This window comes from Lathamus discolor, chromosome Z, assembly GCF_037157495.1.
Source record: "Lathamus discolor isolate bLatDis1 chromosome Z, bLatDis1.hap1, whole genome shotgun sequence".
In the NCBI taxonomy this organism is placed as follows: domain Eukaryota; kingdom Metazoa; phylum Chordata; class Aves; order Psittaciformes; family Psittacidae; genus Lathamus; species Lathamus discolor.
In genome coordinates, this window is record NC_088909.1 from 12,985,957 (window position 1) to 13,128,778 (window position 142,822).

Below are 142,822 nucleotides of genomic sequence, written 5' to 3' on the forward strand. Positions count from 1 at the left end.
CAACCACTGCTGACACGGCTTACCGATATGCTGCACCTGCCTCCCATTTCCAGTACCTTCTAGTCTGTAAATTGAACCCAAAAAGCAGTTCCAGCTTCCTTTCACCACAGAACCGTGTAGCATCCTCCAATTCCTATCAAGAAACTGAAAAACTGATTCAGAATCTGTGGAAGTGCAGTCACATTGAAGGTTCATTTTTGCCTGTCCGCAGCCATCATATCCTGTCTACAAATCATGGAATCATAGAATAGTTAGGGTTGGAAAGGACCTTAAAAATAACTGAACATAATTTGCCTAGAAAAACATCTGCGTTAAATAATGTGATAATAACTCAAAAATGCTGTCACCACTTCTCAGACCCGAACAAACCACTGCAGATTCTGGAGTAAACCTCAGTAGTTCCAATGCATTTTCCAACTTCTGTTAAAATACATTGGCATTACTTCTTACTCTTTCGTCAGAGCAAAGTGTGTGTGCTGACACACAGTGTGCTTCAGTTGTGTAAATACCACGGAGATTCTGACACTCAACAAAGACACTAAGGCAGAAATGCCCTAAGGCCCTGTGAATTGAGCCATTCATTTTCTGATTTCCTATGCTATGAGGTAATTCCCCCTGCCCATTTACAAGTCATTTAAACCCAACTTTTCTTTATTCCTTCCTCCCTCCCTCCATTTTTAAGCCAGAACCTTCTATCCACAACACTGCTCTTAACAGCTGAGAAGAGGGACCCTCCCAGGATTTTTCTCCATGAAAAATGCATGCCGCTGCACTGGCACTTAGCATCAGGAGCTCTTAAGATCTTTTCCTCTGGGACTACAAACCCTTGACAGGCCAGGCACAGCTTCTCCATTTGGGAGGGCTCTGAGTCAGCAATTCTGGCCAGGCTCTGAAGCACCGATAAAAACTTCCTTAACTGTTTAAAAAGTTCTTGAAAGCTCTGGAGAAGAACTAATTCCATATTCTCAAGCTAATTTCCTTCAGAGAGCTGCAAAATTCCTTCAGAATATCCTTAAGAAAAGACTCCTAGGGTTTATTTGTGTGTTCTTTCGGATAGAATTACGTTCCCAGCACTTACAAGTTTATGAAGAGTTTCTGAACAGCTTTGCTTTAAAAGAATGCAATACAATAAAATCTTCGTCTTTCTAAAAAATATACATTATTTGGCCATGTCTAGTGCAAACCCTTTAGCAGACCTGAAGATCTTTGAGTCTTACATGTCACAGGAGCAAAAACAACCACACTGTAGCCCAGAAATAAGTAGGAGGAAAACCGCCGGTATTTAAAACCCATATAGCATGGAGATTAAGAACTGCATAGTCATCTAATCTTTCCTATTGACTCCCACAGTTTGCAATCCAGTGGCATAACCCAGCACTGACACAGCTATTTAGACTGCTTCCTTATATGCCACTTGCAGCATATCTGTAGTTACTCAGAAATTAAACATTCAAATTCATTTAAAGGTGATAGTAGTGAGATCACGTATTACAGCATATCTGTTAATGGCAGGATTCAAAGAAGAGCAAGTGCAAATAAACAGGTGGATCTTCTGATTAAAATGAAGTAATCTGTCAAGTAGGAAGGTAAGAATGGAAAGTTCCCATTCTGAGATACTGCTAAGCTACAATTAAAACCTGCAGGTTACAATGATCCTTACTATTTGGTTAAAGTATTGGCCAAAGCATAGCATGTGCATTACTGCAAGCAATAAATACCAATCCTAACAAACATTAACCTTTATTATTAGTGACTAATGATAATAAAGTTATACTTACATACTGCACCCTTGCTATTTCCTGAATTGGAAGTTGAAAATTACTTTTTACGATTTAATTGGTAAATAGCATTTGAAAAGGTTCAAACTACACTGTTTAGACAGGACCAGCCCTCAGAGTGTTTGTTTCTGTAGCCCCTTGGAATTTGAACTCCATCTCTTCATCTATGTATATATTTGAGAGGGAAGGAGTCTCTTCCCATTGCTGTAAAAATGCCATTTCTCTTACCCATGACAAAAATAGCAGTAGAATCTTTGAACTCAGTGTTTACTTTTTTCCTTCAGTGGCTGAGGAAAAGGATTGCTGGTAATATTGCAAATCCTTTAACGAGTTTATAGCATCCCAAGAAGATTAATCCTTAAAATTAATAATAAATGAAGTTACTTTTTCATTTTCATAAGGAAACACAGGCTAGTTATGGTAGGCAGAGATTTAAGACACCAATGAATAGATGGGAACTCTCCAAATACACATTCCAGGTAGACTAAAGAAACAGATTGCCTGGGCAAGAACTCAAACAGCATCCTTGCAATGTTGCCTTTACTGTATCTGAAGAAACAAAGTAAGAGTATAGATCTGATTGGGGCAGTGATGGAGGGAGACACCTGAAAACATCACTGGACATGTAGAACGTGTACCTGCACAAAGAATTTAAAAGATTACCTACACTACATCTAAAACAAAATCTTGAGCAAAACATTTCTCAATATAGAATTAAATATGACAAACTCCATTATATTTTTATCAAAATTATGTAAGTTTTTTCTTTTTTTTTTTTTTTTTGGGTCTGGAAATCCCAGGGAAGAGATGATGGGAGAGGGATGCCTACTTCGTTTTGAGGAACAAGGTTTGCCTCATAGTATGATTCCCCCCTTCTTTTTTCTTTTCACATTAGCTATTTCCATAGTCTCTGTGGCATTTCAGGGGGAAAAAAAACCAAAACAACTTAATTTCATAATTATCAGCTATACAGAACATAGAAGTAACTTACATAATATCTGACCCCAAATGAAACATCTGCAGCTGATGGATACAAAAATGTTAGTTCTACATTGCAATTGCAATGAAAAATATTTTAAAGTCCCTGTAAAAGATACAGGAAAGGAAGTTGTTGATACCTGGCTATTCATATGCGTGTAGCAAGACTGATTTTAACACTCTTTATTCTCTTTATCTGTAGGAAAAAAAATCCCACTTTTGTCCACCCCTCATTCAGGTGGTAATGTTGGAACAAGAAGTTAGTTAAGAGGAAAGAGCTTCTCTTGAGGCTCAAACCTAATTCTGTGGGAATTAAAAAAAAATGAAACCCAAACCAAACCAAAAAACAAAACACACACACAAAAAAACCCAACCAAAAACCACACACATAGAGGAAAATGACGGTGATTAAAAAAAAAAATGTAAAAAATAACAGCTTTGGCTTTGTTTTCAGTCCTGACATTACCTTCCAATCTGGTCTGAAGTAAGGACATCCACTGTCCAGAGTCTGGCTCAGGCATGGCGAACATAACCCCACATATGTCTGTTTCACCTTTTCTTAGAGTCCATTTTTAGTCACAGATTTACATTTACATTACAAGGGACTGGAATTCCTGCGGATCAAGCTTGCATGCTTAAACAAAAGGTTAAAAAAAACTAAGGAAGAACGCCAACTGTCAAATCTTGCCAGGATACCGCTGTGTTGATACTTAGGTCCAACCACTCGGTCTTATTTCCAGTCCTGTAGTGCTACTGTTCAGGAGGCATTATCTTAACAAGATAAACCTGCATTTAACATCAGCAGCTAATACCAGTGTATCTTTTACAGTTAACAGCAGATATTGGGGGAAAAAAAAAGTAAAGTCAAGTCAGCTGCAGTTAGATCAGGTTGATCGGGACTTACTGGTTTGGAACAGGGAAGGAGCTGTAGGGCTGCGCTGCCAAAAACAACAAAGTCAAACATGATTAAGGCGTGTTTTTTGCAAGTATTTTAGGAATGACTAGCCAGAATGAAAGATCGTACCGTGGTTTCAGCATTCAGGACAGCAACACGTTTTTGCAGGCTATACAGCTGTAGAGGAAGAGCGAGAATGGCACTTTTCAGTAAAGCAGGACTTTTAAACATTTACAAAAAATGAAAAATTAATTGGAACAGCAAGTGAAGGGAACACAAGCTGTCCACTCAGCTGCCTCCAGGTTAATGAAAAACAAAGGAAAAAATCTCTGCTCACACTTCTCCACCTTCTCAAAATAAAAACATCAACTGTTTTACAGCTAACATCTGGACTGACGTTTTTAATGCACCCATAATGTGACAACCTCTTCAAGGTTATCTTTCAGAGGCATTTCTAAGTTAGAAATTGCTTGATATAAACTGATCAAAATAGACTCTCCAAATTATGGCTCACTCTCACTATGCAATATACCACTTACTTAGGTACTGGACAAACATTCTCAGTAATGGAACAAAGACTTTTTTCTTTTTTTAAAGATAAACTAATTGCAGTCTTGGTTTACCTGTGGTTCCTATCTTAAAGCTTCTTGGCTGAGAATGGGTTTAATGATTACCTTTTATAACCTCTGTACTTAAGCCACTGCTGCTTCTGCGTATTCTGGTTTCTGACATGAACATCTCTCACTCTGTAAGTGGCTGCTAAATCTAACGGGAGAAATAAAGACAGACACTACACAGAGATTCCTGGGCCCGATTAATACCAAGCAAACATAAATAGGAAAAGGTAAGTGAATGTATAACAGCTAAAATATGACTGTTAAAACATTCTAATACATGACTTAAAGGAGAGAAATTGGGCACAAAGCTGTATTAAAATTCAGTGACCAGGCCCCGCATTCGGTACTGGGGCAATTTTCTGTTCAAGGTTTAATCTTAAAGGTTGGATTCATTATGGATTCCTTTTGAAAATCTTTAATTCAAAATATCAACTGGATGTACTAACAGCTTATTTGTTTTTGAAGACTGATAGGGAGATAGGTGTTTGAGACAGATAATGTAAAAAGCTATGGTTTCTGTATACTAGCTAAGTTGCCTAAACATGATGCATTCCTGAATTACTGTCTGTGTAACTGCAAAACGATCTTCAGCATTCAGATTCCATTAGAGCTGTAGGTTCTCAGGGGAGAAGAGACTTTTGACCTAGACATCTTTTGAGACTCAGAACCTAACCCCATCAATTTGAAAGCAGTCTGTTTACATTCTAATTCTAAACAGAACAAAAAGTTCTGTAGGAGACATTCACCCTGAGGCAACACAGAGAAGACCATAACTCTTTGAGGCAAAGAGCTGCTAATGAAACAATCAGTCACAGCAAACACCATTTGATTTAGCAGGTACTTGCACATACAAGGAAATGAGACAAGGCCTAATTTAACCAAGAAGGTGAAATAAGGTGTCCTAGATAAGAAAACAGAATAGTTTTAGGGAGAAAGATTAAATTTGTCTGAAGCCCTGGAAGAGATCAAAGCAGAGACTAGCTATAAAACCTAGATTGTTCCAGGGAGGACATCCTGTCAACTGAAGGTAACCTGAGCCAAAGATAGAAAGACATTCACTGCTAGGTGGGTATGAGGAAAATCTACAGTCAGTAGGATGGATGAGACGAAGTAAATGCAACTAATGCCTCCTGGATTTCATCTCTGAGTGGATAGTTGGGTGGAAGGCCTTTGCTTGTGAGCAAGTGTGTGTGTGTGCATTTGTATTTTCTGGCAATGTACACCTTAACATTCGTATGCTAGACCAATATTTTGTTTGTATTTCCTTAGGGATTTCAGCAAGTAAACCAAATGGGTGAAGAAAGCTTGAAGAAAAGGAAAGGAGAAGACAACAAAAAAGAGGATGGACAGTCCATTCAGAGCCATGAACCCCAAACAATGAACCTACAAAAGGAGGTAAACCATTCTCTTTTCCCCCTTCGGCGGGTCGGTGTGCAAGGGGCTGGCAAAGGGAGGCTCTGTGCACAGGCATCAGCATGCAAAACCTGCAGTTGTGTCCCGGTTTAGCTGTGATGTGCTAGTATCTTGGCAGTGTGGGTGCCTTGCAGTTTAGGAAATTACTAATTACTAGTCAAATAGAATCACAGAATGGTTTGGGTTGGGAAGAACCTTAAAGCTCATCTAGTTCCAACCCGTGGGTTGGGCACCTTCCACTAGACCGGGTTGCTCAAAGCTCTGGTAAAAACACAAAAAGTAAGAATATGTATTTTTTTAAGCCTTTGAATTATTTTGCTATCTGGTAACTGAAGTTGATCAAGTGAGACACTTCAGAAATTTTACCTTTTCCTTCCACATGTACTTCTCAGAGGCTGAAGTGGGTTTTTCAGCTCACTGATTCTGGAAGTTTGCTGATGTTTATAGCCACAAAATAGCCACTGGTACAGAAATACAAGTAAAAAGGTGTCTCCTCCAGAAAATTACAGATGCCATAGAAATCAGATATGCCACTCGCTCTCAGGAGGGAGTGGAATTCCTCTTTAAACTTAAGTAACATGATTCTTTCACCACTTAGCAGCATCAAGTAAATTCCTGCGCACTAATACTTGAAGCAATGAAGTGAAAGCAACTGCTGGAAAAAACAACCAGCAAACAAACAAACAAAAAGCCCAACTCCGTCCAAGAAATCAGATTTTAGAAGCTTAGAAAATTCAGAATTCCTCAAGTGCTCATAAAAGAATTCCAGTGTTTAATCAGAGTGCAAAGGGGATGCTGACCTGTACAACATTAGATTTGAGCCCCACACAATTCAAAGGATGGATTAAATACAGCAAATACACTCATGAAGAGTCCAAATAACTGGACTTGTGGGAACAGCAGGACTACACCACAGGGTGCGTATGCAAGGAAAAGAGAAACTTCAGTTTCATGTATTACTTTTTAGAAGTTGCATGTTGAAACCTGGAAAAGGTAAGTCACTAATGACAATTACTATAACTGCATTATACCAAGAAGCAATTACTGAATTATCAGAAGTTATTTTACCAAAATGTCTCATTTTATTTTAAGGTGGGCCTCATCAGTGGAATCTGTATGATTGTTGGAACAATTATTGGCTCAGGCATCTTTGTTTCTCCAAAATCGGTACTTGCCAATGTGGGAGCTGTGGGTCCTTGTTTAACCATCTGGGCAGCCTGTGGAATTCTTGCAACTTTAGGTAAATGAGGAACTAAATCTTTGAGTAAATCTTTGAGTAAATCTTTGCATCTACTATTTCTGCATACTACTCTCATTTCACAAATCTGCCATTAGTACCCAGACCAAAGTAACATATCCTGGTAAGTGTACCAGTACTCAGCAAAGAGAAGTAAGGTATATGCTGTTTATAAAAGATAAATTGAGCTTTTTAAGACTGCAAAGCACATTTACAGTTAATTTTGAAAGCAAGTCTTAATTTTTCTTACTTGATCCACTAACTAATAAAGACAAGACTTTGCTACTTAAGCACAGACCGTGAGCTAGGTACTTCTGCCATTTTCCTTCTTGCGAATTTAATTCTGTTATCTGAAAGTATAGTGCCAAGCACCTCAAAATGCGCTTCAAAAAGATAACCAAAAAGGGAATTCCATGGGCACTCTGTCAGGTACACAGCAGAGAAAGATGCCAGCTAGAAATACCGCTCTACTCCAAAGCTTAGTTGACATTTTAATTAAAAATTGTGCAGCAAGTCTATTTTTCCAAGTTTCCCAAAGGTAGGTCACATCCAGTGCAGCTGTCACTTAGATGCTTCTTATTGTGTTGGTTTCTTAAACAGAAATCGAATATAAAATCAGAATGTACTTTTTTTGTTGAAGTCTGTAACACCAATAGTAGTAAGTTCTGGTCTGTAACTTAATAGTTTCAGTGTATTTTTTTCCAGTTGCTCACAAGTAATTAGGATTTTATTTTGCATATACAGTAAAACATACCAAAACATGAAGATGCATTGTATGTATCTATTTTTGCAACTTTTCTACCTATTAAGAAGTGATAATTTGTTTCAGAAAGCATGTGAACTAAGCTGTAACACTTTCCTTGTCATTCAGGTGCACTTTGCTTTGCTGAGCTTGGTACAATGATCACAAAATCTGGGGGAGAATATCCTTACCTTATGGAGGCCTTCGGCCCAATTCCAGCGTTTTTGTTTTCTTGGACAAGCTTACTGGTCACCAAACCCAGCTCATTTGCAATCATTTGTCTCAGCTTTGCGGAATATGCATTAGCTCCTTTTTATCCCAGTTGTGATCCACCCCAAGTCGCCATCAAGTGTCTTGCAGCAGCTGCCATCGGTAAGATTTTAAGAGACAGGATACACCAGTGCCTGACTCAGAAAACTGGTTTTCCCCACAATTTTTAAAGTTATCCAAACATAGTATGTTAACCCCCTTGTATCAATAATAGCAGTATGGAAAAGTAGTAAAGTAAGGCGGGGAGGTAAAAGGGGGAAGGATTTAAGAAGCAACTTTTCTTTTAATTCTGACAAATTTAATACAGAAATTCATGAATATGTATTTCAGTGATAATTACAATAGTGAATTCACTGAGTGTGAAGCTGGGAAGCTATCTCCAGAATTTTCTCACGGCTGCTAAAATGATCATTGTCACAATCATTATTGTAAGTGGAATTGTTCTCCTTGCACAAGGTAATTAAACACACTACTTGCAAAAACTGTTTTAACTTCTGCTATGACGTTAAACGATTTCCCACAGACAGAGGTGGTGTAAAATAAACCTCTCTTTTCAGAGTTTTAGTTCCAGAGCTCTTGGGAACTACGGTATTTTCTTTTAGAGAAAGGCTGGGTGGGAAATGCAGCACTACAGATCAACTAATAAAAATTGGCATTAATTAAACTGCCAGAATGTTTCTTCATCTGGTGGGGAATTAAAGGAATTAATTTCAATACTGACCAGTAATCTGTGTCTTATTTGCAGGAAAAACAGAAAATTTTAAAGATTCTTACGTGGACAGTTCAGTTTCTTTTGGATCTATTGGTTTGGCATTTTATAATGGACTCTGGGCATATGATGGATGGTAAGGTATCTGTACTTAACGGTTACAGTTTAACATCCTATAACTGGTTTACTCTCCCTCTGTACAACTCAGATGAGATCTGAAAAAGTTAACATCTGACTTGTTATTAAGAATCTCTTAATGAATTCTGGGAAAATAACAAAACCCCCCAAACCCTCACGTTCCTGTTTATAAGGGAAAGAAACTATACTATATCCTGAAAGGAGCTGCTACTTTGTTGCTGAAGTACTTGAGATACTGTGGTAATAAGAATATATATAGAATATAAATAACTAATATAAAGTTTAATGCCACTATGTTAGGCCAAAGAGCCTTCCCAGAGCCCTGCAGCTTACTCATCAAATTCCATTTCTTGTGAAACGTAGTGGTGTCTGATTTGTACAGGATGACATTAAAAAAGGACAGAATTCACGAGGTTCAACTTCCAATTCTTTTTTTTTCTTATTTTCATTTGGAATTAATGTAAAAACATTGTCTTCTTCCCTGAGAAGCTTTCAGTGTTAATTCTCCACATCTGTTTATCTATTATCTACCATACTAGATTTAAGAAGACACATTTGAAAATATTCACATGTATGGATGAACTTAGGTTTACATTTATGCTCTACAAAATACATTTATATTTAGTACCCAGCAGAGTGCTTTCCAGAATTATTTTCATAGGGATAGACTTACTGGCAGGAATATTTAATCTCTACCACAATCCAGAAAACAATTTACACATTTCACTTCCTGCAACTAAAGGGAATGTCAGTTGGGCTCAGACTCTGTTGGCATAAATCTAGTATCATGATCTGATCCGTTAGTGCTATTCTTAAATATTCAAACTGTAAAGGCTTGCATACAGATCTGTATTTTGGAAGGCACTGAGAATATAACAACTCTTAACTTCCAGAAAAGCAAGTCCAATGTGGATGCTTTATACTGAATTTATTTTTAAATAGATCCCTCTTTCAGGTTCTATTCCCAACTCAGGCATTCAAGTCTGCTAATTCAGAAATTCACCTGTTTTAAGGTGACAGCGCAGCTGGTGCCTAACTAATTATTTCAGTATATATAGCTAGCAGGCACTGATGTTTGAAGAGCTGTCTCTTGAATTGTAAATACCAACTCCTCACACTTTCAGAAGTGGACAAGTAAAATTCTTGTTTTAATCTGGTCTACACGCTCTAGGAAAAATTAGTATTTTGAAATTATAATTCTGATTGGTGTAATCCTTATAAGGTTTTCACTCATTTTCTAGACATGACTCACTTCAGTCCTTGCAATGGGTATGCTTGTGCTTTCATTTGAAAAGACTCGGATATTGCAAAGCTTTAGGTTCAAAGGCAGTCCTGTGATTTTGAGATAATGTCTGCAAGTTTTTGTTTTGCTCTTCTGGAATTATTTTACTCAAGAACTAAGCCAATCTTATTTCAAAATCTCAAGAGATACTTGTAAAACTGTGAGGAGGAAAAGATAATGGAGGGAAAGATGGTGAATCAAGAGGTTGACATTTGGATAAGAAGCTCACATAGGTTATTGTCCTGCAGTTTTACCACTAAAAAAAAGCCCACCAAACTAAACAAACAAACAAACCAAAACAAAACCAAACCCTTTTAACTGCAAAGGTAAAAACCAGTAGCACAAGTAATGCCAGACTTCATAATGTATTAGCATTTCAACACCTGACTGCTAATAACATTGTATGAATGCTTCTCCTTCCAGGAATCAACTCAATTACATCACAGAAGAACTTAAAAATCCTTACAGGTAAAACCATGTAGGAAAGCAGTGTTTCTAATGACAAAAATTGAACACTATTATCTCTGTACAAGCAGGCATATATTTTGCCTTGTTTTTTAAAGCAATGGTTATTCAGTTTGAGCACTTAATAGACAAAGCTTCATAAGTTTGTAATTTATTTTTTTTTTAAAGTCCTGATTTCCATGGCTCTACAATAAAGAAATGTAAATACACCTAAAGAGCATATGGGGAAAAGTAAGAGTCCACAGTTTACTATGACAACTCTACCAGTGATACAGCAATGCTGATGGAGTCTTACTTTTGCATCCTTTAGAAATCTACCGCTATCTATAATTATTGGAATCCCCTTGGTTACAGTTTGTTACGTTCTGATAAACATTTCATATTTCACCGTAATGACTTCAACAGAACTCCTGCAGTCCCAGGCAGTTGCTGTGGTAAGCCACTTTATTTTGTAATAGAGCATCTGGAGAAGGCTGTGTGCATTAAAGTCATGAGCAAAAAAAGGAACCTGTAATTTTTCTTTATGATACAGTCAATTTCTAAACTGTCAGTGTCCTCTTTATCCCCACCATCCACTGTCATTTCTTAATCTAAGAGTTATTTCAGCGATGCTTACAACAGTAGTTATGTCACATCCCAAGGAAAAAAAAAAACCAAACAAACAGAAAGAAGCAAAAGTAATGCAGCCTGCAGCTAACATTTTCTGAGCACTGCAGCTCCCAGGTTGATTATCTTCCATAAGCACCAGAAGATGGAAGGAAAAATAACACATGGCTGCTGCTTTACCCTTTTCAGTGTTTCCAGTATTTCTGAGAAAAAAGCACATGCGAAAATGCCAGATCAAAGTTTGTCATGCTGGAGATGGCGGCAAGGAGTCCACAATACACTTCTTTGGTTTTTTTTCTTAACAGAGCTAAGAATTACCCTTTTGTATTACTACAAGACTATTACAGACAAAATTAAGGATGATAGAGATTTCTAAAACTCTTAATAGATGTATCTGTCTCTGCAGTTCCACTCAGTAAATTTTCTGTGGGACGTGGTTCTCACCTATTGAGATCATGCAGCAGCTTTTCCTAGTATAAGTTTTTTGGGAAAATGGACAGTATGTCCCATGCATGCCAAATGCAGTGCAGCACACTGAAGTACATGAACTTAGAAATTCTTAAGTATGTTAAAAAAAAAGTTACAAAGTTAAAAGAAGTTATAAAAATTCAGAACTTTGGTGCATCTCAACATCTTGTTTGCATCAAGAGGTACAGCAGTATATATATTGACTTAAAAGAACTTACAGTTTCAGTTAGGACTAAACTTGTCAGACTAACAACAAAATCAGAACTGCCACTGAGCAGCAGAAAGGCAAACAGCAGGAGTGCACAGTATAATGAGGTCTGCACATCTGAAAGTGGACTTCTTGCTTGGCACTGGTGTGTCCTACCACTGGACAAAGAAACACTGATGTTACTCTTAATGCTTGCACTGCTATAAAAGGTTAATCACCCTCAACTAAACCCAAAAACCTTTCAAAAGTTTGATTTCAAATGCATTTACAGTACTTATATTAGCTCTACTCCATCCTGCAGTAGCAGCCCACATACCACAGCACAGGTGAAAACTGAAGTGAGCTGAGAGACCATTGCCTTTCACTGGTGCACCCACAAAGCCCAGGCTGACATGCTGTCGCTGCTAGTGTTAACTCCTTCCACAGAGGTTGAAAGAGCTCATGCACACGCGGCAATCTTCCTGTTCTGCAGGCATTCCCAAATCAAGTGTCTTGAATAGAATGTAGTGTTTCCTACAGTTGCTGCATCTCAAACACCATATAAAGTGCACTCCGTAAAGTGGCTCATGACTTAATACAGGTCTTCAACTGTCAAAACATTTTTAAAACTATAAAACTATACAACTGATGTTTTTAATGGTGACATAGATACTCATTTACTGTACTTCTGAAGAGGCTCCAACATTACTCAATATACCAAATGGTAAACTGAAATGACAAAAATGATTAATTTTAATCCCATATCCCAGACATTCGGAGATAGAGTCCTTTATCCAGCCTCTTGGATAGTTCCTCTCTTTGTGGCCTTTTCTACAATTGGATCTGCCAATGGGACCTGTTTTACTGCAGGCAGGTAAGCTCCCATCCCAAATACTTTAAAATGGGAATTTTTGAAGGATGGAAAGAGTTCTATACACGTATGTATCTACATGCAAAGATACAGGCATTCTTTTGATCCCTATGTAAAACATGTAATTAAAAAGTACCCGCAAATCTAACTATATTGTTTGATTTTCAAAAAGAAACTGGCTATGCAGGTTTAGAAAATAAGAAAATAAGGTCCCTTATTGCTTCCATTAATGTTTCCACTTAGTGTTTAATAAATATTTAATGAATACCAGAGTGCTGTAAAGACCAGGTTTTCAACAGGTTGTCAATACAGCTTTTTGATATAAAGCAAATTAAAAAATGAAATATTTAAAGGGACACAGTAGCTAACATGTTGTTTTACAAAATAATTTTAATGTGCAAATTAATGATTCCGAAACTAGTTTGAAGTTCACTAATTTAATACTGTTTCTGAATCGGTTTCAAATTCACTGCTTTGTTTCACCAGTAACACTGGCTACTTCCCTTATTCCAGCCTCTGACATATTTTAGATTCCATTGCATATCAAGGGAAATACAGATGTATTTATAGTTGGGTGTAGTCACACAATAAAACATACCTGAGTGTATTTTTTTTCCAGGAAGGTGTTAAAAGTCTAGGTGTTACACTAACTAGATTGCCTTGTTTTTGTTTTGCCAGACTTGTTTATGTTGCAGGTCGTGAAGGGCACATGCTAAAGCTGCTATCTTACATTAGTGTCAAGCGTTTAACGCCAGCCCCTGCTATTATATTTTATGTAAGTATGTATTTTTTATGTACAGAAAACTTACCAACAAAATTTTCTAGGAATACACACTTCCACAATTTCTTACCTGCAGTCTTGACAAGTATCTTTGACTAACTAGATAAGAAAATTACTAAATATATATTAGGATAAAACCCCACTATGTACCCACCCCCAACTTCTTAACAGTTTCGTTGCAGAACTGGATTTTAAAATCAAAATGTTTAAGAATCCACAGCATGAAAACAAATTAAAGAATTAAATGATTACTATTAAGGCAGTATTAATTTCACAGGATGCTAAAAAGCAAGCTATTACCACTGTATTTCCTCCCTGTAAGAATGCATTTACAACTCATAAAAATATACTCATTCTAAAGTAGATCTAGAATATCTTTTTTATTTTACCCATTTCTTTTCAAAGTAAACCAAGATAAATTGAAAATTCAATTGCTCTGTTGACTCCCAGTAACCTTAATAACCTAAAAACGTATTTAGCATCTTCATTTACTCCAAGATATACAGTCAACAACAGAACAGACTAATGCATTCAAATTTTAAGTCTCGATTTAAAATGGAATTAAGATTGTACACAAAAATAAATACTATTATGTTAGCAGGATGTGGACAGTATCTTTATAGATGCGGCAATACACTTACACCCAAATGTTTAAGGAAAAGCATTCACAGATCATCACCTATACTCACATAAGTAAAATTCAGACTTCTTTTATAGTAGACTATACTAATTTTTCTTTTCATTTTTAGGGGATTATTGCTATTATTTATATTATCCCCGGTGACATTGACACACTCATAAATTACTTCAGTTTTGCAGTCTGGATATTTTACAGTTTAACTGTCCTTGCACTCATTGTTATGAGGTTTACTAGAAAGGACCTCAACAGACCAGTCAAGGTAAGCTCAGCATTCAAAATAGAATCATAGAATCATAGAATAGTTAGGGTTGGAAAGGACCTCAAGATCATCTAGTTCCAACCCACCTGCCATGGACAGGGACACCTCTCACTAAACCATCCAACACAAGGCTTCATCCAACCTGGCCTTGAACACCGCCAGGGATGGAGCACTCACAACCTCCCTGGGCAACCGATTCCAGTGTCTCACCACCCTAACAGGAAAGAACTTCTTCCTTATATCCAATCTAAACTTCCCCTGTTTAAGTTTGAACCCATTACCCCTTGTCCTGTCACTACAGTCCCTGACAAAGAGTCCATCCCCAGCATCCCTATAGGCCCCCTTCAGATACTGGAATGTTTTTTCTTCCATTCCCAGAAATAATAAAACATGACCTCATCCAAAATATTTGCATATTTAACAACATCCTTTTGCCAGGTTTTCAGGAATGGGAAATTATTAGTCAGCAGACTACCACTGAAGGAGTACCCAGACTAAGACCCCAGGTCATCTAACTTGAGTCAGGGCCCCAGATGCATTAAAATGCACATTTTTACACTTCTGTTTGCCATTTCGGCAAAGAGATCCTGGTCAACAACATAGAAGAAGAGTTCTCCCTATCCTTTTTGCTACTCTACTGCCCCATTTGATGCTAGAAATTTGAAAAGGAAAACATGCATAAGGCAATAAAATTATTCTTCTTCCATACATGAAACTTTTGTAAGAACAGCAAAAGAACAAGTAATTTTGTGCTTTATCTTGCAGATACCAATCATCATTCCAGTCGCAGTGACATTAGCTTCCATTTTACTGGTACTGGCACCAGTCATCAGTGCACCTGAACTGGCCTATTTGTACTGTGTTTTATTTATAGGTAGTGGACTTATAGTTTATGTACTTTTTGTTCATTTTAAATTCAACTGGCCACAAAAAATATCAAGTAAGTATAACTCACATAGGCAGCTCCAAGTTCAAAACAGTACCGCTATGCTTTCGATTAACTGCTCTAATGAAGCTCATTAAATAGGCCATCCCATCTGAATCATGAGTGGGATGTGGAAAGGAGGGTGTATTTTACCCCTTCCTGTGGGAAAAAAGTGGTCTGACTTGAAGAAAAATGAAACTTCATTTATAAAAAATAAATACATATCTTTAGTAGCATGAAGAAACTGACTTAAAAGGAACAGAATTATCTGTAGTTTGACTCTCTGTATTTTGAAACATTGGCTTTAGCCATTAACTAAGGATTAGCAGACATTCTCATGCCACAAAAGACCGCTTTGAGCTCAAGTTAGCAATTTCATTATACTTACTAAAGAAAATATTATTTTTGGTCTTAAATGTTGTTAACAACAGTGCTGCTGAGTAAAGTGAAACCTTGCAAGAACCTGCTAGCGTGACCATTTATAAAATGGTTTTGTGTAATCTCAGGAGAAACTTTTTGTAATTATCCATGGAAAACCAGGATAAACAAATACTTCTGAGAGGGAAAGGGGAACCAGCTTAAAAGGGCAGAATTAGTTCTAAAGATTCAAAAAATATCCATCCCTGTCTCTCCTGCCCCCCACTATTATTAAATATTATATAAGTATACAATTGGAAGCACTGTACCCTAATGCAAAGTCTAGAAATCCTAGAATATTGTAGCTTCAATCTTGTTTTTATTCCCCACCCCTTATATTTTGAGATATGAATACAGAAAAGACAGACAACTACTCACAATGATAATTTTTTTCAGGAAATTTTCTTCAGAAAATAGTACAAGTCTGAATAGAAATACTGTTCTCATAAGCCTCTAATATAACTTTTCTCCCCTCAGAGCCCATCACTATGCACCTTCAGATGCTTTTGGAAGTTGTTCCAGCAGAGGAAGTTACTGAATAGTGTATTTTTTATGTTGTTTTTGAGTGGTTAAAGGAGATACACTTGAGTTTTGCACACGTTTATACTTTCTAAAATGGTGTTCATACTGGTGTATTGTTTTTGCAACACTTTAGTACTTGAAAAATGTTAAATACGCAAGAATAAAAGATTTGAGCCAGATTACAGTGTCCAGCAGAGCTCTTTCCATTTTTCACTAGTATGTTATGGTATCTTGTTTTCTGCATTGACATTACTCAAAATAAACAAGGGGAATGTCTCAATTACGAAGATGGCAACTTACCAGCAGCATTGCCACGATGCTTTTGATCACACTGAAATTAGTGTCACATTCAACAGACTACAGAGGAAGGCCAGAAATAACGTAAACCAAGGCTAACTGTTCTCAGTTTTCTTAGACCAAACACCAGCTATCAAAAAACTGAAGACTGAGGAAGTGAGAATCAAATGAAAATGGGAAGCACAGTTGATAGGAAGAGGCTGATTTTATTTTTTTAATTAAAAAAATTACCGTCAGCATGAACATGACTTTATAAAGGTAACTTCACCATCCTAGAAACACTATTTGGTAGCTGATGAAAAAATACAAAAATACTACTACATTAACATACAGATTTAAGCAGCTTTTGCTTTCCCTGCTGAGAAAAGTATAGACAGATTCTAGGTAACATTGCTCCTATATTCACTCTGTGCAAATGGATAAAGAATGGAATTTTATCAAGTCACTTATCAGTAGTTTGATGTAATTAATTTGTGAAAGACTTCATACTGAAAGCACGAGTCCATTCAACAATGTCTATGGACCATCATCCCATTAAGGGACAAGTCAAAGAACAACAAAAACTTGTGAAGGAAAATACCCAGCCCCATCGCTCTGTTTTTCACTTAGGTGATTTGACAAGTCTGTCTGCGTCCCAACACAGAGCAAGACCAAAACAGTTACATTAGCAATTTCCCCAAGTAATTCTACAACAATTACAGCTTTCCAAGTACCTGTACACAGGAGAAGGTTGTAATTGAGCTCAGTAGTCATCAGGTTCCTCCAACAGCACTGTTTTTTTTTTTTTTTAAACCATACATTAACAATTACAACTTTTTGTGTCACATGGTGGTATTCCACTGGCATCAACAATATTAAGTATTCTTAAAGATGCAGCTTTATTATATGCTAATATTAGAAAAATTGTCAGCACAAGTAAAAAAATAAACTGTCATTTTAGTGCGAGGTGTCCCTGCCCATGGCAGGGGGGTTGGAACTGGATGATCTTAAGGTCCTTTCCAACCCTAACTATTTTATGATTCTATAAATGTATTGATACAGCCTTTCTTCTGTTCTTGAAGTAAAGGCTTCCCAATGTTTCAGGCTTCTTTAAATGAGCACGTAAATTCTCATCTCTATTCTAAATCACCATATAGTTACATCAGGGAAAACAACATGCTTTAAGAATCTAAAGATGCAAAGAGATCAATACCAGATTAATTTATTATATATTTCTTTTACATGACTACTTTACTGCAAGATGCTCTGCATGTGCACAAATCTAACAGTGACAATTATTTACTGGAAGATGGTATATAAACAGGCAAAGCCTTAGGCTAAACAGACAAGATTTTATTGTTCATTTGCACAGTAGAAAAGAGTTTCAGATAAATTCAGAGGGAATGAAGTAAGAGCATTTGTAAGAAATCAAAATGTCAAACATACTAAATCTACTGTCAGAGAAGCTTTGCAGCAGTTAGTTACTATAGTGAACTTCACTGTACAATCTTTGATACCAAGTCAACTTGTTTCCAATGAAGTAACAAAAACTGCTGTTGGAGTTGCAGCATAATTTCTTCATGCAGAACTGACAAATGTGATGATTGCCAACAAGCTGATATATATGAATAGGATGAATATAGTAGAAACAACTGACATACTCAAGATTGTAGAAACTTTGAAAACTTTGAAAAATTACTAACTACAGCTAACATAGCAAATTCACTCAAAGTAAACCAGAAGCTCTGTAATTACTAATAAATTCAACCCAAGTAAATTCAATTACTAATAAGTTCAACCAATTTTTTTAGATTTTACTGTTTAGACAGCACACTTACATTAAAGCCAACGATTTTAAAGTGAAGGCACCAGAACACATACGTAATGTTCTTCTAAGGAGTATTTCTTTAGGTTCTCAGAGCCCAGAGGTAAGGAGTTTATTCACTAGTTTCCTCCTAAAATTAAGGACAGTTCTGCAACCTGTATGTTTAGTTTTATCAATTTTACTGGAAATATTCATGCAAGCAACTGTTTTGAAGAATAATTCTTATCAGAGGAAGAAGACCTGTATCCAAATTAGTCATCACTTTCTGTTCCACTGACTTCTGAAGAGTCAACCAAGTCTTCTGATACTGCATCAGTGCAATACATTTTTTTAGTACCTAGAAGTAATTATCAAAGTGTAACATTTACAAAGCAAGAAAAAATTTAAAAACTTCAAAACAAATATGTAGTAGTATTAAAAACCCCACCAAAACAGTAAAATCAAACTTTAAACTACAAACTAGGCCAAACCACTAAAAACTACTTTAAACTGCTTCTGCTATTCTGACAGAAAATTACTCTGCTGTCTACAGTTTGCTATTAGTGGTCCTCTCATCTGTTTTCAGAGAGTTTGAGCAAGTGAACTGTCATATATATCTGAAATAAAAGAATATTTGAGATAAAACCTATGAAGAAACAAGGATGCTAATCATCTCATGCATTATAAACACCAACTCATTCATTCCTTACCACCTGGAAAAGGGCTATCATCTTCACAATCTTCCCAGTGTTCAAAATCAAGAGACACGTGATTATTCTGTTGACAAAAACATTGTTTGAAATACTTGCATTGGCACACAGTGAATACGTTCAGAATACACAGTAACTCTCAAGTTAACTTCCACTTCACCTTGTTCTTCAGTAATTTGCACCATGATCCTTTTTGCTCTTTCACAAGAATAATAACAACCTCTTTATCCTTTATCACACATGTAGACTTTTCTGCAAGTATACGCTGATACAGCTCCATGTCAGCCAAATAAAATTTGTCTCCTGAACAAGCACTACATCATAAAAAAAGGTTTAAAAAAATTAAATGCAAGCTGACAGTAAAACATTTTGTAATTATACTAGATTTGTTAAACCTACCTGAAAATCACCTTCTCTTTAGAGAACTCACATTTATGGTCAGCTACACTTGCTATTTCTACCTTCACTGTAACTGTCTCTTCATTTTGAAACCACTTTATTTGTGGATGAAAGCTAAAATAAAGAAAGAATAATTGGATTTTTTTTTTCCAAAATAGAAAAAAAAACCCAAGTTTCAGAGAAGCTGTTTTGCATAAGCTAGAATTTTCCCATTAGGTTACAAGCAGCTAGCTGATTTTCAGCTGAACAGAAGTGACAGAAAAGTACATGACAGGATGTCAGTCAAGCCCGCTACAAAAGCTGTGTGATCTCAGTCTTTGGAGGGGGGAGACACCTAATTAATTTTGATATCTACAGGAATCAAATTTACTGCCCCATTTCAGGATGCTATCATGGTCTGATCTTGAAACAACAAAAGAAAAGGTAACAGTAGCAAGACCAACCTCTGAAAGACAAACCAAACTTTTCAACTGACTACAGACACGAATATACATCTCATCAGTATTTTCAGCTGCTTGTTTTACAGCTGTTATGCCTCAGTCTCCCTCCAAACACTGAAAGGTTTTAACCAGCAAAAGATAAATCCTGTTAACAGACTGTAATATCCGTTCATTAAGGTTACTTCCCTTATCATACCCTCAGTCACATCCAAACCCTCATTTATTTAACTGCTATCTTGTATCTCAATGTGGTATTGCGTAAGGGGTAAGATCTGCAACTGTTCTAGCCAAGCTGCAGGAGATACAACTAAACGCAAATCAATCACCCTACCAAGAACTTTTCCAAAAGGCTAAAATACAAAATATTTCTGACACTTGCACAAGAAAATGTTAGTCACCCATAACTAGCATTAACAGAAGAAACACTGTAAGTCACCAAAGAGAAGCACTGCCTAGTCCCAAAGTGAGAAACTTACACATTTCTCAGGATCCATTGTCAGTTGACTTTGCCCACAAACCACACTTAAGATTTCTCTTGGCATACTCCCAACCATAAATAAACCTAAACTTAGCATTCATTTCTAATGCATGCTGCTCAAATTACTTAACAACAGAAACTGCCCTATCCACAAAGGGTTAAGGATAACGGATCCACTTCCAATCAGAACAAAACAAACAAAGCAGAAAACAAAAAGAAATGGGCCATAATTTTGCGTTGCAGACATTCTCAGAATAAAATCAGGGTTTTTTGGTTTTTTTTTTGTAAGAACAGAATTACATTAAGGGGAGACACAAAACTGATTCATCCCATCAAATACCAATCTGCAGAGACAGAAGCATCTGAGCTGTAATTCAGACACCAAATAGGACAGTCTTTGATTAAAACATAAACCAGACAAGTCCAAATCAGAATTTATACCCATCAACCAAGCTTAAAGAGTGTTGTTTTCATTCCTAGTACTTTGGTGCCCAACCAAAGACTACACAATTTCAACAGATAAAGTTAGCCTTCAGGAGTAAGCTAAAGAGCAATGAAATTACTTAAGGGATTCACAAGATGATGTGTGTGTATGTACATACATGTCTAACAGCAACAGTCAATCTCTCAAGCTTAACACTGAGGTAACAGAATACTTCTACCTATATTATACCTATTTACTCACAAAACAGATTAATTTCTGTAAGGACGACTGTCCTGTTTGGCAGTTCACATTAAAAATCACTCTGAATTTTTGTACCATTGGTGCTGATGCAGTGTAGTGTCTTCTACTTCCTTACTTTGACGTACACCATCTAAAAAGAAATCAGAAAGATATTTTATACTTATCTATACTATAGAAACCAGACACTTCCAGAATACTCCAGTACCACCAGAAACATAGCTTGCTAGCAAGCAAATTACCACTGCAAGACCATATTTGCTATTTATACCGGGTACTTGGTATTTGGAAAGATTTTATGAAGTTACTAATTCAACTGAAAATTTTAACTAAAAAGAGTATTGTGGCTGGTATAATTTAAAAACCCCACCACAACTGCACAGTTTTCCAGGTCAGGTTAAGGTTTTTCCCATTTCAGGACATCACTTACTTGAAATCCAAAACCGATAATTTTAGACACTGACTAACAGTTAGTTTCAGGGTTGGAACAACTAATATTGCTGTTACCATCACAACTTACAACATTGAATTACAGTCACACTACTACACCAGGAAAAATGCTTTCTATGATAAGCACTCCATGATCTGATTTGAATTTTGCCTGCTGCAACATTTTAAAATCACTCAGCTTTGACTGCTCTAAACTCACGCACCAACTGCTGCAAGGTCCCCTTCCTGCAACTGACAAAGCCCTGAGCTTTTAAGCCTCTGACTGAATACCACATCCTTGAGCTTTTTTTTTTTTTTTTCCCTTTAATCTTTTCTTTTTTAGCCATCCGAAGCCTTGGAAAAATTAAAAACAACCTCCCAGAGAACAATGCTCCCAGAGAACCTCATCTTTCAACACATTTCAATGTCCTTAAACCCTATGGCTTCTGACAGCAAAATGCTAACCCTGTCTACAGGAGAGATTTACTACTCACACATTTCATTCAGTTCTTAGTCTCTCAAGGAATAACTGTTTCCCAAATGGCAATACAGCCACATTAGTGAGATTTACTCTTGCAGCATCTCCAAGCTACTAACTACAAGGTATCTGTGGCTTATTCTAAACATTAGCTACATGGCTGCACTTTGTAATACGACATTTAGGTTGACATTTAAGCACCTATCCTTAAAGTTTCAAAATTGCTGGAAATCCTAAAAATGCTTACCACATGAATGAGTCCTGAAAGTAATCTTAGAAGAATTACAGTTTTCTGTAGAGTTTCCTTGTGCCGACATGTTCTGTGGATTGGACATGTTCTCCGCATTGGAGATGTTCTCTGGATCAGCTGTATCCTCCTTTATGCTTCTGAACACAGAAAAATACGTTGTAAAATGAAAATAGTTAACTATGTTTAAGATTTAAAGGATTCCTAATCATAGCTAGAAAGCCTTTTGAAATTAAGTTTTTCATTTTAATACATATAAAAATCCCTGATGAAATGCACTTCTACAAATTATAAATACCACCACAGGGTTGCTGAACTTCAGTATCTTGGAAAGAAGCATTTATACAGAAATCTAAGCTAGGAGAACATTCAAAATTCTGGTAGTACTAGCATTTCCTTTGAAATAAGTCTATTGACCCTCCTGTGTGTGACAGTCCTAGACAGAAAAATTATTCCCTTTCACAAAGGATTCTAGTAGTTTCGCGGGCTTTTGAGTCATATTTCATTCTAATTTTGGAAAAGTAAAGATTTCAGAATACTCAAAGTTCTTAATTTATCATCCACAGACCTATGGCTTCCCGGCTGTACAGCCACTAGTTGGGCTCAAGCAAAATGAAACACTGCAACAGAGTCAATTTACTTGAGAGCTCAGAGATACGCACCACGACCAGCAACAGCACTGGAACTCACTGTCAAAGCATTACTGAGAACACAGGGCCACATTATTTTTGAAACACTGAATCATCTGTTCAAACGAAATCTCCTTCTATCACCTCCAAACACCCAGTGGCATAAGAGAACCGAAACCAGTCTAGTAAGCTATCACCTAATGTTTCAGTTCACATAAATACATACTTTAAAATTAATTCATATTGAAGATTCAGTATTAAATACCTGTGCAGCCATCTTCATTCAGAACTGACACGTCATATTAATTTACCTCCAGAGTAATTAAGGCAAGACTGAAGTAATTTTAGTCCTAAATGAGAAATGCCTTTAATCACTTCACCTTCAGAAAATGCTTATCAGCTTTTCTGAGTAATTTCAACTGAACAATTATTCGAGGCCAGGTAAAATACAACACAGCAAATTCAACTTTTGTGTATTTCTTAAAAATAATTTCTGAATTATATCTGCATCAAATACCAGTTAAGTGTTTTCTAGAATTTATGTTTTTCCTTTCATAATGCGGGATCTTAAGGTCCCTTCCAACCCAATCTATTCTTTGATTGTCTTTTATGCAGCTAAGGAATAATTAAAGGAAAGCAGACATACCATAAACACTAGAGTCTGTGTTCAAATCAAAATCACATTCAGTAATATTAATAATGAAAATACCCAGTTAAATAACACAATTTTTTCCCCTAATAACCTATATGCTGAAAAAAAATTGTAAACACTTACAAAGACTCTAAGTTCTCTGTGTGATCTAATAATTTCACGTGTCCACACAACTTCTGAAGTTGCGTTATATGTTCTGGATTGTCAGTCCCCAGACCTGTAGACAAAATCTCAGACCGAACGTTGTATTCTATGGCTGTTATCTTCAACTCTGACAACCTGGTTACACAAACCTTGAATGACAAAACATACTAAATGGAAACCACAGCTCATAAACAGTGTCTCTCCAAATCTAAGCTTTAAACATACCTCATTTATTTATACTTATAAGCAGCTCATTTGCAAACAGGAACCTCTCCACATTTGTGTTCAAAGTAAAAATCCCTCAATTTGCCTTTGAGCTACCTTTGGTAACAACTCCTCACAGAACCACTTGCTCATAAAATGAAGGATTACCTAGAGTCAGCTGTCCAGGACCATGTCCCAGGTGCTTCTGAGTATCTCTAATGACAGAGATATTACAGTCTGTCTGCAGCCTGTTCCACTGCTCAGACACCATCACAGTAAATTAACCAACACATGAATACCCCACAGAAATTTAAAATAGGCAAAGACAGAAGGAAAGAGAAGAATTGCGGTTTATTCTTAAGGAGTTTAGATACAAATATTTTGTAATGGTACAGTTCTATACCTACCATTTGGTCAACCCAAGCTGTATTTCCCAAGGTATGTACTATTTTTGCTTCATGTGGTTTTCCTTTGATTTTGTGATGTATGTAACTAGTCACCTATGAAAAACAAGTTTTCACTGCATTTGAGAACACGAATGTAATTATATAGTTATTTTAATTATAATGAAACAATCTTCTGAGCTTAACAATGAAAAGGACATTCAATAAATAAAAAGAGTTTTGAGTAAACTAGTGAAATACTCCAACTTTAGCACAGGTTAAAATAGTATTAGCCTTTAAGGAGGGATCTTACTTAATGGAGGAATACTCCAACACAAGTCAATTTACAGAGGCTACTCTTCTGCTGCTACACCCCACAGACTGTTAGACCCCAGAGAAGAAAAACCCATAAACGCCACTTTATTATTTTGTAGGAAAACATACAAGTGACTTACTAGAATTTGTCCCAGTAGAAGATATTTATTTCTAATACTAACAAGCAATGAGATTTGATAACTAAGCTTGCAGTTCATTACTGTTTTCTTGTAGAAAATAATGCACAGAAATTATAGAACAAAGGAAATACCATGCAGAAACATAAATATTACCTCTGGGTTCCATTCAGTTTCGTTATCAATGGGTTTCACTCTACAAACTACAAATTCCACAGCCTGAGGTGGCAGGCACTGAAACCTTGCAGGCAAATGAAGCAGCTGACAGCTCTGAACTTGACTTGTTCTGCCTTCGTCTATATATCTAATTTTGACACCGAAGAACAGATTTTCCTCCTCTTTTGGGTATATCTCTAACACCTGAACCCTTCATACAGTAGGAAAAGGTACACAGAATTATTATTCATCTAACTAGCTGAAAAAAAGTTTTTTAATCTAGTAATTTAGAAAACCATGTTTTCATAGCAAAACATTTAACTATGTGTGCACATGCATGGATAGTCATTCTGCTTTTCATTCAGTAACTTACAAATAGGTTTTTAAAGGTATGAATAGCATCTATTTTTTCCCCCAATTTTGGAGGTGGGCCTACTTTTTTAAAAAAACTAGAAATGGTAAGAGTTTAGAGAAGTGACACAGATAAAAAAAAACCCAACACATTTACCTGTGAAAAAGTCTTTTCTCACACAATCCATACAATGCTAGTGCCTTCACCTTTGTAACAGAAATTCTATTACTCGGGTTCTCAAAATACTCATTAATTTCTTCGGCAAGAATTGTGTATTGGTCCTTTTCCTTATCTACTATTCGACCAAAGTAATTTGTTGCACTTACAACGTGGAGAGGCAGTATCTGAAAATAAAAAAACACCTGAAAGAAGGACTACACGATTTCTTAAAAATTACGTTAAGCTTTCATACTCAAGACCACTTACCTCTCTCCAGCCTGAAGAGGAGAAAAAGATGCTGCTGCATACACCCATTTCAGAAGATTTAGTTGTCAGTGTATTATTCATACTCTTATGAACAATTCTGAATTCAGAATTAAACGAGGAAACAGGGTAAGTCACACCTGCTGCCTTGAGTGCACCACATGTAAGTGCATGTTTCTAGCAATAGTGTCATGAAACCTGTCCTGGTCTCAGGCACTAAAACCAGATACATGTAGGTTGTCATAGGGTTTGAAAACTCACTTCAACAAAAGCTTATTAGGTAGAAATGGACTGACACTAAAGAATCCACCCAGTTCTCCTTATTTTCTGTTCTCATAACCTGTGACTTTTGGGAATGGATTAACACCTAATAACTGCATGACATAAAGGCACACAAATTCTACAGAAGACAGGACAGGAAAAACGCACCCAGCACATCTTAGACCCAAGGGCTAAAACTTTGGAAGGACCAATGTCTACATGCTTTCCCTCAGCAATCATCATCCAACAAGGAGACAAGAGAGAAACTGTACAATACTGCTGTACAGGAAGACACTCCAGTATAGAAGGGACCTAAAAGCCAGGTGACAGGAGCTGGAGATACAAACTATTACTGGCATGTGAAGAACTACCATAACAAAGTCAACCCAGTAACCACAATGGTTTCATGACTGCAAAACTTAAAAAAAAAAAAAAAACAAACAAAAAAACCCCACAACAACAAACCACCAAACCAACAAGGCCCAGTTAGAACACTCTGTATCAGAATGATTTTCAAAAAACACTGACATCTTAGTATAGAATCATAGAATAGTTGGGGTTAGGAAAGGACCTTAAGATCATCTAGTTCAAACCCCCTGCCATGTGTAGGGCACCTCACACTAGACCATGTCTTCCAAGACTCTGTCCAACCTGGCTTTGAACACTGCCAGGGATGAAGCATTTAACAATTCTTTGGGCAACCTGTGCCAGCGCCTCACCACCCTCACAGCAAATAACTTCTTCCTTGTATCTAACCTGAACTTCCCTTGTTTAAAGTTTAAATTTATTACCTCTTGTCCTACCACTACAATCCCTGATGAAGAGTCCCTCTCCAGCATCCTTGGTAGGCCCCCTTCAGATACTGCTCTGAGGTCTCCACTGTCTTCAATTCTGCAGGCTGATTAGCCCCAACTTTCTCAGCCTATCTTCATATGGGAGGTGCTCCAGTCCCCTGATCATCCTTGTGACCCTCCTCTGGACTTGTTCCAACAGTACCATGTCCTTATGCTGAGGACACCAGAATTGCATACAGTATTCCAAGTGGAGTCTCACAAGAACAGAGGTGCAGGATCACTTCCTTCAACCTGCTGGTCACACTCCTAGGGATGCAGCCCAGGACAGTTGGTTTCTGTAATGTGAGCGCACACTGAAGCTGGCTCATGTTAAGTTTCTCATCAGCCAACACCCCTGAGTTCTCCTTAGGGGCTGCTCTGAATCTCTTCTCTGCATAACTTATAGCTGTGCCTGGGATTGCCCTGACTCAGGTGCACGACCTTGCACTTGGCTTGGTTCAACTTTATGAGGTTGGCACTGGCCACCTCTCAAGTGTGTCCAGGTCCCTCTGGATGGCATTCCTTCCCTTCAGTGTATCAACTGAACCACACAGCTTGGAGTCATCAGGAAACCTCCTGAGGGCGCACTCAATTCCACTGTCCATGCTGCTGACAAAGATGTTGAACAGGATGGGTCCTGACGCCGACCCCTGAGGGACACCACTTGTTACCTATCTCTATTTGGACATTGAGCTGTTGACCAGAACTCCCTGCAAGTGGCCGTCCAGCCAAGTCTTTATCCATCAGGTGGTCCATCCATCAAATTGATGTCTCTTCAGTTTAGAGACAAGGATGTTGTGTGGGTCAGTGTCGAATGCTTTGCACAAGACAAAGTAGACAACATCAACTGCTGTGCCTGTATTCACTAGTTCCTTAGCCCCATCACTGAGGGCCACCAAATCGGTCAGGCAGAATTTCCCCTTAGTGAAGCCACGTCGGCTGTCCCCAACCACCTCATTGTTTTTCATGTGCCTTAGCATGCTTTCCAGGAGAATCTGCTCCAAGATTCTGCCAGGCACAGAGGTAAGACTGACTGGTCTGTAGTATCCCAAGTCTCATTTTCCTCTTCTTGAAAATGGGCGTTTTATTTCCCTTTTTCCAGTGGTAACTTGACCCGAGTGCCATGATTTTTCAAATACGGTAGACAGTGGCTCAGCAATTTCATTCACCAGCTCCTTTGGGACCCACAGATCGATTTCATCAGATCCCATGGACTTGTGCACATTCAGGTTCTTCAGATGATCTCTAACCTGATCCTCCCCTACCATGGGCCTAAGGTCTTCATTCTCACAGTTCCTGCATCTGCTTTCCAAGACTACAGCAGAAGTACTTGCTGAGTAGAGTCCGAGTACTTGCTGCTGAAGACTGAGGCAAAGAAGTCATTGAGAACCTCAGCCTTCTCCAGATCCAGGGTAGCCAGTTCTCCCGACAGCTTCCAGAGAGAGCCCAGTTTATCCCTAGTCTGTCTTTTGTTTGCGACAAACCTATAGAAGCCTTTCCTGTTATCTTTCACATCCCTGGCCAGACTCAATTCTAGCTGCACCTTAGCTTTCCTAACCTGGTCCCTAACTTCCTGGACAATGTCCCTGTATTCTTCCCAGGTTGCATGTCCTTGCTTCCACCTTTTATAAGCTCCTTTTTTCCTTCTAAATTTTCACAGCAGCTCCTGCTGTGAAAGCCTCCTGGCTTCCTGACCCATTTACTTCTAGTCAGGGTGCAACACCCCTGAGCTTGGAGCAGGTGATCCTTGAATATCAACCAGCAGACTTGAGCCCCCCTGCCCTCTAGGGCTTTATCCCATGGGACCTTACTGAGCAGGTTTCTCAAAAGGCCAAAGTCTGTTCTCTTGAAGTCAAGGGTAGTGAGCTTGCATGCTCTTCTCACTGTCCTGAGGATCTTGACCTCCACTATCTTATGACTGCTGTAGCCAAGGCTGCCCTGGAGTGTCACATTCCCCACCAGCCTTCCCCAACAGCCTTCCCCTGTTGGTGAGCATGAGGTTGAGCATGGCACCTCTTCTTGTTGGCTCCTCTACTACTTGCAAGAGTAGGCAAAAGCTGTTCACTTACCTTCTAGATGAAGCAGTTAACCCAGTTTGCAGTATCCCATTTTCTGTGGATACTGCAAATGAAAATGCTAATTTCAAATGACAAGGCCAGCATATGCTCGTTTTTCAGCAAGTCTGCATGAACAGATGAGCCAAGAAAAAATTCCTAGGTTCCAACAAAACACACATCATCTTCCATTTCTCCTCACTCCAAAAGATAAATTTCTTTTCCTCTACCATAAACATAATAGAAATTCACAGGAATGTTAACCTGTGTTAATTCTGATATAGGATCTCAATTTATAGAGGGAAGGATAAAAAAGAACATAAGCCCTCTTCCCACAGAATGGGAATCCTCAGTGCAGAAGAAAACCTGAGGTAAAGTAAGAAGTCTGGTATGCTTATTTATGCGAGGAGAAACAGAAAAAGGCTCAATTATAACAAATATTCAAAATGTGTAGTATACATACTACAGCAATATTAATGTAATACAAAAGGTCATATGTTAAGTAGCTACTTAAGATACGTCTTTGTGGTACCTAAAACTAAGAAAAATAATAACTTACTGTCACACATCCAGGTGCCTGTAGAATTTTATCAGGTATATTCTGGGGTATATCCATTTGCATATTAATTTTATGGCGATCTGGACAAGCTGTTCTATTCCTACATATTAGAAACAGGGGTTTAGAAGAAAACCTTTTTTTTTTTATCTCTTCAGTTTTAAAGTATTTTGATGTGATTTACAATGGCTTAAAACACAAAGTTAATCAGTCCTCAGTATTCAATTTCTGTCTCAAATAGCAGCCATAACTCTGGGGATTAAACAGAAATAGCCAAAAAGCTCTTGGTGGATAAGTCTACATAACAAAAAACACCAGAAAACTTATTTCAGAATAAAGTAAACACTAACATTGAATTTTTTGTTACTTGCAACAACAGCTATCTATGCTAGAAGTCGTGCTGGAGAACACACTAGCTTCTTCCTTCTGGCACTACTTACAATCCAGTTACAACTCGGAGAAGTCATTATCTGCCTACCCACTCCTGAAGGGCCAGAAGACAATGGGAGAGAGTAAAGCACAAAACTTGTACAATTATTGTTAAAATACCAACCAAAACAACAGTTAAAGCTCCCTCAAGTACATTTAGGCAGGTGCCCGAGAAGTGAAACAGATGCAACAGAAAATAGTAAACAAAACCTGGTCTGAATAAAAATATCCAACAGGAAAATTCGACAAGGCAATAGAAGCAGTCATCACCCAGGGCGTACTATGCCTTTCTGCACTGGTATGGGTTTCAAGAAAACTGTGTATTTTCTTACTTGCAAATCCCAAATGTTTTAAGATAGGTACACAGCGGCCTTGAAAATTTCTTATCTTCTTCAGCTTCTAGCATCTTGGCATTAAAATCATGCAGTTCTGGTGGAATTTCAGCTTCTGCGTGCTGCAAAAAGCGCAGGATCTCAAGTGCATGATAGTCACTGTTTTCTGTGAGCAAAATGACTGACCTTGCCTTTGTATGTTCCTGATCTACAGAAGAATCCTAAAAAAAAAAACCAAAAAAAAAAACCAAAACCAAAACCCCACCACATTTTTAAAAAGCTTTTATGTATCCATCACTTAAAAACCAGATGTATTCTTCACCTATTAAAGATTTACTCACATTAGAGAAGTTGTCAGACATGCTGTGTAGACGCTGACTAAAGATTCTTGGAGAAGGAAAACTGAAATGTATCACACATGTTGCATCTGTAATTCCCAAAGACTTCATGCAGTCATCTGTTGAGACTAAGCAGATATTTTATACACATAAGTAAGGTAACTGCAGTACTTAAAGCACCTGAAGTATTACATTACATTAACAGTGGCCATTCCCCTCTCCCCATGCACTGACTTAAAAGATCTTTTCCCAATACACTTACATAAAACATTGTACTTCCTCAGTCAATAAATTTCGTAAGTGTATGACAGATACAATTTTGTCTCTAATAATCCAGTATAATTCTGTATCTTGTATCAATATCACAGAATAAACAACTGCCCACAGCCAAGTACTTCATGAGAGTAAGACACCTGCTAACACCTTTATATGAACCTGCAAAGCAGAAGTAAGTCAATCTTCTTGCTTTTGATGCATAACAAGACAAAAATTAAGTTTGAAATTGGGTAAGAATTTTTGCTACTGTAAACAACCTGAAAAATACAAAATACAATTCCACCAGAACATACGGGAAATTATTACAGTAAGTCTTTAGAGTCGCTAAATGATTTCCAATGGAAATATCCTCTGTAGTACGAGAAAATTGTGAAATCATGGGAATTCTTTGAAAGTACTAGTAGTGCTGTTAGCTAATGCTTAAAACCCTCGCCCTTTACATTCCCTCTAATAAATAAAGGTTTTTGCTCCAAGCAGTTAACCCTGTGACGCAGAAACAACAAAAAGAAAATAAAAAAAAAGGAAAAGAAGACTAGCTGTATCAGCTGTAGCACTAATAAGCAGAGGGGTAACTAGAAATAATTCACAGGGAACTGACCCTGTGGAGGTGATGAAATAACCTAGTGTAAGTACTTAGTGCAGAATCATGAGGGACCATGAAGACATAATCACAACTAGACAAAAACACTCACCCAGCAGAACAGGACTGCCAGAATTACACCTTTTTGTCCACTGCTCTAAGATGTACTTGGAATTGCTCTCTTTATGTATTTTCAAGGAGAATATTGAGTTGCTCTTCAGTGCCTGGATGACAAAGTAAAAAGGTACACATTCTTCCAGTACAGCAATAACTGCTCTAAAACTCTAATAAACAGTATATCTTATTAGTATCTAGCATATCTTAGCTACTGTAAAAAAAAAAAAAAGACATGTAAAAGAGTGAAATGTAGGTTGCTAATATGAAAAGAAAATTTCAAGATGATGGAGATTTATATTAATTTCCTGTATAAACTAAAAACTCAGGTTTCTATGGGTTAATATATTAAACATAAGCTTTTCCCGCCATTAAGGTGTCCTCTCTAAGCAGATTCTAACAATATGCAGGCTCATGTTTCAGTCTCTCAGAAAAAGCACTGAAAGCCCCTCACTGATCTACCTACACTTTGCATGAATGTAGTATTCTCAAAGGCTTTATGTATTTCTCAAGTTCAATGTTTACACATTAATCACTACAAAATCCTTCATTATTTGATAAACAGGTATGTCTAATGAACTAAACAAAATATTTTTGTAGATTATTTAAGATATTTGAAAGGATTACTATCAACAGCTTCTATGCTTATTTAGCATCAGCAAGCACTCTCTCTTTATGCGGTGGTGGGGTTGGTTTTGATATGCTTGAAGAAATTAACCTCCAAATATTCAAGGAAAACATGTCAAAGTTGTGAGACAGACCAGATTTGCTTCCATTAACTATATTCAAAGATTAAACATTCCAAACACATCAACATTTACATAAGAATAATTCTTTAAATATCACAGGATCTACTGCAGCTTCTGGAAGGGAATACATTCCATGTTTTAGGACTGACATGTCTTCTTATGACATCTAAACAGTCCATATCCTTTTGCTATCCCATCCCTGAACTACAGTTGAAGATTTTAAGTCAAAATACCCTCATAGCTTGCTGCCTTTAGCAATATCATCCCCATTATCAGCATCACCCTGTTCAGGCTTAACAGAACTGCTTCCCAGTCAAATCAGATTGCACTCCTCTTACTTTGCACTATTAGAGAACTAGTAAAGAGACAGTGCAGAAAGACTGTTTTTTACTGCTATGTTGTTACATGTTTCCATTGCTATAATGTCTGAGGAAAGAACACTTGCAGAAGGAGTCTTAATCTCCATCCCTGAAATGCTGAGTATACAATTCCACAAAAAAGGTGTAAAAATTGAGCATATTCTATTGCAGGTAACTTTGTGGCAGTTTTATACCAGCTTTTAAGAAAACACATGTTAAATGTGCTATCTTCCCCCCAACACCCTACAACTTGAAGCTTAACTGAATTCTGGTGGAACTTTCAGAGGATGACAGAAAATGTTTTGGGTTTTTTTTTTTTTTTTTTTTTTTCAAATCAGAGAAAGTTGACTACAATTTCAACTACTCTAGAGGAGAAAGCAACAGAGCAGAACTTCTTAATATGGTGGCTTAAGTTTTCCCATACCACTCCTGGGAAGAGTATATAAAATTAAGAAAACTGTCAGAACTTCCAGTTGAAAAAAAGACTGTACAGTCAACTCAAAGGTCCAATCTGACAGGCAGTACATAGTGAAGAAGTGAATAATGAAGCATTCTCTACCAGACATTAATGTCTGTCAGGCTTTCTTCTGCTTGGCAGAAGGGCAGCTTTCGAGGTTATTTTTAGCAGAAATAATTAACTTCCAAATTCACATTCTTCCTTTATTCTCAGAAGACAAGGCATTTTAGTTTGTTACACCTTGGCAATTAAAAAAGACCCGAACACTTTACTACTTAAATGCTTTCTTACCTCATGAATCACATCTGCTTCATTTACTGAATTAGTGAATACCAGCACCTTCTGAGGATTACTGTGGGTAAAATCCAGTATTTTAAGTAACACAGAAATTCTCTCACTGTTCACACAAGGTTGCACAACCTAAAAATAGATACAAAAGAGAGGGCTGATAATGTAATCTATATATATTTTACCAATTCTTCCTTTTAATAAGCACTAAGCATTGCTACACTCTACCAAAGCTAATCTAGTAAATGCTAGCTGCAGTAAGTGGTATATCTTGTCTTTAATATTCAATTCTCCTAGACATATGTATAATTAAAATTCATCACATAATCAAAATCCCCCAGTAAGGTTTTTATTAATTTCATTTTAGGTGAATTACAAATCTAAATTTGGCATTTTCAAGTGCCACTAAAAAATCCTCACACCCTCTTGCACACAGAATAGCATTCTGTACCACCAGAAATACTCTTAATAATTGAAAAGCACCAAAACACTGACATTTTCAGTCTTGTCAAACCATTATTTAGACTTCTCACAAAAAGTGCTGTTTTTTCAACTTCATGATATGCTCAGAATACTTAGTCTTAGGGATTCCCCAACATTCTCAATCCCTAAATTATTACATTTTGAGATACGTAATATGATGTATTCTCAAAATTACTACATTTTGAGAATAATTCAGATCACAGTTACAGTATTTTGTATTACTCTTAAGGGCTACACCACACTGACTGGAAATTAAACGAGAAGACACCTAAGAATATATAATAGCTTTCTGGAAATTTTAGGTCAAGTTAAGTTCTGTATTGTGTTGCACACAGCAGTAGAACACGTATTTTATGAGCTGTCTTGGGATAACTTACCTTGTAGTTCTGCCGCTGCCTGATTAACCATTACAAAATTAACAACTGTAAAAACACTCAGTAAAATTCTGGTCACGAACTATACCATTTGCAAATACTTCACAAAAAATTCAGACTCACTTGCATAAACAATGAATTTCTTGAGGGAATATCTTCACATTAGTCCTACAAAGGAAGGCAAAACACATTCAACTTTTCCAGTGACTAACCTGCAGAGGTCTTCCAAGAGTCACTTCAGTTCGTATGTGGAAGGTGCACCTGAACAGTCCGAGTTAGTTTATTTTAAGTGGGTAGTGCTGCAATCCTATCAGCAACCACCTATACTGACCCTGATCAGTACAAACAGCAAAACATCTTAGTAAACAAAGTGACATCATACCCAGATTTTTACCTGTTGCACATTTCCATAGATGGAAGCTTCTTCCATAGCTGTTATCACAACATAAGGATCATTCATGAACTCCTTTATCAAATGTGCTATGTGTTTATTCCAACAAGTTCCAACAGCAATGATCTGATGAGGTGAATACTCCCACTCTTCACTAACAGTGGCTTTCTTGTAACAACGTAATATGGTAAAAACCTGTAAAGAAAAGTTTCTTTTCTAGTCTCTTATTCTATTCCAGACAGTATGTAACAAGAAGAAGTAAACTTTTAGCACGTTGCTTTTCCGAGTCTCAAAACCACCACAAGAGCAAAACACGCATTTTACATCCCAAACCAAAGTGTTTGGTTTGTGCACTTGTATGTGTCCTATTATTTGAACAACTTCTAAAGCAAGAACAAAGGAACAGAACAGCATGGAGGAACAGCATACACACACAGAGAGGATTTTGTCCAGAGAAGAAAATCTCAGGAAAATAATCTTTAGAAATCTGAAAAATACTATGCCCAGGCAAATGTAGAACCAAGAAGTCAGAGGCAGTCAGCAAAAACTAGGAAGCAAACAGAAGACAAGCAAACTCACCAGTGCAATCACCCCTCCCTCCAAGGGGGAGTTGTCATAAAATCATTTATAAAAAAAGTGGGGTGGGGTGAAGAGGTGGGGGGAATCACTAAGAATGAATATATTCTTGATGACATTATCTGACTTGAGTGACAAGCAGTCCAGTTGTGGAAGAGCATCAGGATTTCTGGCAAAGCACTACCATACTAGGATACTAAGAAACATTCAAGCGGTCTGCCACAATTATAAGAGCTCTCTCCCAAACTGGCACTGTTGAGAGTAGGATTGTTTTTAACAGTATGACATTTCTGCAACACAATGCTTTAGAAGAGCCACAACAACCCCAACATTATCAAACTATCACTTCCCTCTGAAGGAGCACCTCTTCTTTCTTCTAGTCAAGACTGATGCATTTGAGAAGCTGAGAAGATCCTACAAAAATGGCAGACAGCACGCACAGTATTTTACAAACTACCTGCACACCGCCTCCAGAAGCAGGGGAACACAACGTAATGACCAGCCTAACCAGAGAAAAGGAATGCCCCAGTGGATAAGGATGACATTTAATCTAATTTATGACTTGCTTTGGTGCTACAAGGGCACACTTAACAGCTCCACACATAGCAAATTGGGCAATCTCTATTAAGATGTTTCTACAGCTTTTCGCAGTTAGAAACACAGTCCTTTAATCTTATCAACTTTTAAACAGCTAATATAAGTTAATGATTAAAAAAAAAACAAACAAAAAAACCCCCAAAAACCTATGACAGTGAATATAAAAGATGGGTAAGCCTTTTTTGCACACTGATGTAATATGCTGCAATACTAACAGAAAGCATCTGTCCTACAAAGCCTAAAAGCAGCAATAAAAAAAAAAAAAACTTATTCAAGTTTGAGACAATTCCATAAGTCAACAGTTTGAAACTGATACAATATATACACCCTTGTCAAGATGAAACTTAATGCTGCTGTTCTTCCAAGATTCTCAGAGTTGGGATCAGCTTCTGCTTTCGACTGCACTGACATTAAGGCCCAAGGAAAGATTTTGTGATTGTTTCCAAGATTATTTGATCCCTTGATTATTTGACTCACTTCTGCCTTTCATTCTGCAGAGACTGAGAAACTTACCAATAAAGATGGTTCCTGAACTGAAACTCTTCAAACAGCACTGATAAGAAAAAAGTTTCTTACACATAGATGATAGAAGTCTTTAAAGCAGATTTAAGATCCCTACATCCAAACTACTGCTACCAAATTGAAAAAAGAAAGCAAGTCCTTGGGAAACCATCCACAGCAAATGAAGACAGAACAATGGAGCAGCAGTGCAGAACAGGAAAAAACAGAGCTAAGTTTAAAAAAAAACAAATCAAAAACCCAACCAAATACATCAAAAAAAGGACAAGTATAGCAGGCAAAGACAGATATAACAAATGACATCTCCACCTTCCCCGCGCTTCTTTCTGTCAGAAGTATACAGATATGATTTCTTTAAATTCCATTTTTTACCTCAACCCTACCACAGGGGGTGAGGAAGACTGTTTTTTTCCCCCAGTATGTGCCACTGTTTTCACAACTTGTGCACAACTGAAACAACATTTTACCAGCAGACTGTATCAGCCATTTACCTGTTCAGCAGCATCAGAGAACAGCACCTCCATCTCATCAAGAACAAGATGGCAAAGTCGACAAAACAAATTGTGATGTTCAAACAGTCTCAGGAAGCTATACGGTGTAGTCACGATTACTTCACCTAAAAGTAGGAAGAAAAGACTGTTAACAGTAACTTACAACTTGAGAGAATATCAGTAAGATACTATAGGACCTGGTAGTTTTATTAATAAGGCCACATTTGCGTTTCAAGAGGCACCACAAGTTGGGAGGGTTGCAGGGTTTTTTTTGGGTCCTGTTGTTTTTTGGGGGGCGTTTGTATGTTTGTATTTATTTATTCGCTTATTTAATATGGAGAACACTGAACTCCATTCTACAACTTCTGGTCAACAGTCACTTTTAGTTTGCTTGCATTTTTCTACCCCTGCATGTATTCGAGACCTGAGTGGGTAATAAGAGTTTCTGAAACAGTGAACTCCATTTCAAATCCTGAACACAGGACCATACAGACTGTGAAGAGAATTAACTCCACCCCTGACAGATACAGTACCTCTGACCAGCAATAGATGCTCATAAATCAATAAAGCTGTTATAAATCTGGTTCTAAGTCAAGTCAGTCCACAATTAATCCTTATGCAGCATGATCTTCAGCAAAACCATACCACTAATTTGGTTCAAGACTAACTGTTGTAACTCAAAACTAAGCAATAAGATGCTGAACATACAGATATTCAAATAGCTTTAATACCATGTAATGCTAAATAGCACTACTAACACTCCATGTATCACTGCAGAATTATACCATTAAAGAAACAGAATTACCACTTTATAGAACAAGAAACTGAAGTATAAATTGCTTCTTTCACAATTGTGTGCAATTAAAGCAGCCCACATTGTTTTTCAAGCATAATTAAGATAGAAAGTATTCTTACAGCCTTGTATTTTCACACTGCTAGCTGCTGCTTTGTTCTGCCCAAGTATTATCAACATCGGATGAAACTGTCTGGAGCATCTCTCGTATGTTTTCAGCAGCTCAAAAACAAGTTGTGCCTTCTTCCATCCAGGACATAAAATAAGTGCTAGTGGCTATATACATACATACATATAAAATCTTACAGCATAGTATCAGACAAGAGTTCAGAGTCTGGCTATTTCCAGAGGTCCCTAAGAACCTCAGTAATTCTGTTTCTGTGATCTAATACAAGTTAGAAAAATAAATCACAATATTTAGAACAGCCAATACAATTTTTCGTTTAATTACTGCATACTATCCCCTTAAAAGCAAGGCTTCATTAAGTATCAAAGTGATGTAACATTAACAACTTGTTAGGTATTACTTGATAAATAAGTTTTAGACTCCCACATTCATGCGGTCCATCTGTGTAACGCTCTAAGCAAAAGGTTTACTTAAACTGGCAAGCATCACGAAATTACAGAGATCACCCAGTAAGTTCCCATTAAATGTATACATTCTGAACATGCACAACCTTTCAGATCATTATTCTACATCTGCACATCAGAAAACCTGTTACTACTCCAAAATATACATACTCCACTCTTGTTTGTAAAGGCTTTGTAGCAACCTTCCAACTGCAGTAAAGTAAGTAGTGGTGGAATATATATGAAAGGATCATTTCCCTGATATGAGACAGCAACTACATCACATCCTCGAGCTACAGAAGGCCAACAGTAAGATTCTGTGAAGTTGGGGCCTAAAAATTTTTTTAGAGTAAGTTCCTATAGAAAGAGAAAAATAAGAGTTCCACATGAAAACAGCGAACTTAAAACACCAACAAAAAACAACATTTACAATTTAAAAGCTTTTGACCCACATGATGAAAGTCCTTAACGTGCAATATGAAAACAGTTATTCTGGGTTGAATTAATTATATTGAAATTTGAATCTCATGACTTGTGCCAGTGGCTGATATACCAGAAGAATGTACATACAATTCTTACAGCATCTCTCTGACGCTTCAGTTATCCAACCCCAAGAACTTCCTAGACACTCCTCTATCAAAATTAGGTATTACTGTAATAACCAGTTATCTGAAGTTGTGATGTGATACTAGACTTAAAAGAGATTCAATCTAATATATTACATTAGCAGTACCTTTTTGAGCTCATGAAAGAGTGGTGCTGTTTCCAGACTTGATGATGGCTCAATTTTGTTACTAAGAAAGATAAAGTTTCTTTCTTCACTAAGATTTTTAGAACTCTGGAACCATAACAGATGACAAAGGCCATACTTAATGAAAGTGTTTTAGCTTACATATGACTCAAAAAGCAATTGTTGTATTTAAAAAATGGTATTTTGATGAAAAATAGTAAAACAAATTGTAAATACATTTAAATGACTCTTACCTATAGCCAAGTTACACAGACCGGTGGTGAGACAAATACTCATTATTAGTTATTTCTTATAGATTTATCAAGACTGTCTCAGCACAACTGTCTTAAACCACTTAAGAGAATGCACTAGATACTCTGTGTACAACTAGCAGTCAGCTATAACAAAATTAAAATACAACTAAAAACCAATGACTAGTAAAATTTGCTGTAGTGAGCTGCCCTTGCCTGACAGCCAAGGACCCACACAGCCACTTGCTCTCTCATTCTCCCCTTTCAGAGGGATGGGGGAGAAAAATGGTAAGAGTGAGCAAGAAGATTCATGGGTCAAAACAGAGACAGGATTGTTACTTAATTACTGATATATGCAAATCAGACTCAACCTTAGGTTAACTTCATCTGTTGCCAATTAATACCCAAGTACTGATTTGGCTACTGGAAAACAAACCCAAAGAAACAAACATTTACAGATTTCAGGAAAACACCTTTCCTCCCCTACTGTCAGGCTTTTCTTTTCATCAGTGCAGGTTACAGTCAGTCCCACCACTGCGGCAATGAGCACTGCAAGGCTGGGACTACAGTCATAACATGGCAGTTTCTCCCTGTTGCTCCTTCCCTCTCACTTCTTTCCTCCACTCCAGCATGGGTCCTCCACAGACTGCAGTCCCTTCAGGTACACCTACTCCAGCACAGAGCTTCTTCCACCCCTCTGACCTTGGCACTGTCTCTGCTTCCCACTTTTTTTTGTTCCCTCCTTTTTATTTTTTGCCCTTAAACATGTTTTCACAGAGGTACCATCAACTTTGCTGCTTGGCTCAGCTTTGGCCTACAGTGGGTCCTGTCACTGATTCAGCTGATATTAGCCCCTTACCTCCTTCCACAAAGACCACACAAAGACCATCCCTGCAGCCCCAACACTACCACAACCTTCCACAAACACACAACACATTTCCACAAGAGAAGGTAAATGAAAATTTAAATTGAAGTCCTTGAAATACCTGTTGGTCCTCTTCAACTATGAGTGCCTTCAGAAGATCAGCATTTAAGCACTGCTGAAGCCTGAGAAAACCATGCAAATACCAAATCCAACATAAATGCAACAGTAGAAATTATAACTATCACAGATATTTCTAAAATGTCATAAAGCAATTAACTCAAAATATTTTTGATGTTGTAGTTTCAAGAAGGAAAACCCTTGAACATAAAAGAAGAAATCAGATAGTACCATTTTTGAAACAGAATTCAGTATTAGCTTTCAGGTATCTGAAAATAATCCTACAATTTTTTTTTTTTTAATTTTTTTTTAACCCGAAGACAACTGGAGGATCCATCAACTTTAAAAGAGAATTAGACTGCACTGTAAAATAGCTTCTTAAAGTTCAAAAAAGAAGACACTATAGCTTTGTATCAGTTACAAACTGCATTAAAAGAAACAGGGTTTGGGTTCATTACATATTCATCAACTGCTATGCAGCACAGAGAAAGCTTTGCACAAATCAATTTGTAGTCGTATTCCATTGAGAACTTTATAAATCACACTAAGAATAAAACAATTTAAGACATTTAGTTTGCAGAAAAATACTTCCCCATCACATCCTTGTTATCAAAGCTGTTGTTTAAAAAGAACTGCTATTTTTACTGTAGTCTGGATAAAGTACCAGCAGCTTCAAATTTCCTTTGTCCCTAAAAGCATCTAAGAAGATGTGTACACATCTTCTCTTACCCTCCACCCTTTTAGCTGGCTGAGAATAAATTGGAAACATATGACAGCTCTTAAGCCTTTGATTACATAACCCCTTAAAATACTGAACACACTGCACCATACTTGTCTGTGTGGACTTCTGTTTTTTCCTTGAAAGGCAAATCTGGAACTGCTTTGACAATCTACCAAGAAAAGGCAAACACTTTTTAGTACAAAAAAAACTGTTCAAAAGCAACATTTTAGAATTTTTTTTCTTTATTGAGTTGAATGTGGTTTTCTTACCCAACTCTAGGATTCTCCAAATATTTTGGAGAATTTTTGTACAAATTTTGTCTGAATAAGGCAAGATATTTTATGAAACAAACTTCAGAAAGCCGTCTATCTTGTTACAGGACAGTATTTTCTTAACTAAGAATCAAACAGGTTACCCAGTCCATACTTACAAAAGCAAGGCACATGAACTTAAACTGAACAACACTACAAATCCTCAAGGGAGTAACCAATAACAGATACAGGATTCACAGTTACCCTGAAAACGTCTGGTTCTGAACAGGGGATTTTTTAGTATTAATCATTAGTTACCAGTGATCAATGGACAAGATGTGACTTGGTCAAACACCTGCATCACTCAAGCAGCTGGTAAAGGTACCCTGGCTGACTGTTTGCAGGAGGTTATAAAAGTAATCCTGCTGTGCTTCCCTAAGAATCTATACCACTACTTTCCTCATTCTTACAAAAATATTTTAGTAAGGTATACAGTTTAAGTTCAGAAGTTGTTGTCATCCTTCAATTCTCAGCAGAGCTAAAAAAATAACTTCTGCAAAACTTTTCCCGCCCACCTGACAGAAGTAGTAGCTCTGTTGCCGTAATAAAGCAAACTCCTCCTTTTAAAGCACCTAGAAGAGGATGACATGGAATAGCACACAGGCTCTTTAGAAGGCCTGTGATGGCATACACTCAATAGTGATTATGTGCCTACAATCTATCAGCTAATTTTCCTTTCCCCCATGGACATTATAGTACCTCCAGTAGTGCATACAGGTACACGATGTAACACTCAAAAATGAGTGCTGACCTTTTGAAAGCGTTTAAGAACAGCAAACAAAAAGAGAAAATAGCAAGAAACTAGATTAGACATTTAAACTATTACATGAGTCAAAAAAACAAGACTCCAAAGAATGTTTACCATGGTACAGCATAAGGACTGTTTTGTTTTCAGGGAATCACTGAAGTTTTCATTTTTATATATTCAGAAAACTGTGTAATGTAGACAACTATCACCTTCAGAAAACTATAGCTAAGGAGTGCAAAAGGAAGCACAAAATTTTCAAGGACTGTAGTACACTGTTTTAAGTTACTGCAATTAAAAAAAAAAAAAAACCCAAATCAAAGAACTGTAGTACAATATTCTTTTTTACCAATACCAAGAATTAGACCAGTCCCTCAGATCTAAGTTACACAGAATAACAAACTAGGTGACTACAGGATTCCTAACCCATCCTATGTGTTTAATTTAGTTCATCTTTTGACAGTTAAATACAAAATACAGTACTTACTGGCACAGTATTTAAATCTGGATCTGCGCTTAACCTTTGGTGTATGTCTTCAAGGGAGGAACTGGAAACAGCAAGATCTAGTAAAAGTGAAAAATGCAGATACGCATTTCTGATTATCTGAACAGCCACCTTTTTTATTTACAGTGAGTTAAAACTGACTTGTTTGTATCATTTCCCACTGGCGAAAGAACCACCAAAAAACAGTTATCTTCACGTAAAGATAACTGTGCAGATGAACTGAGTAGACATGAAACTGGAAGGTGAAAAGTTGCATACTTGTAAAAAGACAGACTTGAATCACTGCAGGACAACTCACGGTAAACACTCATGTTAGACGCAACTCTGCTTAAATAAATCTACCAAACTCAAAAAAACGCAGTAATGCATCACTGATCCATGCCACAAGTAATTACAGGAATATCCACTGCTATTAAGCGTATTAACTAATGCCAGCGTAACTCAACCTTGGCCTTCCTTTGACTCAGAGTACAAAAAGCTTTACAGTATTCTTGCATCTGATATGATCATCTCTGCAAATTATGATATATAAGCCTGTTTGTCAGCATACCATTGGATCCAGTTGATCGATTCAAACCAAGACAGTAGGTCCATGTTCAATATATGCAATTAAAGACACATGATGCATTGCTTGTTTGATTGTTTCCCCACACAAATGGTTCCCACCTGTTCCAAGATTTGCTGGTATCTCCTTCTGAAACAGCACTGGCCTGAAAGCAAGTGTAGGACTAACAATTTTCACTGGAAGACTCTCAGCATTTAATGAGGTTTGATTCTCCTGATAATCCGCAGAACTCCCTGTATTCTCTTCAGCTTCCTCAAAACGAGCAAAGTTCTTCGAGACGAGATCATCATTAACACATACCTAAAAAACCCAAGATATTTACTGATCAGCATCAACAAACAACAACCTACTAGCTTAAAATTTATGTGAAGCTGTAAACAACAGTAGTAAGACATAAGCAGTACCAGTAAATGTTTTCTGAAGAACTGCCCTGGGTTCAGCAGTAGCAGTCATTTTTCTCCTTCTTAGTAGATGGTGCAGTGCAATGGTTTTGACTTTCAGCCTGGGAACAACGCTGATGACACTGATGGTTTTAGTTGTTGCTAAGTAATGCTTACTCTGACCAAGGACTTTTTTGAGTCTCAGCTCTGCCAGGGAGGAGGGGAAGACAGGAGGAAGCAGAGACAGGACACCTGACCCAAAGTAGCCCAAAAGCTATTCCATATCACAGCACGTCATGCCCAGTATAGAAACTGGGGGCAGTTACCCAGAAGGGCCAGATCACTGCTTGGGTCAGGCTGGGTATCGGTTGGTGGGTGGTTAGCAGTTGTATTCTCTTGTTATTTCCCTTATCATTATTATTATTGGTGTTAGCAGTAATGGTTTTGTGTTATACCTTAGTTACTGGACTGTTCTTATCTCAAACAATGGGAGTTATATTGATTCTCCTCCCCACCACTCCAGGTGCTGCGGAGGAAGAAGAGGGAGGAGTGAGAGAGCAGCTGCATGGTTCTGAGTTACCAGCTGGGCTTAAACCACAACAGTTCTTTGTGGCACCCAACGTGGGGCATGAAGGGTTGAATTAACGACAGAGCTGACCAGAGGGTGTCTAACTGTACTTGTGATAGGCATTCACTATTTTGGATTAATAATCACTTGTTACAATGCTGACTTATTGGCTCTCAAGAGTTGTTGTGCTTGATCTCAGAGTTTTAGCATGTTGTACCTTAGTTACAGCCAGTATTTCTGTTTTAGTGTTTATCGGCATGGGGGCCTGGGCTAAGGTTCTTGGTTTGCTGTACTACATGGTAATGACTTGCAATACAATAGACCCATTGATCATGAAACTGGTCTGTCCTGCGTTCCTAGTGTGGTCATCATCTCTATACTATGGGATGCATATAATGGATGTTAATTTTTAACAATTACACATCTTTCTTTTTCCTTCCCTCAGGGGGTCAACCTATGGAAGAGATATGCCCTCACACCCTCTGTTCCCCCACAAGGCTATTTGTAGTAGGAGTTGATTCTGGAAAAGTTAAAGATCTTGAATATCCTTTCAATGCCCTTGAAAACATGCTGCTCATTTCACTGGGAACCAGCTTTTTGCTGCATATGCTTTCTATTTTTCACCTACAGCGTGACCACCTTGATCTTGCGATCTTGTGAACACGTGATCTTGTCCAATCTCAGAATTTAAGCAGGGTATGGCTCAGGTCTTGTCTAGGGTTAAACGACTATTTAAGAATACTACCAAGAGCTCTTTCCCAAGACTGGACATTCATGAGTGGCAGGATGTGTGGGATTGTATGGGCAAGCACTTACACCAGTGGGCACATGCAGAGCTTTGGAAGCAATGGAGACAGAAGGCAGCTGTATGGAGTCCCCTACGACAAGCTGCAGAAACTGCTGAAGGAGAGGGTGAATCAAATCAGTTTGCAGAGGTGAAAGTCATTCAGCTGGCCTTGGACACTGCTGAATGAGGGAAGTGGCCAGTACTTTATCTCTGTACTGACTCATGGATGGTGGCAAATGCCCTGTGGTGGTGGTTGCAGCAATGGAAGCAGAGCAACTGGCAACGCAGAGGTAAAACCATCTGGGCTAAACCACAAGAATATTAACTCCAGAATAGGAAAGTCATTCGTATCTTCCTGTACATGCTTCAAACAGGTGTTAATTAGCCATCATGCTACTGCCTGAACTAGTGTCTTCTATAATCCTTAAAAAAACCCCAAAAATCAAAACCCAAAAAACCCCCAACGAACCAACCTCTAAGTCAGTTAAACTGGTTTATGTCTTTTTGATTCAGTGTGCATCAAATTCTGGCAGAATGAAGGAATACCAAACCTAAAACTTTAACTCCGCTGGCTCAGAAATAAGTAACAACTGGGATTCTAAGAGAAGATACTAAAATTAGTATGTATCTTCAAAGTTAAGATCATGGCTCCAGTGTTAAAAGCCTTGGTAAAGCACTCCAGATAGAAGTAGTATTCAGATACATGCACTTCTATCTACCATACAGCTGCTTAAGTCTGCCAGTAGCTACACCAGAGATTTAGCACAAGTTACATATTCTGGCAAGCAGAACTAGGCTTGGTTTGATTCCCCTCTACCTGCAAAGGTCTGAGGATTCAGTCTTTATGCAAAAGCAAGCATGAACTTCTATTTATTTTTATACTACTATGCTACTGCCTTATTGAAACATCTTGAAGCATGATACCACAAAAATGTACAAAAGTATGCTAAATAATTCACAAAGTTGTCCATTTGAAGTACTTACTCGACTCCAATGGCCTGTCAATGCCTTCCAGAAAGAGGTTCACATTAAATAAAATGGAATTTCTGCCTTTTGGAATTCCTTCCAGAAGTTTACAAGCAACAGAAGTATAAACCAAAACTCCTAATAAGTTATGATTTAGGTTCTACTGTATCTGACAGAAATTACAAAACTCACTTGCAAATAATGACTTCAGTCTTAAAGAGCAAAGTCACAACTTACACAGCAAAGTGCATTAATAGGTTTGTAGATAAATAAGTATTCTACCTTTTCATCTTTTATTGTCACGTAAAGGAAAACATCAAATGTGTTATCTTCTATGGCACACAACTTGGCTTTCATATGGGTAGAGGCTAAATACAGTAATAAACACAAGAACAAGTAAAAAGATTAAACCCTAATCAAATTAGCAGTATTTTTCCCTTGTATTTTCCAAGATAGACAAAAATAGAAATCACAATTAAATGTGTAACCTATTTCTTTAGAGATGCTAGCACAAACATGGTAACTTTTATATGAAAAAATAAAGAAACAGCGGTAAAACATTAAGAACACAAAAATGAAGTTTGCTTTAGTCTTTGATGGAAGATTGAGACAATATAGATTAATGACATCTCCACAAACCAGACTTGGGTCTGCACCAAATATTAGTTTTAGACTCTGACTATGTGTAGTAAAAATGCATACTTTCCAAACTTGACATTTACTTTTCTTGAAAGCAGTTATATTTGCACAATTTTACAGCTTGGCTAGACTCTTTATTCAAGCAAACAAAGCTGATAAAATTCTGTTTGTAAATTCTGAAGCACTTCTGCATAAAATAATGACATGCTAGCAATTAGAAAAATATATGTATTACTACGTATGATATAGTCTTGGAATACTGATGAAGTTACTACTCCTTACTAACCTTTACTTTGCACAGTCACACTTAAATGAGAGAAGTAAACAGCAAGAATTGCTCTGTCCCAGTTAGTTTGTGAAATTATCAGCCTAAAAATCCTATGCTGCTTTCATAAACTCATCCTCTCCCTCCCAAATACATTTTATGTGGAATTTGTTTTACTTGTGAGTAAGCAGGTAGTTTTTCAGGTCGAAGCATACGAGCAGAACAGAGGGTTTCATCTGAAAAAGACTAGGTAACCTACTGAAACACCAAACATGGGGACAAGAACAGACAGGAGATAAAAGCAGCTCTAGCTTACTAAGTAACTACTTGGAGCTCAATCTATTTGTTAACAAAGTAACAGATGCTCCTTTTCTGAGTTGATGCTTGCATCGTTATCAAAAAATAACCGAATGCGTAAATTCCTAAGACAGATCTTGCAATTTCTGTACAAAACTCCCACTACGATGCTGAGTCAATGATTTATGCTAAATACACAGAAACGCTGCACTGTTCAAAACAGATGCTGTGTGAGTGCTATGTGCTATGCTATCTAGCCTATCCAAGAGCCAGATACCATCTGGTCAACTATCAAAATTTATGCAGCATGGAAGCCCACAGTACTCAAGACACAGCTCAAGTATTTTTGCCTCATTCAGACCATCCAAAAATCTGTACATAACTGCTCTTTTTAATACACAACATTCTTACATATAATGAAATACATATGCACAAGTACTACATTTCTCTAACAGTTTGTTTTTCCAAAAATAGTGCCAATTATTATTTTGGCAGGTCTTATTTACCTTTGAGAAGGTTCTGAAAATACCACGTAGCAGCACTATCCCATCGCTTGGCTGGTCTAGGAAAACAAATACAACCAGTTATCCCACATCGTAAAAAATTAAAATGGCAGTTTTGGGGGGAAAAAAAAAAGCAAACTAACTTCAGAAGTAGGTAATGAAATTATTCCAAGCCACACCAGATCTTAAGAAGCACATCAACTAGACACATCAGCAGACTCTTCCTACTTAGAATCAGTCTTTAGTCTTGATAATATTTTTTCAGCTCATCAATAATATGAGCTGATGTTACTGGATATTGCTTTGTCAAGGTATGATGGCTTACATAAAATATAGCTACAAATGAAACAGAATAACCCAAAAGAAAGCAAGAATCCACTTCTGTAATGTATTAATAGATACTGAGCAATTCTGAACAAGCACTTGAATACTGAAGTGCTGAAGACTGAAAAGTCTGTAGCAGAAAATCAAGTTCACTTTTCACAATTTTCTACAGCTTTAAAGAAGTGAATCAAATGAACAGCATCATGAACAAAATGTGTCTATTTACTACTTTTTCTGGTAATTCCCAATGATGGCCCACTGAAGACACAGGCTGCTCCTATGCAAGCCTGGCTAATATTTGTTTTGTCAGAATATTGGAAGTCAGATACTAATTTCTTCCTCCAAACAAGAGTATTAAAAACACCAAAACAACAAAAACCTGCATGACCACATGTAGTTTTGAGTATTCTTTAGTAACACAAATTAAAGCAGCTTTCTTCATGCAGAGCTGTATTTCCCAGTTATCTAATCATGTCCCTCTCAAGTTGTCAGGATCTTTGACAATAGCACCCTATAACTCCAGGGTACAAAAATATTTTTCTTTACCACCAGATCCCAGTGAAAACTTTTTTTTCCCCCTCACTGTGGCTTTGAAGGACTATAATACTAACATGAATATAAAAAAACCACAACAGGAATCCAAAATATGTTCAGAAAAAAAAACCAATAGGGAAGAACAAAGCTACTTATATACAGGTATAGAACTTTAGTTCAGGTACATGTAACTACCACACACACAAGAAAAGGGGTATCATGAGTAAGATGAACATCTGTACAGAACAATACATAAGGATAGATTAGATTACTAATTAAGTTTCCGAAACTTGTATAAACTTCCACAGGTTTCTAAATAAATACCAAAACAGGTGAATGACAAACCCCAAATCATTAAGGAAGAATTGTTAAGGAAGCAGTTCTGTTTAAAGAAACAGCAAGTAAGATTTGGAAAAGTGGTTCTATGATCTTCCTGAAATACTATGTACTATATATAAGAAAAATAAATAAAACTTCACACTTAAGTTATTTATGAACAGAATATCGTTAAACATTATGTTATTTATAGTTATTTATGAACAGAAATCATTAAACTCTACTTACACTATTTTTGCAGTCTCTTCACACAAGTCAATACGCAACGTCACTGGCCTTGTGCGATACAGTCTACACTTTTTTGCTCTATATGGGAGTTGCATAAATGGCTCCACAGCAACTCGAATGCTTAAAACAGAAGTGGAAATAATCTCATTTTACAGAGTAGATTTTACTCTCCAGAAGTCACTGTTTCATATCCAGCTTTCTAATATACACACTCATTTCATTTGTGCTCACTTTCCTAAAGAATTTGTTCTTTATAACTCTAGAGACACTGGAACAGGTTGTCCAAGGATGTTGTGAATGCTCCATCCCTGGCAGTGTTCAGGGCCAGACTGGACGGAGTCTTGGGTGACATGGTCTAGTATGAGGTGTCCCTGCCCATGACAGGGGGGTTAGAACTAGATGATCTTAAGGTTCTTTCCAACCCTAACTATTCTGTTTCTACATCAATCTCACCCCTTATACTTTAGTCTGGCTGGAGACATTTAGTTACCAGCAAGCCAACATATACAGTGATCGATATAAAATTAAAAAAAAAAAAAGAATAAAATCCATAGACTTACACTTTTGTGTGTAACATTTTTTTCTTTTTTTTTTACAATGAAAAAGCAGCAAGTATCACATTAATTTCTAGTTCAACATACTTTAAACTCATGGCATTGTCAAGTTGTTTTCCAATACAGCAACATTCACCTTAAAAGCATTATTTAACTTAAGATTTACTTCAAAATACTTTAAATAATCTTAATTTTGTGGAATGCTACAGAAAAACTTCTGGTAAAGCTTTTTTACTCAAAATTGCATATTTTTTTGGGAAATGACCTTTAAATCTAGCCAAAAGCTGGAAGAGCTACTCTATAGAACACATTTTTTAAGGTTTTAGGAACAGCTGGTTTCACAGTGGTTTTGTTAAAAACACGGAGCTTGCAAAAACTCAACTTTTTTTCACAAGACAGTCAGTCAGCTCTTAATAAACAAGTTATAAAACCCATGTACTTTTCTCTATATCAAAAACTGGTTAAGCTACATATAACCATTTTACGAGGGAGGAAAGTATACACAGCTAACGTTAACTAGCAAACACATTTCAGTTACAACAAGCTCACATTATTTCTATTTCAAATCTTAAAAAAAAAAAAAAAAAATCCAAAACCTAAGATAGAAATCATCTTTACAAATTCAGAAAACAAAGACTGGTTGGCATCTACACTTGGAAGGGCCTATCATACTGTGAGTAGTTTCTTGAGGACTCAACCCACATTTCAATTAAATCAACGCCTTGTCACTATCATCTAAATAAATACTATCTGTATGCATTAACTAACAAATGTATTTCAGTCACAGTGTAAAAAGAATCCCGAACACTTACTCCTTTGATTTAACAAAAATGTATTTTGCATAATCCACAAGGAAACATTCCATTTGATAATTGTCTGTACAGTACATGACTGACTTGATAACTGCTCTACACCAACATTTGAGTTCCTCACTGAAAACCACACAAACCTGAAAAAGAGCAAATCAGCAGGTTCTTGTAAATGGAGAAAAATTACACTCACAAGGTTTTTTTTTTAGAGGCAAAAATACAGTATTTATTATATAGCCCTCAATTTCGTTTTTAAAATGCACGCATCACAGCTTATGTAACTTTGGAGTTTACAAGTTAGAAGATATAACCCACATAAATGCCATTACCTACTGTTCTATATAGCAATATTAAAAAAGATTAATGTGTATCTTGGCTACCTCATACCCAGACCAATGTAAGGAACAAATTATTCCACTGGCAGAATATAGCAAATATTTTACCTGGCCTTCTTCCACTGTTACTGGCTTTACTTCATGCACATCTTTGTAAGATCTATCATAGAACTGATTAATTTCATCATTCAGTTTTTTATATGCCACTTCATCGACTATGAAAGGCCCACATTCTTTCATGGTAACCCAAAAGCAACCTGGATCTTCAATCTGGGGCAAGGAGTAGATAACAAGTATAATTAGCTCCCGCTATAACAATAAGATGTTTTAAAGAATCTCTGATCAGCAAATGTAAAAATAAAATTTAAAATCTTTAGTGAGGCATCTTAAAAATTATTGTTAACAGATACTTGGCATGCAGACAAAAATATCTTTCAACTTCAGACCATTAGTTCCTTAAGTGACTTCTTAGCTACCAAGTGTCTTTAGCACTGCAATTAAAGTCTAAAAGGTAGTAGCATTACCTAATAAACTGGTTAAACCAAGCAGTGGCTAAAATGCAAACACATAATGCTTTTTATTTCCATACTGTCTGCAAGAAGTATGTTTAAAAAACACAAAACACACATCAAACCTCACCAATGGACTCTTCTTCATGCTCAGAGAGTCTAAAAGGCAGGGTTTTTTAAAACCAGGTCATAACTTTCTGCTCAGCCTTTGTAAACCTTCATATCCCAGTCTTTCAGCTAATCTAGGTTAATACCAATAGGCAGCTAAACACCACACAGCTACTCCCTCACTTCCCTGCAGTGGGATGTCTGAGAAAATTGGAAGGGTAAAAGTGAGAAAACTTACGGGCTTATATAAACCCAGCTGAATAGGTAAAGCAAAAGCTGCAGACGCAACCAAAGGAAAATAAGGAATGCATTCACTATTTCCTATTGGCAAGCAAATATTCAGCCATTTCCAGGAACACACAGCATCATCACACATAATGCTGATTTAGGAAAACAAATTTGATAACCACAGACCCCGCCCTTTCCTTGTCCTTTCCCACGGCTTTTATTGCTGAGAATGACATCATACAGTATCCCTTGGGTTGGCTGTCCTGGCTGTAGTCTGGGAAAATTTTTTCATGCTCTTCTGTGGAATTCAGTAAAATCTAGTACTATACTACGCTTCACCTAAAATCATGCTGCACATCTTCCATTTTAGGTTTCAGCTGCATCCCTACCATCCTGAGATGAAACCAATATAAACACTCAAAAGAAATGACAAAAAACCATATATTCCACATACAACCCCACAAATGTAGAAAGTGCTGCTGAAGGGAAATACAGAGGCATTATCTTATTTGTAAATATGGCTTCTATAGAACTATGCTGAAATAAGCAAACAGCAATCCTTCAGACTTTAAAAATTGCCAACGTACCTTTAATGCAAAGACTTCCATGTTTTCCAGATAAGTTTTTCTCCAAGCTACCGTAAAAAAACATAACATGCTTAATCGATCATTCTTAAAGCCATCATTTGTTTTGAAGCATATCTACAGAGCACACACCTAAAGCAAGGCTATGTATTTCTGCTACTTGTCCCCAGACATACTACACAAAAAGCAATACTTCTGTATTGTGGTCATAACGAGCAATATGCTTTGCTAAGAGATAGCACTAATTATTCTCAGCTTGACACTACAATGTAAGAACTGGAACTATACTTAGAACCTTTGTATCACATGATACAAGCATACCCTCCAGGTTTCACCTAAGTCTGTAACACTGTACCATGAGATACATAGTGCTGCCTTAAGCACTTCAAAAATAAACACTTTCATTTCAGGAATAACGTGAGAAGAATAAATAACCTCTCCTGACCTCTCTGTCTGAGAAATGTAAAACTATTAAGAGACCTACAGAATCCCAGACTGGTTTGGGTTAGAAGGGACCTTAAAGCTCATCCAGTTCCAACCCCCTGCTACAGGCAGGGTCACCTTCTACTAGACCAGGTTACTCCAAGCTCGACCAACCTGGCCTTGAACACTGACAGAGATGGGGGAGCCACAGCTTCTCTCGGCAACTGGTGCCAGCACCTCAGCACCTTCATAGTAAAAAATTTCTTCCTAATATCTAGTGTAAATAGATAACATACATATTAAGTTATCTGATATTACTAGAGTTACGTATCACTCACTTAAAGGAGTGATATTACATTTCTACTCGAACTTTAAATTCAGAATAGACTCATTAAATTAATTGAGCCAAGTAACTGGTAGGCCCTGAAATAAGAGCTCAAGAAGTGCTGCAGGCAAACATTACCAGCTTAAAGAACTGCATAAATAGTTTGAACATAAAGTATCAAGGATAAAGCATACCCATGTAAAAGGCTGGCTCTCCTAACACATTTATTACTAACACATTACTTAGTTCTTACTTTTTTAGTAAGAACTAAGCATTGACAAACGTTTGCTCAAGTCCAGTACCTAATACTACTTACCTTACAAAGAAGTATACAAGCGGGCACTTACCCTCTCACCTCAAACGGCTGCCTTAAGACATTCTGGATGGGAAGAGATTGCCTCTGTTCAACACGTGTAGTCCACACACACCTAGAAAAATCAACTCACTATCCCAACCTCCCTCCTTCTAGTCAGCGTTTACTTAAAATGTCCACATATCACAAGCACAGCACAAAGAAGAGCTCAGTAAAGGGTGGTACACTACTAAGAAACTGTACTTTTTGCCACACTGCCTCCCTCCCCCAGCTTCCTTCATATTCTGCTTTAGTTTCACGCTCTACCACCACAAAAGCAACCCCCCCAACCTGAGGCCAGCAGCCCCACGACACGCACCCTCACACTCGCCTCAGAGACTTCCAGAAATCGCCGCTCGCGCACCCCCAGACCAATCATAAGCGGGCCGTGAGGAGGGGCTGGCGTTAGAGGTAAGGTGGCGCTTTCTTACCCGCTGCAGCGTGTTCCTGTGATAAACGAGCTTTACGTGACGAGCTTGCTACTAGTTCTGCCTCAGGCTTGAGGGGGTGAGTCTGCCTGAGGTGGTGCCCAAGGGGAGGAGGAAGGGACTGCACAGGAACATGGCGGAGCAGCGGGCTGAGTTTGTTTTTGCTGTGGGGTCGCGTCCGGCAGCGTGAAGCTGTGGTAGCCGGGGCTGCTGTGATACGTGTGTTACCAGAGGAAGCAGACTGTAGTGGAGTGTGTTATTCAAAGGTGTGTAAAAATAGGTAGATGGAGAAAAAAACCCGCGGTAGTGTCATATTGCAGTTTAGTTGTGCTACTCAAATATGTGCGTTTCCACAACAGAAGTAAATCCTATTTCGGGCTTAAGGGAAATATTCAGTCTGTATCTCAAGCTCAGTTATAAAACATTTTCATTCAGGCTTAAAATAGAGTGATTTAGGCCTGATTTAATATTGCACAAGGTGTGTGGACAAGGTGCTGGCCCAAGGGAAGGGGATGGAACACACAGTTAGGACATGAAGCCCACCTCTTTGGGCAGAAGCCCGTGCTTAAGACGGCCTCAATATTTTGAAACTACAGCTTTAATATTTTTAACTCAATATTAAAATATTGAATACTCATTATTCGTTGTATGTATATTCTAAGCCATTCAGGATTGCATTTAACTTTTATCATAACTTTCTGTGTAAAATAGTGTGTATATCTGTGTGTATATATATTTTTTTATATATATACTTTTTCTCCCAACTCTTTTGTCTTTTGGCCTTCGAGCTCCCCCTCCTGGACCATTTTGCTTTTGTTGGTGAAAGAAAAAGTTACAGGCGTCAATTAAAGTTAGAGAGGCAGACTCCCAACTTTAAGATGCAGATTTAGTATTGAAGTTAACTGGATCTGACACAGCAAAGCCTGCAATTTAAGATATAAATCAACCGCTGCATGCAGGGATGTAAAAACGTACGTAAGAGTCTAATCTGTATCTATGTTGCTGAATAATTTGTTTCCTAAGAATATTTTCTCCTAATAGCTACTTTCTACCACAAAAGTAAAATGGTAGAACAGCTATGATATATAACAATAAAAAGATCATCAAGGAAGCTCTCGAGCAACTATAAGGCTGTATTGTGAAATCAAAGCCATTTCAGATTACATAATTGCTTAATCTTTCTGTATTTTCTTACATATACTGTTTTGTATGTTTGAATTAATGATCTCAATGGATTTGGGCTGGATAAAGTAAGGTAAAGTGAAGACCCTGAGTTTTTAGGAGACTGAACTTTCAGTTGTTCAGGGAGCTAGAGGATGGGACTAGCTTGTAGTGACTGCACAAGGGTTAATGGTTTTGAACTCTGAGTAGCTTTAGTGTATGTTTGTAAGGAAGAAATTCTTCATTGTGAGAGTGGTGAGTGAGACAGTGGGACAGATGGCCCAGAGAAGTTGTATTAGGCACAAGGAGTGCTCTCTAAACACAGCTAAACACAAAACGGTAAATTAAAACTGCAAGTAACTTCTGCTCTGAGGTCACTAGCTTGAAGTTACAACATGGACAACCTCATCCTGAACCACTTAAGTTTGGCACTGGCACGTAACTGCCTCAAGCAGAGTATTCCTCTCAAGTTCCAGATAAAATGGTTCACCTGCTTTCAAGTTGGGTGTTGTTTTTTTTTTTGGTTGGGTTTTTTTGGGTTTTTTTTTTTTGGGGGGAGGGGAGGTGTTTTAACAGTGGGTAGTAAATTGAGATTAATATTAGGAAGATCTTCTTTAGTGTGAGGATGGTGATGCACTGGAAGAAACTGCCCAGAGAAGCTGTGGCTGCCCCATCTCTGGCAGTGTTCAAGGCCAGGTTTGACAGGGTGTGGAGCAACCTCGTCTAGTGAAAGATGCCCCTGCCCATGTCATGTAAGACAGCTTTACAGGTATTTTGTTTCCTCTACTATCCATTTTAATTATCCCATTGTCTTCATGTTCAAAAGACCAGAATATTCTGAAGAAGGTAACATACTGCATAATACTCTGCTTCGTGTGACCCATGTTTTGCAGAGGTATACAAATTTCAGTAAGGTCTGAAAAGCCAAGAACAGCCTGAGCATGTTCAGAGAGAAGAAAAATACAAGTCTTTTTCCCAATCCAAGTGAATACTATAAAGCAATTTAATTAAAATTTTGCAGACATTTTTAACTGAAATACAGAACAAAAGCTGAAACAAAGCTTTCTGAAGAACTTCAGTAGCTAATGTCAAGTCATCATACTTCTTCCAGGTAAAGAAGTTGCATCACTGCTCCATTTATTCCATACGTTGCACCAAAAAAAGATGAAACCAACTAACCTGAAATCCCTGAGAACCAACCTGAGAATGCACTCAATCTGATAGATACATTTGTGTAAATTATCTACTTTTGAAAACTGTAGTTTTGACTAGATTACCATTAGTAAATATAATTTAGGTGTATCTAATATATTATTATAATCTAATATTAATTTCATAGTATTCTTTTTAAAAAGTGACTTTCAGCTAATAAATCTCTGTATACATATACGCAGATTTTCCCCAGAATGAAAGAATAGGGAGATGTTAGCAGATAGGGAATGGGAGATTTCATTAATTTCTAGATGCACATTACAGTTGTTTAATGGGTAACTTTCGGAAGCATAGTTAATTCTTCAACTCAAAACATACTTGGTCTGAACTTAATATATACTTAAATTTTCAGGGAGAAAAGGACCTGTGTAACTCAGCGAACCAGTGTTGCAGCTATTTCTAAAGTTAGTATGTAAGTAGAATATGATTGTAATTGTTCAGTGTAGTTAATATGAAATCACAACAATTGATGGTTACATTAAATTTTCATTGGCCTCTGAACATTGTAACTGGCACACCTGGTCTGTTTCAAAGACTCAAAGAATTTGTCACTCAAACAACTCAAATTGCACACACAAAATGGTTTGGCAGGACAAAGGAATATTTTCCTGACTATTTGGCACTGATTAGAAAAGTGCAAACCTCATAGTGAAAATATATATGTAATTAAAACATTTCTATCTTTAAGTCAAACAGATATTATAATTTGCTATTGTAATCTGAACAGGCAGAGTTTATCCTCAATGGATTTATATGTTTATATTTTGCTTGAATATTAACATAGACAGCAAGATTGTTGATGTTTTTTATTACTATCCTGTGAAATATACTACCCCCTTTCATGAGATCTTCAACCTTCTTGTCTGTTGACATGATTATTTTCCTTTCTCCTGTATAATCTGGATCTTCTGGATATAACTCGTCTCCTGGGGGTGGGAAAAAGGTTTTGGTTATACATTGCCTAACTTAATTTTCAGCCTTTTGATTGAATGACACTAGCAGTTTTTAAATATCAAGGCATGAATCTCAGTAAAAATGTATTTCACATTTACATACAAAAGTTAACTGCCTCTAAACATTTTCAGATTTAAATATATAGCCTTAAATGTCTGAAGTATCTGTCAGGCGATGCTGCAGTGCACATAAAAGATGCTGATTTGACTGTTCCAGTGCTCCTGAGAATACTAATATGCTATAATCACAGCCTGGTCAGACAGGAGTTTACAGAATAGGTGGGGAATAAGATAAATACTTTTTCACATGTATAAAGATAGGCTACAGTAGGACCAAGAACAGAAACTTGTGTTTTGTTGAAGGAACGAGTGTTTTGGCATATAAATGCATGTTATACTTGTGCAAGAGTGCTAATAACACATGCAGAAGTTCTAGAGGTCAGCTGTGAGGAAAAAAGCGTAACGAAAGGCAAACTAAAGCAGAAGACAATATGTGCAGCTTTTCTTAAGAAAAAGGAAAATGTACATGAAATGAGAGTAAAGTAGGAGAAAGGAAAGGAGGAAAATGAGTGTATCTTTTTAGATCACTGCACTGTCATTACAGTTTTGAAGACTGATAATGCACCTGTGCTTCATCCACTTGCCCTTACAAACACAAGTGGATAACTGAACTGAGAATTCCCACTAAAAAGGACTAAATATGAGGAGTTCTAATACATACTTAAGATTAAGAAAAGCTGACATGCTAGAATTTCTTCATAAATATATTGTCAATGAGTTTGAGGCATACAGAAATAATTGTGCTGTTTGTCTGACACAGTAGCTTGTCTCTCTGGCAGTCACCATTATCAACTGTATTGAAGCAGGAAGCCAAACAGTACAAAAAGTGTGCAGTAACAACCTTTAAGAGAGTATTTGCCTTACAGTTAAAGATGGTTTATATAATGTGGCTTGAGTACATAGCAACTCCAAACTTTTACATATTCCAAAGAACCCTCATATTTTTACTTACCTGGCAGTAGCTGGATGTAGCCATCTGAAGCAGTTAACATCACAGGCATCCAGCATTCACATCCCTCTAGAGCTCGGTCAGAGCTGAACTTGTGTAACTCACGGAGTGAAGAGAAGTTGCACAGTCTACACAGTTCATAGAACTGAGGTGGAGCAAGCCGTATTTCCTCAGATTTAAAGAGTTCAATGATTTCTGGAGGTGATGACCACTGTAAGATGAAAAGAGGCCTTGAAATTATAGTTTCATCAGCAGACAGTATCAGTAACTTCAAAAGCCATTAGCAAGGTATTTAGAGAAAAGGAGCTTGCCACAGCCTACATCTTCTCGCCACGATAAAACACATGTATAAAAATTACTTTTTCCTCTAAGTAAACTTCTCTTTTTACACCTAGGCATGCCAAGTTTAGAAACAGATACTTGTTTTAGGGGCCTGTCTAAAAATCTTCTGAGCACAACCCTTATAACCTCAGTGTGACTCAGTTACCAGGGGTCAGTACTGATACTTCAAAAATTGTAAGTACCTAACATCTGCTTCCTATGTATGCCGTTTTCAGAGCATGAATGTCCAGCTGTTTGTGCTTAAACCCTGTGGTGTTTTGTGTGTTTAAACTGCTTGTAGTCTGCATTTCCTCTCACATGGTGGATTTGGTTAACAGAAATGTGTGCCTAAGCACTTGCAGTAGATTTATGCTCTTAGCAAAATTCTAACAAATGTGAACTCTTCAGAAGATTAAAAAAAAAAGGTAAAAATATCAGTATAGCTCCAAAACTGGTTTTAATACTACAGTATTTCAACATTACTTGAAATATTCCGAGTAACAATGAAAAATTCCTAGCAGCTGTTGTAGCCCTGGAGTACTCTGCATGCCACACGGATCTCTCCAAGCATGGTGAATGTTCAGGGTATGATGACAGTCTTGCATTGGTATTGCACCAATGAATGGTTAAAAAGTGATTCCTTGTTGTACACTTTTGGAAAATACAGTAATGCAAAGTGAAAATGATCTGACACATCCCATGTCCCAAAACTTCAGGTACTGCCCTGTTCTGACAGTGGTTGCAGTTGAAAGGTGAAAGCGCCTGTCCCTTTCTCCTATGGGAAAAGAGAGCTATATGAAGACGGCTAGAGCTAGATCTGGGCTCGCCTGTTTAACCTGTGTCGGGAGCAGGCCCAGCGGTTCCTCTGAGGCAGAGGCGAGGAGGAGGGCTGTATGGGAATGAAGCAGACTCCTTCCTCCGTATAGCCACCGGAACATAGGCGTGGCGGACATGGGGTTGCGATGGAGCAGGGTGAGGACCCGGCACCTCCTCCGCTGGCCGCTTACCAGGAAGGCCGTCACCTCCTGGCTGTCCTGCTCGGTGCGCGGCCGCCTCTCCAGGCAACACAGATAGAACGCGGTGTCGTAGCGGCGGCCGCCGCGCCCTGCCCTGCCGACGGGAGTCAGCCAGTTGCTCCATTCTTGCAGCGCCCAGATGTTGGGGACGCAGCGCAGGTGCTGGCAGAGCTGCAGGAAGCAGGCCGGTTCCTGCTGCACTCGCCGCCGCCACTCGCTCAGCTCCGCGGCCGGGGGCAGGCGATCCGCTGGCAGCGGGACGACCGGCCCGCCGGCCGCCGCTGGTCCTGGCCCCGGCACCAGCAGCAGGATTCCCGCCTCCTCGAACGTTTCCCTTATAGCGCAGATGCGGAAAGCGACTTCCCCCGGCAGTGGCGAGCCCAGCTCCTCCCGGTCGGTGGCGAAGAGTGGGGCACGGCTACTGCCAGGCGGCGGTTGCCTCACTTGGCCTAGCCCGCACAGAGGCGAGGCGGGCAGCAGCCCCAGCCAGTCTGCGGAGAAATCCGCTGCCTCCACCACCCCCCCCGGGAAGACGTGGGCGCTGGGCATGAAGCCGCTGCGGGAGCTCCGCTGCAGAAGCAGCAGCTCGTAGTCGAAGGGGCCGAGCGGGGAGCGAAGCAGCCGCGCCGGCGCGCCCGCTGCCAGTAGCAGCGTGGCCGCTTCCCTCCAGTGCCGCAGCCCAGAGTTCATCTTGCGGGGCGGAGGAGGCGGTGGCCGGTACAGCGGCTGCGATCGCGCTGCGGAAGTGCCCGGGCGCCACCGCCGCCTGGGATCCCGGAGGAGCCACTGCAGCCGAGGGAAAGCCTCAGCAGAGGGAACGCGTGCCACCCCCCCCGCCCCCCCTCCGCGCCCCGAGCTGGTGGGATGGAGGTCTGTCAGACAGGGTCAGTAATGGCTCAGTCCCGGTCACCCTTAAGCTGGTAAGTAGTGTCCTCTAAGGGCAAAAGCTTAAGGAAATACCGAGGATTTATGGGTATACGGCGAATGGCTGAGGGAAATGAGGCAGTGGCTTTCAATTTACTTGAAATATTGTGGCTTGGAGTAGTTTGGACTTCCTGACATTTCGTAGCGCTGAGCATATTTATAGCTTGACAAGAAGGAAATGTTGAATAACTGCCTTGGACCCTAAAGCCTTCCACAGCACTGCTGAAGGCACTGTAGTTACAGCCCCAGGAATCAGCACAGGGTCAGGAGCCAAGGACTCAGATTTGTAATGGTAATACTGCTGTTGACCTGCCAGCTGGCCTCAGGGAAATCTCCTTATCTCAATTCCATGTCAAGGCATGTTGATAACCAACATAATTTTAGGTCTTTGATCAAATATGTCATGATCCAAGTTGTTTGTTCTAGTAGGCTTCAAGGTGGAAGAGTATGTAGAAGCTCCTTTGAGTCTAAGGACTTTGTTACCTGAAGAAAAGATCTATTCAGGCAAGACAGCAAACCTTTGAAAAAGTCTTTTGAATAGACATTTCACTTTAGGAAACGTTCATTTAACATTTGATTTTTAAACATTTAATCAAAAATCATAGATTGGTTTGGGGTTTTTTTGAATTTATAAGCAGTTGAGCAGAAGAAAGCTGATAACACACGTTCAGAGATTTTGTAAGAATGGTGTTTGCATGTAACACAGAGAATCCTCCTCCTATTCGTAATCCTTCTGGTGCTAAATTCTGTTCGGCAAATACCCACATTACTTGCATGTGGCTCTGACAACTCCTTTTGATTTTCTGTTTGAGCATGTACTTTATGTCTGTGAGATGTGGCCCACCATAACTGAATGATCTTTAGAGGCAATTAAACTAGCAGGATGCTGGAATATGTCAATTGGCAAAACCAAAAATTCAGTCAAGATCTACACAGACACAGCTGGGCCAGAAGTTCATCCTGACATGGGGCTGCAGTCAGCAGAGAATAGGTCAGCCAGCTGATTGTGCTAAAACTGTCAGAACACCAGCTGTGGTATATAGCCAGACATACAAGTCAGCCCTCTTTCTCCTTTCCTTCCTTGTGACCAAGTTTACAAGCAAAACCAGGGCATCTTGTAACTGTAGCCTTTTTTTTCATACTAGTTTAATGAATATTGCTCATCAGTGAATCATAAAGTCCACTAACATGCCTGTTGCCTCGTAAAAGGCATTTTGAACCTAAGATCATGATGTTCACCTCATGTTTGCTTTCTGCAATCTTAGTATACTTATCTATATTACTGTGTTAAGAATGTGCTTTGCCTGAAAGCTGCTTTACTGGTGAAATATTAAACTACTGAGGTTTTTCAAGATTTAATGTCCAATGAGCTTGATGGCTATCAAAAAGATTTAGGGTCCATTATGTCAGATCATTTCAACATAAAGACATTTTAAGTAGAAAGCACATATGTCTTGTTCAACATCTTTGTTGGTGACATGAACAGTGCGCCCTCAGCAAGTTTGCTGATGACATCAAGTGTGTGGTTCGGCTTATACGCTGAAGGGAATGAATGCCATCCAGAGGGACCTTGACATGCTTGTGAGGTGGGCTGATACCGACCTTGCAGACTTTAACCATGACAAGTGCAAGGTCCTACACCAGGCTTGGAGCAATCCCAGGCACAGCTACAGGTTGGGCAGAGAGGAGATTCAGAGCAGCCCTGCGGAGAAGGACTTGGGGGTGTTCCTCAAAGAGAAAATGAACATGAGCCAGCTTCAGTGTGCACTTGCAGCCCAGAAATCAACCGTATTCTGGGCTGCATCAAAAGGAGCATGATCAGCAGGTTGAAGGAGGTGATCCTGCCCCTCTGCTCTTATGAGACCTCACTTGGAGTATTGTGTGCAGTTCTGGTGTCCTGAACATTAAAAGGACATGTTGGAACAAGTCCAGAGGAAGGCCACGAGGATGATCAGGGGACTGGAGCACCTCCCATATGAAGAGAGGCTGAGAAAGTTGGGGCTGTTCAGCCTGGAGAAGAGATGGTTGTGTGGAAATCTCATAGCACCCTTCCAGTATCTGAAGGGGGCCTATAAGGATTCTGGGGAGGGACTCTTCATTAGGGGCTGTAGTGACAGGAGAAGGGGCAATGGGTTAAAACTTAAACAGGGGAAGTTTAGATTGGCTATAAGGAGGAAGTTCTTTACTGTGAAGGTGCTGAGGCACTGGAATGGGTTGCCTGGGGAAGCTGTGAATGCTCCATCCCTGGCGGTGTTCTAGGCCAGGTTGGCCAGAGCCTTGGGTGACATGGTTTAGTGTGAGGTGTCCGTGCCCATGGCAGGGGGGTTGGAACTAGATGATCTTAAGGTCCTTTCCAACCCTAACTGTTCTATGATTCTATGTACCAGTAACAGTGTCATTTTCGAATCAGTGGTAATACCAGCACATATATAGAACTGCCTTAATGTGGCAAAAATGCAGTGTCTGAGGCGCCTGGAACATTATTTCAGAATAATTTTTAGGAACATCTGGTAATAGAGGATAGTGCAGATTATTGTTAAGTTTCTAAATGTAATGTTCTTGTATTAGCACAGTCTAAAGTCTCTCAAGTGCTATTAAGTAAAGAAGGTGTATCCTGGAAAACAGTTCCTTTGATTTTGCTGGTATCCACTGGTATTAAATTTAGGAGACCTCATATGGGGATTGGAAATTGAATGCTTGGCTGTCATGTAGACTGATGTTTGCAACCTCAAACACATAGTGAATAGCAGGGCCGTCAGTAGAGAAATAGTTGCGTGGTTATAGCATTGTTCATGACTCTCCAGCATCTGAAGCAGTCCTTTGGGACCAGAGACAGGCAAGTGCCGCTGCAAGTTAAGGCAAACATTGCTCTCTAGTCCAGTTGCTGCATTTTTCCACACAGTCCTGGGGTACATAAGGTACGTTTGTCCCCTGAGAAGGATGACATTCTTAACCCAAGGGTCAGCATATTCACCCTGTTTATGGCAATTTCTTAGCTTCCTTTCAGTATTGTCTTACAAAGAATAATTCAGTATCTGTTAATGACAAAGCTGAAGTAATCCTATGCAAAATTCCAGGAGCATGTGAGTAATTGACCTAGTTCTCCTGACTGGAGGTGGCAGCAGGTTCCAAGGATGAACGCTCAGAAAATGAGTGTTTCTGACAACTGGAAACTTGGTGAGCAAAGATTAAGGGTGATAACTGGTGTTCTACCCCCATCCAGTTTCCTGCTAAGACCGGCAAAATCTAAGCGCTGTGAGTGTGTGTGTACCTGCTCTCTCAAAGCTATGGCTAGATTGCTGGAAATGAATCGAATATAGAAAATGTCCTAAAGCCAAATTAGATGTAAGGTTATCTATAAGGTGTTAATATCTATAAAGTTTAATTTCTTCATTTCCAACTTGGATGATTTCTTTTTTCAATATATTGTGCTAAAATGCAGAGTTCATCTCACTTGTGCTTAAAATCTGTACAGCATTGAATGATTTCAGAAAGAATGGCAAATCTGTGGAAACCTATTACTGAGGATTTCCAACCCTAACCCAAGCATGCTAGTTTATTCCATTACTGTAATGAGCATTCAGCACAAGGGCGTTCTGCATTCAGCTGGGCCACAGCATTATGCCTCAAGGGCCAGGATGTAGGGTGGGAATACAGGATGCTTTAGTTTGGAGAACAGTCTTCCTGTAGCAAGAATTAGCTAGAGATAGGTGTGACACTCAGTAAGATGTAAGAGAAGACTGGGGCCTCAGAGGTCCCCTCCAGATTAAATGGGAAAAAAAAAATATTTTTGCTAAAAAATTAAGAATACAATTGCCTTTTGTGCTGCTGGTATGCCAGAATATGCAATTGTTAACCTAATGGAGTCCAAATACTTTTGTATTCCAGGTTGTTTTCAAACACAGATTGTGCTGTATTGAAAAATAAGCCCTTCTGAAGTGATGCAAAAGTTACATTAAATGAAATGCCATAAAATTGTGGCAATGATAATGACTCATTGTGAGATAATATTTCAGTAATATGGAGGTTACTTCAATGTTTTTCTCTCCAGTTCAGTTACTGCTAATGAAAAAAAGAAAACATCAGTCTGTTTAAAGAAAAAAGATTTAAGGTCAGTAGATACATAGAATTGATTGTAAAATTAGCTTTCTGGGTTTTCTTTTGGTGTATGTGTGATTAGAGTACTTAGCAATAGAGTGACTTAATTCCTTTTTGTCTCATCATTGCATAAATTGCAGCTCACATCACTAACAATTATTTACAGGTGAAAACCAGGGCCCACTATTATTTGGCTCACATGCTATCCTGTGAGTTGGAGGTGATTATACTAAGTCAGTCTTGGTTTAATTTATATGCATCTGGCAAAAGCTTTGTTCCCATGCAGAGATAGTGTCTGCTGTATTATTGAACAAATTGTTAGAACCTCAAATATAAAAAAATTAAGAGATTTTACTGAGCATGTCTGCTGCTTCTTAAACTGGCTTATTTCAAAATGACATTCTAAAGCTTTCAAATTGTTTAGTTCATACAGTACCAAGAAATAGGCAGACTTAGCAAATAATATAAATACAAATAAATTCACTGTATAGTTTTCCAAGTATTATGTCCAAAATGTGAATAAATGTTGCATCTAGGAAATGCAGGTTTATGATTATAGCACTATTATACAGATTTGACTACAAAGAAAAATAAAAATACAGCTAACTTCATACAAAACAATATTCCAGGAAATCAAAGCAGATCAGAAAACTAGGTTACAGATAGTATTAACTGGAAATGTTTTGCTTCCAGCAGACGCATAATGGATTACATGTCTTATGCATGTAATTGTGGTTCTAATTCTGCAACTTTAAATTACATGGATAGTTTTCACACATGTAATTTCTCACTAAACTGAGTAGTGATGGTTTATATGAGTAATTATTCCGACCACTCCCTCTAGGACCCAAAGCTCAAGTGTATATTTATATATAAAGTTACACATGCAATTAGCTTATCAGATTAAGTTGCTAAGGGAGTATCATGTTTGGTGTGTCTGGTACTCCTCAGTCATTTTATATGGTATAAATAGTTAAATATTTTCTTTTGACTTCTTTTCTCAGTTCCACCTTTCTCACTTGTTTATGTAATTTATATATAAATTTTTCTGGATCATACAAATGAATTGCATTTGAAGTTGTTGTTTTGTTGTTTGGGTTTTTTTTCCTTCAAGACAATTACATGTGGCTGCATGACCCGACATTTACTGCTCTTACAAAACCCTCATGGTTTTCTAAGATATGCTTTAGGCTATATAATTTCTTAATGCCGGGACACATCAATGAGTGTGGTGGTACATGTTCTTTGAACATTTGTTTGCAGAAGACAGGCTTGACTGATCACAGGCTTCAGTGATGTTTTAATACGTAGCGGAAAACTGAGCAAAATAATAGACCAACACTTTTATAGTATGATTGTCACTCCATTTCTTTGTACTTAAATTAGAATTAGCTTTTAGAGGATTATTTTGTTCAATTTGGTAGAGATGTTACTAGTAAATAATAACATAAATAATGCCATGCAATACCATGTAAATAAAACAAAATATACAGTCCAATCAAACAAAACAAACCAACCCAACACACCTGACACTGTGGAGGCTTCACAAATCAAATTTCTGATACGGAGAGAAAACGTAGGAGATGCTATGACAAAGTTACTGGAACTGCGCAATAAATTGCTTTTGCTATCTAGCCTCTGTGGGTGAGAAATTTTCAGGGATCATGTAGTTTCATTTGTGCTTGCCTGCATGGCTTCTAGTGATGTTTCTTCCAGCATGAAATGCTTGTGCTTGGCTACATGAAAAGATGCAGCAGAGCCTCCAGGCTGGTGAAATGCCATGTGACTTTCCACCTGTTCATAGCTTTCACCACTGTTTCCAACTGCAGCAGCAAGTTGTCAGGATGGATGACAAGGTCCATCCTTGTGGGACCACCTTCTTCCAATAGAAAGTCATGTTTAATGTGAAACAGAGAAAGAAAAGGATTTTCTTGTAAAATTGGTAGTAACATGTAGCAAATCAAAATATTTTTACTCTTATTCTGTATGGAGTTAATCAGAAAATAGGTGGTGAGTTCCACTCAGGGATATTTTATATTCTTTGTCCCACTGGATATAAAATACTACCTTATTCCAGAGAAGCTATAGTTTAACCTTGAAAAGCTATTGTATTTAACATAAGGCAAACTTTGCTAACATAAGATGAAGACATATTTACTACTCCATCCATCCATCCATCCATCCATCCATCCATCCATCCATCCATCCATCCATCCATCTCCTTCCTTTTCTTGTCCTTCCCTCAACACGAGGTAGTTTTATACGAAAGACATAATTTTCTAATCCCACTTTTATTGTATGCTTACCATAGCAAATGCTGCTCATGTGTAGACTTCTGTTTTGTCCAGATCTCTTCCTGCATTAAAAGACTTACATAATCGTATTGAGAGAAAGCATTTAGAGACCTGTAATCCACTGGTCTTACTGAATGACTTTTTACATAATGAGAATCTGTGAAGGGTAAATATGTTGACTAGGACTTCCATTAGCACTTAGAAACAAGATATTTATGGAAAATGTACATAACACTAAACGCTATAAGAGAAGGAAAAGCCCATAATGAACCCTTTCAGACTACAGGCAATAAGCACGTTTAATTTTTAATCTGAAAACTAGTAACATCAGTCATTCAGGTTTTATATAATTGCATTCACATAAAAATATTTTCATATTTACATGAAGAATTTTGAAACTATTTCACATAATGTTGAAGTTTGATGTTACATTATTTGCAACGTAAGGAGAATCATGTTAATTATGGTTCTCTGTTCATTTTCTTAATAAACTGAAAAACAGTGTAGCGGGGCTTCATGGTAATAGATGTGAAATTCTGCAATAAAATTAAGATATAGCACTATATTCAACTGTGGGAGCCTGAGAAGGGTTCATTTATATAAAGAAAACTGTAATGAGAGTTACTTTTATTCCTGTGATTGAAATAAGGATGTTTTGTTTAGAAAAGCTTACTGACAAGCTGTATTAATATTGAAGGTTTTGTTTGGTTTTAATTACTGCTGCAAGTGATTGAAATAAGGATGTGATTGAAATAAGGATGTTTTGTTTAGAAAGCTTACTGACAGGCTGTATTAATATTGCAGGTGTTGTTTGGTTTTAATTACTGCTGCAAGCCAACAAGTAACTTATAAGAACATAGTTTATTTTAAGTTAAATAAATAGTGACATTAACAAATTTGAATTATTCAAAGTGTAGAAAACACCACCCATGAACAGGCAAAACCAGTATAATTCAAGTCAGGAATATTTTAGTATACAGCAAATTTAATATGTATATCCTGTGAATAAAGACAAAAGAACTGAAGGAAAACAACACTGAAATGAAGCAATAACCATTTTTTTTTTTTTTTGTACTGAAAACACAGTAACATTCTCATTCACTGGTCAGCATGAGTGTTTGCATGTCATTGTACTATTTGGAGTATTTTTAAGTTTGCCCTCCCATTTTTCGCTGACAAAAATTGCATTTCCAGTCTCCTTCCAGTTGTATTCCAGTGGCTAGAAAAAATGAAGACTGAAAATCTACAACATTGCTTTATTTCTTAATTTGAAAGAAACATCAGTACTTTTGGGCAGTGGTGGTTTCATCTTGGTTTGATATTGTGCGCTGTTGTGCCTGACTTCTGTCACGTGGAGCGTACACTTGTTATCAAGTGTAGGAGAGTAGGAGATCAGTGGCAGGAACATGATCCATTTAGATAGTGCCAATCCTATTAGAATTCTACTTAATCTATTAATTTTAGATAGTCTAAAGATAAGATGATACAGATTTTTAGGAACAAACTAATGAATAAATCTGCAGCCAGCTTTGACTTAAGATTTGAAAGGACATTATCTTTCCAAGGTCCAGTCCTTTAAATACTAATTGTGTGCATATTCATAATGAAGCAAGACACATAATTATAGGCTACATATGTGAATTCTTCGAGTCCTGTATCCAAAAATCCAAATTCAAAAAATTGCAACTGACTGAAAATTTACAATTCACTGACTTGCTGAAGCTTACTTTGGAAGATGAGATTACCTGTTCTTAAAGATTCTACACAACTAACCATGAATAAACACTGTACCCACTTCAGGACACCAAGATGCATGGTAATGAACACTGGGTAGGTGTTACCATTTACTAATCCACCAGAAACCAGACTTGCATTACTTGGGTTTTCAGAACATGCGGTTAAGCGATCTGATTTCAGAAGGAACATGGAGCTTTCAAGAAGCACAGAACAGTCTATCAACTTCTTGACCACCTTCCTGTGAACTAAATAAAAGCAGAGTGCAAAGAGTGCAAATGCCCACAAATCCTCAAGGACTAGCAGTGGCACTCCAAATATGTACATTCCCCTGCAGCTTTTGCTGTATTTTCCATGAATTTGTTTAGTCAGGGTGACTGTGAAGGAGATGATCTCATTTAAATCAACACACAACAATTACACCTTGTCTAGACCGACTGAAGCAGTAGCACCAGTAAGTACAGGCCTGATTGTGTTAGAAATGCTGCCAGGGATCTCTGAGGACTTTGATTAACTATGTAGAAACCCCATCCTGTGAAATGAAATACATGTATTTCACATGGAGTGAAATATAGTAGAAAGGAACGTGGAGTTGTCTTATAAAACTGTGATTTCACATGAGAATGGAGCTACACTGGATTTATGTGTAGAACTTGCAATATCCTTCAGCATAATGATAGTTCCTAGCCTGTAATTCGGGCCTCCAACTACTGTCTTTTCTCTCCTATATTATTTTCTTTCTCACCTACAAAATGACCGGATTCAAATTTGTCATATGCTTTTTCTCCCCATATCCAGTTCTCTTAAGTTTTAAAGAATAAACTGCTTGCTGAAGTTTTTCAAATTACGTTTAGTTCTGAACTCAAAAATACCAGCTGTTTATGAGTGTTTTCCACATCATTTTATTTAACAAGCATCAAGACTATTGGAACTTCACAAAACACGTCTGGTTGCTACTGTTTAATAATATGCCCATAATATTCGCTGCAGAGGAATAATAAATTACTAATCCCCAATATTACAGGGCCTTTGTATTCGGCCATGGAGTGCTTCATACACCTATGGCACTAGAAAGTATGAACCACGCTTTCTTGATCAGGTGGTGTGTGTTCACAGTAACAGGAGGTATTTCCATAAAGTTACACAAGAAACACCATCAAACATGGGTCCTTTTACAAAAACATGAAGCTTGTCTGCAAAGTTAGTGTCTGTCCCCCCAGCTTTACATGTAAATGTTGACAATTCCATAAGGAAGCACTAGAAAATTTTATGATGCTCTTCACATTTACCTCCCAAAATTACCATGTATCAAGCTGGACCAGCCTACAGGCTCCCTGCTTCCCAGGTTAATCAGACAAGAGTGAGGCAGGAAACTGAGACACATTTTCATCTATCTCTGGTTTTCTGCAAGGAATTCAGGAACTTGCAGAATGTGACAGTCCATAAACAGGCATCAATCCCTGCCTGCCAACATGAGAGAGGATCCCTCTGCATTATAGAAAGGTCTGCTTTAACTCAGCTTTTTTTTTTTTTGTTCTAAAATCTATTTTTAAAAATGATCGCCTCTGCTGTGGGCAGATTCATTGCTCCTATTTCCATAGTTAATTGTGAGGTGCAAACCGTTAACTTCTACAAAAAGAAAATCGGAACCAGTTGCCTTTCTGTAGGGGAAGACAAACTCATGGTACATGTGGATGAGAACTCTTGCTAGGATATTTCTGAATACACAACTCTCCCTTTTTTCTCCCTGGGAAAAATTGGGAAGTGATTAGTCATTTGTGTATACAATGCCAGTCCATGCACCGGGGTCTGTACAGCCAAGTCCAATTCAGCAGAGTTTGGTATTAAACATAGCTTGGGCTGTTTTCTCCCTCCTTCCCCCCTCCCCTTCAACCATTAGCAAATCCAAAATAGAGGTTGTTCACATGCTTTTCCAAGGTTTTCATCCTTCCCCTTTTCCTTCACCAAAATAGTATTTTGTGTGTATGATTAAATCCCCTTTAGTATATTCATTTTGTTACAAAACACCTGCATTAGCCTCTGAATTCATGTTAACTCTCCAATACTGTAAACAGTGACCAGTAGCAAACACTAGAGCCTGTTGAAGAACAAAAAATACAGGCTTCTGCGAATAGCCATCTATTAATAGCAGCCAAATCCCTGCTATAGCCAGCAGTGGTAATACCCTGATACTTCACAGTTAACTGTTACAAGTCCAACAAATGAAGACATCCTATGCTGCAGGCTGATGTGCATCTCTTCAAATTAGAAAAGAAACAAAGCGTGCATTTTATTATACTGAGAGGCAGTTCTGCTTTGTTTTTCAAAGTGCTACGTTTAAATTCTCAGCTCATCCAAGTGACCCATTCTGAGATGAAAGGTGAGGTGTGAAAGAAACTGACAGGGTCACTCTAGTCAGCCCCACACCACCCTAAGAGAGTTTCACCACACACACAGCCAGGACAATAGCGATAATGAGCACTGCAGAGAAAATAATCCCAGCTAGAACCTTGCTGATATCACAGAAGGATTTATTTTCCTCCACGGAGATCATGCCAATAGAAGAAGCGCCGACGCTGATGGTGGATTTTAGTTCAGCCCCCGGGTCTTGCTTAGCCTCTACTGTCCACTGGGGGACATTGACCTTCATTTCCATCTCGTACATCATCTCTCCTACCTGGTTAATCTCATTTTCGAGGTCTTTCAAATCCACCACGTCTATATTGTGCTCGGCCTCGTATTTCATATTCTGGACGCTCATGGCCCTGGCAGCCACGCCAGAGGTTCCCCCACTCATGCCTGTTTGGATCAGGTGCTTTTTGGGGACGTTCAGTGGGAACTCGTGGCCCAGCTCCAGGGCTCTCCTCATGTCGATCTCCAGGATCTCTAGGCACGTGGAGAAAATCACCCATAGCCTCTCGAACTCAGCTTTATCTTCCTTACTCACGGTTTTGTCCTTCAGGACCGTGGTGAGCTTGTTCCTGTTGGCCACCGCTAGCTCCTGGGCTTTCTGCCGGGTCTTCTTGAGCTCTTCGCGCAGGTTCTGAGAGTCCGAGGTGCCGCCGATGGTCAGCACCATGTGCCGGTAGCAGGCGGTCACCTTGTTGAGTGCGTCCAGCAGCGCTTTGCACTCTTCCTTCACCATGATCCCGGCGGCGGCTGCCTCCCCGCCGGTGTGCCCTGCTTCTGCTCTGCCCGACTACCCGGTACCGGGACCAGGGAGCTGCCAAAGCCGGATGCTACCAGCACACATGGCAGGCAGTGGCTTCAGGTCGCGCTGCATTCAGCACCCTCTCGCCCGCCTCTCTTCCTCGCCGGCTGCTCAGGCTGCTCCGACGTCTCCGGGAGCTCGGGCGGTCTGCGAGGAGCCCCGAGGGACAGGCAGCATCGCTCCCAGCCCGCTACTGCCGCTGTGCCGGGGAACGCGGGCGGATCATTCCACAACGCGCTCAAACGGGGCTCCCGTAGATCGGGCGCCGCTTTTTGAAGAGCGCCGAACACTGAGGAGGGAGAAGAAAAATCAGATCAAAAGAAAGCAAGACTCTCGCGGGCGGCAGCCGACGGCTGGCTGAGGCGGGCTGTCCCCGGCACCGCCACTCGCGCTCGGCTTACCCCAGCTGGGAGCCCGCGGGGTCACATGTCGCCGCGCAGGGAGTGCTCGCTGCTCCGGGCGCGCCCCGGCCCGGCCCGGCCCTATAAGGCTTCTGAGGCTCCGCCCCACCCCGGGCTCCAGCCCCGCGGCGGCCGCCCGGCTCCCCGCTCGTTCTCCGTCGGCGCCTGGTCATTGGCTTCGTGCGGTGCTGCCGCCGCGTCTGGCCCGCCCTGGATTCCGGTAGGGCTTGGCCGGGTCTTGGAGCGGTTGGGGGAGGTGGGCCAGCAGCGGCGCTCCGCGGCTGGATAGGAAGGGAGGAGATGTTGTCGGTGTAAGTAGCGCTCCTGGCTCGGTGTCCGGCGACTGGACGCCTTCCTGCGGCGCCGGTTACGGGACCTGCTCTAGGAAGCTGCCGCCCGGCCCCGGGGAGGTCTCATGGGCGCCTCCCCGCCCCTCCGTGACAGGCAGGCTCGGCTGCGGCCTGCCCGCCGTGCTGTGGCAGGGGCTCTGCCGCGGCCTGCACCTGGGACGGGGCGGCGGTGTTCGGCTCCTGCCGCCTCTTTGGCCTGGCGGCACCCCCGGCTTCGGCACCGGGCGGTACCCACGGTCTCCTTGGCAGCCGCCTTCTGTCTCATTCCTCTACCAGAAGTGCTCAGTGTAGTGTTGCCCTTCACGTAACGCCAGGTTGGGTGCGCGGGGTCAGTGCGGTCGGGTTCCGACCAGACCCCATAGTGCAGTGCTGGGAGAGAGCTCGCCGCATCCTCCCGCTCTTACGGGGTGTTTGGGAAGGGCTCGTCTGCACTGAGAGTGCCTGCAGTTAACAGTTGCACATCGTGAAGTGCAGGAAACACACCGGTTCTTTGCTGGCCCAAAGGATGCCTTATAGACAGTCTGGTGAGTGTGCTGAAGCACGATATTATGGTTGGTGGTGGATAGTAGGCCATGCTTATATGCACATCTGAGCTGTCTAAAAGACCAGAATTGATGGTGTTGAATGCTACAGAGTGAACTAAATTGTGTTGTCTCTAGCATGTGAGGCATCTTTGCCAGTGTGGACTTCTGGAAAGAGAACTTGCTTGACATAACATATGCTGCCACATATGCATTGGTGTTTGTGGTTTTCTGATGTTAAAGTAGCTTGAAAAAAATGTGAAGACATGCTCTGATGAGAAGGGGAAGAATGTCTCTTTTCCTTACCATGTCACCCTAGTAGTGCCGTGTGTGCTATGAGCAAGGTAACTTGCTGTGAAGAATAGAGTTCTGGCAGACTGTATTTCTGGTGCTAAGCCTAGCCTGTACAGTCTTCTGAACTGTGTTCCTTTTGGATCTTAGCAGCCTGGACTCCACTGACTGTTTTTTGTTGTTCTGCCTTAATTTTGGCCCTAATTCTAAGCCATAAGTAGCTTCTGCTGCAGGTTGCCACCTGTGGAAGAAACTTCTGTATATTGCCAAGTTACTACAGAGTAAACTGAGTAGCTCTACTAATTTGTGTGTTGGAAGCATTGAAATGAATTGGTAATGCCTGTTTCCTTGAAGGAATAGACAAACACAGAAGATTTTGACCTCATCATAAGTAAAGTCTGATAATTGCTTAATCATTGTCAGGTGGAAAAAGGATTAGCTCTGGGTTTGAATCTGGAGTGCTGTGTGACTTAAGTGTTAAGCTTATTGCAAGCTAAATGATGCATATTTATGTGTGTGCAGTAGCTGTGTTTAGTCTGCCACATATCACTAAAATTACTCTTCACTGTGGTACATCAGAATCTTGAAACTGCTCCTCTGAAAGTGGCTGAAAAGGGGGGAGTGTTGTTTCAGCAACATGTGACTGCTTAAATCTGAGGGTGGCTGCAGTTGTAATCTGTATCAGATAATGCCTAAATACATCTTTAGGTGTGTCATGTGGGAAGAAAGGCTGTTGTTTAGATTAGTTCTAAATTAAGTTCAGCTGCATGCAATTACACAATTCAGGCAGATTGTGGAAACTCTTAAAAATCAGTTATATTTGTCAGACAGGCATGATGTTCTGAAATCCAGATCTTGTTACTGCCTTTGAAGATAATGCCAACTAACTGAAATGCTCTACTGGGAAGTTAGGATGGAGTGTAAAACTCCTTAAAAATAAATTGGGGAGCAGCATGATGAGTAGGGAGAGATGTGTTTCCTGGTTCTGCGGAAAGGCTCTCTTGCAACTGATGTTAATGACCATATTCTTCCTATTTCAGTACCCTTAAAAATGTTTGCAAAGTATTGTGATGGTTCTTGAATGTCACTACTTCTTAAATCCTATATCTTCACTTTAATAGACTTGTAAATAGAATTTTAGGTGAATACAAGTCCGTTTTGTTTAAATGGTTGATGAGCCTTGCTTAGTGGCTTACTTCTGGAGGAAGCTCTTGGAAGAATTCAGTCTGTAGAATGCTCTTGCTTGGGAAAGCTTGAAGCCACTGTGAAATGAGTGGGGAAATAAGGATGGGGTACAGTGAAAATGAAGCATGACTTAGAGCCCTTCCCTCACCCAGATAACTCTATATAACTTCCTCCAATAACTATTCTGTGACTTGCTTTCTGCTAAGCGTTTTGCTGATAAAATGGCTTGATCCATGGGAAGAATCTTAATTTATATAATAGAATAATGTTAGACTGCTGTCTGTGTGAGGGTGTTTACTGCCAGAAAGCTGTTAATTACCTGAGGCTGGTGTATGATGCATTATGTAGACTCAAAACAGTAGTGGTAGTCAAAGTAATGTATTTTGCTAGTTAGAAGAACTTACCTGCTGAATTGTGTTTCAGCGTTCCTTACCCTTGCTCTGCTCCCTAGAGGAGGGAACTAGTGTAATTTTACGTTTTCTCTTTTCTAGATATTTTAGGAATGATCTGATGTTTATCATTCTATTGCAAGAAACTTAAGTCTTAGAGCTGGCTTGCATGGACTTGGTTTTCCTATTCAGGTATACAGAGAATGGACTAAATTCCTGTCCAGTTATCTGGTCTAAGGACAATCTGCACTAAGGTTCAGGGTTGCTGGCTTCAGTTCCCCTGTATTTCTGTGGGTGGGCTGTGCTGGGTCTGACCCCACATACTTGGTTTCTTTACAGACTTGCTGCTAGTCTTGGAGCTGATACCAACCTTGTGTGGTTTGCTGTGAGCAGGGGTTGTCTAGCTTTGTAGTCAAGAAATGGTGATACCTACTGTGACCCATGTCTTGGCAGCACAGTGTTCAGACTTGCAGCACCTTCAGTACAAAGGCTGGGGAATTACACTGCTGTCTTGCCTCAGTAACTGAGAATCAAAATAACTGGCTTACGTAAAACATTTTTAATCCTCCTAAGGAGTATTTCAACTCCTTAGTTTTCCTCCCCATCCAAAGAAGTACCCGTGCTGACACCTCTGCAAGCCTGAGCAGATGGCCTTAAATACAGCTTACTAATATTTGGAGGAAACATCCTTGTTTGAGCAGCTGTCCTGGGAACTTTGTACTTTGTTAATGTTTTAGCTGTAAATGTTCCTTGTAACTGTTTGTGGTTCACTGACCAGCACTCTGCAGTCAGTTCCAGGGCTTGTGAATAGCTCAGGTTTCCTCATCTCTGAATTTAATGCAGCTTTAATAGTGGTAAGTAAAAGAAAGCAAAGAAATCCAGCTATTCTGTGGATTTCTAAACCTGTGAGAATTTGGGATCTAGTCTCTGTTGTGAAGAGGAGAACGCAGCTTGTTCCTAATACTTGGCTACTGACAAGTAAGATTATCTCAAAAAAAAAAAAAAAATAGATGGAAGTGACTGGATGAAAGTGGGAAGCTTGCCTGTTGACGAGTGAGGCACTCATATCAAAATGTACTTTCTGTGGAGGAAAGAAACAGGTGACTGGAGAGTCAAGATAGTACGTTATTTGCCTTCAAGTCTGAGATAAGTAAGAATGCATCCACATCAAACTGTGGTGCTAATACACTGTTACAATAGAATCATAGAACAGTTTTGGTTGTAAGAGACCTTCAGAGGTCATCTAGTCTAACTCTCCTGCAATGAGCAGGGACATCTTCAACTAGTTCAGGTTGCCCAGAACTACATCCAGGCCTTGAATATTTCCAGGGGTAGAGCATCCACCACCTCTCTGGGCAACCTGTTCTGGTATTCTACCATTCTCATCATAAAAAGTACAAAATCTGAAACTTCTTACTACCTCTTAAGAATGAGCTTGGTTTTGGAGCTTACGAGGTGGTGGTGGGGGGTCATAACAAAAAAATTGTATGAGGAACTGATACAAACCGATCTGCCTATACTCCCCTGTTGCTGGCAGGTGCTGTAAAGTCCCTGGGGGTCCCTGTCTGAGCAGGATGGGAGCAGTGGTAGGAGGGCTGGACTTGCTAGGCCTAAAAAGGGCTTGGGGAATGTTGCCCAGAGAGAAAACCAGAATTATGAGATCCTGTGCCATCTCTTAAACGTTCACTGGAATAAATATGTGCCTGAAGGGGAGGCACTGGGAGAAATGAGCATCTTCCTGGAATGCTGCTAACCCTTCCTTTCCAGAGCCTGATATACTGCTGTCAGACTGTTTCGGGATCATAAAACTTAGCTTTTCTCTGCTTGCTGGAAAGCCTTGGGCCGATTGCAAATTCAGTGCTCTATAATCTGATAATTCAGAGGTGTTGCTCTGACATAATTCAGTTTCACAGAAATCAATACAAGCTCAGCCTGAAAGGGATAGGAATAGATGGTTTCCTCCTTTGTTCCCTTGCAGTGAGCAGGGTGCACTGGAACATCTCAGCTGTTTTTCATACAGTGCTCAATGTTCATCCTTTAGGGAGGGAGTAAAGGTTCTTGTGTGCTGAGAAACAGTGAAAGGTTCTTTTGTTTTGAGGTGAATGCTGATTTGAGGGTTGTAACCTGTGCCTAGAAGTAGAGTAAATGAAGAGTAATTGTGCAGGTAAAACAGTGGCTGAAGTAGCAACTAGATTTTTATTTGGGCTGAGACTAGTTAAATTACACTGTTAAATTTCTTTTTGCAGGGTGCTTTAAGATTATGCTTAGCTTTGGCTGTTTTTGTTAACGAGTGATGCTCTTAAAAAGGAAGAAAAAGTTCATTTATTTTACAGAAGTGCTTTCAAGTTAACTAGAACTGGGGAACACTTGCTTCCTCTTCTTAAAACTTCTTAAACAGGGAAGTTTAGATTGGATATAAAGAGGAAATTCTTTCCTGTTAGGGTGGTGAGGCACTGGAATGGGTTGCCCAGGGAGGTTGTGAGTGCTCCATCCCTGGCAGTGTTCAAGGCCAGGGTGGATTGAAGCCTTGTGTGGGATGGTTTAGTGTGAGGTGTCCCTGCCCATGGCAGGGGGGTTGGAACTAGATGATCTTGAGGTCCTTTCCAACCCTAACTATTCTATGATTCTATGATTCTTCTGCAGAGCTCTGCAGTTTGCTAATGTGATAAATACACATACAAACTTCATCATGTCTGCTACTCTTGAGCTAAATCTACCACTACTATTTTTGAGTAGTAAGTTGCTGCTTGCTCTGATTTTTCTCATGATTTTGAGCCTTTCAGCAAGTGGTATTTGAATTACAGGTTTACCAAGCTTTAGTTGTTGCTTTATAAAATGTGCAAGCTAAGATGAAATTGACTTTGTCATGAGAAACAAAGGAGGAGTAGAACTTCACTGTGTTATGCAAGTAAAATTCAGTGCATTTATGTTTCTTGAACATGACCTGCTAATGGATCTGGTGTTGAAGAGTTTGGAGAACATGGCATTCTGCTTCTTTGGAGCTGGACCTATGTGGAGAGGACACTGACATACCTGATGTTAGCATCCCAGTGTAATAGCCTAACTTGCTCTCCTGGAAAGATTTCAGGTTACTGAGCCAGGCTAACAATTTTTACCAACTTCGGTAGCTGTAGTACTGTCTTTGTTCTGCGAAAGTATTATTAAAATGCCTTGGTGAAAACAGAATCTTACACTGTCAAACACTGAATATTAAGTGCTTGCATATTAGAATTTTGTATGTAGAAGTTTGTATATTAGAATCCCTAATGCAGGACATTCAGAAGATGATGTGCCTAAGAACTGAGTAAATAGTTCAATGACTTAAATGTGGACATGATGTAACTGCCAACTAGCAATGCAAATGCAATGACATCATTACTTTAATGTGTGTTCGTCTAAATTTCAAAATGCATCTTAAAAGGAACTGAAACCTAATAGGTCTGTGAAAGGTACCTCACTTGGCTATCTCTAAAGGAACACTCCATCAATAACAGTAAACTGTCATAGTTAAGTCCCACTCATTGTTTTCAGTAGTATAAGTCTTAAGACTTCATTTCCAGTGTTTTGTAGAGAACAGTGATGTGCTTAGATCCCATGGTATGTTTTTAACTTTAGCTGTCACTTGTTACCATTAGTTGTATCATTAGAATTATCACTCTGCTCTTAATCTAGAAGTGATTTGTCTGTTTTAAGGTTATGATTGTATGTTTTTTTTTAAACAGTAACATAATGCGTATTAGATTTTCTGATCAGCTAGCTTCTGTTCTTCCATCAATTTCAGCTATTTCTGTGTTCACAGGCATGAAGTCACACACTTAAGTGATTCCATTTAAACCTTTTATATGACTCTAGTACTTGTGTATTGCTTTACAGCTCAACATGCTAGAATTTAATAAGCATCATAGCAAATGTGGCTTATGACAATTTTTAGTGTTTTTTTCTGTTGAGCATTAAACAGTTCTGGTAAGGTATGTAAGGCTTTGTACATTTCCTGCTTTCTTAGTGTTAGGAAGTCTAAAGCTGTTTGAGATGCAACTAGAAGAGTAAGTCTATTCCCCCTGGTACTGGCCCCCCTCCCCCGCCCTTCCCCAGGTTAAATTAGGTTGAAATTGGATGTTGTGTTCTGCCAGCAAACTCTCTATGGAGTATTGTAATGCGTTTCTAGAATTACAGCAATGCATTAGCCATTGCTTTCAGATGCATTTAACGCTTAGGGTGGAAAGAAATTGACTTAATCTCAAAAATGCCTAAGCCAGAATTTGGGGAATCTCAAATGTACTCTTTACTCTGTAGACTTAATCTATTTAAGTTTAATAAATTTTTTTTTTTCTGTAATTGCTTGAATCGTGGATGGCTTATACATCCCCATTTCTGACTCTGAAGAATGCTGTGGATAGGTAAAGTTTGTCCAAGCAAGTGTTGTAGCTGTTTCAGTTAATAGGTATTCCACTCTTCCTTTTTCATACCCACATTTTAATCAGATATGGTTACAGCTATTGTAGTGCTGAGCAGATGCAAGGGTGGGAGAGAAAAGGGAAGGATATGCAGAAGTAAGATTCTCAAAACAGTACTAATTTGGCTAGTGGTGGTGACTTTCTGCTGTGTAGAAACGTGGATGTGGTGAACTGTTAAGAGTTTGCAATCTGCTTCTGCTCAAGGTAGGTGAACTAGAAGTTTTAGTTTCCTTATTGGAGTACAGCATGTCAATGACATCTTAGTTGCATTAGAGTAGTAAAAATGCTAGAATTCAATGTTTGAATACAGTGCTCTCAAGTGTGATTCAACCCTGTTAGTAGTTCTGTAATAAAATCGTCTACACGGCTGTCACTAAGTATTTTAAAACTAGTTATTTGTGGTATGCAACTCATGAACCAGGAACTGAATGTGGTAATTCCAAGCTCTTCCTGTCATGATCCGTCAGTTGAAATGATTCTTGACGTACTCTAATTGCTTGTGTGGGTTTAGTTTTTTGTTGTTTGTTTTTGGTTTGTTTTTTTTTTTTTTTTTCAGGCACAGGTAATGATTTAAGAGCTACATCAGTTGTATAGACAGCAAGCTTCATAAGCTGAGGTTTTCTCTGGGAGCTCTCCTCCTCCCATAAATATCTTCCACCTGTTTTGCCAGTGAATGAAATGTTTTAATTCCTTTCTGGACAAAGCTTATCAGTTGTTTATTTCTTTCTGATGTTTGGCTGTGGGTTTCCAGATGAGGAGGCTTTGTGGAATGTTATTTTCTTTCCCTTTCTATTAAGGAAGAACTTCTTGGGCTTACCTTTGTTAAACTGAGAGTAATACAGTAACAGCAATTGAAAGCACTTGCGCACTGCGATTGTCTCTGCCGTATGATGCTTGATTGTTGTTTAATGTGTCTTGTGTCAGTGTGCTCTTTTCCTTGACACAGTACATGGTATGCTGATACCTTCTCCATCTCTTGAAGTGACAGTCTCATCTACTCCTTGACCAGATAGTGAACGTGAATTCATCAAAGAAAAAGGCAGATGGTGATGCCTTGGTGGCCCAATTACAATAAAAACCCCTTGTTTTGGAAAGTGCCTGAAGAGACGGTATAATCTAGCCTCCTAGCTTTACTATGTCTATTATCTCCTCTAGTAGAGGTTTGTTTAACAGGTTTTAAAAGATATACAATGTGAGAGACTTGATAGCCCTGCTAAGCAATCTAAAATGTGTTTTTTATGCTCTCTTTTGAAAGGTGTTCCTGTTTTCTTCAGCTAAGGCATATTTCTTCTACAGATATAGAAAAAAACTTCAACCCTTCACTAAGTGCTTGGGGAAAAAATTCTGACCTGTTTCATGCAGTTTCTTCAGTGTGAACAGTATCAGTGCATTTCAAGTTTGGATCCTGCTTCTAGGGCTTACTTGCCTTTCTCACTTCTGATTCTCCTCACTCAGTTCATCTCCTCTGAAGTGCAGCACCCAGAAAAGGATGTAGAACTCCAAAGTAAGTCTTGCTGTGGCAGACTTTTGCAGGCTGCACGTATGTGTATGTAGAGTACTTATTATGTATAAATCATAACTAATTCCTGTTTAGACTGTAAGCTGCAGTCCTTTAATATTTTACTTGGAATTGTGGCCTAGCCAGCTGTTCAGCAGGCATTTTTATTTGTAGCTAAATAGTCCTGCTTACTAAGGTCTGTCTTAGCCCTGATGTTCTAGGAATAACTGAGATACCTGTTCTTGCAGCAGACCTGCCCCTGGGCTGGTGTTGACTTTTCTCCTGTTCCCCACCACAGGCTGAGGAAGCCCACAGCTTGAACTTGGATTGCAGCTGCCTGCCAGGAAATGTTTATAGCAGTCATCAGCTGTGGAATTATTGGTGATCATCCTGTCTACTAAGGCACTGTGGTAGGGCAGATCATAGAATCACAGACTGGTTTGGGTTGGAAGGGGCCTTAGAGCTCATCCAGTTCCAATCCCCTGACACAGGCAGAGACACCTTTCACAGAGCAGGTCTCTCCAAGCCCTGTCCAACCTGGCCTTGAACACTGCCAGGGATGGGACAGCCACAGCTTCTAAGATCAACCTGTGCCAGCACCTCACTGCCCTCACAGGAAAGAATTTCCTCCTAATATCTAAATCTACCCTCTCTCAGTTCAAAGACAAAAAAATCTTGTAAGTGGATGAACCATTTTATCTGGAACTTTAGAGAAGTACTGTGCTTGAGGCAGTTATCTGCCCCTGCCAAACTTGAGTGGTTCAGGGTAAGGTTGCCCAAGTTGTAACTGGTGACCACTTCATAGTGGAAATTGCTTGTAACTTTAACTGATCATTTTGTGTTTAGCTCGCTTAGAGAGTTCTCCTTGTGCCTAATTATAAGGAGGGACCAGAAAGTAGATCAGTTAACAGACTGTAGATCAGTTAATGGTATAGCTGAAACTCAAAGGCTATCTAAAAATCTGTGGAAGCTGGGTGTATGTTTTTCCACTCTGAAACTGCCATACAGTTTCATGTCCCTTCCATGGTCTACAGAGAAAGGCATTTTTTAGTACCAGTACAGCATTAAGTAGTGAGATATTAAAATGCTACAGAACAAGTGTAAGGAGCTCGCACTGAGTAAATAACGTGCTAGGTATAATCCTACATTTAGGAAAACAAGAGGGTACTGATTGTGTAAGGGTGGCTTGCTCAAAGTCCTGCTGCTGTTCTCACCCTTCCCTGGGGTGTACAGCTAAAATTGCATGAGGAAATCATGCAACGTGTATTGATTCCTAAGGGAAGCTGGATAAGGGGGAAAGACACAGAACAAGGGAGTTACTATTAAGCACTTGTAAGCCTGTTAATCTCAATTATTCTGAATAGAATAATTAGAGTTATTCCAGGAGGTACCTATTTGGGTTTTTCCTTCTGTTGTGTCTTGGATTAATTCTGAGGAAGCAAGCAGTCGAGGGTCTAAAGATCACCTTTTCCCTGTGACATACCTAATGATAGGTTTTCCAATGCCTACAGGTTGGGTTTTCTGTTTCCAGTCACTTTTTTGTTCTCTGTTGTGCCAAATGTTATGCATCAGCCCTATCTCAGACCATTCAAAAAGTTTCTGTGTGAGCAGAAATGACTACAAGTGGTGCATTTTACAGTGGCGTTTTAATTGTAACATGGGTATTTATATCTTCTCGGTGTACCTCTTTCCTATAACTTTCCCTGGAAAGTTGAGGATTGCCTTACACAAGGGTTCCTGTTACACTGTCTGGGTGTCTCACTGAGGTATGTAAGTCAGTAATCCTTACACAGATGAGTCTTAAGAGTTGTAGGAGTGTCCTACAAAAGCATCAATGTCCTGTGATGCAGTAGAATCTCCTGTAAAGAAGATGTTAGTTTGTGTCTCTTGGCGTTGTTTACATCTTGACAGTACGAGTTAGCTTCTCTATCAAAATGGTAGTAATTGTAATCCTAACTTCTCCTTTCAAGTTTAGTGCAACCATATCATGCATTGTTAGATTCCAACAATTGGAAGGCTCAAGGAGACATTATGAGGATAACTATGTAACTGGAAATGCATATTCATGGAAAATAATATTTCTGAATAACTTCTGAGTAAGTGTCAAGCATACTATTGATTGTTTGCTTGAGACCTGAAACTGCTTTTCGCTTTTAAACAAGGGAAATTGAACTGCCCTCTAGGTATTTCTAAATACTATGTTTTAACAGATACTATGTTTTAACAGATACTATGTATGACATGCTATTCATTCTTCATGTGTATTTTAGAAAATCTCCTTGGGATATCTGAAGTACATATGGCAATGTATGATGAAGATATCTTGAAAAATCCATTTTATTTAGCCATTCAGAAGCAACGTCCTGATCTATGCAGCAAAGTTGCAGAATTCCATGGTATTGTAAGTATAAATCAGTAGATTTAAAGGCTGATTTTAGATAGCAGCCATATGAATTTTAATCTTATGCCTGCTATGACACATATAAAGATCAGTGAAAGACTACAAAACTGGGAAGTGAGGTAGAACAACTTTTAAGTTGCTTCTTATTTACTAATATGGATGTCTTGATATTTCATGTGGTAATAAAAGGTCAAAGTTGGTGTTGTTTCTGAACTACAGGAAGCTCATTTTCTTTGCTGTGAACTAAAGTTACGTATCTTTCATTTGTAACTTAAAATGCTATTGACCTTTTGAAATTCCTGGTGGACAGGCAATCACTCATTTCTGACAGCATTTTCCATAGCAAAATGCAGCCATGAAACTGAGCCGAAATAAAAGCTCTGCCCTTAAGATTTCTAATCCGGGTCCTCTGCGGTTAATCTTCATTCAGAATTAAGCGTGTGGAGACTCCATGTAACTTAGAGGTCATTGTTACCTGATTATAAAATTAAGCCTTAAATTACACAGGGTTCTTTCACTTGTATATTACTTAACATGGTGTTCTTTCACTTGTATATTACTTGACATGGTGATGCGATCAGCTGAAATGCTACAGTCTGTTGACCAGTTCTGACTGTGGTCTAGCATCATTTCTGAAAGCTGCTGATTACTGAAAGAGCTACTTGATTCATGCTTCTCTTGAGAATGAAACATGTCTCTTCACTATGTATACAGTGTTTGTGTAGTCATAATGTATTGCTTTCTGATTAAGGATTTTTCTTGAACTGCCAGTCTGTTGGTGTGCAGTAAAGCCAAGATGCTTCTTATCTTAGATTTTTTTTTTTCCGTCTTCATTATGATGGACTTTCATTTTAGCTTGAAAATGTACTTCACTTTTACTAACTACCTTAAGTCATCCAGGTGACTGGTGCTGTAATATAAGATTTCATCTGCTCTTACTATTGCTTGCTTCAGCTACATGTATCATCCTTTTTCAGTCAAGTAACTAAATGAAACTGCTAGGTTAATCACCAGATTGTGTGTGTCTATCAATGACCTTTTTATTACTTATATTTGCTATACATTTACTGGTAATTGTTTATAAGCCAGATTGAATTGCTTGCCTCTAAAAGGAAAAAGCTGTTGGTGTTTAGCTGGTGATATGTGGCATTTCTTTGTAAAACATGGTCTAACCTTTTTTTTAGGTGTTAATTCCATGCAAAGGAAGCCTTTCAAGCAACAGTCTGTCTACCTGCCAGTTTGAGTCTTATGTTCTGAAGCCGTTAGAAGACAATTTTCAAACCTTAAATGGAAAGGTATTTCTGTTTTGATGTCTGAATGTAGCCTGGGGACACTGAAATATGATTCACTGCCGTTGATGATGGATAGTGTGAGCAGAGGTAGCTAGCAGTTAGAGCTAACTGATGAAAGCATTATGTTGCCCATCTAAGCCTAAGTTCTCAGGGGTATACTGCTTTCTAGGAAAAGCTGTGTTTTGGCATGTGCACAAGAATAGTTGTCCTGTTTAGATGGTAGCACTTCCTCTTGTTTCTGCTTACTATTCCAATTTGTCAGTTTGTGTTCTATGGCCATTAGGAATTCAGGTATGTGGCACAAGGGCCTTTAACGCTTAGATCACTTTATCACTTAGTATCACCGTCTCTAGGTTTCAGGCAAATAGGCTGCCTATTGTTTGCAGATGCAAGTTCACCAAGCTTCAAGACAAAACAGTGATGGTACTGAGATGTATCTCAGTTCTGACATATTCAGTTAAATAAGCAGAGATTGATGTACCAGCAAGCCATGATAACCAGTTGTAGCACTGCATGGTATCACTTTTTTCAGTGCAGTCTGAGATGTTGCACCCATTTGCAGGCTATCACCTAGATCTTCTTACTGCAGGTGTCCTTACTAGAGTTGCTTGAGAAGTTAAAGCTGAGCTGGAGAACTGTACACAAGATGGGTGGTATTTTTCTGAAGCTGGACTTAGGCCCCTATTCTGAGTTGTTTTTCAAGGTCCCTTTCCTTCTACTAAAAGTATTGTAAAATTCTGCAAACTCTGAAACATCCTCTAGTAGCAGACTTGTGAAGAAAGTAGATGTGAGTAAGGTTTAGCTGTTGTAGACTGAAGGAGTCTTTGTTTCGGTGTCTGCAGAACATGAGAATATGAAATCTCTTGAATCTGGGTTTTCCTTTCCTTGAAAAATTCTCTCCCCACCCCGGAAAGGTAACTGTGATGCAGAAGTCAAACTGTAACTTTCTTCTGGTGGAATTCTGCCCTTGGATCTGGTTTCTGTTTTGTTTCAGGAGATCTTCATACAAGGAAACCTCATCATTTTAGGAACTGGTTTTAATTACAATCTCTCAGTACCTGTTCTTTTTGAGGAAACATTTTACAATGAAAAAGAAGAAAGCTTTAGTATATTGTGCATAGCTCATCCATTGGAAAAACCAGAAAGCTCAAGTATGTACTGAAGTGTTAACTTGGTGGTCTTGTTTGCACAATGAGCAAGTTAGTATGTTTGGTACACTTAGCTTCCTTCATTCTGGAAAACTTCGTCTTGGTTGAAAGCTGTTGGCATTTATTAGCCTGCTGGAGAGAAATATTAAATTGCTGTCAGGCAAACTTAATTTTGTAGGGTCTATGCCCTACTCAGCACTAAAAGTCATCTGTGGAATATGTGATCCAGCATGATTTTCTTAGCAATGCTCTTTTTAGTTTTGATTGCTTAAAGGGGTTTAGTCTTCAGTGTGACATGTCGTGAGATGCTACATCTTGAAATGCAAGGTGGATGCACAAAAAAATGAAGAGGTAAATTCTTTCATGATTGCTTCATCAGTGGTTAGAGGCTGTGTAACACATTTATATAACAGCTCTTGTGGTGTTGGTCTGCATACATATATGCTTAAATTCTATAAATATTAATCTAAACCAAAAAAGATTTTTTTTGGCATTCTGTATTTGGCCATTACTTAATGTACGTGTTTAGCAGTCCTTCAGAAGTGAGATAATTTGTAATTCCAAAAGTAATTTGAAATTAATGAGATCTAAGCCTGTTATTAGTTGCCTGCCTTTGGTTGCAAATGAAAGACTTGCCTAGAAAAAAGACTTAAATAAGCAGTATGAATTTTAAGCGACGGATCCAGTTGTCTTGTTTGGAAGGAAAATGGATTTGGTGTAATGTTTACATGAAACAACTTTGCTCTCCCATTCAGAGAAAGCATTTCTTAATAAAGAATATACTACATGAAAATCCAAGATAGGATTTCTTACAGCACGCTTAGAGCAGACTGACTTCCTCCATGGGCATTCAGTCATTTCTGTAATGTACTTTTCTTCTGCATTCAGGCTTGACTCATGCTCACACTGGGTTGTGTATGTGGCAATAAATTACTGCATTGTAAAAAAAGCATGTGGAATCAGTTTTAGGTGTTCTGAATAAATATTTGACATAAAAGGCAAGAGAGCCTAATCTAAATATGATGCATTAAATTCTTTTAATTAAAGCAGTGCCTTCAGTTAAAGGTGTAGTCAGGTGAATTAGTGTTTCATTGCATGCAAGTTGGCTGTGTATGTTGGGACAGAAAGTACTTTACCATGCATGTGTATTAAGCCTATGTGTTAATTCTTGGCTTTCATTCTAGGTGAATCTACAGCTTTGTCAAACGCCTTTTCTCTTAAAAATATTGAAGATGTTAGAGAATTCTTGGGAAGGCACTGTGAGAGATTTGAGAAATACATAGGATCTTTTCATAGAACATTTAAAGAACATGAAAGGAAAAGCCTCCGCCACTACATAGTCAGTATCTTGCTTCTTGATATTTAATTTGCTAAACATAATCCACTGCTTTGGGTGTCTTTTTCTTATTTTCTGTATCAGAGTGGGCTAGAGTTGAGGAACGTGGGAAGGGGGAAATTCACAATTGCAAATTGCCACATCTTAACTACTAGGTAAAGGCAATTTTTTCTAGCTGAAAATCTTACCATAGTTCACACTTCTAAGGCAGGAAAGACTGCTTCTTTTGCTTATTTATCTGCTTTGTTGCTGCAAGTCAGATTAACCTTGATCTGACTGCTTCCTTTATTCTCTCCCCAGGATTCTGTCAGTGCACTTTATACTAAATGTCTCCAGCATCTTTTGAGAGATTCGCACTTGGTAAACACTTACTGCAGTAAATACATAGTATGTAGTGTTACTTAAGCAATAAATTATCTAACTTTGTGTTTGCATGGCTTTCTTTTTCTAGAAGATGCTTGCAAAGCAAGAAGAGCAGATGAATCTGATTAAACAAGCTGTTGAAGTAAGCATCTGAAATGAAGGAAAACAATTAGGAAGTTATTTTTAACTCTCCCTTTCATGCCTAAAGTACTGTTTTTTCTACAGATGTATATCCACCATGCAATTTATGATCTAGTCTTTAAATACGTGGGGACTATAGAGGCAAGTGAGGTAAGCTTGCTTGATTTGTGAAGATTAAAGTAACTAATCTAATGCATTTTAAAAACTGTTGCCTTTCTGTTGCTTAGGATGCTGCATTTAACAAAATTACAAGGAGCTTTCAAGACCTGCAGCAAAAGGACATCGGAATGAAGCCTGAGTTCAGGTGAGAGAAATGATTGTGGACTCTTTGAGGAGTCACTGGGATCCTGTCAAGCCATCCAAAAAGCATCTTCCTTCAGACAATAGCAAGTTTTACTTATACTTCATTCATTCGTGATGGAAAAGTAAAAAAAGTGTCATTTTAGGACAGTCTTTGTATTCATGGTTATTTCCTTTGCTGTTATGTTTTCATGCTTCCCTCTGCATCTACAGGGTACAGAAATGCAAGTGTACTTGGAGTATAGGTGGAAATACTTTGATACAGTTCTCCATTCCAGCTCTGAATAAGTTAAAAATTGGGGTTTGGACACCCTGCACAGGAGCTCTATATGCTAACCATTTATTTCAAATTATTTTGTAGCTTTAATATACCACGTGCAAAGCAAGAACTGAGTCAATTAAACAAATGTACTTCCCCTCAGCAGAAACTACTTTGTCTACAAAAGGTGGTACAGATTATTATGCAATCTCCTAGCCAAAGAGGTTAGTAATTAGTGAATTAATAATTTAATTTAAAACCTTTTTCTTAACCTATATGCACAAAGCACTTTGGTATATAAACAGCTGCTTGAATAGCACTTGTGGGCTAAAGACAATTAGGCTGGGGTGTGCCTAGCAGATCTCTAAACAAAACAAAACAGAGGCAAGATAGATACTTCTGTATGTCTGTGTTGTTTCTCATAGGGTGAGGAGAGGGACTTGGTTAGCTTATGTATGTATATATGTTTTTTTTTCCTTAGAACGTGCAAGCTCTTTGCATGTGGTAGGATGTTTTCTCATGCATAAGAATTGAGGGTGATCCATTTTCAACACTGATTGCTGCTTCATCATTCTTGCCTGTTTGTCCGTATTTCTTGGTAATCTTGAAAATGATGCTCTTGGGATGTATCTTTTGCAAAATGCAGTGCTGGTGGGGGACAACAGACTTTCTATATGCTGCGTTCAAAGTGCTGCCATAGATTACAGAAATTATTCTGTGATAGGAAAGCATGGCCCTCAGTCTGGTATTTTATCTAGTCTGGAGAGAGAAGATACTTCCACTAAGCAAATGGAGTAGCACAACAAACTTATGCTTTCCCTACACCATCTTATCCTTTTTCCATGACCCAGGAGTTTTCCTAGAGAAGTGTATCAACTTTGAGGGTAGGGTTTTTTTGGTGGTGTTTATTTTGTGAGGGGTGTGTGGTTGGTGGGGTTTTTTGGGGGTAGGGGGTATTGTGTTTTTTGGGTGGCTTTTTTTTTTTATTTCATTCCTCCCCTCAGGACTTTCAGAAATCTGGAGCTAGTGCTCTGGCTCTTGCTGTATAGGAAAGAGGGGATGCTAGTCAAATATTGCAATTTGTACAATACAAACTGTATTTTGTTTTTGGCTTCTGGCAACCTATTTTAGAGGGAGGTGGAGAACATTTGAAAGGCTGTCTTGGTTGCTCAATGCATTCTACTAATAGAGCTGGCCCTTGTTCTAGGGAGGTGGAACGCCATTTGTATGTATTACTCTTGATTTGAGCCATGACATGACTAACATTAGATATGAATTATTTTTTTAGTTAATATGGAAACCATGTGTGCCGATGATCTACTATGTGTTTTGCTGTATTTGCTTGTAAAAACAGAAATCCCAAACTGGTATGTAACTATTTTGGCTATACTGAACTTGATCATATAATTTTATGTGTAATGCTGCAGTAGGGGCAAATGTTACTGAACAGGTAGTGATGGAATTTACTGGAGGTGTAAGAGGGGCTGATCTAATGCAGAAAACTATTTTTAGTAGGACAAACAGTGAAGATGTATTACAGGTGTGACCAAATTAAGGACCTATAAGGAATTAATGTGCTGCATCTTGCTATTCTGATTGCCACCTAAAAAGATACTGTAACAGAAAGTCATCTCTTCTACAAAATCAGCATGTGAATATAGACTTCACAGACCGGTCTTTCCTTGTCTATACTTGGAGCTGTGAAACCTCTTACGAAGTTTCGAGGTGTTCAATACATTTCATATAGAGAAACTTAAATGCTTAATGGCTTCTGTTAGCCTGTGCCATTATGTTTAACTCTCCTTGCTTATCAGTAAAAGTGTATCTATACATGTTTCACCTGTACCTGAAATGAATTTTAGTGTCGGTATATCCCGTATCTTAAATAAGCATTTTTCCTTCAGTTTCTAGCTATCACTTTATACTGGGGCTTACAATACTTGAAATATTCAATTGTTTGAAATGTGTTAAATCATCTCTCACTACTGTTCTTATGCTGTCCTTCATATTCCTTATATTTAATTAATAACTATTCAGTGAAAAGTTAAGAGATAAGTAGTGTTCTGATCCATTTGCAAAGCTCAGAACAGCTGTTGTGTTGCTAGCCTAACAGTCTTTCTAGAAGCTTTTTCTTACACCTATTGTCTGTCTGGATTGCTGAAGATGCATTGCAGTGTGTAATGCTAGTATCTTGTTAACTTTCATTTCAGGATGGCCAACTTGAGTTACATAAAGAACTTCAGGCTTTGCAGTTCAGTGAAAGATGAATTGGGATACTGTCTAACTTCAGTTGAGGCTGCAGTAGAATACATACGACAAGGCAACCTCTCTGACAAATCAACAGTAAGCTGCTCTTAAAGTCTGTCAAATATGTGTTTGTTAAGCTTGTAGGCATAAATCCAGTCAGGGAGTACAAACAGCTGAGTTCCTTTTTTTGCACTTGAACTAAACTGAGGTAACTGTACCTGAAGCAAACACTAAAATAATCTAAATTATTACTGTGAAGTCCTAATCATGTAGCAGTAATTACTGTTCATGGTATACTCCTTGAGGAAGCACTTAAGTGTTGTCTGCCTCTTCATATGAGTAGAGGAGAAATTACAGCACTGTTTTCAACAACTGAGTCTTTTGTAAGCTTATTATCCCACATTTGTACTCTGTCATGTGTAAAAGCAGTGTGGTACTTGAGAGCAGGCATAGCTTAAACAGATTTTTCTTTAATAATTTCAAAAAGCATAGCTATGCTAGCAGAATGAGATTGCAGTGTAATTTATAATTACTCAGTAAGTCTTCCTACTCTAAAACCTCAATGTGTTTGCAGTGCACTTACTGTGTTGCACTAAATGGATAATTTGATGTGAGTGCAGGACCATAAGGAGGTGTTTGAAGGTCAAATATGGCTCTTGGGATCTCTAACCAAGCAGGAGGAGGAAGTTTGTGGATTCATGAGTTATTTCCTGCTGGGCAACAGACCTTCTGTCAAATAGGTCAAATCCCTGCAGGTCAATCAAGGATGATATTGATACGACTTGAGAAACTTATGTGATTCAAGAACTCTGTAGCTTATTAAAGGAATCTAGTCTTACGGCTCCTGAGAGGCTGCAAAATCAGGTTTTCCTGATCTGATGTGGAAATCAGAAGGAGTGAACTCAGAACCAGAATAAATTTGATGTGTATCAGTCTGCCCAGCTGCAAAGCACTAGAATCTAGTTGTAGGGGCCAGAATAATGGCTCAGTGTTCAGGGCTTGGGATTTGACAGCCTGGGGCACAATCTTTAAAGAAGCAGCACTTAAAGTAACTTAGGCTTTTGTAATTTTGGGGTTTGTTCTGTCCTGGGCTCTTTCCGTGAACCTGTTATGCATGGGGGTTTGTACACTAAAAAAAAAAAAGGCACTTCCATGTAAAGGGACTTGTATTTCTTGTCTGTAATGCTGTATTGAATGATGTTTAAGAAATAATACATGTCAGCTAAAAAAAAAATAACCCTTCCAATCAGTTTTGCTTCCTGCAGTCACATAGCTGTCGTGAACAGTCAATATGCAAATGGCAATGCTGGTGATCTGGGTGGAGAATTGAAACCGAAGTAGAACTGGCTTCAACAATTCTAGAAAGCTGGGAAGAAAGAATATACTGCTCTTAAATTTCTGGGATAAAGACTGCCTTCTATTAAATGCATGGTTGTATCTCTCCTTATGTAGCTAAGGATAAGTATTTTATACTGGGATTCCCCTCAAGTGCTTATAATGAGTGTCACATTCATTAAGGTACCTCCCAAAGAAATAATACAGTATCTTTCCTGAAAGATGAACTACATATTTCAGAAGTCTAAATGAAGGCAGTCTCATACATAAATCAGCTGGATCAGCTCCAGACCTCAAGTGCTAGCTTCTAACTTCCTCACTTCAGTGTATGTACAGTGAGCATGCAACAGGAGCTCCTTACTTATAAACTGCCATTCATAATAGTCAGCATGACTTGGAGTAGCACCCTGGCATGAGGTAGAAAACAGCAGGGTGTTGAAGACAAGGAATTGGGTGACCCCTGACCCTGCCCCCTAGCACAGCTGAAAAGGAAAGACCTAGACCACCCTCTTCTCTAGTGTAGGGTAAGGGATGAGAAGGTGGCACGCAATAAAGAGGAAGAAATAGCCCCTTGGCAGGAATTGAAAAAGGATGTCAAGGAGGTGGAAGAACATGATAGCAACTTCCAATAGTCAAGGAGGTAGAGGAGCATCATAGGAACTTCCGACAGCATTGCTTTCCCTTTAGGATATTTTAATGTTTAGTCTCTGGTAGAGGAGCTCAGCTTCGTGTTTAAAACAGCAGGAGCCGCTGAGTTGATGCCCCATGCTTTCCTTTTCCAGATTGTGCTGGAAACGATTGTGGGATTTTAGTGAGCAGGGACATTGCTGTGCCCTGGGGCTTCATTACAGCCCCTCATGTGGCTACACTTAATTTTATAGCTGGCTTCAGATGGAGCTTCTGGCAGCTGAGTACTGCTGTTGTCCAATTCCTAATGAAGCTAACTACATAAAGAAAACTCAGCAGGGAACTAATGTACCATGTGGGATAATGGGCATATTATCACCCTTATGTCAGTAAGAAAATCGCATGTAGGAGTTGTCTGCCAAATCCCTTCACCCAAGGTCATATAAGTCTTGGGGAGACATTTTGGTTGTGGGGAGGAGAGGAGCAGGCAACTGATAGCACAAAAAGAAAAAAATCTATTTTTCTGGGAGTTGTCATTCTTATTAAAATTCTAGTTAACAAGTATTGGGCCTTAGTTTATGATGCTATGCACAGCTAGCATGCAGTAAAACCCTCTAGTTCAGAGGTTTGAAGTTAGGTATAAAGTAGGGAGCTTCATTAGCTGCCAGGGAATAAGTAGCATTTTGGCTCTTGTATGGAAAGAGCTGTAGGTGGCAATGAAGTTGGTATGGAGGAACTGGGAAGCTGGGAGAAAATGGGAAAGGAAGACTTGAGCACAAACTGAGGCTAATAAAGTGTTTGCCTGGGGCGGGGGGGGGGGGGATGGATGTGTGGAGATAATTTCCCCAAGTCATCAGTTGTAATCTGTGAAAATCACCTTAGACAGACCATTATACAGGTGCACTTTCATAGGTATAAATATTTAATTTCTTTAGTATGGAGAGCAGTGTCAGACAAAAAGACCATTAATGTTTTGATGTGCATTTCTAGATGATATATATTTAAAATGCCTGAAAGTTCCACTCAAAGCATGGGGATTTTTAATTGCTGGAACTGGAGCTCAAGCAAGTTTTATCATTGAAGGCCCAAACTTGCTTAATACTTCAGCCAATACATGGTTCTTATTTAATTTTCATTTAATTTTAGAGATGCACAGTTTCACCTGGGAGGGCCTCTTTTTTCTCATTTATAGAACAGATAATACCTCTACATAAGGACTGCTGTCTCAAGTGACAGAAATAATTATTCCAGTTCTTTTGTAAAAGATACAGAGGAAGAAACAGTGCAAAAACTGCAGTAGGTCTTGCTAGTGGTTACTTAGTTTCTTTGTAGTGCAACTATAAAGCTGTCTGTGAGCATTCCTATTAGAAATTCCAATTAGACTTCAGAAACTTATATCAGCAGTAAGGCTTTAACATTTTTTTGTCTAGTTACAATTTTTGATCAAATACTTTTTAGGGAATTTACTGCTTATCACACTGAAGAATTTATCCAACGAGACTAGTGTTACATGTCTTGTAATTCTGAAAAGATATGCTTGGGTATCTTTAGCTAAAGTACTTGGGTTTGAGAAGATTGTTATCTTTGGGTATCTGAATACAAACAACTGACTGTGAAGTATACCGATGTAATCTTTTATCTCTAGACTTCATAAACATGTTTTTAATGACATCATTTTCTATACAATGAAGGATCTTTTAGTCAGCTTTTTGAGAGGCATCTGTGTTGATTTTCAAGCTTAAGTGATCTAATTCCTAGAAAATTTCGGCTCTTTATTTTTGGTGTTCAAGTGATCATCTTTATTTGCAGTTTACTAGTTTCTTAAGCTTCATGCTGACTTATGAAAATTGAGAGCAGAGTTGGACTTTTTTTTACTCATTTCCATCTGGTCTCTACTGCAGAAGTTATAGCCTGGATCCTAAACCATTAAAGTTTATCTGACACATGTGGTCTTCAGTTTGATGCATGCTTTCCATTTGTAGGGAAATAGTTGTTATCCAGAACTAACATCTATAGAAATTATGTTCACTGCCAACCCTAAGGACTGCTTGATCAGAATCAACAACCTGCAAGTGTTTCTATCTACTTTCTTAGAAAGTATTTTCTTTATTATTTTATTTCATGTGAGGCTCGATGTTGCAATTTCAGATTCTTACTCACACGAATTTTCACCTGGTTTTGGAAATGTTTGTGTTCTTTGGTGCCTTCTGAACTCTTCGGATTTCTCGGGAAGTGGGAAGTACTGCTGTGAGAGTAGAGTTACGTGTCGTCTTAGTTCAATCTCTGATTGTCAAGAAGTGACCAGTGAGAAACACTCTGTGAATGAGTCCACAGCAGAATAATTCTTCACCTTCTGCAGTCTTTTATTTCCTAGCAGGCAGAGAGTTCAGTGGGGTCTTCGGGTGAGAGTTGTATCTGCTTTGTTTTTGTCATAGGCATCACTCTGTGTCTTATGTGAATTTGTCTAGTGCCTCTTTGAGTCCATTTATACTTCTGATTTTTTGCAGCATCCGGTAGACATGAGTTCCACAACAAGAGAATGTTTTTCTTTTCTCTTTTCCTTACTCCCTTCCCAGACCTAATGTGTGATGCTTTTGTTGGGCACCCTAGTTCTTATCTCTTGAGAAATAGCAAATACTCATTCTTTGCATGTTTTGTTTGGACTTTCTGTGTTTTGTTTTGTGTTTTTTTTTTTTTTTTTCCCTAGACCACTGTAGCACAGCTGAATTTTTTCCGGAGTGAAGAATCCTAATTTCTCCTTATAAGAAAGCTTCATTGCACCTCTTTTACTTCTTGTTGTCTTTTTTGTCTTTTCTTGTTTTGCCACATTCTTTCTTACCTGGTGCAGTCATAATTTTATTAATGCTCAAGTAAAGAAATAAATATTCTGATGAACATCTGCTTATTTCTTTGAACAGCAGGTGTGCAGTTTAAGTCTCAAAATCCTAATGTGAAACTGATTTAGGTTTTGCATGCATCTCATAATTTGTAAGTGGTAAATACAGTGTTTCTTTTTTTTTTTTTTTTTTTAAGTTAATTTGACTGTTAAGGTACTTAACTTTTGCCTGTAAATGAGTATGTGGATAATCAACCTGAATGTTTTATTTTCAGGAATCTGAAAGACTATGTGACAAGCTGCTCTTAAGACAAAGGATGAACTTGTTGTCGCAGATGTCTGCTGCTCCAATAGACTGCTTGTTTAAGGTTAGTAACTTTTATGGCAGAATAAGTATGTATTTATATCCCTTCCTTTCTGTGATTTTCTGAAATATAATGCAGTGTTAATTACATTAGTACTGTGAAGTGTGTTTTCAGAGATGATAAAAATGTGTTTTGAATGTAGTGGATTTCTGTGCCAAAATGTTACCAAGTTAATATTACAGAATTCAGCATGTTACACAAAATATGGAGCAAATGAAGATGAAATGTTACTTGCTGTTGTTATTGATGGGCCCATTTAATGCACAGATGTGATGTTACTGTCAGGTTCTCTCTCACAGCTTTTAGTACTTGAAATTAAAAGATTTCTGAAATAAGCTAAATGTGGTCACCTGACAGCTACTTCATATTATATATAGTCTTGCATTATTCTAAAAGAATTTTGCCTCTACAAGGACTCAAAGCAGAGCTTCTAATTATGTGTTCACAGCTTATGGCTAGAGACTTGCTAATTTTATAGAAATGTTTTTGCACAGAGGGAACTCAATTTCGTGACTGAGTGTAAAGAGAACAATAGAAATAGTTTTAATTTTTTATAGAAAGTGAAGTAAGCCAAGAACAGATTCTTTTTAATACTGAATGCCCATTAGAGGGGTTTGTGCTGTGGCATTGTTCATTTGTGCTTTCTAATGCTTGAATACATGTCTTTTATAATCGGTTCCTTTCATTTTGTGCTTCAGTAAATTACTCTGTTTTTTCTGTGGGGTTTTTTGGTGTTTTTTTTTTTTTAATGTGTGTGTGGGTTTTTTGTGTTTATTTTTCCTTAAAGGGAAATTTTTTTCATATTGGTTCCTCATTCTCTTTCTCCTCATGGATTTTCATAGCATATTGCTTCAGGTAATCAAGAGGAAGTGGAGCGATTACTAAGTCAAGGTGACAGTGATAAGGACACTGTACAAAAAATGTGTCATCCACTCTGTTACTGTGACAAATGTGAGAAGCTAGTGTCTGGGTAAGCACTTCTCACTTTTTTCACCTTTTTTTTTTTTTCCACAGATACACAAAAGCTATGCAAAAGCCTCAGTCTGAGATTTACTTTTAAATGTATGCTGTTCTTGGTTATAGAGGAAGTTGGTAGCACTTCAGGATAGAGTAGAGGGTGTATGTTTGTGTGCTTTGAAGAGGCAGAAGAAAGACTAGGAAAATACTGAATGCCTGGGAACCATCAATTTTGTGATGGAGGCTCTATGTCCTTCTGTAAATGTGGTGTAAAAATGTTTCTCCTCTTGAACCTAGTTTACACATCTTGGACAAAACTGCATTTCAGAACAAAATTTGGAACTCTCTGTTAAGACAATTTGCCAGTGTAAAAGGATAAGGATAAAGGATAAAATTTCTAAAATCGGAGTTTCGGTAGTTTCTCTCTCTCTGCCTTACCACTGCTGCATAGGTAACTGGGCTGCTTTTAAACCATTGTGTTTTAAAGGAAACTCAATGATCCTTCCATTATCACTCCATTTTCTCGAGATGACAGGGGATATACACCACTTCATATAGCTGCTATTTGTGGTGAGTATTGTTGGTCATCTTCACTAGTGTTTTCTGCTCCTTATTGTTCCATATCTTTGTGATAGCATGTTTTCTAACTTTGCATTAAATAGTGAATATCGCATTAAATTGTTTTCTGCTTATTCGCTATGGAGACTGGTATCTTGGCACAGACTGAACTTACTGTATATTCTTTCAGACTAAGTTTCTTATGGTTAAGTTAGTGTTTGTTTGTTTGCTGGCTGCTTACCTTTGCCGTAGCAGTTACCACAGTAGCTCTTTATTTAGCTGTAAAAAAAAAAAAGTGTCATCAGAAACCAGACTTGTTTCAAAGAACTGGGAGATTGATAAATGGATCTTTTTTCTCTCCTGCATCTGGCTATGTATGGTAGATCTGTACCACTTCCTGTCTTGTATTGTTCATTATGCCATTAATCTTACATTTATTAAAAGATGTGTTAATTTTCTTAGTGTTTTTTTTTTTAATAAATAATTTTCTTTCTTATTATTATCTTGAATCCCAATAGGAGAGTGCTTTGTGTGATATGGCTTTATTTTATCTTCTTTTCCAACTTGTAAGATAAAGCATAGCTTGCTTTTAGCTGGAGGTTCTTTTTGCAGAGTTTTGACCTTGATAATCTGCAACAGAACCCCCAAATACCAAGGAAGTGAATTTATGGTATATGTAAACATACTATACAGAAAGGCAGGATATCTTGGTTTATAGTTCACATTTGAATTCTAAAAGTAGTAATGTTCTTGTTTACTACTTTGTTTTAATGTTTGCATATTTTTCAAGGGCAAACATCATTAGTGGATTTTCTAGTAGCCAAAGGAGCCGTTGTCAATGCTACAGATTACCATGGTTCAACTCCACTTCACCTTGCCTGTCAGAAGGGATATCAAAATGTTACAGTAAGCACCAAAAGGCTTAATTAGAAATAAGAAGAAATGCTTAACCTAAATAATAACTATATGACTCTTATTAAGCTCTTCTGCTGCTGCTGTCACCTACATCTTCTGGGAAACTTTTAGCAGAACCACGCATGCTGTAGAATTGATGGTCTTTTATCATTGTAGTTGGCATGGTATTTTTTTTTCCCTATATTACAAGGTTTTCAGCCATTTGTGACAACCAAGCAATTGACAGCTGTGCGTATCTGATAATTCGTGCATTTTACTAACACAAATCTCTAATACATAGTTCAGATGGAGAGCCTACTAACATCTCTGCTTTTAAGGCAGAAGAACCATTGCAATCATTGGAATAAATTAAATTACTTCACATTGTGAATACACATTATGATAGCATGTGTAACTACATTAAGTATTATATACTTGAATTTTATATATGTGAGATTCTTCAGTTAGCATAATTGAAATTAAGCTGTCATCAATTCTATAGGCTTTTAAAATATAGGATAAATTTATCATGTAGTATATGTATTGCAGTGTTTGCTGCAGTAAGTGATTCCTGTTTTCAGTGACAACTCTAAATATTTAAGAAGCAGTTTTATTTGGTTCCTAGGGTAGGGCAAAACCAGTACTGTAACGCTGAGAGTGTAGTGTCTGAAACAGGAGGGACATAGCTAGTTTTCATGAAGTGCTTCATCATGCTAGAACCCTAACGGAAGCTACAGACCAGCAATTGTTTGTCCATTAATATTTTATTTACTTAAATGTCTACTTTTATTTTTCCTTAAAGCTTCTCTTGTTGCACTATAAGGCAAGTACTGATGTTCAGGACAATAATGGAAATACTCCACTTCATTTAGCCTGCACTTATGGTCATGAGGATGTAAGTAATTGTTTTCTAACAAACTAAGTGGGCATTCTAATGGAACAGAGCTAAACTGTGATGCAAATTTGCACTAAACTTGCATATTAAAAATAGTAAATAAAAATTGTTTACACTGTAAATTAGGACATTATTCAGTAGTTCATAGCAATTTTTATTACTCATTTGCATAAAAGATAGTAGTGTGTAAATGTAGCTGATTTATTTACCTCTTTGTTTAATGACACTGAACTGTAAAAGCTTGCATTTCAGCCAATGGCTTATATGAACAGCAATGAAAAAAGCCTTTTTAGGATTGCATGTTATGTGAATTGAGAGACAATACTGTGATTTATCGATAACTCTCCTTCTTTTTCCAGTGCGTCAAAGCTTTAGTCTACTATGATGTGCAGTCCTGTAGACTAGATATTGGTAATGAAAAGGGAGATACTCCTCTCCATATAGCTGCTCGCTGGGGCTATCAAGGGATCATAGAAGTGCTTTTGCAAAATGGGGCAAATCCAGAAATTCAAAATCGGATGAAAGAGACTTCCCTACAGTGTGCATTAAATTCCAAGGTATTGCTCTTTATCCTTCTAGCCCAACTTCCTTCTGATGCAGTTCTGTGGAGATTTAGATGCTTACATACTAATAGGATTTTGTGTTCTGGTGTTATTAAAAGTAAAATATATGTTTCACTGTAAGGAAGACTGGTCACATTTTAAATCTAAGAGCAGGAATACAGCATGTGGTATGGAACCTAAACTTGTAAATGGCACTTTTAATCTGATCAGTCATAATCTGTTACTAATATTAGGTTATTGGCTAATTTGTGTTTTGGCCAGTAGATTCTTCTTTAAGTGGAATTACATTGGTTCTCTTTATTAATATTTTTATGCAGATTTTGTCATTGATGGAATTAAATTCTCTAACATTGGAAAGAGGACAGAGTGCTTCTGAGGTAACAATGAATGCAAGTTGCTAAACTTTTTGCTGTTGTTTAACCTGCTTAATTTGATAAATAACCTTTTGTGTGGGGTTTTGTTTGTTTGGGTTTTTTTTCCAACTTTAAGTCACCACTTAGGTCTCCTCAGCGGTCAACAGAAACTTTCAGCAGAGGATCATCTGTCTCAAGCCTGTCATCAGCATCAGCTGATACAAGACAAGAAGAAGTGAAAAACAGTTATAAAGAGGTAAGACTAAGGTGTAAGTTCTGACAATAAGCAAAGAGAAGGAGCTGGAAGAGTGATATTTTGGAGCACTCTTTTAAACTGCTTCTTCAAGAATAGCCTTCTGTCTGTTTTGGAAAATTAGAAACTGCTACCCTCAGGTGTTTGTCATCTGAGTATCTAAACACTTACATGGTCTCATCTGCTTTGCTGGTTATTTCTGGGGGAAAACTGAAAGCATATTTGGAGTAGTTGTTCAGATTTACTGTAGTTAACTGCATAACTGTGTACATAACTGAATTTGTCGAAGTTTGTAAACTTATAATGGCAGTCAGTGCCCCAAGGACCTTGCTGTTCTGTCCAGAAGTTGAATGCCTTTGTTAACTTAAAAATCTGTCAGGGAAAGAGACTATTGCAGACATACTGGCAAACAACTTAACAAACTAGAATGTAAGGACAGTCTTTCAAACTAGACATAGGAAATCCATTTTGTAACATGTGAAGTAGTACACACTATGTATTAAATATCGTGTACATATGTTGTTGCTGATTTTGCTTTATCCACACCAGACAAGATGTCATTATGTGGATTTTTTTCATGTGAAACCTCGGAACTCTACTTTCCATTTATCCCCTCCTAAGACTGTCATATCACCACTCCTTCTGATGCTTCTCTCTTCATTTTTTTTTTCCAGTTCTCCTGTTCAATTTTTGTCAAAATTGACCTCCTTAGTATTTTTGTTTCTCTCTGTATCACCGCTACATTAAAATTTTTCCTATTCCTGCTAGTAAAAACTTGTTCTCTCGCCAAAAGTTTCTGCTTTCTAAAAATGGTTAAGATGCTCAAAGATGTAGAGTTTGACTGGACAATAATATTTCACACTTCATTATCAGTTACTCTGACGGCCTCAGTGCAGGACTGCTCCTCCCTGTTTGTACAAAGTCAAGTACTCTAAATAAGGTATAATATGCATAAAAGTTCACCTTATAGATTTAGTTTCATAAATTCATAGATTTGTCTATTTTCACTTGAGGGCTTATTTTTCCTTAAAGGAACAAATTTATCACACCCAAGCATTAAGACTGTAATTCAAACCAGGGGAAAAGATTACAAGCAGCTTACACCTTAGATTCTTGGTGTTAATGCCCTTCTCCTATAATCCAGCTTTAGTTCCTTTCTGTTGTGATATAAGTCTTGTACGTGGCTTGTTTACAACTTAGAGAGAGTAAAGGAGCCAAGCATGTAAATATGGAACATCCTCTGTTAGAACTAAACTCCCTGCACAATTTCAACAACAGGAAAACTGAGCATGCAAGTGAACTAGAGTAGATTCATTTCATCTATTTTTACATTTAAAGGAAGGCACTTATATTCCATGGAGGAGTGAGAAAGCAAACTGAAAAGATGGGGAAATGCATGTAGCAGACATTTTGCTCCAAGTACTCTTAATAAATTATCTATAAGCTGAATAACAGATGTATGCTTCTCCACTCCTAGGGCCTGCGGCAGTTTTTAGAACTATAAGGAAGTTGCTATTTTTGGAAAGAAACCATCAGAGCTTGTGGGTCACTTGCTGTTACTGTTCAGCATCTTGTATGTGATAAAACTGGCTCCTGAAAATCATCAAGACCTTTACAATCTCCATTGACATTATCCAATATGATTAGGGGAGACATACAAGGAGCAGAGGCCTCCCTAGTATATATAGTCCATTTTAGATTTAGATTAGGATTCAGCCCACCTAACTTCAGATGTCTGAAAGACAATTGTCCTAACTTCAGACAACTACTTTACCTCCTTAGTGAAGAGAAATCAGCAGCTCCAGAGAGGAATTAATCTCAGACATGCTTAGTTTGACCTGAGTTGCACTTCAGTGTCATTTGGTGACTGCATTTTGTTCTGTAGTTAGAAGTTCAAAAGACTGACCTAGGTAAGAGGGCTAACTTTTAGGCATTCAAAGTTAGCAAAGAGGAATTCTTCTTTGAGTGCCTAGTGTATCACTTCAAGGAGCTTTACCTTGTATTGGAAAATAATAATAAAGTAAAAATTAGAAGCTTTCCTGGAAAAAAAAAAAAAGATTTAATCTAGTCTCTGATCTTTCAGCTCTGGATGCTCTGTCGTTTTGCTAAAACCCTGAAGAAACAGATCAGACCAGTAAAACAGAACTTCCTTTCAGTCTCCTTCCTAGTTTGCTTTGCCATACGCTGCTGTCACAGCAAGATAGTAATTTGTAGATAAAGACTGAAATGTAACTGTTGCTCCATGACGTCTTCAGCTTGCAGGATGTTTCTTGATATTGAAACAGCTTTGTTTACACAGCAGCATCTTTGGTGATTCTAGCACAGTACTAAAATAATTTGCTGTAGTTCTGAATCAGACTTTCACAAAGCTTATTAGCTGATTCTTCAACAGTCTTGTCCTGGGTTCAGCAGTAGCAGTCATTTTTCTCCTTCTTAGTAGCTGGTGCAGTGCTGTGGTTTTGACTTTCAGCCTGGGAGCAACGCTGATAGCGCCCATGTTTTTAGTTGCTGCTAAGTAATGATTACTCTGACCAAGGACTTTTTGAGTTTCATGCTCTGCCAGGGAGGAGGGGAAGTCAGGAGGAAGCAGAGACAGGACACCTGACCCAAACTAACCAAAGAGGTATTCCATACCACAGCATGTCATGCCCAGTATATAAACTGGGGGCAGTTACCCAGAAGGGCCAGATCGTTGCTAGGGTTGGGCTGGATATCGGTCAGCGGGTGGTGAGCGGTTGTGTTCTCTTCCTTTCTTATTTCCCTTATTATTATTACTGGTGGTAGCAACAGTGGTTTGTGTTATACCTTAGTTACTGGACTGTTCTTACCTCAGCCAGTGGGAGTTACATTCTTTTGATTCTCCTCCCCATCCCTCCGGGAGCGGGGAGAAGAAGAAGGGGGGGAGTGAGCAAGCAGCTGTGTGGTTCTGAGTTACCAGCTGGGCTTAAACCACAACAAATCTGCAGAGGCTGAGTAAGTCTCCCTGCCCACTTGCTGACACCTATCCCCTTTCTGTCAGGTTAGATCTCAGCTCCTTCATGTGAGAGTAGAGAATCAGAGAAGCAGGAAGACAAGTACATCTCATTCTCCTGCTTTCAAAAGCAGTCAGAGGGATCAGGGGAATGGCATCTCTGCATTGCAGAGCACCTTCCATCTCTTCTTCCTCCCACTTGCCTCTTTCCCCCCTGCAGAGCTCATAAACAGGAGAATACTTACACCCAGTAGTTGTGCTCAGGCATTATGTGGCCTGAGCATACACATACTTTATTGGTCTAGTGCTGGTCCACTGGATTAACTCTCTGATTTGAAGTGACCTGGTTTGTGCTAATGCATACCCTTTGATATTTGTATCTTTTCAGATTTTAAGAAAGCAGATTTCATACTTAGAGTCAAGTTAGATTTGTAAATGTTTGGGTTTTTAACATAGGAATAAAACAGTAATCTGCAGATTGGAAACAATTGGAAAGCATCTTTTTTATCTTAAACTGTTGTTTCTCAAATACTAAAATAAAATCTGCATCTTTTGTACTTCTGGTAGCACATAGTAGCTCAGGAAGAGCCCGAACAGTACTAGCATTCATCAGGATAGAAATTTGTCTTGACTGGGGATTTTTAATGTTAGGTTCACAACAGAAATGCATGGTCAGCTGCTGCTGAAGTGGTATAGTAATATATATCAGCTTACATGGCTTTGTTTATGTGTGGACTACATGTCCTGTATTCAGGTAAGTACTGTTTAACTGAGTCAGATTATCAGATGACCACAGGCCTTGCATGGCTTTTGTACTTCATAAAGGAAGAAGGTTTTTCCTTTAAAACTTTATCAACAAATATGAAATGAGCGAGCAGTAATGCTACCACATGAGCTTAGGGAGGTTAGTAGAGGACACAAGGTTTCCTGTGTGCAGCTTAATATAAATACTAACAAAGCAAATAAATTGTTTTCTTAATACATAGGTGCAAAAACTCCTGAGAGCAGTTGCTGATGGAGATCTGGAAATGGTGAGTCTTAGGGTGGCTGTTGGGTATTACTGAATTCCAGTTTACCTCATTGAAATTGAGGAAATTGTCAATAATAAGTGAAGAATGTTTTGAGTAATACCTTCCCAGAAGATCTGCAGGAGCTGTGAGAGGTCTTGCCTCCACACACAAGCACGCTGATCTTTCTCCTGCCTTGGTTTTTGAGTGCCATGATGTTAGCCCTTTCCATGTACCTAGGAAAAGGTGACTGTTAATGTACTGTCCCTTGCATTATGAGACCAATTTAATTCTCACTTTGTCTTGAGTTTCTGAAAGACTTGTCTCACTGGTCATACTACAAATTCAGAATAATACACTAGATAGATGTCAGGTGTAACATTGCCAGATAGTGTGATCATGGAGACTTTAATACAGTTGCTGCTGATTCTAAAATTACTTTTGCTTATCGGTGATTAATGAATTTCAGGGTAAAAATGTATTTCTTAAACAGCTTTTTTTTTTTTTTGCTGCGTTGAATATAAAATTAACATCAGTAAGCGCCACTGTTTACAAATTGCACATGAATGCTCTGAGTCCTAAGACTGTCTACATTGAAGAGTCTCTTTCCTCAAAAATGAGGCATTGTATATTGGAGAAAAAGGGAAACTGTCAAGCACCTGGGAATTGACAGACCTGAGAAAAGTCAGTGCCCCTGCTTAGTTTTGGGTGTGGGTTAAATGTCATCACCCTTGCCACATCTTAAGTTCTGTAAAGCAAAAGATGAGACAAAATTTGCATTGATATGAGCTGGCACAAATCATCTGAGCTAAAAGGATTGGGAGAGTTTGAGAATAAGCAAACACTGAAGTCTTGATTAGGTAGCCAGGAAGTCATTTCTAATGTATTTCACTACTGTATATGCTGAAATTTGTAGCTGCTTTGTCAACAATAACATTTGATCTTTTAATTTGGCCTGTGGGCAGTTGATGCCAGGAGGTAGCTCTATAGTCTCCCTGAGATATTCATAAGTGTATGTTTGTGAAATCTTACTTGTCTACATAGGCAAATTTATGAGGACATGGAACCTTTGGACTCTCTAAAGGAGGACTTGCTTTTTATGCTAGGTACGTTATCTCTTGGAATGGGTGGAAGAAGACTTAGAAGATGAGGATGACACAGCCAGTACATCAAAACCAGAATTCTGCCATCCGTTGTGCCAGTGCTCAAAATGTGGGCCAGTACAAAAGGTTAGAATATTCATTCTGTAAAAAGAATAAATTATGTTCTTGTAATATAACTTCTAACTCTAGGGAAGTAGCATTCATACTGCCTTAAACCTCTGTATCTCTGCCTGAAAAGAAAGGGAATATATATTGATCTGAAACAGTTCATCTGATGTAATGAAATGGTTTTCTTTTTAATTGAAGGGTAGAAAATTTTGAATACGGGAAACATTCAAAGATTGCTCAATATCTAATGGGGTGAAAAAACTTTGCAGTTTGCTTTCAGAATATCTGGATTGCTGTAATTAAGGTTTGTCCAACTTTGAATAAATACAGTACCCCTTATTTGCTTGGACTTTCTCTATATGAAGCTGTCATGTTGGAAGAAATGAGATAAAAATAAATCTCATTGTTTTGTTGAAAAATGCTACCAAGCTGCTCTGGTTTACTGACTCTTTTCCTGAAGGTCTCAAATTACGCTCTGTAGTAGAAGTTCTTGTAATGTCCGTTTTCCTCTTTGGTATATACTTAGCAGGTATTTGGCTGCTTTTTAGTCAGCAGAGAGTAGCATAATTAATTTTTTAGTTCTGGTGTCTATTTCCCTCAACAGAAGTTTTCAAAGATCTCTGCTAATGGACTTGGAGTAAATGTTTCCAATGAAGATGGTTTTACACCATTGCACATGGCTGCACTTCATGGACACTCTGAACTTGTCTCTCTCTTACTGAAACATGGAGCTAGTATCAGTGCCAAGAACGCAAAACATGCAGTTCCTCTTCATCTAGCCTGCCAGAAGGGTCACGTGCAGGTAACTGAGCCTCTTCACAAATGCCAGTTATTTAACACTTAACCACCAAGAAAAAGCTATTTTGTGAAATCATCAACATGATTGAAACAGTAACAGTGAAATGTAGCTACTGTTGTACACCAAACATTTTAAAAATACTTTGTGTAGCTGGATCTTCCTATGTGTTCCCTGTCTGTACCTTCTGTTGGAGGAGGTTATGTGTGCAACTTGGTATCTTCAGTAGCCACAATATTTTCAGTGTCTTCAACTCATTTAAGCAGATTATGAGCCAAGTGGAACTTCCAGGGTGGAAGACAACCTCATCCCTCACTTTGAGTCAGGGAAGCATGAGCATTGAAGAAGCAGTACGAGCTAGTGAGGCAAGGATATTAACACAGGAGGGAGAGTAAACAAGGGGAAAAACGATCTAGAAAGAAGTAGATGGAGACAGGCAAATTGAGAGTGTGCAGAAAAGTGGAAAATCAGGGGTTTAAAAATAGGGAGCTGAGAACTGCAAGAGGGGAAAAAAAGAAAGATGTAGGGAGACAAAGCACTAGGGAAGTGAGAAGAAGAAAAAAAAACACTTGTAGGTTAATGAAGGTTAGTTTGTGGGGTATTTACAGCACAATTCCTTCTGATGAGTTCTGGTAAGGAAAGGGTGAAAGGACACTGTTGCTGTGGTGGTTTGGTTTTCATGTTTTGTGAAGTTACTGGTTATGTATGGTTTTCACGTATTTCCAGGTTTATTTTCTGGCTTTTCAGTTGTGTTTGTGTTTGCTTTAAAAGTGCGTGGTAGAATGTGAAAATGAGTATGATAGAAAGAGATGCTTGTGGTTATTACCTGTTTGGCAAAGATTAGACTTCTCCATCCTTTTTTCTTCCATCTCTTTTCATTCTAGAGGAGGTCTTTCGCTACATGATTATGTTTGGCTGGTATCTTAAAAGGTTGTTATTTCTGTCAATAGGTGGTAAAGTGTCTGATGGATTATAATGCTAAACAAAATAAAAAGGATATATATGGAAACACTCCTTTAATTTACGCATGCTTGAATGGTCAGTATGAGACTACTGCCTTGTTGTTGCAGGTAAGATCACTGAAAACAGAATGTTCAGAATAATATTTCTCATGTGATACTTATCCAGCACTCAGGAACAGTATTTTTAGTTATGTCTTTCTCTGTCACAGCTACTTGGGAAAAAAATTAGAGTATCTGTTACCTCACTGCTTTCAATCCCTTTCTTCATTGTTCTTTATTAGATAAATATTACTCTACTGTTGTACAGTGAGCTTTTTTTGTGGAAACTTTTTTTTGTGGCAGGTGTTAAGTTTTCTTGCTGATGATTCTGTCACACTGGGGGGTTGTGGGTTTTGTAATTTCATTTTTTTTTTTTTTTTAGTATCTCTTAAACTTGGAATATGTAAACATACCAAAATGAAACGAGCTGATCCATAAAATTGTGGCTATGAGAAAGGAGAAAATAGTATCAGGTGGCTTATTATTGAAGTGTTGATTGCTAGCACATGATTTCTGGGTTCCTGTACAGCCACAAGGCCTCTGTTGCACTGTTCTCATTCATACATTGAAAAGGAGGGGAAACCAGAATAATCATGTGCTATCTCCATTTTGTGCTGTTCTGTCTTTATAACTTCAATTTCGCCTTGCTGTCCAGCACGGAGCTTCTGTTAACCTTTCTAATGCCAAAGGAAATACAGCACTGCACGAGGCTGTGATAGGGAAGAATGAAGCCTTGGTAGACTTGCTACTTCAGAATGGTGCAATGACGCACATCAGGAACGAAAGGAACTGCACCCCTGCAGACTGCGCTGAGCCGGTGAGTGCAGAAAGATCATGTCTGACATTAAATTTCTCTAAAATTCCATGTGCAGTTATAAGTGCTTGTCACAACAGTATTTGCCAAGACTTCTATACTTAACAGTTATGCATGATACAAAGAATAAGATGTCTGTTCATTGTACAATGTACAATACAGTACCTGTGGTACATAAAACCTGTTGTGTTTCTAAAATAAGTTATCCTACACAAAAGGGGTGAATCTGTGAAAGCACATACATGAATGAAAAGGACATTAAAATATGTACTGGTAGTGGCAGAAATGGCAGAAGAAATGTTGAGTGTAGGAAAATGAACATCTGAAGCTAATCAGTTACACTGAGAGCAGTCTTCCTTGTTCCATCCACTGTGTTTTGCCCTTCATGACTTTTGATACCTTTCATCCTGTCTTTGATAACTCTGACCTTCCCTTTATTAACAGAATAATATGTAATACTAAAATATGAAGAATTATTTCACTCTTTTAATGATTTGATGCATGGTCCCTATCTTTACATGCTGAAATAGCCTCTGAGATGTAGCCTAAGGGCTACAAAATTCTGTACTGAATCAGTTTTAGTGTGTGTGTTATCGTCTAAACTAAAATATGCTTAACCATAAATAATGCAGTTTAAAATAATAGGTCAAGACTACAAAATCATCACTCCAGTACAGTGCAGCTTGTCCCTACTCAAAATGATACAATTGAATTGTATTTATAATGAGGTTTTTTTGTGTGCATTACATTCTTTTAAGCAGCAGTTAATTAACACACTCTGCGTAGACTATAATCCTTTTTCTTTTTCTTTAATAATGGTGAAAATGGAAACTTTTAAAATTAAGAATTCAAATATCATCAAGTTGCTGGAAACAGCGCCAAGCTATGTACCTACATCAGCAGAGAGAGAAAAGGAGTGTGAGCAGCATGCTTCTATGAAGATAAGAAAAAAAGGTACATGTCATATTTCCACTGGTATGAATAAAAAGGGATTTAGGAATTCATGTGTGACTCCACCAAGTATTTTGTATAATTGACTTATATATAATTAAAGGATAGTCAAGTCTTTTGCACATTTGTCACAGGTAGCACCTAAAATACTGTAAATGCAGTATATGTTTATTATATTCATGACATTGCTACAAACTCAGTCACTTTTTTGTGCATGGGGGGAATTTTATGTACAAAAGCATTTAAAGGTGAAAAAACATGGCACATTTGAGATTATATTAATATATTAAATTTTATGTAATTTATATAAAATATATAATTGTACATTTCAGTGCAAGGTAAACAAAAAAAGTAATTGTCTCTAAAACAGGTTAGGGAGTGACTCTTCCATTAGTTAGTATCCCCATAGTATGGGACAGAAATAAGAGCTTCAAAGCTTAAACTATTAAGCATGGTTAGTTAATAACTTTCAGTAAACAGCAGGATATAGTACAGCCTAAGCAGATACACTGAGACACACAGTACTGTTTGACAGTACATCTGAGCTGATGCAGTGGCTTACTGCCATTTGAAAGAGGTGGTGTTAATCATCATCCATCCTCACCTCTTCATTTTTGCCCTCACTTTTGGTCTTGCTTATGCACTACTTTCCTTAGCTGGCTCAGTTTTTCAGATGAATTTTCAAGCAGGTGCAGTTCACTAACCTGGGGCAAAGGGTGTAACAGGTTTCATGCTGAGCTAGACAATGAGAAACAGCTGCCACCAAAGCTGTGGAAGGATGACAGTAAGGCTGTAGAAGTAAGAATTGGGGAAGATGAGCAGGAGCACCCATTTCAGCATCCATGAGTTTCAGTTAGGCTTCTGGAAATAAGTCTTGCCTGCTCCCTATGAAAGACTGTGATGCTTCCTCAGTACAAACCCAAAATTAATCACAGTATGCTGATGCCCAAGATTGATAACAGTTCTTTCAAATATTAAAAGAATAGTTCTAAAAGAAAAGTAGAAGACATGAGTAGGTAATACTGGTGCAGAGCTGGTATAGCACCTGTGTGTTAATTCAGGTTTGTGAAAATTGGAATGAAGGGCCTCAAGGTCCAGAATTATACAGTCTCATCAGAAGCATGGCCAGTCATGCTAATGTGATGGAGGATGCTTACTCCTGCAACCTTTAAAATTTCCAAAGATAAATTGTGACTCTGATTTGGGTTATTACTATTATACAGTTTTACTATAAAATTTTAATTCTCATGTCAGTAGAACCCCTTTTCAGAACTATGTTTTTTAATTCTCAAGTGTGACTCCATTGTAATTTTAGCTGCCTGTTCTTTTAAACCCCTAGTGAATTCTAAGCCATGTGAGAAAGCTGATGATCCCATAAGCAGACAACTTCAACTGGTCCAGTCAATTAACAGATTTAACAAGTAAGCATAGCAGCTTCCTCAGAAATGTCTTTTACTGTTTCTCACAAGCAAACAAGAAATAAAATGGTTTAAAAAGACCCAAAGTGGGTCAGGCATTATTACACACTACATACGACTGATTTGATGGTACATGTTAACCTCCGAGGTGTGCACAGTCATATCACCAGGCAGATGTTGTAGTATGACATGATTATTGGTGATCAACACCACTGATGTGCTGTGCAGCAGAAGGGAAAAGCTGGCCAGCAAAGGAATACTGGCAACTGTACTGAAAATCAGTTTTCTAGTAATACTTGGTGAACTATGAATTAAGAATTTCAAAGCAGAATGCTTTAAAAATATTATCTTGGTCCTTTACTCAGCGGTTGGGTCTTACCTATGATCTTCTAAACATTAATGTATATTCTATGATAAAAGACAGGAAATACTAGTAGGCTGTCATTCTGAGGTTGTGCCGCCAGCAAGCAGCCTTTCTCTGGGGAGGTAGTGCCACCTTCTGGATTTTCTGTGGCAGAGACTTTGGAAAGAGTTAATATGGTTGAATTTAATTTCTTTAAAATATTTTTTTTAGAGCAAAACAATTACGGAGAACAATAACAAGAGATAAAAGTGTCCCTAATTTTGACTATGAGTTATTGCATCAGGTAAGTGGAAATACTTGCTTGAACTATTTGTATAACATAGCAAATCTGATTGGTTTGCCTGCTGTTAATATAGATACATGTAACAGGAAAGTGGTTTTTTTTTTTTTTTAGTAATGGTTGCTGGTGGAATCCCAAAAGTTCTGACCTCTTTGCTAACTTACTAATGTTTTGTCATTGTTTAAACTTCATTGGTGCTTCTGTAACACCTCTTAAACACCTTATTCTTACTTTTAAACCTCTTAAGCCTCTTACTGCAGGCTTCATCTCTGTCTTGTTTTCTGTGTCATGGTTAGAAAAGTCTAGCTTATACCAAGGCTTGAAAAACTCTACAGCTTCTGAGGGCTGTTGTTAGCATTATTTCAGTAAACGGGTATTATAATTAATTTCTTTGCTTCTGATCTTAGAAAATCTGTTATGAGCATGCTTGGATTCTGTTTTGGTTTTTTTCTTGGTTGTAACTTTTGCAGAGGGGCCAGTAATTGAGGAGAGCCACTCACTCTGAAAACTCAGAATTAGATGGGGAAATGGAACATAATAATAGTTGGAATGACCAAAAGGAGTCTTTAGGGGGGGTGGGAGGGTGGGGGTACTTCCTCCCCATTCCTCCAGGAGTGAAGGGAGGAGGGGGAGGGGAGTGAGTGAGCGTCTGCATGGTTCTGGGTTGCTGGCTGGGCTTGAACCACGACACCTTCTCTGACAGGTTAGATCAGGAAGCAGAGAGCTCTTGCCTTTGCCTTCAGCAGTGCCTGCTGGAGCCTGTCTGTATTATTACTTATATTAGTACTTACATGTTTCTTAATGGTAAAAGAAATGGCTGTTAATTTCAAGTATCTTGAGACTTGTGTTACATAATGTGCTTAGAAGAGTTAGGATGGTATTTGGGACAGAGCAGTGAAAATAAAGTTTTGGAAAGCCTTTGTTATCTTTTCACTTGTGGTACTGCTGTGTATAGCCTGGGGCACGTTTGCCTCTTCTTTTTTTCTCATATGTAGACTGAATATAATTCCTGTCTGACAAAGTACACTATTTTTAATCCTTGTCTGTGCTCTCAGTGTAAAGAATACCATGTAATTAATGTGATAATTGTAGTCAAGAAACACTATATTCATTTTATGTCTTTGTAATGAAGAAAGCAGGCAATGCTTGTAACGTACCGTTTTCCTGTCCTCACAGTTAGCTATCAAAAGCTTTGATAAAGCCAAGTTAAAATCTGTTCAAACGCTGGACCAGAGTGAAGTGAAGATTATTGGCACAGGATGCAGTGGTGAGTTTGTGAAACATGACGATGTGATAGAAGTTTCTCACAGGAGTAAACTAACACACTGGAGACACACTGTTAATATGCCACTTTCAGCAAAGAATGTCGGGGATAATAGTTTATCAAGCCCTGGAAATCCAAGTTTTTCACAGTCAAAGGACTGCTGTGATGACTTGCTTTCAGAATATTGATGACTAAGTATGAATTTGATGTCAAAAGCTGAGGCTGTGGCAATTTCAGTAACCCTTCACTGTACACCCAAGTATTGATTGACACTTGCAAGCCTGCCTTCAAGACAGAATCCAGGATGACTCCTGTGCAGTAACAGAATGCTCCTAGCACTTTGGAAGGCTGAATCCTCTGGACTTATGTTGGAGGTGTAACTAAACAGCCAGATTGTTACTGATCTCAACAAACAGGGATGTACTGAGGTGGAGACAGCAAAATTAGTTTCCTATTCTACTTAGCACTTATTAAAAAATTCTGTGTAACAAGTAAACCCAAATGAAACCCTGTATTGTATTTTTCAGCCCCCACTTTCTTTTTAAAAGTCTTTGAATAATTTTTTGCATTTTCAGTCTTTATCATTACACTGGATAAATATATATAAATACATATATATTTATATATAAAGATATATTGGATAACTAGGTATTTATTGCCAGAGGTAATTGAAATGTCTCTATTTTTATTGTATGTTACAAACTGTAAGAGTATATATTTCTGTATATCTCAGTAGCTGGGAAAACAACAGTCCATAACATCTGTGGCACTGTGTTAGAAATTTATACATGCTGTTAAAGAGAAGGGGAGTAATGCTTGCTCATTGCTTTGTGATGCGCCCTGTATTGATCTGCAAGATCCAGTTCTTATGCAGGATCCAAGGGAAGAAGCAGAGAGCCCTTGACAAAGCTGAACTCTGGACTTGATGCTCACAGCCTCATCAAAAAAATGAGGCAGAGGCAAGTGTGTGTAATGACACATAGAATCATAGAGTGGTTTGGGTTGGAAAGCGCCTTAAGATCATCTAGTTCCATCCCTACTGCTATGGTCACCCCAGACCATGTTGCCCAAGGCTCTGTCCAACCTGGCCTTCAACACTGCTTGAGGATGGAGCATTTACCACTTCTTAGGGCAACCCATTCCAGTGCCTCACCACCCTCACAGTAAGGAACTTCTTCCTTATATCTGACCTGAACTTCCCGTTTTAAGTTTAAACCCATTTCCCCTTGTCATATCGCTACACTCCCTGATGAAGAGTCCCTCTCTGGCATACTTGTAGGCCCCTTTCATATACTAGAGAGCAGTTGTGTTTTGGTTCCCCCCCTCTCCTGCTAAAGGAAGTCATGCAAAAATGCACAAATAAATATTCATGGTTCTGAACCTGGCAACATCTGCAGATAAAACTGGTTTAGAGCCTGCTCTGGACTGCTCCAGAGCTGGAATTCAGTTATGAAACGTACTTCTCGCATCAGTAAGAATTTGTTAGAATAGGGCAAATACTGTCCCATTCCTAGAGGCGATAACTGAAGAACTGAAAGCCCACAAGTAACTATGAGATGGCTGCTTAGATCTGAACTTAATTTTCTACTGTTTCAGTTATGGTAGGAAAACGTGTAAATAGCACAAGCCAGGTTTCTTAAGTGCAGTGTTTTTTATCCTTGACTCATTACATCCTGCTTGCATTTTATTTCAGCAACTATTTTGTACGAATAACTCCATTTCTTTTAACTGTGCTATTAGTAAACTGCCTGGCAAAGTACAAAGCTGGAAGACATACTGGTCATTTTTTTTTAAAGTAACTTTTTAATTCAAGACATAAATGGGCAATAAGTGCACATGTGGACATTTGGAGATATGAGGGTCTTGTGTTTATTTTTATAATAATTTATGAGTTAATCTGAATTTCTAATGTGCCTTGGATTTGTGCCAAATGATGGAAAGAAAAACTAGTAAATACTCTTGAAAACACTGTTTTCCTGTGAGTGCTTTTTTTCAAAGCATTTAGTCCTTTACACAGATGTCCTTGCTTTTGTTGTGGGCATTTGAAGACTTCACCTTGTTTCTGAATGTAAATTGAAGAGAAACTGTTGGAATTTACTCTCAAGTTCAGTTATGACCTTCTTCCCTCTTACATTCATGGATTACTGTTACTAGGTTGTGTGCCTTTGGATTTAAGGTTCAACATTTTCATGTAACTTCCTTTAGCTCTACATTCCCATTTAAAAATGTAGGATGGATGTTCAGCTACTAGAAGCCAAAAGACCAAGAGGAAGAGATGAATTAGTTGGAATATTCTAATTCTTGTGGCTCTAAAAAGATGACCTACAGTAAGTCACTTATCCTCACCTGTAGCAAAAATAACCTAGGTATTACTTCTAAAGTTTAAGATGCAAGTTAAAATGTAATAGATCTGGTTTCCAGACTACATAGGATTTTGCTTGTGTTTTAAACTATGTTGTGTATTTAACTATATTATTCTTAAGACTTGACAGTATGGATGAGAAAAATCAGTTCATTAACTTTTTAATACTGGTGGTACTGTGCTACAGTGTAAGCATAGAATATACTGCTGTAACTACAGTTAGCACAGGGACAGCAGGTACAGTATCAGGTCTTTTTTTTCTTAATCCCTAATAAGCATAGTGTGGCTGAATACCTTTGGAAACAAGTTTTAAGACAGCTTATTAGGCACCTTTGAAAAGAGTTAAGAGGCTGTGAACTCTGAATTTGGATATTTGCTTTTTTCCTATTAAAACAAAACTTTGAATACAGCAGGTATTCAAGCAAACAACTTGTTCCACACTGCTAACATTTTAAGTGCATTGTGTTGTATTCTATGCAAATGATGACCCAGCTGCAACACGCCCGAGTTTCAGCCTCGATATGAATGGTTGTAGAATTATTGGTTAATTTACCTGAAAAGAATTAGCCAAGTGTTAATATAACACTTCCTTTGAAAAACTTCCCCCACAAATGAAGTATTAAATGTGCAAGAAAAGAAAGTAGTAGCTTACTAAGGTAAAGTAATGCAGACCTGGTGACTATTTGCTATCGTATTTTTAAACAAAATTTGTATTTTAAGACATCTAACAGGTGAAAATTTTTTTCTTCAGTTTTATAGAAAAAGTGGAAACTTACTAGAATTAACCTGAGTTTTCCGTTCTACTACAGAATCAGAACAGTTGTCATTGTGAACCTGAGGTTACTTAAGTGACCAAGCCATGCTTCAGGTTTATTCAGTGTTCAGTCTAGGATAAAGCTTATTTCCTAGCATTCTGGATTTATAGAGTATGTACTAAAAAACCCCCACTTAAATGCCAGACAATTCTACTCTAATCTAAATGACGGAAAGATAATGACCAACAAATTGTTTAGGTAAGTGAAATAGTTTGCAAGTTTCCTTTGTGCTTCATCAAGCTTGTAATTAAAAAATACTTTAATATTCAAGATCTGATGATCAAGGGCTAAACAGGAATAGGATTTGAAGGGAGTACCCCTGGAAGCTGCCCCTGTCTAGCCATGTGCAGTGCAAATGTCAACTTCATGACACTTGGGATTTGTCTGCAAAGTGTATTACCTACTGCACAGTCCCGTTTAGTCTCCAAAAGGTTGTAAGTTAAAATAAATCCACATTGTTAAGTCACATTTTAACAACTGAGTCTCTGGAACAGCCATTCCAGAGCAGCAAGGCCATAAAGCTCATGTAGAGAAGAATTTTATAAACTCAGAAATGGGAATGTGAAACTCAGAAATGGGGATGCTAAGGACCTACCTAGCTGTAGCCTTAATGGGAAGACTCTTAAACCATCTATTGCCACACCATAGCTTGAAACTCTTCATGCTGCTAAAGGGTCATTAAGCTGAAGAAATTTAGGATACACCCACAATGGTACTGAAGTTAAGGAATATTAATTACAAACATAGACAAGCCATAACCCCAGTCCATATTAAACAAAAATAACCATTTAACTACTCAACGCAATTCAGACAAAGAAAACCATGTACTAGCGATCACTTAAAGCAATTTTATTGTGTTCCTAAAAAACAATGCAGTTGGGATCATATATGTTCCTGTAAATTAGGTCAGCAAAGGGGATTGTGGTGGTAGAGTGTTTATCAGCACATTACAGTATTTATCCTACTTACTTCCTTAACCATATTCTTGAACAAACGTATAGCAGAGAGTTTAGGAAAATGGTCTTCTTTTTTCAAACAAAGAAACACTCCAGCCATTTGATAAAAATGGAGGTAGTTTTAAACACATAGGATACCAAGTGTCTGAACAGTGCTGTGTTATAGAGTTAACTTCCTTTTTTGAGATAATTTGATTACTTCATAAGGGAATGATGTCTGGTGGTTACAACTTCAGAGTGCCTGACCTGAAGTCCTCTAATTCAAGCACCACTGCACTGTGATACCCTCACTTCATTTGATTGATTTTCAATAAAGAGTTGAGAGAGAGTGAGCTGCTGGATGGGGTACCTCAGGGGCTCAGGATATCTCCTTTATAACACTTCTGTGACTTAGAGCCCAGAGGGAAGCCTTTAAACTCCTAGGAGTGGCTGTTCCAGCTTTACACTTAGCTCCTCCTTGTGTTACGGTATATTGTCCTGGTTTAAGCCCAGCTGGTAACTGAGAACCACATAGCCACTTGCCCACTCCCCCCACTCCCAGAGGGAGGGGGAGGAGAATCAGGAGAATGTAACTCCCACGGGTTGAGATAAGAACAGCCCAGTAACTAAGGTACAACACAAATCACTGCTGCTACTGCCAATGATAATATTGGTAAGAGAAAATAACAAGAGAATATGATACCATATTCGAACGAGTTCGACCCCCCAGAAGAGAGAGAGTGCCCTTCCGGGTAACTCCCAGTTACCTCCCTGGGCATGACGTGCTGTGGTATGGAATACCTCTCTGGCTAGCTTGGGGCAGGTATCCTGTCTCTGCTTCCTCCCGGCCTCCCCTCGTCCCCAGCAGAGCATGAGACTCACAGAGTCCTTGGCCAGAATAAACATTACTTAGCAACAATTAAAAACAATAGGTGTTATCAGCTCTCTGCCCAGGCTGGAAGTCAAAACACAGAGCTTGCACCAGTTACTAAGAAGGAGCAAAACGGCTCCTGGTAAACCCAGAACAGTATCCCCCCCTTATTCCATACCATTCACATCATGCTCAGATCCCACATTTTCAGTATACCACCACTCTTATCTCAGTACGCTCTTAGTGCATGGACCAGTCCCTATAAAGCTGCTGAGTCCATTCGGTCCATCCCTTGTAACAGTCAGGGCAGGAAAAGCTGTGTGCAGTGTTGGATCATTGCCTGCTGATGCTGATTGTTCCTTCACTGCAGAACTTGTCTGGTTCTATCAGAATTCATTCTCTGTTGGGATGACGGTTGGAGGAAAGTCAGGGCCAGTCACTGGTGACCTGAAGACATCTAGTTGATGGGCTATAAAAGTATTACACAGCAGGCAACAGCATACAATTAAGTTCATTGGCTGTTTTCACCTAAAATCAAATCCCCTTGAGGTATACATCAGACTTCCCCATTTTCCCGCATTACCCACCAAGTATATCCGGGTCCCTGAGCAAAAGCAGTCCCACGAGTGGGTTTGCCTTTACCTGAAGCAGGAATAACCCAGACTGTCTTCCCCAGCAAATTCTTCTGCACCACAGGAACTTTGTCCCCTCTACAATATGTAAAAGTTCTGACTGGGCTGCGCCAGCTCTATTGACCGATCCTCTAGTGTTAACCAACCAGGTGGCCTTTGGTAAGTGTGTATCCCAGTGCTTGAAAGTTCCCCACCCATTGCTCTCAGTGCTGTTTTTAACAGCCCATTGTACCGTTCGCTTTCCCCAGAGGCTGGTGCATGGTAGGGGATGTGATATGCCCACTCAATGCTATGTTTTTTCGCCCAAGTGTCTGTAAGGTTATTCTGGAAATGAGTCCCATTGTCTGACTCAGTTCTCTCTGGGGTGCCGTGTCGCCACAAATTCTGTTTCTCAAGGCCCAGGATAGTGTTCCGGGCAGCGGCGTGGGGCACAGCGCATGTTTCCAGCCATCCGGTGGTTGCTTCCACCATGGTAAGCACATGGCGCTTGCCTTGGCGGGTTGGTGGGAGTGTGATATAGTCAATCTGCCAGGCCTCCCCATATTTATACTTCAGACATCGTCCTCCATACCAGAGAGGCTTTAACCGTTTGGCTTGTTTAATTGCAGCAGGTTTCACACTCATGAATAACCTGGGCAATAGTGTCCACTGTTAAGTCCGCCCCTCCATCATGAGGCCATCTCTATGTTGCATGTCTGCCCTGAGGCCTGAAGTGTCATGGGCCCACCAGGCTCAAAATAATTCACCTTTATGTTGCCAACCTGAGTCCATCTGAGCCACTTCAATCTTAGCAGCTTTATCCACTTGTTGGTTGTTCTGGTGTTCCTCAGTGGCCCGACTCTTGGGTACATGTGCATCTACATGGTGTACCTTCACCACCAGGCTCTGCACCTGGGCAGCGATATCTTGCCACAGTGCAGTGGCCCAGATGGGTTTACCTCTATGTTGCCAGTTGCTCTGCTTCTATTGCTGCAATCACCCCCACAGGGCATTTGCCACCATCCATGAGTCAGTGTAGAGATAAAGTACTGGCCACTTTTCTCCTTCAGCAATGTCCAGGGCCAGCTGGATGGCTTTCACCTCGGCAAACTGACTCGATTCACCCTCTCCTTCAGCGGTTTCTGCAGCTTGTCATTGAGGACTCCACACGGCTGCCTTCCATCTCCGATGCTTTCCCCCAATACGGCAGGACCCATCACTAAACTAGGATTATTGCTTTTCACTTTCTGACAGTTTGTTATATGGTGAGGCCTCTCCAGCACGCATCACCTCCTCCTCTGGTGACATTCCAAAATCCTTGCCCTCTGGCCAGTCCATGGTGACTTCTAGAATGCCTGGACGACTGGGATCTCCTGTTCGAGCTCGCTGTGTAATTAGTGCAGCCCACTTACTCCATGTAGCATCAGTTGCATGATGTGTAGAGGAGACCCTGCCTTTGAACATCCAGCCCAGCACAGGCAACCGGGTGCCAGGAGGAGCTGTGCTTCAGTGGCGATAGCTTCTGAAGCAGCTCGAACCCCTTCACAGGCTGCCAGTATCTCTTTCTCAGCTGGGGTACAGCTGGCCTCAGATCCTTTGTATCCCTGAATCCAAAGGCCGAGGGGTCGACCTCGAGTCCCCCTGGAGCTTTGTGCCAGGGGCTCCAGGCAGGACCATTCTCCCCAGCTGTGGTGTAGAGCACATTTTTCACATCTGGCCCGGTCCGGCCTGGTCCAGGGGCCACTGCATGAACTGTCTCGCGTTTAATTTGCTCAAAGGCTGGTTGTTGCTCAGGCCCCATTTAAAATCATTCTTCTTCCGGGTCACGTGATAGAGAGGGCTTACAATCGCACTGTAATTTGGGATGTGCATTCTCCAGAACCCCACAGCACCCAAGAAAGCTTGCGTTTCTTTCCGATTAGTTGGTGGAGACATTGCTGTTATCTTGTTGATCACATCTGTGGGGATCTGGCGACGTCCATCCTGCCATTTTATTCCCGAAAAATTGAATCTCCTGTGCAGGTCCCTTGGCCTTACTCTGTTTTATGGCAAAACCGGCTTTCAGCAGGATTGGGATTATTTTCCTCCCTTTCTCAAAGACTTCTTCCGCTGTATCACCCCACACAGTAATGTCATCAATGTATTGCAGGTGTTCTGGAGCTTGCCCCTCTTCCAGTGCAGTCTGGATCAGTCCATGGCAGATGGCAGGGCTGTGTTTCCACTCCTCGGGCAGTTGGCTCCAAGTGTACTGGACGCCCCTCCAAGTAAAAGCGAACTGTGGCCTGCACTCTGCTGCCAAAGGAATGGAGAAAAATGCATTGGCAATATCAGTCGTGCCGTACCACTTGGCTGTCTTTGACTCCAGTTCATAATGAAGTTCTGCCATGTCCGGTACGGCAGCACTCAATGGTGGTGTCACTTCATTCAGGCCACAATAGTCTACTGTTAAGTCTCCACTCTCCATCAGACTTCTGCACTGGCTGTATGGGGTTATTAAAAGGTGAGTGGGTCCTGCTGATCACTCCCTGACTCTCCAGTCTATGGATCAGCTTATGGATGGGAATCAGGGAGTCTCGGTTGGTGTGGTATTGCCACTGGTGCTCTGTTGTAGTCATGACTGGCACTTGTTCTTCAACCTTCAGCAACCCCCCAACAGAACAATCCTCTGAGAGACCAGGCAAGGTGGACAGCTGCTTGATTACCTCTGTCTCCAAAGCAGCAATACCAAAAGCCCATCGGTACCCTGTTGGGTCTCTGAAGTACCCTCTCCTGAGGCAGTCTATGCTGAGGATGGACAAAGCCTCTGGGCCAGTCACAATGGGGTGCTTTTGCCACTTCCTCCCAGTCAGGCTGATTTCAGCCCCAGTACAGTCAACTCTTGGGATCCTCCTGTCACTCCAGAAATACAGATGGGTTCTACCCCTCGACAGCTTGATGGCATCAGGGTACACTGTGCACCGGTATCTACTAGAGCCTTATACTTCTGTGGGACTGATGTGCCAGGCCATTTGACCCACACAGTCCAGTAAATCCGATTGTCCCCTACCTCCACCTGGCTGGAGGCAGGGCCCCTCCAATAGTGATCACAACATTGGTCACTTATGTCTTGTTGACAGGGATCAGTCTTCTTTATCATAGGAGCTGGAGTAAAATCAGCTCTTCCACTCCATCTGGGAACCTGCTCACCAGAGACTGAAGCTGCAGCTCTCATGGGATGATCAGCCTTGACCTTTGTTCTCCCCTTCAATTCACACACCCATTTCTCCAGAGCTGAGGTAGGTTTTCCATCCTGCTTTCTCATATCCTCTCCGTGATCCCACAGGTAAAACCATAGGGTGGCCCCTGTCATGCACCTCCTGTATCTTCTCTCTCGAGCAGTAGAATGCCTTTTGTTAATAGGTGAGGTGTGGGCTGGTACACGTGAGGAGCTGGATAGATCAGATGGATCGTCTCTCAGTTGTTTGAACTCCTGAGACAGTTTTTCCACAGCTGAAATGATGGAAGGGGTGAGACTGTCTTCAAACTCCTGGAGTTCATGGATCATTTCACCCACTGTTGGTGGTGCTACATCATGCCAGGTTATTGCTGCCAATGAGTGGGCATATGGTGATGGTGTACTCTGTGTAAATTTTCGCCACATGGGTCGTCTACATTCGACTTCATCTGGATCTACGGCTGCATTCCCAGCATCCGGCCTGCAACAGATCATCTCTACAATGGCTGATGCCTTCACAGACTGGATGCCTTTTGCTAGCGTGGTCTAGTTGGCCAAAGGAATCATACTATCGTCCTTGCATGGAAACCTTTCTTTCACAGCTGCCAAGAGCCACCTCCAAAGGATGAGGGACCATATCTCTTTTGCAATTGCTTTGTCAATTCCCCATTCCCTAGCAGATAATCCCAGCTGCTTGGCTTCCCTACCTTCTAGTTCGTGACCGTCGGCCCAATTGTCCCAGCACTGGAGCAGCCAGGTGATGATGGGCTCCCCTGGGTGACGGGTAAAATCTTCTTGTATATTCTGTAGCTCGGTTGAGGTCCAGGGTCGAGAAGTCACCTCTTCTTCCTCTTCCTCTGACTCATGCAATAACTCTTGTTCAGATACTGTCCCGTGTAGTAAGTGCATTGGTTCTTCATCTTTCTTCACTATATGGGTTGCTTTTTGTGCCTCGTTTGCTTTTCCCGTTGCCCATAGGGGCAACCAATATTGGCATGAACTGCTCCTCTGGTTTAGCTGCAGTGATTATCACTGTGGTTGGAGTGGCTGAAGTATCTGTTGTCGGGGTTTGTGCAGCCACTGTGCTTGGGGGCTGAGTAGCACCAGCAGCTGTGCTGTCTGTTGCTGTCAGGGTTTGAGTAGCTGCTGTACTTGTCGCTGGGGTTGGTGTAGTTGCTGGACTGGGAGTTCGAGTAGCTGTGTTTGCTGCTTTGCCAGCAGATCCAGACCCTTTGAAGGTGTTGGATAGTGTTGAAAAGAGCTCTGTAAGAGTAGGCCATGCCCCAGCACGTTGCCATGATCTGTCCCTCTCTGGTATGACCAGGATGACAACACACCTCATGTAAGTGTTTTACTAATTTTTCTGGATTTTGCACTTGTTCACTGGGGAAGTTCCAAAGTGCTGGAGGGGCCCACTGGCCTAGATACTTGCTCATACTATCACCCACACCCTGCCACTCATGCCTGTCCGGCCTCGGAGAAAATCACTTGGTCCTCCTGTATTGTCACCTAACCCTAGACAAGACCCAAACCCGACTCTGGTTAACTTTCAAGATCAGACAAAATGGTCATGGGTAAAACACACTCTATACGTGTGCCAACATGGTGATCCCCATCGTAATCAGCAGGCAGGTCTCAAGGGTACACAAAGGCCTTCAAAACCTTCACAACTTTCAAATGATGCTGTAAATGGTCTGGTGAGGGGGCTGGGGGTGTAAGGAAATGTCTCCTTCATAGGCTGACCACCCGAGGAGGGAAAAAAAGATGTGTAATTGCTAAACACTTCCATTATATACCTCCCAAAGTATAGAGGTGATGACCACACTGGGAATGCAAGCCAGATTAGTTTCATGATCAATGAGTCTATTGTATTACAAGTCATTGCCATAAAGTACAGTGAAACAAGAACCTTAGCCCAGGCCCCCCTGCCGATAAACACTAAACCAGCAAATACCAGCTGTCAGTAAGGTACAACATGCTGAAACTCTGAGATCAAGAGCAACAACTCTGAGAGCCAATAAACCAGCATTGTGAAAATTGACTACTAATCCAAAACAATGAATGCTTATCACAAATACCATTAGATACCCTCTGGTCAGATCTGTTGTTATCTCAACCCCTTATCTCAACCCCTTATCTCAACCCTTTGTGGCTGGGCACCACAAAGAACTGTTGTGGTTTAAGCCCAGCCCGTAACTCAGAACCACACAGCCGCTTGCTCACTCCTCCTCCTTCTTCCTCTCCCTGTTCCTGGAGGGATGGGGAGGAGAACTGAAAGAATGTAACTCCCACAGGTTGAGATAAGAACAGTCCAATAACTAAGGTGTAACACAAACCACTACTGCTACCACCAATGATAATAATAAGGGAAATAACAAGGGAAGAGAACACAACCGCTCACCATCCGCTGACTGATAACCCAGCCCGACCAAGCAGCGCTCTAGCCCTTCTGGGTAACTGGCCCCAGTTTATATAGTGGGCATGACGTGCTGTGGTATGGAATACCCCTTTGGCTAGTTTGGGTCAGGTATCCTATCTCTGCTTCCTCCCGGCTTCCTCTCCACCCCGGCAGAGCATGAGACTCAGAAAGTCCTTGGTTGGAGTAATCGTTACTTAGGAACAACTAAAACCATCGGTGTTATCAGCGCTGTTCCCAGGCTGAAAGTCAAAACCACAGCACTGCACCAGCTACTAAGAAGGAGAAAAATGACTACTAATGAACCTAGGACATATATCTCCAATTGCAGCAAGTTAAGCGTGTGCAGTTGCTGGAAGCATAGCTTACACAATGAGTACAGGGCAACAAACTGTTCATGCTAATGAAGCAATGGGGAACCCCACACTGCTCAGGCCTCTTACACTACAAAAAAATTATGTTTTAGTATCCCCTTCTCAGACTTAAAAAGACAAGTTCATTTGTTGGCCTTTTTAATCAAAAAAAAAAAAAAAACCAAAAAAAAGCGTAAACATTTTCAGATCCTGCATTCTGCCTGACAAAAGCATGTTGCCTTTTCCCAGGCGTTTTTTTTTTGGCAGACAGTCCTACAGTAGTATCAGTAGTCATCCTCTTCATCGGAGTCCAATACTTTCCTTCTGTTGAACTAAAATGAAATACACCATGTGAAAATAGAAGGGTCACTGTAAATCCAACAAACAGCAAGCCTCTCAACCTCCATGAATTGAAACCATTACACGGGAGCAGGACATTCACCCCATTACCCGCTAAGTCCCTGCCTCGTCTAAGACTGCAGGACAGACACAACAGAACCCTGACAGCCCAGTGCCAACACCTGCAAATCTTACTATAGGCAAGGACTGATGGGACTGAATTTCAGAACTTACCAGTGTAGGTAAGAGAGGTGGCAAAGTGAAGTTCATAGAATCCCAGACTGGTTTGGGTTGGAAGGGACCTTAAAGCTCATCCAGTTCCAGCCCCCTGCCATGGGCAGGTACACCGGCTACTACAGCAGGTTGCTCCAAGCCCTGTCCAACCTGGCCTTGAATACTGCCAGGGATGGGCCAGCCACAGCCTTTCAGGCCAGCCTGTGCCACCCTCACAGGGAAGAAATGGACCTTCCCCTCCTCCCTGGCAGGGCAATTTTTCTGCCCTATAACTGATCAAAATTACATATAGGAAGCTAAGCTTACCTTTACTGTTGTTTTCTTTTCTGTTTGCTGACTCACTTTTTCAAGTATTTCTATCAAACCTTGTTCTGATACCTAGGAAAGCAGAAAAAAAGCCACATAAACACATTCTTGAGAGATGCTGTATCAAACAACTGAATTACATTTCCCCTTCTGTTCGGCTGACAGGCAGGGTACACCACAAAATAAGCGTACACTAGCTCTGTAATATGCACAGTTTATTAAATCAGCACACTAAAGTGAGTAAGCACACTAAAGCAAACAAACACACTAATGTGAATAATGTATGTATCTCTCTATATATAATAAGTACAATGAAGCAAATCAGAGATTTATATATCGGGGAAAATTAGTAATGCATCAAGTCATTACTACATAGAGAGAACAGAGATTAGAAGAAATACATGACCAATCATCAACAAATCATCACCCAGGTCCAGACTTTCAGCTGGGAAGCCCTGTTGCAGCCGATGCCAGGAGTCTCAGGTAACTGAGAAAATTCCCATGCGGTGCGTTCACCCATAGGTGAGGCTCCAGATTCAGCCTCAAGAGGGTCTTGCCTTTATACCCTTAGAAAACCAACCAGCTTTATTGCAGATCTCTAATTGTTTACTTGTGGAGCCATGCAGGCTCTCACGATCTCACTGTTGTCCACGCTCAGAGTGCTGGCTGGGTGCCGAAGTGCGGCCAAGTATGAAGGTCGCAGAACAGCTGCACACCTATGTTTTCCTGCCTCTTTCTGACAAACAGTCACGATGAACATAAACATGTACACCCTACTGATCACACTTTGACAAAAACATACTTTGTTATGTTGCTCAGTCATAAGAGAGAATTAAATCCTAGCTAGGCTCCCATCTGTTACACTTTCTTATAAAAGGAATTATATAACACTACTTAGAAGCTCTGTTGTCTTTTTCAGTTATTTAGTTTACAGATACTAAAACCACTTCCCCCCCCAGCCTTTTTTTTTTTTTTTTTTAAGAATGAATTGGGTTTGCTAACAAATACATGCAAGAAAGAATTAGAAAAATATAACTTACCTTTCCAGGTAACTGTCCAAATCTTGCCATCTGTATAAGGTAATTCTCCACTGCTTTTGCTTTGTCTGGTTTCACAAGTGCTAGATTGCTTACTACAAGAGAAACAGGTTCCGTTTGTTTTAAATCATACTCAAATACCTTCACTAGGAACTAAAAAGTAACAAATATCCCTATGCAGCTGTCTTCTTCATGCCAGTGTCATAAAATAAATTCGGAAAGACATTTTCATTATGTAAAATATAGAAAGATACAAGACAGTTTTATTTCTTACTTTTAAATATTTGATCCTAATTAATTTTGATTCTTACTACTATTCTTACTATTAATGAAAGAAAACCCCATCATTTAGATGTCAGTTAACCCCTCCCCTCCAATTGTTGCCATCAAACTAAAAAGCTGTAATGGTTTTACCTTCTCATGAGCACCAGTGTTTTTCTACTTTGGCCTCTGCGGAAGCACATACATGCTTGATCTGAGCAGTACTGGTGCACACTATGTGGGAATTTTTAATTAGAAAGTTATTTGGATACTTACATCTTGCACGAGCTGCTTGATCAAGAACTTGAGCTAAAATAGTATTTCTTATTTCTGCTTCCCTGCAATGAAAAATCAACCATACATTAGAAGAGAGATTTGAAAAACCTAAAACAATGTACACAAACCAGCTAACTACAGAAGACATTCAATTCATGTCAGTGACTTCTTGAGGTCCCTTCAAACCTCACATCTACCCAATTCCTTTTGTAGCATTTTCGGTCGTGCGTAGCTCTATGTATGTTGAAGAGTTACACAGCTGACCACACCTTCCAAGAAATCAATGTGGCTTTATTACTACTCACACCTTCCTCCTGTTTGTTATTACATCTCAGAGACAAAAGCCATGCTACCCACTTGTAAATACTCTGCATTCAGAAATGTGAATTCCATGCAGAATTCGAAGGCAGCGTATGGTACAGCAAGTGTTAAGAACAGTCCATGCAACTGCAAGACAGAACCAAACCTCCTTATTTATGTAGAATTTTTCAATAAGTGTTCACATGCTTACAGTTACTAATTATTTGCAAAACTGGAATTTTAGTTTATGCATTTCAGTTGCTACAAACTTCGACTGTGTGCAAAGTTGAGCTCTTTAAACATGTATCTTCGATTCTTCACTTAGTGCAGGTTCTGCACTGCTTCTGCACTAAGTTCTGACATGAAGCTTTTTGTTTCACATTTTAAACTGCAACAGACATCCCAGAAAATCAGATCAACTAGGAAAGCATGTCCCCACTGCACTAGTGGAGCCAAACTCAAACTCATCACTCAGACAAACACCAGTTTGGGAAGAGCTCTGCAAGTCTTCAAGGTTTTTTTTATGACTAGCTCTTACCAACCCTGAAAAACCAAGGTTTCCCAGTTCCAGAAGCAGATGACTGTGGGGGCGATAATACTTCCCCCAAACATCCTGTTATATCACTAGGTATCATGAGGTTCATAGAACCACAGACTGGTTTGGGTTGAAAGAGAGCTTAAACCTCATCAAGTTCCAACCCTTTGTCATGGGCAGGGACACCTTCCAACAGACCAGGCTGCTCAAAGCACTTAGAAGATTACTGCACTCAGCTGAGGTCCAAAGTGAAAGCGAGCTGCCAGTGTTGTTTTTATCCCTTTGCTCCCACCCCAGCGAGGGTTCAGACTGCCCTGCAGCTCTGTGCTAGATCATCCTGTATAGTCATAGTCTGGGGGCCACACTTGCACTGATCAGATTTATCTACCCCTGGATTAAATCTTATGACATTTCAGCTATTCTTTTTTGGTGGCTTTTCCAACTACAAAAAAACCCTAAATCAGGTATTCCAAACAAGTGAAAATACTTTAAAAAAATATATAAATGCAAAAGGTTCCAAAACAACTCAGTGTGAGACCATAAGTCAATAGTTCTCATTTATACCTCTGTTTTGCTTCCTGCTGCGATGAATCACCAGAAGGATCCTGAAGAATGAGATCAGAATAAATATGACCATCAACCCATCCAAATCATTCACTATTCCAGCAAAGTCAATATAAGCTAAACCCGCCTGACCATGGATGACATCCTGACAGTAAGAATCTGCTGCCCTGGCAAATAAATGTGCCACCCCATGCTTTCCTCACACAGCAGCAATACAAACTTGCATGATGACTCGTGCTGCTGGATCCATCCACAAACTGCTGTCGGTTCAGACTTTATTGAAAGGCCTTCGTTTTGGGTTGAAGGTAACAACCTTTCCCAGAACCCCGAAAGCAAAGGCATTTAAGCCCCATTAAAGCAAGCTGAGGAGAAATTAAACTCAATGTAATGCTTTGTATTTATCAATGAACAAGAAAGCACAATCCTAGCATGGTAGTTTGGGACTAATGCAGCCGAGATGACTATTCAGAAGCAAATGAAAAAAAAAAATTAAAGAGAAAAAAAGATGAATTCTGTGTTGAATCTGCACCTCAGATTTCTTAAGTACCATTACAAAGTGCTGCAGCCGAACAGGAAACCATACAGTGAGAAGAAACGGGGCTGATCATAGCTGACATTTCAGCTCCAAAACCAGCCTGGAACGCCCGGCGATGGTGACTCAGAGCGAGCGGCGGGGGGACAGGGCCGAGCCCCGCCCGGCGGCAGCACGGGCACCGGCGGCAGGCCCGGGGCCGGTGACTGCTCCCTCGGGACGTCCCCACCCAAAACATCGGGCACGGCCGGGCCGCACCCCGCTGCCCCCGGCCTCCTGCCGAAGCCTTTACTCGCGGCGCGGCCCTTCCCCGCCCGCCTCTCGCCACACGAGCCCAGGGAAGGCTCGGGCGGGAGGACCAGGCCGTGCCGCACCCGCAAAGCTCCCATTGGGCCCGGCCCGGCAGCAGGGGGCAGGGGGCACTGCCAGGGCAGCGCCCGAGTGGGCTCCTCATCCTTACCCCGTGCTTGGCCTGCAGCTCGGCCAGCCGCTGCTGCCGGAGCGCCTCCAGCTCCTCGTCCGCCATGGCTCAGCGCCGGGAGCGCAGCAAAGCACACCGCGCCGGCGCCGCGTCAGGCGCTACAAATCAACCGTCGAGAGCGCTGGCGAGGGGCTGGGCGAGGGGCAGGGATTTCCCTCAGCGCGGGGTCGTGGGCGGGTTTGGGTGCTTGATGGTCTGTGCCGCTGCAGCTGGGAGCCGTTATCAGAGCCCCCGGCCGTCAGTGGCAGCGCTTGCCCTGCGTGTGCCCTGTAAGTTCTCTGGTGTCCCCAGAAACACCCCGAACGAGAAGGGACGCACACAGGGGTTGGTCAGCCTTGCCGCCAGTGCAGCACTGACTAACGTTCCCCCTGCTCTTCTCAGCTGTGACCACTGCTTCGCAGTGCAATGCACGTTGGCAGCTGGGACTAAAAGAACGTGAAATGATGTGGCTTCCTGCCCCTGCCTGCCAGGTCTGGCCCCGACTCTGCAATCCGACATGTACTGACAACAGGTACCGCCCTTGAACGGACTGGTACAAAGTCACAGGAGCTCATCCAGCTTCAACCCCCTGCCAGCAGGTTGCTCCAAGCCCGTCCAGCCTGGCCTTGAGCACTGCCAGGGGTGGGGCAGCCGCAGCTTCTCTGAGCAACCAGTGCCAGTGCCTCAGCACCCTCACAGGGAAGTCACTAATGTCGATTCAAGAGACTCTTGCCAACACACTCATTTCATAGCTTTGGTCGTGTTACATGAGCAACTTTACATTTCAAATTTCAGTTTTTAATGTTGGTCAGTGTCATGGTTTAAGCCCAGCCGGTAGCTCAGAACCACACAGCTGCTCACTCACTCCCCCCCTTTTTTTTATCTCCCCCCACTCCTGCAGGGATGGGGAGGAGAATGGAAAGAATGTGACTGCCACAGTGCATCAGCCCAGATGGGTTTACCTCTGCATTGCCAGTTGCTCTGCTTCCATTGCTGCAACCACCCCCACAGGGCATTTGCCACCATCCATGAGTCAGTGTAGAGATAAAGTACTGGCCACTTTTCTCCTTCAGCAATGTCCAGGGCCAGCTGGATGGCTTTCACCTCGGCAAACTGGCTCGATTCACCCTCTTCTGCAGCAGTCTCTGCAACTTGTCATTGAGGACTCCATACAGCTGCCTTCCATCTCTGATGCTTTCAAAGCACTGGAGGGGCCCACTGGGCTAGATACTTGCCCATACTGCCACTCATGACTGTCTAGCCTCGGGGAAAATCTCTTGGTCCTCCCGTGTCATCATCTAACCCCAGACAAGACCCAAGCTACACCCTACTCAGCTTCCACGACTGGACAAGATTGGGTGTTCTCAGGGTGGTCACACCATAGGCAAAACATAGCATATGTAGCGACAAGCTGGTTCCCAGCAAGAAGAGCAGGGTGCTTTCAAGGGCATTGAAAGGATATTCAGGATCGTTAAATCTTCCAGAGTCTACTCCCACTGTAAATATTCTGGTGGGGGAGCACAGGGTGTAAGGGAATGTCTGCTTCATAGGCTGACCACCCGAGGAGGGAAAAAAAGATGTGTAATTGCTAAACACTTCCATTATATACCTCCCAAATTATAGAGGTGATGACCACACTAGGAATGCAAGCCAGATTAGTTTCATGATCAATGAGTCTATTGTATTACAAGTCATTGCCATAAAGTACAGCGAACAAGAACCTTAGCCCAGGCCCCCCTGCCGATAAACACTAAACCAGCAAATACCGGCTGTCAGTAAGGTACAACATGCTGAAACTCTGAGATCAAGAGCAACAACTTTGAGAGCCAATAAACCAGCATTGTGATGAGTGACTATTAATCCAAAACAATGAATGCTTATCACAAACACTATTAGACACACTCTGGCTTCAGATCTGTTGGTATCTCAACCCTTCGTGCCCCACGCTGAGTGCCACAAAGAACTGTTGTGGTTTAAGCCCAGCTGGTAACTCAGAACCACACAGCTGCTCGCTCAGTCCCCTCTCTTCCTCCCCTTCCTCCCAGAGGGATGGTCAGAGTAAACATTACCTAGCTAGAACTAAAACCATCAGTGTTATCAGCATTGTTCCCAGGCTGAAAGTCAAAACCACAGCACTGCACCAGTGGTACAGATACTAAGAAGGAGAAAAATGACCGCTACTGCTGAACCCAGGGCAGTCAGTCATGTGTTCTTACTAAAGGCTGTACATTTTTTACTTGTACTTTGAGATCTAGTTTAACCTAAGAAATTACTTGAACATCAAAAACTCTTTTACCAGGATAAATAAGCCACAATTTCCTAACAATGGAGGTTTCTATAAATATATATGACGAAATACTTGGTCATATATCTGTGATTTCTGGTCTGGTTTTAAAAAGCAAGAAAAGCTATAAAGTGCTTGTTCCATTCAGAACTGCAGTGAATGCAGACAGAATTAGTTGAGTAGAGTTCATTTTCTTTGAAGCTTTCCATGCTCCATATGGATGACAGGAGCCTGTCAGCCCTACCCGCAAACCTTGCATCCATCCAGATAGCATGGGAAGCATGTTTATACCTCGATAAACTCGAACCCGGGGTCTATTTCAGGAGCACATTTGTAACCGGGTTTCAAGGAAGGGTTTGGGTTTTTCTTATGTTCTTATGTGAGCAGCAGAGGGAGCCCTAGCTCTACAGAAGAGTGTTTGCCGTTCATCATGCATATAAACCCACCCACCCGCCAAAAAGGCTGCGTTTTTCTGCTGTGCAGTATGTTCTCACAGATGAAGCTTTAATCTATATCGTACATCTCTGCTGCTGTAAATTCATGCTCCATTATACCACCATATGCTTTGCTTCAGTCAGAGAAAGCTGCAGTAATCCTAATACTTCATCTAAGTTTATAGATATTTGTGTTGCGTGTTTGATTGCATATTGTTTGCTCACACGCTTAAAGGTTATGTCTTTATAAGTTGTCTTAAATGAGTTTATAAGCAGTGAGCTGGCAGCTGATGCGTTTTTATGTTTTGAGAAGGGATCATTGTAGTTATTGTCAGTTACAATATGAGATTCAGGAAGCAAAACAGAGATGGGTTAATTTAAAAAATCCAGAGGCATGTAGCACCATGCTTTAGGTTGTATATCTGTTTTATCTTGTCAGCTGCCTCGTTTTGGTGTGCTCTGGACAGCCTTTAATGTGAAAACATAAAGGGACAGATCCAAGTTTTTCAATACTGGCTGAGTTGCTTCCTAATTTTCAGGACTTTTAACTGTGATGCAGAAACAGTGGATTCCTGAAAGTTTTGTATACATTTGATATGCCCACAGTGTGCGTCACTGGTATTGATGAAGAATGGTAAACGGAAAATAAATGGTTAAAAATGCCTTTTTTTTTCTTTTCTGTTTTAAACTTTTATGATAACTGTGCATCTTACACTGCAACCTAGTATATATTGTAAGTACTGTCAGTACTGTATAATTGTTAAATACATTATATTAAAAACATACTGTGTGTGGAATAGAAAAAGATATATATTGCTAACTAATCTCTATACAATATAACATATTTTAATATAAATGTATAATGTATATTAAAAAATATATGGTTTAAGAGCCCTATTTTGGTATATCCTGTTTTGAGGTACTTCAACAGACATAATTTTCCAGTGCAAACTGGGCTATTGAATGCCTCTAAGTTGAATGATGTTTAAGAACTTAGGCTTTGTTCCTTGGACAGTGAGGGCTTAAAAGGCAAAACCCAGGATTCTGTTGAGGTGGGTAAGTCTCACACTGCACTGCGTGGCTACTTTTGTGTTACTTGAGGCATCAGATCAAATTTCACAAATATTCATATCAGCAAATTCAACAAGAGTTAAAATTCTTGTCATTGAAAGGCAAGTTTAAATTAAACTTGTTATTCTGATTGTTGCTGTGATTCATTCCTTTTTATTTTACCTGTGTAATTTAGTGAAATTAATTGAAAAAAATATTTCCTGAAGTTGTCTAGCAGAATTTATTTTTTTTAATGGATGAAGAATAGTTCACTCTGGCGCTAAAATACAATGGCACTAACAATATGACTGAAGAAAAATACAATTTTGGAGGGGAATACTCTGTATTATTCTTCATTTGTCAGCTGTCAAAGGTGCTCAATATCAGCTGGATTGCAAGTAATAATGCACTAGTACATTAGTACTAGTGTTCATTAGTAATTCAGTGGAGTGACAGGAGGAGTTATCAATGCTATTTGAGAGATGTAAAAATATCAAGGATATTAGTTTTGATAAGCAGGATTCTTCCCAAGTCCGTTGAGACTTAATTTCAAACACTAGAGGGCTCAAGAGACGTTTCTGATTTTTTTTTTCCACAGTGATTTATTCACTATAAATAGTGTATCTCTTTCAGCAGTGCTTACATTAACTTCATAATTATCCTTAAGACGAAACCATATTACAGTGATAACAGAAGAATGGCAATGCATGAATAAGCTAATGAACAAAACATCTCCTTCCTAAAGCAGCTGTAAGTAAAATAAAGTGAAATACCTCCAGCTATGACAATACTCTGCAAACTCGATGTCTAGTACTTCGGATTGGAAGATGTATGAAAATACCTTGTGTAATGAAATCCTTGCTTAGGTATCTTGGGTCTGAATTAAAATTTTACTAAAAATTAACCACATAAACATTGCTATTGTAATTTAAAAGACATTTAGCAAACATTGCAGTGCCCTCAAAATAACCTTCAAAATTTCCCCTTTGATTTTCATTATTCTGTAATCAAACACACTTAGGCTAATAAGGATTATTTGCAATGCAACAATTTGAATGGATGCCTCAGTAGTGGGCTCTAAATAAATAAATGCACTCTTGAGAAACATTGTGCCCAGCCTGGGTCCTGGGTTTACAAAGATCTGTGAACACTAATATAGAAGTACAGTAGGATAGATTTGGAAATGGAAGGACGTAGACATGCAAGTCAGATGAGAGGAGATCTTAGATAGGAAAATACAGAAGTGAAAACAGAAGTGCTTTTTGTTAGATTTTTGCAGATAGCCTTTTTATTATATTTTATTTCAAAGCATAAACAGCTAATGTTTTGAAGATTTGCTATCAAATCTGAGGGGCACACTCAAATGTTATGTATGCTATATATATTTAAAGTCTGATACAAAAGCTGAGAAGTCAATGGCACTATCTTACAGATTTCAGTAGGAACTGAATCGGAGCTGAAGTCCAATAGCTACAGAATACTTGAGTTCCTATGTATCATGGGAAAACCCAACTAAATCGATACCTATATGTATATATTTCCTATCTTAGGATTGCCACCATTCATAGATTGCTTTGCTACAGAAGTGCCAATAGTAATTTTAACCTGGCTGAAGCCATTATTTGTGATTTTTATAGCTTTATGTGCTTCAATGCCTTATTTTTTTAAAACATCTGCAATAAATGTTTTTTTCTTTTCCAAGAATTAGAGCATGAATGCCTTGGGTATCTTGGCTAAAATCTTATACCCTGGATTGTTCATTCTCTTTCTGGGTAATGTGTTTGTGCCCATACAAAGCAGCTGTGTTTAATGAGCTGGAGCCAATAAAACACAAACTCTGCATTATCAGCACATCTATGAAGTGAGGGGTGGGCTGTGGATTAAAACAACTTTCTGGTTTTGGTTTTCAACTGTAATATATCATCCCATTCTCCTATAATAGTACTTACTGTATTGCTACATTTCTACAAGATGAAGCACTTTGTCAATTGGTTTGATTAATGACAGATGTTGACTATATTGTCTTACAGTCCCTTCTTAAGGACTTTCTTACCACATTTCAGATTCAAACTAGGAATTAATTTGAACAGAACAACTGCATTAACAGTCTAGAACCACTGTATTCAGCCTAATCAAAAAGGCTAAGCACCTCTGGTACATCACTTTTTCTGAAACATATGTTCCCCAGCTCTTGAGTAAATTACTGAATTATGAGTAACAGGGAGTAGACAATTTAGAAATATCTCTGTAAGTTAAAGGAAAGGTATTGTAGTTGCCAGTGTATTGTTTTGTATAATAAAATTATATATTCACATTTTTTCTAAAAGCGTTAGAAGTTTTAAAACTTGCTAAATTGAGGTATGGCAGTATACCCATGTTGTCCACCCAAATTCAATTTGCTTTAAGAAAACCCCAAACAAACCCTTCTGCGTCCTCTGAATTTGATGCATTTGAAGTGTGACTCTATTAAAAGATACTACTGCGTAAAAATCAAATGCATTAGCTTAGCAGTTCTCTCCTGTGTATTAATATCTGCTTTCTTTAGTAACAAGGATGAACTATTGTTATTTATTTACTTATTTTTGGAAATGGCACATGCACTAGATTTGTTAGGGCTTGTTTTTTCCTCCCTCCCTCCTTCCCTCCCACCCTCCTTCCCTTCTTCCCTCCTCCCTTCCTCCCTTCTTCCCTTCCTTCCTTCCTCCCTTCCTTCCTTCTTTCTTTTTTTCCTTAAGAGAAGTATTTATTGGATATTTATTGTATTCCAAGTGCTAAATTTTGCTTTAGCTTATGGAGGAGAATCCTCTTTAAATGGTATGGGACAGTATGGGTTCTAGTTATTTATTTAGTTAATAGCTCATGAAATAACAGATGTACATTAAAAGCATTTACTATAACCCACTTTAACTCACTATCTGTTGCCTCTTTAGGCTGCTGTTTGATAAATAAAGACAGAAGAGTAAATGGATGCCAGACTGCACAGCAGGCTACAGAGGAAGGTGATCAGAAGACTGGAGCTGGGGAGGGAAAAGAGAGACTGGGATGAAAAGTAGTTCTTGCGATACGTGGATTGACTCCACAACTCGTTAGAGTTGTAAAGTAGGTATGCTTTATTCAGCGCCGAGGCGCATGGGAGTCGCTCTTCCAAAAGCATGCGCACCTTTTCTTTGTCACTCAGTTCGTTTCTATTACATATAATGATTATCTAAACATGAGATTGCTTCAGGCCTAATACCTATGCAAAACCTATTCCCGTCTAGTATTATAATCAGTTTTCTGGCATTCATCCCGTTGGTGTGCCTGCGCAGTGCCTCCTGGTGGTGGTCGTTAAGGCGTCGTGAGGATGAAGGCCTCTAGTTCATCACTGCGAGTAGCCTCTTGCTTTCACGCAGACTCAATAGGGTTTCGGCTCCTACCCAAACCTCAGCTTCGGCACAAGCCTGTTTTATGTATCTTTAAGCAGAAACTTGTCAAGTTTGCAAATATAGTTACTCTGGCTATCTTCTGCTCCTTTTCTTTCTAAAGATACTATTTAAACAAGAATGTCTTAAATATCAAGCTGTGAATCTACTACAATTCTGCCTATCAGCTGTAACTCCTACAATTCTGCTTCACCATTCTAGCAACTTTGACGCCTAACATTCTGCTTCACCAAGCACAGCGACTGCTTAAGCAAGCAGGCACAGTGTTAGCCCTTTATTCCCAGGTATCACTTGCTCCTTTTTAATTTTTGTCATTGACTGTTGCTCAGGTCAAGGTATGGTGAGAAAATCTGGTATAACCCCTGCAGCATTTAGATATTCCACACACATGGAATGGAACAGCAGCTGTTCTCAGGAAGGGCTGTGGACAGGACAAACTAAAAATGAAAACTATTCTCAGGAAAGCAGGTGATCTGCTGCCTTAGCAGTCTTTTACCTAGACTTAGTTACAGTAGAATTAAGTCAGATGTATAGTGACTGCCTTCAGTGTGTCTCACCACACCTGCGCATACCATTAAGGAAGATAATGAATCCTTCATGGAAGCATCATTCCTTATGGTTTCCTTGCACTGCAGAAACAAAAATATTTTTTCTGCATTCCCTTATGTAGGTTTCCCATATGCTTCTTTAATTTTTGAAGATGAGCCAATTACTTTAAAAACTTTAAAGGTAGTTTCTGCCTTTGTAGGTATTATATTACTTTTTATTATTTACTAAATCAGAATATTTCTCATAGTAATTTTTCATTTGACTGACACACCTGTTAATTCTGATGTACATCGTAAGACACCTCGAATGAACACAGACACGAGTATTTGGCACTGTCACACTGTTCACAGTTATTTAAACAAATATTATCTTCAAAGGATGCTCTCTATCAACCTGTAGTAAGCCTTTTAGGCAGGATGCTGAGAAGTTCACCAGAAACCTGCCTGGCTTCTGCTGGAGTCTAGGGCAGAATTGAATCAGATATATCTTCTTTGCCAAATCTGCAAATTCTGACAGTGTAAATTGTGTTCTGATTAGTTCTGCTGAGGCAAAAGTAGTTTGGGATTCTGAAACACAGAGAAATGTGGTGACAAATGAAATATATTGAAGTTTTTGAGAATTATGATTATAAATAGGAAATACAATTGAGACTGAAATGATTCTTTCTGTTTACTTCATGTACACAAATAATTGAAAAATACTCCAGGCAAGGTTTACTAAGATTTAGTATCAGGCATATCCATTCGTTGTGGCTTACATATTAAATGCAAACCCAGCAGCCTGCTTCTCACATAGACATTTTATTAAGGCAGGTATAGGGGTGAAGCATAGTTTTGAGAAAATGGATGTTTAGAGAGTAGTATAAACTCATTTACAAAAGTCATTATTTAAAATAAAAAGTGAAGTGACTCTGTGTCAGTTACATAAGTCAGAATTCCGATTAGAAAAACTGTATGTTGAAACTTAGGATTGTAAAGAAAAGCTTTTCTGTACAGATTTTTAAGCTATTTACTGAGATTATTAATAATGTAAATACTTTCGGGGAAACAGAATATACCATTAGAATTTATTGTGAGTGTATTGTCTGATTTCAACGCACCTCAGATTTTACTTCTGTATATGTATCTATAGCTCATTCAGTTTGCTGGTAAGATATGTAGGAGGTGATTCTGGCTGCATTAAGAGCTATGTCCACTCACATAGGCTATTGTAATTAAAACCTTTATCCTAACCTTCGTGGTATACAGTGCACTCTAGTTAACAGCAGAAAGTGTCTTCCAGCTAGTTGAAATAAACTGGGAAGTAATTGTTATAAAATACTGAAATATACTGAAAGTGTCATCAGTTCTTCATTTTTGGAGGAAGGATTCTGATTTTAGCCTGACAGAAGGTGTTTCTTGCACTCATCTGACTGCTAGATTCCAAGAAAAAAATGTGAAGTGTAGAGAAAAAGCTGCATGAAGAGCTAGCAAGGATCAGACAACAGCAGCTGTACTTCTGAATAATTTAGATTTAGTTTGCAAAGTTGTACAGGAAAGGATCATCACTTACACTTGCATTTGAGAAAATGGAGCTGCAAGTGTTGTCATAGAAAGTGACAATGTGCAAACCATCTGAAATAGCACAGCGACTGTCTTGTCACTTTGAGCTCAATTCTGCAGCACTGTGTGCCAACACACAGGGTCATGAGTGGGAAGTAAATAGTGTAGAAAGAGATCCCTTTGTTGAGATAAGGCAGCAGTGCAGAGCCCTTCCTGAAAGTATGGACTGCTGCTTGCTGCTTGAAAGCCATGTCTGTCAGGTGTGCCAGATGACACCTACATCAGCTTGCTCCAGGAGGTGTATTAATACTATTATTGACATGTATTTATAGTTACTGGCAGTAAAAGATCCTAGGAGACTGCCAGCCCCTTTCTCCCCCTTGAAAGCCGGCTGCTGAGAGTGGCAGTCAGCACTCAGTGCTGCATGTGTGTTTGCCTTTTGGTCAAAAGGAACTGCTTTTATAGCAACTTTTTCTGCAACATGCCTGTTTTATGTAGTCAGTTTAATTTTGAAATTAGCTGAAATTTAGTTTAATAGGTCTGGGTTGTTCTTTTCTTTTTTTTTTTTTGTTGGTTAAATAAATCTTGGATTCTATTTCTTTCTGTTTATCACCAGAAACATTCTCTAGTTAAGCTATGTGTCACCTACAAAAATTTCTTTTACCTCTGCAGATACGGAGGCACTGGGAGCCGATTACTCCTGACTACGGATGTAACTTTGTAACTTCAACCCAATGCCACCGCGCAAGTACAACCTGAGAGTAAACCTCGGATTTTATAATCAGGGGCTATCTGGAAACCAACAAGAAGGTACTGTCGGCAGCCACCCGCGTGTTGACAGACGTGGCAGACAGCCGGCAGGACACCCCCGTGCGCTGCTGTCCGCGTAAGCGCGCGGGGCAGGTGGCTCTGCGGGAGGAGGGAGCTTGCAAAGGTGAAGCGGCAGGTGCAGCAGGCGGCGATGCTGCAGCACGCGGAGGATCACCGGGGCTGGCGGGCGGTTAACCCCAAGGAGACCTGAACCAGGCGCACGGGGCGCTTTATTCCGTGAGGACCGCGCGCGCAGTGGTAGGGCGGGCAGCGGCGGGGCGGGGCGGGGCGGCGCGGCGCGGCGCGGGGGCTACCTCAGCCGCCCAGTGTCCGCGGCGCCGCGGGAGCTGCGGGCAGGGCAGGGCAGGGTAGGGTAGGGCAGGGCAGGGCGGCGCGGCGCGGCTCCGGCCCGTGGCTGCCATGTTGCCCCGCGGAGCACTGCGCGCTGCCGGCTGCCTGCTGCTGTGCTGCGCCCTGGCCGCCGCCCGCGCCGCGCCGCGGAGGACACCCTCGTTCGACGGGCACGTCGCGGAGAACCGCGCGGCGGGCACGCGCGTGGGCGGGCTGAGCATCCCCCTCACGCGGCTGGCGCTGGGGCCGTGGTGCGCGCAGGTGCGGGGCCGGCGCTGGCGGCTGCGGCTGCTGGGCGAGGGGCACGCGCACTTCCGCGTGTGGCTGCACGCCCGCACGGCGCGCGTCCTGCTGCGCACGGCGCGCCCGCTGGACCGCGAGGCGCACGAGCTGTACGCGCTGCGCCTGGCGCTGTGCTGCCGCCGCTGCCTGCCGCGCGCCGCCGCGCCCGCGGAGCTGGCCGCCATCACCGTCCGCGTGCTGGACGACAACGACAACGCGCCGCGCTTCGCGGGGGGCCCGCGCCGCGGCGTCACGCGGCTCCGCGTGGAGGAGACGCTGGCGCTCGGCTCCGCAGTGTGGCAGGCGCGCGCCGAGGACGCGGACGCGGGCGCCAACGCGGAGCTGCGCTACTTCGCGCTCCCGCGCAGCGAGCACTTCTTCGTGGTGCCGCGCAGCGGGCGCGTGCTGCTGGTGCGCTCCCTGCTGCACCTGCGAGCGCCCCTCACGTTGCGCCTCTACGCGCGGGACCGCGGGCGGCCGCCGCTGCTCAGCGCCCCGCTGGAGCTCGAGGTGCTGCCGCAGCCCAAGCGCCTCCCGATGCCCCGCGATGCCGCCCGGCGCCGCCGCCGGTCTGTGCTGGTGCCGGCCCGCGCCGCCGCCCGGCCGCTGTCCCTGTCCGTGCCGGAGGACGCCCGCCCGGGCAGCCGCCTGGCGACGCTGGTCCCGGAGCGCTTCGCTTCCGGCTGGTTCGAGCTGGTGTCGCCTCCCGTCGAGGAGTCGCCGGTGCGTGTGGAGCGGGAGAGCGGAGCGGTGACGCTGAGCGCCGGCCTCGACAGGGAGGCGGTGGCCCACTGGGAGTTCGTCGTCCGTGTCCAGGAGCGCACAGGTACGTGCGGGCACGAAGACACACACTGGGGCTGCCCACAGACCTGCGGCCTCTGCGCTCGCCCCCGGGGTGGCCGCCGCAAACAAGAGTTAAGTCTGTACCCAATAGTGGTCCCGTCCCATCTATCGGTTGGAGGACGGGTTGTCTTCTAAGGACTAAGAAGTCCCCAAGTGACAGCACGTGCATGGCAGTGGTTCAGTGTCAAGCGTTGTATGCTGCTGTTAGGTTGTGGAATGTCGTTTGATCTTTTACATCTGCATAACTATTAGAACAGTGTAGGGCTCAAGAAGAATTTTATAGCGTAGGGGGTATGTACTGCCCAGCTGTGTAAAAATGCGTGGGGCAGTGGGTTGGTTATCGGAATGTAACTATTTCACCTGTCAAGATTCTTAGTCATTAACAGGCAGCATTGGAAAGTGTGTGGTGAAACCAGAGTGAAACTTACGTGATACACGTGCTGAGACGAAGCACTTTGGGTACGCAGCGCTGCTTACGCGCGACTGCTTGCTGAAAAATTCTTCCTGTAGCTCTGACCTGTAAGTGGGTGGCCTGAAGCAGCTGAAGCCATCGAGTTTTGAGTCGTTAAAGCTCCGCGTGTTTGGTGGGAAGTTTTGAAGGGTTGGTGCCTTCGTGTTTCTATGGCTGCACTTCTCTTAAAAACCTGGGGATTCGAGCGTGCACCATTGAACATCTATGTGTGATTTAAACTGTCATCTTTTACAGGGTCTTAGGTAGAATAACTCATTTAAATGTCTAGCTGATTACATCTATTAGTTTTTAAAATTCTTTATTTTCATTTTGAATTATCTTAATATTTTTCACCTATGAAAATAGAGCTTAGTTTAAGCATGTTTTTAATTCACCAGATGGTGGGTGTCTGCGTTCCTGCCCTGTTTCTCTCGCTATTTTTGTGTTACATGTGATTCTAACATGTTTTGAAGATTGCCTGGAATGTGAGTATTCAGAAGAAAATTGTATCAACAGAAGCGAGTTGGTTGAATTGATTTCAGCTTGGAAAGGTTTTGAGGGGGTTTTGTATTGTTTGTTTTCTAGTGCTTGTGAAAACTAGCAACATCTCAGCAGTGCAACTGCTCAGAGTAACTTCTGTTCTTCACAGAGCAGCACAGGCAGGCAGAGGAGAAGATTCCCACACTTTTCCTTTCCCTCATCTTTTCTGTTTTCTGAATGAGGGCAGCCTGCAGGAGTGAGAGGCAGTTTATTCTTTGGTGTCTGTTAAATCCCTGAGGATGTCCACGGGGATTCTCATTAGCACTGACAGTTTCAGTGACTTCCCCCAGAAATTAAAAGGAAAATTTCAAGAGAAATTCAAGAGTTCCAAGAGAACTTCCCATCTTGCAGTAGAATGGTAGCTGCTACCTCTTTAGCTAATTCTCCCCTTATTATAATGCTTTTTGGCTGTCAGTAATCGTTTATTAAGACCCACACTTTGTTATTCAAGGATGTCTGTTGGAACAATTAATTTACAGTTACTACTTCACATCTGGGCATGCTTGGGTTTTCTGTGTGCCACTCTCAGCAGATGGATACCACGCTGGGAAGTCCCTGATTACATGGGTATCACTTGAATCTCTTTTAATTTGTAATTTATACTCAGACCCACTCTGCCATGAGAATTTAGCTCCTCTGTTGCTTTCTTTACTTTTGTACTTTTCTGGTTTGCTTAACTTCTATTTTAAAAGCCATATGAGGGTAAGGGGCAGAGATGTAATAGACTGTCATTATTCTTTGAGCCCCTCAAAGTCATCTCTTCAGAAGGTTTATGTTTAATGAATGAGCAAACTGCTGTACTTAAAAGTAGCACATCAGATACTTCATGAATTTTCAGAGATGACAGTAGAGAAATATTTGTATGTAATTGTACTGTTTCTTGAAGGATATACAGTAGGACTGGGTACAATAACCAGTGGCTTTATCTCATGTTAGGGTATGAAAATGGGAAAAGAGATTTCTCCTGATGGCAGCTGGAGGCTTAGGACCTTCTGGAAATGTATCTTCCCAAACTTTTTGTCAGTAGATATTTTAAGTGAAGATGTATTGCAGAGTGAGGTGTTAGAAGAGTCTAGATACTTGCAGAGTCTTCTCAAAATAATGTCCTCTCAAACTCCAAATATTTTATTTGCAGTAACCAAAATAAAAACCCCCAAACCCCCAATTAAAAAAAAAAAAAAAAAAAGTCTATTTAAGGTGGAAGTCTTAGAACTTGGAGCAGTTTAAAAAACAATAAAAAAATACTAACTCAAGTACTTAATTTACTAATACATGTAGGCCAGTATGTAATAGCTGTATTGACCTAAAGTCTTGCAAGACTTTTAACATCCTCATAAATCTCCTTTGAAAAATAATTGAAATGACCTAAAAATGCCAGGAGCAACCTTGCTTCTTACCTGTTATTGTTTAATCATAATAATGTAATATCTCTTCCCTCAGTACATTCAAGGACTGTATAATAGTTGTTCACAGTTGTAGCGACATGTTCAGTCAAGTACATATTCTGTATTGTCAGATTTTTTAACTCAGTGTGAGGCATTGTCAGTTTTATCAATTAGACTGGTGCAGAGAAGCCTACATTTTTAACCAATACAAGCGCTCTATTTGCAAGTCTTGTCTTTTAGAAGTATCTGTTGGATTTTTGAGGGAAGAGACATTCCATATAATACTAATGCAGTCAGAAGTCTGAGAATTCATTTGGTTTCATAGGCTGACAGCATCTTTTATAATTGGACATGGTGAAAAGAGATGGGTTTAGGGGCAACTCCAGCACACAGTATTTGAAATGGCAGTCATCAAACTATTTCAGCACACATATTTTCCAAGCCTTGTCTTAAGCAGTGTAATGTTCAAAAGTTGTTGTTAACCAAACGACTATGTAGTGAAGCCCTCTTTTCTTTCCTGCCGCCTTTGGTGTAACAACAGAGGTAGGTGGGGAATATTTTTTTCCAGTTGGTGTATGGAACGACAGATTTATTACTTTGCAGTAGCTGTGTGAAGTCCAGTGCCCCCTTACTACCCAACTTTGATACCAGGTTGGAGGAGCTAGTTCATGCTACTTCCCGTTGAAACCCATTCCTAGAAAATCACTGGTGACATAAGTGGTTTTTTTCAGATAAAACTGGATTGGGTAGAGCCATAAAGAACTAGTGAAGAACCCCAAGAAGAAAGGAACAATTATCCAATAAAGATATTTGGTCACTTACTTTGATTTTCAGGATGTCCTTCAATTTTGGCAAGTCTTTAACTTGGACTCCCTCAGAGGATCATGACTTTGAGAGGGATTTCATTCCTTCTACCTGCTAAGTTCCTCCATGTGTCTTAAATTTTGTGTGAAAAATTACTAATGATTTCACAAGCTTGTGACATCC

The 142,822-nt window shown here is 39.7% G+C and overlaps 7 protein-coding genes across 19 annotated transcripts in view; 3 read left to right on the top strand and 4 right to left on the bottom strand.

Moving 5' to 3' along the window:
* The first annotated feature begins 4,386 nt into the window (after nt 1–4,386).
* Nucleotides 4,387–16,379, top strand: SLC7A9 (solute carrier family 7 member 9). 2 transcript variants are annotated; one of them, XM_065663283.1, is made up of 13 exons: nt 4,387–4,495; nt 5,538–5,663; nt 6,774–6,921; nt 7,790–8,032; nt 8,261–8,386; nt 8,676–8,775; nt 10,483–10,527; nt 10,835–10,958; nt 12,556–12,659; nt 13,335–13,431; nt 14,187–14,336; nt 15,102–15,276; nt 16,156–16,379. In XM_065663283.1, exons 2-13 carry the CDS (start codon nt 5,559–5,561, stop codon nt 16,218–16,220), a joined length of 1,482 nt encoding a protein of 493 aa, XP_065519355.1. In that variant the 5' UTR covers nt 4,387–4,495; nt 5,538–5,558; the 3' UTR covers nt 16,221–16,379. The 2 variants fall into 2 exon arrangements, with proteins under 2 accessions (XP_065519355.1, XP_065519356.1); XM_065663284.1 differs by lacking the exon at nt 8,261–8,386.
* Nucleotides 16,380–16,683: 304 nt separating this feature from the next.
* Nucleotides 16,684–53,329, bottom strand: TDRD12 (tudor domain containing 12). Of its 5 annotated transcripts, XM_065663670.1 has the most exons (32): nt 53,254–53,329; nt 52,818–52,849; nt 51,726–51,772; nt 50,402–50,563; nt 49,962–50,098; nt 48,596–48,715; nt 47,177–47,232; nt 45,752–45,837; nt 42,870–43,068; nt 42,186–42,262; nt 40,753–40,811; nt 39,926–39,986; nt 38,692–38,796; nt 38,130–38,315; nt 37,511–37,664; nt 36,596–36,720; nt 34,416–34,607; nt 33,168–33,296; nt 31,310–31,421; nt 30,345–30,469; nt 30,004–30,224; nt 29,246–29,345; nt 25,272–25,459; nt 24,764–24,974; nt 24,180–24,272; nt 23,548–23,717; nt 22,144–22,283; nt 21,068–21,122; nt 19,390–19,503; nt 19,151–19,304; nt 18,991–19,057; nt 16,684–18,638 (listed from the first exon to the last, which is right to left on the bottom strand). In XM_065663670.1, the coding sequence occupies exons 3-32, from the start codon at nt 51,744–51,746 to the stop codon at nt 18,553–18,555; spliced, it is 3,705 nt and encodes a 1,234-aa protein (XP_065519742.1). In that variant the 5' UTR covers nt 51,747–51,772; nt 52,818–52,849; nt 53,254–53,329; the 3' UTR covers nt 16,684–18,552. The 5 variants fall into 5 exon arrangements, with proteins under 5 accessions (XP_065519742.1, XP_065519743.1, XP_065519744.1 ...); XM_065663671.1 differs by lacking the exon at nt 53,254–53,329 and having other exon boundaries at nt 52,818–53,118; XM_065663672.1 differs by lacking the exons at nt 51,726–51,772; nt 52,818–52,849 and having other exon boundaries at nt 53,254–53,326.
* A 2,061-nt stretch (nt 53,330–55,390) lies between these two features.
* Nucleotides 55,391–59,643, bottom strand: NUDT19 (nudix hydrolase 19). The gene is made up of 3 exons (XM_065663685.1): nt 58,914–59,643; nt 57,589–57,796; nt 55,391–56,549 (listed from the first exon to the last, which is right to left on the bottom strand). Exons 1-3 carry the CDS (start codon nt 59,610–59,612, stop codon nt 56,323–56,325), a joined length of 1,134 nt encoding a protein of 377 aa, XP_065519757.1. The 5' UTR covers nt 59,613–59,643; the 3' UTR covers nt 55,391–56,322.
* Nucleotides 59,482–113,440, top strand: ANKRD27 (ankyrin repeat domain 27). 8 transcript variants are annotated; one of them, XM_065663680.1, is made up of 30 exons: nt 80,192–80,278; nt 80,571–80,682; nt 82,543–82,673; nt 83,858–83,968; nt 84,960–85,116; nt 86,298–86,452; nt 86,750–86,809; nt 86,901–86,954; nt 87,038–87,103; nt 87,181–87,257; nt 87,615–87,736; nt 88,801–88,879; nt 89,723–89,855; nt 94,833–94,925; nt 95,765–95,892; nt 96,367–96,449; nt 97,228–97,343; nt 98,134–98,226; nt 98,586–98,783; nt 99,107–99,166; nt 99,279–99,398; nt 103,353–103,397; nt 104,480–104,602; nt 105,189–105,386; nt 106,331–106,450; nt 107,037–107,198; nt 108,041–108,149; nt 109,486–109,567; nt 110,139–110,211; nt 111,385–113,440. In XM_065663680.1, exons 3-30 carry the CDS (start codon nt 82,572–82,574, stop codon nt 111,658–111,660), a joined length of 3,195 nt encoding a protein of 1,064 aa, XP_065519752.1. In that variant the 5' UTR covers nt 80,192–80,278; nt 80,571–80,682; nt 82,543–82,571; the 3' UTR covers nt 111,661–113,440. The 8 variants fall into 8 exon arrangements, with proteins under 8 accessions (XP_065519751.1, XP_065519754.1, XP_065519753.1 ...); XM_065663679.1 differs by lacking the exons at nt 80,192–80,278; nt 80,571–80,682 and adding an exon at nt 59,482–59,842; XM_065663682.1 differs by lacking the exons at nt 80,192–80,278; nt 80,571–80,682 and adding an exon at nt 71,697–71,804.
* On the bottom strand, nt 69,519–71,874 carry RGS9BP (regulator of G protein signaling 9 binding protein). The gene is made up of 2 exons (XM_065663686.1): nt 71,585–71,874; nt 69,519–71,472 (listed from the first exon to the last, which is right to left on the bottom strand). Exon 2 carries the CDS (start codon nt 71,115–71,117, stop codon nt 70,404–70,406), a length of 714 nt encoding a protein of 237 aa, XP_065519758.1. The 5' UTR covers nt 71,118–71,472; nt 71,585–71,874; the 3' UTR covers nt 69,519–70,403.
* Nucleotides 113,441–123,191: 9,751 nt separating the features above from the next.
* On the bottom strand, nt 123,192–128,028 carry PDCD5 (programmed cell death 5). Its single transcript, XM_065662968.1, has 6 exons — nt 127,894–128,028; nt 126,902–126,942; nt 125,503–125,564; nt 124,969–125,060; nt 123,929–124,000; nt 123,192–123,381 (listed from the first exon to the last, which is right to left on the bottom strand). Exons 1-6 carry the CDS (start codon nt 127,957–127,959, stop codon nt 123,334–123,336), a joined length of 381 nt encoding a protein of 126 aa, XP_065519040.1. The 5' UTR covers nt 127,960–128,028; the 3' UTR covers nt 123,192–123,333.
* A 10,375-nt stretch (nt 128,029–138,403) lies between these two features.
* LOC136005170 (neural-cadherin-like) overlaps nt 138,404–142,822 on the top strand; it is a 58,492-nt gene continuing 54,073 nt past the window's right edge. The window contains 1 exon segment of the mRNA XM_065662414.1: nt 138,404–139,442. Within this exon segment, the coding sequence (XP_065518486.1) occupies nt 138,404–139,442 (1,039 nt within the window).

Bases quoted from the DNA above. Each gene is read 5' to 3' on its own strand.
- PDCD5 (XM_065662968.1), bottom strand. From the start codon at position 127,959: ATGGCGGACGAGGAGCTGGAGGCGCTCCGGCAGCAGCGGCTGGCCGAG. The intron at 125,565-126,901 runs GTATAAATGAGA...TTTTCATTGCAG, and splicing joins CAGCAGGAAGCAAAACAGAG to GGAAGCAGAAATAAGAAATA. The intron at 125,061-125,502 runs GTAAGTATCCAA...TTTCTCTTGTAG, and splicing joins TCAAGCAGCTCGTGCAAGAT to TAAGCAATCTAGCACTTGTG.
- NUDT19 (XM_065663685.1), bottom strand. From the start codon at position 59,612: ATGAACTCTGGGCTGCGGCACTGGAGGGAAGCGGCCACGCTGCTACTG. The intron at 57,797-58,913 runs GTAAGCGGCCAG...TTCATCTTACAG, and splicing joins AGGAGGTGACGGCCTTCCTG to TGGTCATCACCTCCAGAAAT. The intron at 56,550-57,588 runs GTAAGTAAAAAT...TCCCACCCCCAG, and splicing joins CTACATCCAGCTACTGCCAG to GAGACGAGTTATATCCAGAA.
- RGS9BP (XM_065663686.1), bottom strand. From the start codon at position 71,117: ATGGTGAAGGAAGAGTGCAAAGCGCTGCTGGACGCACTCAACAAGGTG.
- SLC7A9 (XM_065663283.1), top strand. From the start codon at position 5,559: ATGGGTGAAGAAAGCTTGAAGAAAAGGAAAGGAGAAGACAACAAAAAA. The intron at 5,664-6,773 runs GTAAACCATTCT...TTTTATTTTAAG, and splicing joins CAATGAACCTACAAAAGGAG to GTGGGCCTCATCAGTGGAAT. The intron at 8,776-10,482 runs GTAAGGTATCTG...TTCTCCTTCCAG, and splicing joins CTCTGGGCATATGATGGATG to GAATCAACTCAATTACATCA.
- ANKRD27 (XM_065663678.1), top strand. The intron at 85,117-86,297 runs GTATGTACTGAA...CTTTCATTCTAG, and splicing joins GGAAAAACCAGAAAGCTCAA to GTGAATCTACAGCTTTGTCA. The intron at 98,227-98,585 runs GTAAGTAATTGT...TTCTTTTTCCAG, and splicing joins GCACTTATGGTCATGAGGAT to TGCGTCAAAGCTTTAGTCTA.
- TDRD12 (XM_065663670.1), bottom strand. From the start codon at position 51,746: ATGGAAGTCTTTGCATTAAAG. The intron at 33,297-34,415 runs GTAAAAATCTGG...ATCTATTTTTAG, and splicing joins TCTATGGAAATGTGCAACAG to GTTGTGCAACCTTGTGTGAA. The intron at 24,975-25,271 runs GTAAATGTGTTG...TACTGTATGAAG, and splicing joins GAGAAAAGACTTTTTCACAG to GGTTCAGGTGTTAGAGATAT.